Raw genomic sequence first — 144,179 nt, 5'->3', positions numbered from 1 at the left:
TATCAATCAAAAATACTAAACAGGAATGACTTTTCATCAATCTCACCAAGAGCAGTCACGCCTTTCTAGTTTGAAACCAGCTATAAAATATGTCTTTAGCTATCAAATCTCTGCACTAAACAGAGCTGAAAATGCTAGCTCAAATCAGTTTGTGAGAGGGCAGATAGCTCTGTTTAGGTCTTGACTGAGGTTTAAAAGATTTACTTAGGTTAGAAAATTGGGTAAAAGCTTACTGTGTCTGAATTCCACACTTAATAATCTTAACATGTATGGTGAAAAATAACACATTCTATTCATACCATCCAAAGCTTTTTCACAGGTGGGTATCAAATGAGAATTTATAAGTATTAGTTATAGAATAAATATTATTCCAGAATAAATACAATTAAAAGATAACTTCAAAAATTAAACCTAAAAATATATTATACCTGAAGAGGTAAAAAAAATCTAAAATTTAATAAAATATTTTTATTTTCATGGAATATTATATTAATGAAGTTCTACATTTTTTTCTTATATAATTATAAGATATATAATATTTACCACATTTATTTCACTTTCTATAAAAAGTGTAGCAAACATAAAACATCAGGTGAGGAATAATACATTTGTTATCTTTACTAAGGAAAAAATACCTTTTGACATTGGAAAATACTGTTAGAAAATTTCATTTATGGGTGGCCTATGTGCATTGACCAAGGAATATGTATACAATAGATACAAAAATAGAAAATAAAATGCCTGTCATTCAGAATTCTGACTTGCTTAAAATATACCAACTTCACATATGAATTACAGTTTTCATAAATTTACTTTACTCTTGATTTTTAAGCTGCTATATTAATTTACATTGTGAAAAAATTACAATTTTTATAAATCCATTTTTGATCTAAGTCTTCAAAAAGGAATGAGAAATTTTAACAGACTTAAAATGTACACATATAAAAAAGAAATGGTCTACTGAAATATTATTAAGGTTTAGAGACTGTTTCTTGGATACACAGGAAAATGTTATACAATGATTTTGCTTATTCACATATTCATAGAAAGTCCTAAGTAAATGATGTGATCCCATTCCTGAACAGAAGACAAGTATAAGTCCTAGAGAAGTTGAATGATTGGACTTAGGTAGATAGCAGAAAAAATGGACCAGGGGCAAAATTGCCTAACATCCAATATTTTGCATGTACAACTTAATTTTAATTTCACATCATATATATAATAAATACTAATTACAAAGAATAAAGATTATTAAAACACTATGAGGCACTCTTCCCATAATTCACTTAGCCATTACTGGTTTCCTTGTTATTCCTCAAACACTCTAAGACTGCTTACTGGCCTTGGCTGTAGTTCTTGATATCCCTTATACTTGAGATGTATCCATTACACTTTAAGAGAGTTACATGATTCATTCTCACACTTTAAACCAGTCTGGCTCAAATTCTCTTTAACACATAGTTCTTTCCTAACTACTTGATATTAAGATGGAAACTCTCTTATGCTCCCATCACTTTATCTATACTATGCTTTCTTGATTTTTCTATCGCTTTTCTTATCACTTGATATATTGCATGTTTATTTACTGTGTGTAAATAAAGGAGCCCACCTGGACCTAAAACTCCCAGAACAGTAAGATCCACTAAGTTTATGTCACTGTGTTACAGGAGTAATAGAAAACTAATACATCTATTAATTACAGCCCTGACTAGAAACAACTCTAATTTTCATCTAAAGTAGAATGAATATAAACATTGTGGCACAGTCGATGCAATAAAATACAGTAATGAGAACTAAATGCTACTTTATACAAAATAAATCTCACAAAGTATCAAATAAAATAAGCTAAAGATAAAGAGTACATCCTATATGATATTACTCAAGTGCTAGATGTCAGGATATTGTGAACTTTGGGCAGGAATCCTGTCTGGAAGCATGCATATGAGAACTAAGGATTGGTACTCTTGTTCCTCTGACTTATTGCTGGTTGCTAGTTTGTGCTCACTTGGAGACAGTTTATCAAGCTGCATACTAATAATTTTTCTTACAAAACTTTGGGTGAATGAACAGTAACAAATATCAAGAATTCTTATACATCTAAAACAAAGCAAAGTGATTGAATACTGATTCAATAACAAACATAAGCAGACAAATTAATAGCAGAAATTCCAGAAACATGTTAATACAGATATGACCATGTGAATTATGGCTAACGGGACTCTGTCTTAAAGTGATGAAATGATGATGTTTTCAATAAATGGTGCTGGTTCAGTTGGACATCTGTATTGAAAAAACTGAATTTTGAGCCTCATCTCACATTCTACACAAAAATTAATCCCAAATAGGTTATAGATCTAAAAAGGAAATAAGAAACAATGAAGACTTTAGATGAAAACCTATTTGAGCAGGCACAGTTTTATTTAACAGGACATAAAAGCACTCACCATGAAAGAAAAAAAGTTGCATTACATTAAACTTAGGAATTTATGGTAATCAGAAAAGTATCTTACAAGAATGAAAATAAAATGTTCATATTGGCAAAAAAAAAATATTTGCAATAGATATTAGAGAAAAATTCCATATCTATATCTATCTGTCATCTATCTATCTATCTATCTATCTATCATCTATCTATCATGTTTACTCCTGAAAAATAAATAAGAATAAACCAGGACACCCAATTAAAGAAAAAATAAGGGAAATGGAGAGTTGCCATTGACTAAAGTTTTAGTTATGCAAGATGAATACATTCTAGGGATCTGCTATAAAGAATGGTGTCTATGGTTAACAGTACTGTGCTACATATTTTAAAATGTGAGAAGGTAGCTATCATGTTAAATTGTTCTTAGATAATTAAAAAAAGAAAAATGTGCAAAATACAGAACAGAAACAATACATTCAAACGACCAAATGAAAATGTTGCTCAATTTCATTACATTCCAGGGCAATACAACTTAAAATTCACTGTGTTCCACCTTTATACATTAATGGAGTTGCTAAACTAATAAATAAATAAATAAATAAATAAATAAATAAATAAAAATAAAAATAAAAATTGGAGCTACTGGGTGGCTCAGTTGGTTAAGCAACCAACTCTAGATTTCTGCTCAGGTCATGATCTCACAGTTTGTGAGTTTGAGCCCTGCATCAAAGCTTGGGATTCTCTCTCTCTCTCTCTATGTCCCTCACCTGCTCATGCTCTCTCTCTCTCACAACATAAATAAACAACTAAAAAAAGTAAAAAAACAAACAAAAAAGCAAATCATACAAGTGTTATTGAGGCTGTGAAACTATTTGAACTCATATATACTGTTGGTGGGAGTTTAAATGAAAAAGTATTTTGGAAAACTATATGACTATATATAGCACAGAAGATCATACATACATAACATGTAATCCAGTATTTCCACCTTTTTTATATTTAATTTTCCCTTTCCTTGAAGTTGTATCATTTTGTCAGCCTTTCTGTATTGAATTCTGTTCATTCATATGAAGTTTTCTTATTTAATAATAATGCAGACATGATTATAAACTTGCCTAAAACATAAATTTGATTGTATTTTAAATTATCTACTGATCACTGTTGAATTTAATTTGTCAAAAACTGACAACGTAGTAAGCCTTCCTAACATTTGTCATTCCTTAATTTTTTTGCATATATTTCTAGCAATTTCCTTTACAGCATTTAATTACCTTCATGTTGAATGCATGATTTAGACTGTTTTGTATTAACTTGAGAGAATAGATTTTCAAATTGTCCGTGTTGATGTTTATATCTATAATTTCCTTAAAAATACCTTCATATCAATGTTTCATCACTTATTTTCTTATAGTTTATAATTACAAAATACATATTTTGCCAGGCTCTTTGTTATTATACTTTTAATCTCCTTTCATTTGATTTCAGGAATGATTGTTTTTACATTAGAATAATAACAGTTCCAGGTAAGTGAATACCACCAGGAAACAACAATTTTAGTATCTTGTTTTTTAGAGTAATAAGACTACCATTCTAAAAGACTAGCCAATTTATTGTGATTTATTGCAAAAGCTGAAAAACAATTTTTAAGGTAATGATAATTGCATATCTAAGTAGCACCAATGCTTCAAATAACTTTTGAAATAATTTTTAACATCCTTAATATGCCTTGCATTATCATTGATCTCAGCTTTAAAGAATATACTTTTTTTTAGTATCTATTTCACAAAACCAAAATATTCTCCAGCTGGAGTAAATAGATCATCTCCTTTCATGATACCAGTATATTTCATTTCTAAATAATTGTTTTTATGTGGTTAATGTGGTTCTCTTATCAATTTTAAATGAATAATGAACTAATTTTATAGTATAAGATAATGATATTAAAATATGTATGTTTACTTATTTCTGATTTGAGTGATTTATCTTTTCATCATTGACAGAATGAGAACGTTCATTTCTGCACTTTTTACATGTTATATTTATTATTTTACTTCGCTACAACATATATTTTATATTTTCCCTATGGTTTTGAATTTTCCTTTATATTATAATGATGCTATAGTGGAGAAGAAACCATAGAAATCATATAGGCCACTCTCTTCATATTGTTGAATATCAGAAAAGTCTGTTATTATTCATCATAAGAGCCAAACTTTTCTGTTTCCAACTACATTTTTTTTCCCTAAGGATGCCTAGAGAAAAGTTTAATGTGAAACAGCTTCACATTTTGAGGGTCTTCTCAGGAAGATGATTAAAAAATGCTACTAAATTGTTTTATTTTGCATTTATGTTATTACTGATGAGAATAAAAATATTTTGGCCTTTATCAACCATTCACATTTCTACTTCTGTCCTTGATTTTTATATACACTGCAAAAATCTGTATTGAATTACTTGGCTTTTTCCTATAAATTTCTTGGAGTTCTTATTGTGTGTAAATTTGGTTATGATATTTTTACTCTTCAGAAGTATTTAATTTAGCAGTGTAAATTACATACACATTTGTCTTTGTACTTTTGATGTCCATGCTTTCCATGCCTTATTTAAAAATTTTACTTAAAATCATATACATATTATGTTACATTTTATAGTAATATTCTAGATAATTTTAATAGTACTTATTTTTATGAATGTTCTAAGGTATCTAATTTTCCAAAAATTGTCTCAGCATTGTTGTTGGTATTATGTCTTCATTCTTCACTTATCTGAAAACCAGTCATCACCATTTTATAAAATCCTTACATATCTGAAAAAATTCCTAGATTAACTGTTTGATACAATCGACATATTTATCTAGCTCTGTTATATCCTGATGGCTTTCTTTGAATCTGACTCTTCCCAAATAGACTTGCTTTATTTTGTACATTAATTTTTTAAATATTCATTTAAAAAATTTTTAATGTTTACTAATTTTTGAAAGAGAGAGAGAGAACAAGAGCAGGAGAGGGGCAGAGAGAGAGGGAGACACAGAATCTGAAGCAGGTTCTGAAGCAGATCTGAATGCTGAGCTGTCAGCACAGAGCCTGATGCAGGGCTTGAACCCATAGACTGTGAGATCATGACCTGAGCCAAAGTCAGATGCTTAACCGACTAAGCCACCCAGGTACCCCTGAGTATTCATTTTAGAATCTGCTTTCCAAATTACTTGAGTAATACTGTTGAAGTTGTGATAGGAATTTTGTTTTTGAATAAGTACATTAATGAGAGAAGAATTGTTGTGATTATTGACCTTCTCTAGCCTTGAACAAGATTTTCTTCATTCTTAGGTCTTTTACAAATTTTGTGGCATTCTACACAAACATATTAAGTATCCTTCTGCAGCAATTGATTATTTACTTTGCTTTTGTAAGGTAGTTTCATTCCATTACATTTTAGTATTGTTATTGCTCATGAAGAATGCATCATTAATTATTTTAAATTGAGATTATATCAAGTTTAGGTTTACTATAACCATAATAATATGCATAATGAACAACCACAAAGTACCAGCAGAATAAACTGATAGACATTTATTTAGATTATGAGTCTACAGTTTGACTAAAAGTCAGCTGACCTAGACTGGGTTCAGCTGGGCGTATCTGCTGGTCTTATCCAGCCTCACTCCTATAACTGGCTGGTTGGGGGTCAGCTCATCTCGAATTCGCTTGGCTAGGGATGCCTCATCTCCAGGTTTCTGTCATTCTCTGCTTGCCACAAATAAGCTAGAACTGACATGTTTCTTCTTCGGGATATGGCAGAAATGGGTGCAGGAAAACAAACTCAATATTACAAGCGCTTTTCAAGCACTTGCTTGAGTCAATTCAGGTAACATTCTACTGACCACGGAAAGTCACACTGTTAAAACCAAAGTTAAAGATGGAATAAAATACTACATCTCTCCAGTTACAAGAACTGCATAACTACATGGGAAAAAGTGTGGGTATTGGGATGATAAAGTTTTGAGGCTATTAATGTAAATGTCTAGCACATCTACGTTTTTTTACCTCATTCCTTATTTCAAATAATGTTTTAGTTTGTGGTTTTTTATTTTTCAGTAGATAAAAAATCTGTACATAATGAACTCAAAATCAGTGTTCCTGATATTTTTACCTCATTTTAATTGACAAAAAATTTAGTTGCTAGGACTCTTGATACAATGTTGAATAATAGCATATCTCCTTTGTTCTGATTTCTGATTTTAATTGCTTTCAAACAGTCACCATTCATTCATTGATTCGACACATTTATTGAGTACCTATTACATGTAGATACATATTCTATATGCTGAAGATACATCAATGATCAAAACACATAAAGTGCTTACTTTTGAAGAACTTATATTCTGATAAAAGTATCATTATTATAGACAAATAATATATTGTAAATGGTGACAACTACTATCAAGTAAAATAAATCAAGATAATGGAGTTGCGGAATCATGGGGCTGAGGTAGCAGGAACTGCTGTTTTATACAGGGAGATCAGGAAAGGCCTCTATAATGTGACATCTGAATTTTAAGAGAGATATGAACCTAATATAGGAGTGAGTCAATGAGGAAATATGGAAGAGTATCCTAAGCAGTGTCAAAAGAAAATATCATGAGATCTTTTTTGAGAAACAATAAGAAGGCCAGTGAGGCAGATATGAATGAGTTAGTGGTATATAAGGTCAGGGAAGGAAATGGAAGCCAGACAAAAAACTGTCTTTCTGTGGCCTGGGAGGCACTTTGGCATTTATTCTTGCTGATATATGATGCCACTGGTAGATTTGGAACAAAGGATGATGGTCTGTATTATTATAGAAAAATCATATTACCTGCTGTATGCATAATTAAACTTATGTGAATAAAGATGGAGGTGGAATAATTTATACCAGGATGGTAGTGATATTGTTGACAAGAAGTGCTCATATTTGAGATAAATTTTGAAGTTAAGGCTGGTGTGACATGTTGATACAGTCTATGATACAGGAGAGAAATAGAGGAATCCAAATATTTAGACTGAGAAAGTGAAAGATGATTTGCTATTTATTGAGATAGAAAAGAATGTGGGAGGAACAACTTTTCAGAATAAGAGCAGAAAACCAGTCTGGGACATGTCATGTTTGAAAAAACGATTGGACACTCAGGTAGAGATGTTGAAAAAACAGTTCAATATAGAAAGAAGTTTGGAATTTAAGGAAAAAGTCAGGGTTGGAGATAGAAATTTGGAAACTGTCTTTCTACCATTGATATCTAAAAAATTAGCCATGCAATTTTTAAAAATGTGTCTATGGAGAAGAAAGATGCACACAGATATTAGGCAGAAGAGGGGTTGAATTCTATTTCATCTTATTTCTTTTCTGGCCATTTTATATTCCCACTTACTTAATTTTTCCTGGGAAACTGTTCCACCTGATCCTGAACTGAGTGGAGGCTGGCTGTCTTAATGTTTATAACTATAATTTCTTTTAAAAAATCTTAGTATTATTGTTATGTCACTTATTTTCTTATGGTTTATATTTGTCAAATAAATAGTTTGGCAATATTTTTAATATCAGTCTTTTCATGTTGTTTTGCATTTCAACTCAGGAAAAACAACTTCAGTTTTTAAAAAACATGGTTGAGTAAGTGTCTTGTCCTCTGATGAATCAGATAAGCAACTCTTTTATTGGGGAAATGGTGAGAAGAAATGGTTAGAGAAGTTGAAACTTTCTCCAAAATCCTCTCATGTGGGGAGGATAGCTGGAACTTTCCATGCACCTATAAGTGCATAACCACTTCATCACAGGAACTGGACAAGATCACCTTTTATCCCCAAGTATTTTGTTCTGTTTTCTGTTTGTGTGTTTTCATTTTGTTTTGTTTTTTTTGTTTTGTTTTGTTTTTCATGGAGTTTAGTAATCAGGGTGAGGCTGCTCTCTGGAAGAAAATAGTAGCATATCGATTAAGTCCCTTTCTCCATTATTTTTGCTTAATACCAGCCTCTGCTACTATCCTTGCATTCTGTGATCTTGCTACTCAAAGGGTAGCCACTACTACTAACATTGGCATCACATGGCAATTTATTAAAAATTCAGAAAGTCAGACCCCATTCAGATGTGCTGAATCTAAGTCTGCATTAAAAAAAAGCCACAGATTATTAGTAAACTTTGAGGGGGTAGTATTCTACGAGATTCAGAGATGAATAATTCAAGTATTGATCATAGAAACCTTCAAAATGGATGAAATCAAGACATAAGTTAATTGCAAAGCTATAATGTGTTCTTTGAGGACACATGTAATTTTTTTTTTCTATTTTCCACCTCAGATTATGCCTTCATGGCCCGTATAGCTCACCAGGAAATGTTACATAATAATCTCATTTAATTCAATAAAATCTTTTTCTAGGTTGATCTCATTATTACATGAAATAGAGTGCCAAATGAATAATGTATTACCTCTTATTAATTAAAGCTGAAGGAAAATTAAACTGCAAAATTCTTCCCTTTCCAATGTACTATTTTATTATGACTTAGCTGGGGGAGTGTTCAAATGAGTGGCTTTATATGTTCACACAATAGCGGTTTCCGAAGCCTAAGATTAATTCAGATGGGAGTATCTCCTTTATTACTTCCATTGAAATGATCCTCCTGCCTATTCCAAAATTTTATACATATATGAATGGCTCCCAGGGAGAACCAAAGATGATATCCATCAAAAGCATTTCTTGAATGGAAAAGTGAAGCCTTCACATCAATTTGGAAAGTTGGGACTTAGCCAACAATTTGTTATTTAGGAAAGGAGAATAGAGAGGAAAAGCATGAGAAAAAGAGAAAACTTGGATTTTTGCTTCACCAGGATGTCAGCTAGTCTGACCAAGTTCTATGGATGCTTGATTTTGCTTTTGGTCTGACACCAGGGAAATAGTACACCTACTATTATTTATAATTTTAAATTGCAGAAAGCAGCTTAATTATTCCTGGCATGTGTGTGTATATTTATATAACATACACATACAGACATACATGTATATATAATGCATATTTATACACAACATGTAATATATATACACATGCATATTTATACACACACACACACCTAGATGCACATTACATGTAGGTATAAAGTGTCTATTATATACATGTGACTATATATATACATACATATGTATGTAAACATGAGATTTGGGGATTTAAAATCAATGCTGAGAATCATGAAATATAAGATTTGCTGTTTGCTGTGTTAAACCCTACTCCTCTTTTTTTATCTTAGCTTTAAGGAGAAAATCATGGAAGGATTAAACTTGTGAATTAATGTGGTCAAGGGGCACCTGGGTGGCTCAGTCAGTTAAATGTCTGACTTCAGCTCAGGTCATGACTCACAGTTTATGAGTCCGAGCCCTGTGGTTGGTTCTGTGCTGACAGTTCAGAGCCTGGAGCCTACTTCTGATTCTGGGTCTCCCTTTCTCTCTCCCCCTTCCCTGCTCATGCTCTGTCTGTCTCTCTCTCAAAAAGAAATAAACATTAAAAAAAAATAATGTGATCAAACTACAGGTTCTTGGATTATTCCCTTCATCTATTACCTACTTACTTCTACTCAGGCTCTCAAATTGAATATGAATTCTTAATAATATATACTTTGATTATGATGTTATATTTTAGGATTAAGATAGCAAATTGATTCCCAGAATGGAGATAAATTTTATAAACAAACACATAAAGGACTGTAGAGACTTTTGTATACATATCATATGTCACATTAATTATAAGAAGAGATAAAAACAAAACAAAAAGGATGTAGTGTGATTACTGAAAGCCCAAATGCAAGGAAGACCATTATAAAGGTTGGTACCTTGAAACTGTCTCAAAGCAGCAGGTTTGAATGGAGACTTTGGTTGGCATCTCAGAAAAAGTTCTCAAAAGCCATGTAAAATAAATGTTGTTAGAAATTGAAAGAGTAAGAAACATGCACACACATACACACAGAGAAAACATTGGAGGAAAGAAAAGACACTTCTTTAGGAAAGGTGTTAAAAACCTAGTAGCTAGATACACAAAAAAGTTAAAAGAATGTACAAATATACCTAGGTGTTGCTAAAGATGGAGCTAGGAAACAATGAGCGAAGCAGTTATTACTAGGTCAAAGAGGCAAGTGGGATCCAATATTGTTTAACAAAGTCAGGATCTTAGTGATCAGACTGTAATTACCCAGAGGAAAGCTGGATTGTGAAAAAAAAAAATAATGAAGAAATGTGCTCTTAAACTGGTAGAAAGTTAACTATCAGAGAAATTGAGGAAACTTTCTTATATCACTTGGTCAGCTGTAGTTAGGTGATTATACGTTTTTGAAACAATTTGATGGAAAAGTTCTTCAAGTTCAGAAGAGTGACAGAGTTACGTACTTAGGAGAAAGTATGTATGGTCAGGGAGGGTTCAAAATTATAGCATTTGAGTTAGGTGTGTGTGTGGTGTCAGTGGGGGGAGGTAGGAAGGAAGTGTTAGTTTTGTAAAGGAAAGAGCTACTTGATGCAACCACAGATATTCCTACCAGACCTTGATTACATGTTAGTAAGTTACCTACTGGTTGGATAACCATAAATAAGAAAGTAAGAGCCAGCAGGATTTGTTTAAACAATGAATGTATTGATAGGCTCAGAACTATTGGCTTTTTATATCTTACAGTAAGAGGGGAATTTGCAAGAAGAAATACAATGGAGTTCAGGGATAAAAAAAAATAAATAAAGGTCTTGCCTCAGGAAAGAGAAGCTTTGAGGAATAATGGCACTTAGATACAGAAAACATATAGGTCCTCTCTGTTGGAAAAGGTACCAAATCAATTTAAGAAACTGAATAGAACTTTCACATTTTAGCTGGGTTTGCTTTAAAGGAATAGAAAAGAATAGAAATGGAACATTTAGAAGCAAACTTAAAAGTTAGTTCAGACCAGGAAAATTCAAATGTTGAATTTTAGAAGAAGAAATAGAGAACAGACCATAGCTTAGGGTCCACACATCTCCAGTGGCAATCTGGGCGCAGGGCTTGGAAATATCTACAACAGCAGTTTAATAACTGCTAAAGTTGATTCTTTCTTGGTAACTGTAGGGAAGCACTCCTAGAAAGTAGGATTCGTAAATAGCTGAAGCATCCATTATGACACTGGTACAAAGAAGTCTTAGAATCCTGAAAGAGATAAGAAAATATGTAAGGGATATCAATAATTGTATTTTGAGGAGAACACAAATCATCCCAGATTTGAATGAAGAGTGTTGATAGGAACAGAGATGCTCAGGAGAGAAAGGAGACTAACAGAATACAAAGAAACGAATAATCACTAAAACAAAACATACATTTAATTTAAAGTAATTTTATTTAAACTTTCAAAACTTTTGCAAGAAGTTAGGTTTGCCTCAAATATTACTTAGAGAGGAGGTAGGATGCATAAGGATCCCTTAAGGAGCAAAATATCTCAGTAGACTATAATGATAGGTTTCTACAAGTGAGATAGTCTATAGATTGTTGATCTCAGCTGACAGTGATGAATTTATATTCTGGACAACTGAACTCCAAGACATGTTCATTTCTCTCAGATTTCACTGTTTGTTCACTTTCTTCCAGAACATCAAATTACTGTCATAGTCCAAGGCCACTAAGTGTACAACTTTGGAATCTCATTCACACAGACTATGGTATGAATGACCCTTTACCCGCAGAGCTGTGCAAATAGCATCCCTGTTATAGCTCCTAACTGTCAATGGCTATAAGCAGGCATCATGCTTTGGAGATACAATTCTAACATATTTAGGCTTTGCTGCATAATAAACTAACCTGAAACTGAGCATTTTCAGGTGTCTAGATTAGATAAGGTGGCTCTACTTCAAAGTGCAGACGGTGGTTTTCATAATGGAGTTCAGATGTGTCAGAGAGACAAAGATATACCTGGGATTGTCAGTCTGTCACTTTTGTTTACATTCCATTGGCCAAAGAGGTCACATAACCAAACTCAACATCAATGCACTAGGAAAATGTACTTCCTCCATGTAGTAGGAGAAGGGAATGAATGTTTGGATTCATTCATTCAGTAGGAGAAGGGAGTGAATTCTGGATTGTGCAGTAGGCAGAGTAGTGCCCTCTCAATGATATTACACCTGTGGATATGTTATCTTTCAGGGCAAAGAGAAATGAAGGTTATAGGTGTTACTAAATTTTTTAATCTACTAATCTTAAATCAGGATGATTAATTTAGACTACTTGTGTGGGTCCAGTGCAATTAAAGAGTCCTTTTAAAAGTGAAAGAGTCAGAACCAGGAGCGATTTAGTCTATTCAGGCTACTATAACAAAATAGCACAAACTGGGTAGCTTATAAACAACAGAAACTTATTTCTCATAGTTCTAGAGGTGGGAAGTCTGAATTTGGGCTGCCATCATGATTGAATGAAGGTGCCCTTCTGGGTTGTATACTTACGGTATTCATGGTATTATCATGTAGTGGAAGGGAAGAGGAAGCTCATTTGGATCTTTTTTTATAAGGACACTCATTTCATTCATGAGAGCCCCTCATTCTCTTGAGCTAACCACTTCACAAAAGCCCCATTTCCTAAACTATCACATTGGGCATTAGGATTTCAACATATGGATTTGATGGGACACAAACATTCAGACCATAGCAGAGAATCAGAAGGAGATGCAATATTTCTGGCTCTGAAGAAAGTGGAAAATTCTAAGATCCAAGACCTGAGGGTAGCCTTTAGAGGATGGAAAAGAAAGGATATATAGCCTCCCTTAGTAGAAGGGATGTAGCCCTACAGCCACCTTGATTGTAGTCCAGTGAGACCCATGTCAGACTTCTGACATGTAGGAAGTAAGACAATAAAATTGTGTTGTTATAAGGCACTAAGTTTGTGGCAAGATAAGATAAATGTAGCATAGAAAACCGTCTTGTGATGCCACTCTTACCACCACAGAAATTCAGACCAAATCTATCTTGAATTAATCCCCTCTGGTTGAAATGGTGGTGAACGAGATATTGAGTAGAGTGATTTTGACTTTTTTCCCTTAGATTTAATTTACAGTGAAACAATCGATATTGTTGTGACTTTTATCTAAGGTATTGTAATAATGTGATAGTATTCACATTTTTATAATTAGGTTTATTATGTACCCTTTTTCTGAGCATTTTAGACAATATAGATAGATACAATTTAAGATAGTAAAGAAAGGGAGTGTGTAAGTTTGGCTTAAGGGTGAGGTGTATCTAGCCCTATAGTTACTCACGTCACAGAATTCCTTCTATATGCAGCAAATGAATTGGCCATTTAAGAAAAGTACAGGGGCACCTGGGTGGCTCAGTCGGTTGAGCTTCCGACTTCAGCTCAGGTCACGATCTCACGGTCCGCGAGTTCGAGCCCCGCGTCGGGCTTTGGGCTGATGGCTCAGAGCCTGGAAGCCTGCTTCTGATTCTGTGCCTCCCTCTCTCTCTGCCCCTCCCCCATTCATGCTCTGTCTCTCTGTCTCAAAAATAAATAAATGTTAAAAAAAAAATTAAAAAAAAAAAAGAAAAGTACATAACAAGTGATTATAGATGCTAACATGGAACCTATAGGAGAAATGGAAATATAAATTCTTTAAAAATATATGTGTGTAATTTACTTTTAAAAGCTCAAATAAAAATTTGACAGACTGTTATATTTTACCGCTGAATTAAAAATATAACTGAAAATGATGATTTTTCTAGGGAAAACATAACTAACCAAATTAAAAGCAAAAGACAACAGAAACTGAAAGAATAGTATATTATCTTTGCCTAAAAACAAAACAAACAAAAAAAAACAAAATGCAAAATATTTTAGACTCATGTTTTGCCAAATCTTTCTAAAAAAGATAATCACTACATTAATTGGAGTACTACCACCTACCAGGTAAGGCCATTCCAATTATACATTCATGGACTGGGGAGAAGAACAGTACATGGATCTTGATTCTGATGGGCTTACTGAGAGCTGAACTTAAAAACAGAAATCCATTTTATACCTGGCCTGCAAATGCTCTAGGTGTAGTCATGATAATATGTCATGTATTTGAAAATTAATGTCATCATTGAACTTGAATCAATTGGGAATTTCCCTTTTCCAAATATGTTACATAAGTAAAAGTCATAATTCTTATTGAGGGAAGGGTAGGTTAATCCTTATCATATGTTCTTGTTTCCTGAGACCTAACCTCTCTTTCAGGCAGTGCAACCTGTGAAGTCAATGTGTTCTATGTTTAAATACTGGCTTAGATCTGGCAACTGGATAAGAATCATGAGATTTTATTGGGGTGGCCATCTCAGGCTTCTGATTATCCATCTTCAATTACTTTTGGTTGTATGCATTTACCTTTATTGGATATACTCATCTATCTTGTCCCCAGTAGCCCCATATTCTGTTATTATTGCCATAGCTACTGGGTTCAGTACTCCTGGCCACTGTTCTGACATTTCTGTTCATTACAGTAGCTTTGCCCAATGGGTTTCTGACAGTTAAGCATCAACAACTGATTTTGATTAAGGGTCATTTAGGTGGATTATTCTCAGGGTGGCAAATTTTATAATCATATCTTCCTACTGACATATCTTCCTACTTGGCCTGAAGACAACAGCCATCAAGGAGTCTCTCAAAGAAGATGGTACTCCTTTTACTGACACATTACTTTTTGCTTTGCTAAATGGGATGTTTGCTAGACCCTGTAGTGTTGCACAATCCTTGGTGGGATTTCCAGCCATAGTTTATATGTGCTAGTATGCCAACCGTCTGAGACTTTTGTTCTCTTCCTTCACAATGTGATCATGCTACTTTAATTAGTATGAACTTACACTTTACTCAAAGCCTCTAAGAGCCAGCCTAGGAGTATGTTAGCAGTTGTCAAGGTGTTAAATCCTATGCAATAGGGAAACATTTCCATATCAATAAACTCTTTTTTATTTCTATAATTTAATCTTCTTGAATCTAATTTCACATAGTCTTCCAGCTCCTGTTGGTAGGTTCTGTAGGTCCTTGAGGTTTAGGTGCAGACTCTGATTTCCCTATTGCAGTTATTTAATGATTTAATCCTATTTATTGGTTTATTAACAGGAGGGGAACTGGGGACAGATCCTGGGGTGGGAGGGATATATGTTGCCTTGCAAAGTGCAGGTCTCTGCATCAACATGAGTGATAAAAAAGGTGAGAAACACTACTCTTTAACGATGTGAAGGGTGCTATTTTTGCAGGGGAATCTGGATTCACTCAAAGCAGATGTCATCATCACACATTTCAGTGTTCCCTTACCCTGGCATCGTGGACCTGCTATAGCTGAAATTTCAACCTTCTCTAAAGTTCTCCTTCTATAATATAACTAAGTCCTAAGCATGACATTTGTTTCTCTGTCCTCAGCTTATTCTACAAAACGTGAGAATCTCTTTATATGTTGTCAGAGAGGTTCTCTGGCTTTCATTCACAGATTTCACTTGGTGACTATACTCAGACTTTCTTCCTATGTCTCCGATAATATCAGCTGCCCCCAGCAGCAGCCATCTGATATTATTGTCATTAGAATTACTATTTTCCCATATTTCTCAAATTCCTGATACATTGTATTCCCTTTTAGAATTATCTCATCCCATGTCATCAGTAATTAAGTTTAATGAGTGCATTACTATTACATGCTAAGATCTTTCTGAGCTCAGTTTAGCCACCAATGATGGGATTCTACATGACTAGTGGCTGAAAAAACTGCACAATCCAATTTTAAAATCTGTTCTTTTTCAGACCACTTTATGGCAACTATCACAGGTCAGATCTACAGAAAACATATTGTGTGCAAGAGGCTTATTATGGTATGCCTTTGGCTTCAATACCTATAAATGAAGAAGACAGTATTAGTAGATGGGGAAGTTTGTTTGCAATGCATTACAATGGAAGATTCAGATGATCCTAGGGGATCGCGAGAGTTTGAATGACTCTGAAGAGTTGTCCCAAATTGGGATAATGGGACTAAGCTCCTTATACCAGTGTTGACTGGTAATATAATGTACACTACTCTGGAAAGAAGGCATACTTTGAGAGATCATCTCTGACCAAGGGCAGTCTCAGAAGGGTAGTTCAGCTGCAAGCTTTCAGTCACCAACACTCTCAATAGCTGGAGGAAGGAGTGCTTTATTCTTCTTATATATAATTTAACTATTTATTTCATGCTTTTGTCATATATGCCTTAAATATTGTTTATTTTCACATATTTTCCATTCTTATGGTTTATACTCCTAAGACAATTGTTTTCCTTAAATAACATACATAAGTGATAAGCTAAATTTATATACTTTTAATATCTTATAATGTGATACAAGTTTTTCTTTATTTTTTAAACTCTAAATCTATGGAGTTAATAAATGTATAGGTGGATAGCTATTTTACTAGTCATTACGTCATCCTTATTCATTTTCTCATCATAGTCCTGTACTGATTAAAATCGTTTTAAAGCATTTGTATTCACTGACTTTTAAAAATATCTTCTTGTATCTCCCATTAGATAAGAGCAGTAGATAACAAGGTTGACATTCACCATTTTATTTCCAAAATGCCCTAAGTGCTCTCTGTAGAATGCTTTAAATAATGTATCTTATTATATAAAATATTCATATCCTCTTTTGAAAAATATTTTGTTTTATCTTTTTCCCTCCAGATGATTAGTTTTATGTCAGACAGTTTTAAATACTAAACAAACTGAGAAAGAATTCAATTAAGTCCACTGTTGGCATTCTGGTTTAGATGTACTAGATAGGACCTCTTCATCAATTTAAGTAAAACAGGGTAAAATTTTAAACACTAATCAAATAATTTTCTGATCTTACTAGGATTTTTAAAAAGAGGCGCTTACCATTTTATTCAATGATATTAGAGAAGTCAATACATATAATAGAAACTTATTTTACTTATTTTTATTTATTTTTTATTTGAGTATAGTGGACACGCAATGCTACATTAGTTTCAGATGTAAACAGTGATTCAAGAGCTCTATACCTTATGCCATGTTCCCCACAAGTGTAGCTACCATCTGTCACCTTCCAATGCTATTAAAATACCACTGACTATATTCCCTGTCCTGTAGCTTTTATTCTTATGACTTATTCATTCCATAACAGCTGTATCTCTCACTCCCTTTCACCTAAAGAGAAGCTTATTTTAAGTTTATAAATTTAATCATTCTAATGTGGCAGTAGTATAACATTAGTTCTTTGAGTAAATAAAAGAATGATCTCTTCCAACCACCTAATCCTTAGGTTTCGTGTACCAGTTGATTACTATACCGAAATCATGGAGGGCTTTAGTCCCTGACTGCCTTATTTTATCATTATTACAGATACTGCCATAACTCTATGAGATTTCAGTAGACTTGACTAAACAGTTAAAAATTCTGATATACTGTGAATTATATTCAGTTCATGACTTCTTAATCTCCAATGAATTTTTCTTCCTATCTTGCTAAAATATTCATTTATGTGGTCATACACTGTAAATAGGATCAGCAGAAAATTTCTCAAGTGTCAAAGCACTAACACAAGAATCACATCCTTAACCAAACACTCCTTTTCATACAGTAAAATTTCTAACTTCATTACAACTTTCAATCCACTGATGTTGATAATCTCTCATGCTATTTAATTTCTTTACTTTTCCTCATCCAACATTATTTTTATCTTTTTGTATGTGTCATAAATTCACCTGCATTCTTTCTTCTCTCTCTTTTCTTGCCCCACAAGCCTGGCAAGATCTCATTCTTCACTGAAAATGTATACAATTATATACTTACGTATAATATTCCAATGCCAACACTATTAGTATAAGTGTAATTGGAGAAAGTCAAGTATTCAAGCTGACTGAAGTAATTATATCTTAAAGATCACCAAACTCATCTCCCCCCAGCACACATCATGGATCTTCATATTGATGGTTTGTTTCATAATTAAATCTCTATTCTCAAACTTCTCACTTCTCCATATGTCCAAGTCTCTATTCCAGAGTTATTGACTAGCTAATCTGTTTTATTTTTTAAAAAATAGAAAATAGATTCTAGCCTTCTTTTTCTTTTCAATGAATGTACAGACATGTAGACCTGTGCAACTGTTTTCTCTGCTCTTTGTAACAATAAAGAATCCTCCCTATCAAAACCCAGATTTTCCTCAGTAGTCCATCATATGATATCTTATTTCTATTTTATTATTTAATCTCTCCCCATCAACTCAATTAGTCACTTATTCCTTTAGTCATGCAAATATGGTTTAGGTGCTCCCATTAAAACACACAAGCACAAATACAATACACAAACATACACACAAGCAAACAAATGAACTATGCCACTTGGCCCTACTACTCCTTAAAACTACTGGTCTCTGCTCACCTTCACTTCAAGGAATAATGCAAATATTATGGCTTGATTTTTTATCTCCCATAAATTCTTAAATGTACTGCAATGTGCTCTCCTTTTCTACCAAACTACTAAAATTGCATCATAAATTCACTAGCTGATATACATTCCAAAATACAGTCTTTACCCTATAATATCTTTCATCAGCAATTAACTTACTTGATAATTGCTTTCTTTTATGCAGATTCACTCACATTCTATGGCAAGACAACCTCTATTTTTTTCTCTTACTTTTCTACCTACTGTTTATCAGATTCTTTCACAGGCTTGTTCTTTTTCACCATACATTATATATTGAAGAGATTCATGTTTCAGTCCAAAGTAAAACAAAATTTAAAACAATAGTAAAACAAAACGTGATAATTTAACACTTTTTAAATTATTTGACAAAAATAAAAGAAAACAATAAAGTAATAACAATAAGACATGCTTATCAAGCACTTATTTTGATCAAGGTAGCTTGCTAAATTACTTTATGTGGATTATTTTATTTGAACTTCACCACAACTCTATTATGTTGATACTTTCATCATCTAAACTTGGAAATGATGAAACTTAGAACAGAGTGTGACTGGGCTAACATCAGACAGCTCCTCTTTCTCTTCTTATTCAGAGTTCTTTCCCTGTGATTTCTAGCACTCCTTTAGCTTTAAACGGCACCTTCAGATCATGACTACTAAAATTTATGTCTCTTGCTTAGACTTCTCTATTAAATTCAACACATGCATTTAGGTACCTCTTTTATAGATACACTCAGATTCCTCCTAAGGAACTCTTAATGAACATTTTCAAATCTAAACTCTTATTTAGTCCCATGTCCCCACCCCCTTTCTCAACAGCGTATATTTAGAGCATCTAAGTAGATTTAGATGCTCTCAATTGATAATGGATCTACTCAAGCCTAAAAGACTGAGGGTTATTCAGAGACAGGTTTAGGGATGCACACCTGACCTCCTTGCATCATTGACTCAGCAAAGAGGTCGTTGCAGTTTTGGAAGGAAGCTAGAGACTGCCTAGTCAGAGAATTTTGGGATCAAGTTCCCAGAGCATGCACAGCGGTAAGGACACAGGCACATCTTTCTCCTGGAGATTCCTTACTACCATTTACAATAATTACACTAAGAATTGGGAAACTTGACTGGACCAGGTCTATGTTAAAGTTCCTGAGAGGAATGAATGCAATTACATGACTTTACCATTCCAGGATCCCAGGCTAAGCCTGAGCTGGTTTGCGACCTTATTGAATTCCTCTCAGACCAGAAGTACTTCATTTGGTGCTGGGTATCACCCATAGAATGTATGTGGGGAGGTGCTCTCTTAGTGATCTATTCTAATTCCTTGCTTCATGTATGAGGAAAGCGGGGCCAGAAAATTAAGGGATTTCCTTTCCAGGACAAATTCTCCCTAGATCTATAAACATGATCATCTATGCCATGGTTGAGCTAGATTTAGCTTTCACAATGTTAAGGGTCTTGCAGGATTTCTTTATTTTTTATAGGAGAAACAGTCATAAGTAATTGGGCTTATTTTTAATTTCAAAAAGAATGAAGTAACCAGTTAATAATTATACTGTGTACAATTTTTATTAAAATATTTCCTTGTACAAAATAAAATAAAATAAATATTTCCTTATTATAGTACAAAGTAAACAAATTTTGTTGTTTTATTTTTTAAAAATAATTTTCCAGAAAAAATCCCATTACTAAAAGAATAACATTAAATATGAGAAATATAGATGAATAGAGATATAAATAAATATGCTTATGTCATGATATTAGCAATAGGGGCAAAGTATTAAGCAGTTTCATTACTATGAAAGCATTTCTTTTTTTTTTAATTTGGCACTTTTTCAGTGTTACTCAAAATTTTAATATGAAAAGAAAGTGATAAATTGCCACTCTATTATTGTCCTTCTAAATAATAATCTCTAAAACTAATCCTCTGATTTGTTTAAATTTAAAAAAACAGCATCAGTTAAAATTTCCATTTTTTGAAACACTTATGTCATATGGTCTACTACTGCCATTCTTTGATGTCTTAAAGTACTCAGACCTAATTCCTTACATATTTAAGTTTTTAAATGGTCCATTTCTAAATTTTGATACAAACGTTCCACAATGATGATTCCAAAACAAATCCTGGCCAAAAGTAATACTACAGTTATACATTTTTAACAGGTATGCTTATTCACATCTGCCATTAATCATAGTGCTTTATAACTAGATTCTTTCATTTAGAAAAATTTCACTAAAATGTGACTTTAACCATAAGCTGAACATGGTTTTGGAACGCATTTTATATTTTATAGGCTTACTTTTGGCTACCTTTGTTGTGAACTTTCAAATCTCAGAATGCATGAGTCAGAGAGCTGGAAAATCAATGAGTCTCTTTTAGTGTTTAATATAAACATATTACAGCCTTAGCAAGAAAGGGTCTTCCTCTGATTGAAAGAGATGAAACCCAAAATTCCCAGAACCGTGTATCATTTTTGGATCTGGTTTTATAATCAAATAAATGAGCTATGTTTATTTCATGAAAAATAACTTCCTTTTCCTATTTATGTTGTAAGAAGGAAAAGCTGCTTAAATCCTAATCAGTGCTGTAACATATCTTGTCCAAACTTGGTATTCAAATACTTGGGAACTCACATAGTAGTCACAGTATCCTATTGGGCAAAAAAAATAACTGAAATGTATAGGTAAAATTGTAGATGATGACTTGATTTAATAGTATCTGTTCAAACACCTGTTTGGCTTTGTAATTTTTGTCTCTAAAGTATAAAAACACAAAAAGCTTGTGTTTGTTTTGTTTTGTTTTTTCTTAAAGTTTGATATAAATAAAATCTTTCTGTGATAGTAAACCACATTATTATTGCTTTAGGGTCTAATGAAATATTTAAACTTTACAAAGTGTTTTCTTGGAGAATAAAAGGTAATAACATTTAATAATACCTTATTGGGTTAACTTGGGGGGAAAAAAAAACAGCAGCAGCAAGGAAAACACCAGCAAAATAAGAGTTAAGTCTACTTTTTCACTGAAGGTATTACTATCTAGAATACAGAGATAAACTGGCATAAGGTTAAATAAAAGAAGAAAAATGAAAGAATAAAGGAAATGGATTGCTCCCTATTGTCCTATTTTAAAGGTTATTTTCGTTTTGACATAATCACTTCTTTTATGTCAAATTGATTCAATTGACTTTATGCAATCCAAATATCATTTGAGACTCTCCTTTTTCCTCAAAAATTTGCAGAGCAGTGTTTTGAAAATAAATGAGTAATCACCATTTGCCTGACATCAGTTATAAGTCAATCCGTAATTTCTATTAAAAATAATTATCTCTTTAGCAATTATAATTTAAAATTTCTTGACCAGTAATTGGAAAACATGTAGCTAGTTTAAACAGATTATTAACTGTATTCTGTGAGGAGCTCTTACAGTTCCTCTAAAAAGGAAATCTTAATCATATGGAAGCTCTGTCAGAAAACTGACATATAGTCCCAGCTAAAATACATACGTGTAGAAATTTGTCAGAGACCAAATCCTGTGGTTATTGAGAAAATCTAGCACAATCAACAATAGTCATATATTTAATATGGAATTCTTACTTCTTATCATAATTATAACAATTTAAAATAAATGTTATGTGCTGTCATTCATGCATTTTGAGAAGTTATGTTTTACATGCATATAGAGAGAATAAAAATAAGAATACGAGGTGAGTTTGGCAGGAAGTCATGATATCTGCATTTAGTCCTAAAACAGCCCTCTTTGAACAGCCTTCTTAATCTTTTGAGCCATATTTTACTAATCACTACAATGTGTGTGTGTTTTTTCCTTAATCTATAAGGTTCTCTAAACTCTAAAGTTTTACGTAAGCCTGATATATGACAATTAATAAAAGATAAAAATAAAAAACAAAGATATTCATCAAATAATAAATATATTATTATTTGTATTTTTAAATTTTTTGAAGACCAAATGTGTTTAAACTAATTCATTAAAGACTTATCTTCTATGGGGAAAACTTTGTCCTGCTTTGATATCAAAATCATCGACTCTAATGCATGACATCCCAAGGACTTCCAGCATGCTTGCTTAGTACACTTTTTTTTTAATTATAATAACCATTAACTTCACTTTTGTAAAAACCTTTCCACTAGACATTTGTTTAAATAAATATTTATTTTTTCACCAAGAATTTTATTTTTCATGCTATTTATATACTTTTATTTTTTTTAATTTGTGTCTTTATTTAATGGCCACTTTTTCATTTTAATCATTTTTATGCCATTCATGTTTAAATATTTCTTTAATCATTACTAGTATCAAACAAAACTTGGGGTTTGTTTCTTGTCCTGTAGCTAGATTTTTTTTAATGTCGCCTTTCTTTAAAATAAAACTTAGATTCATGACTATTATGTTTGGTTTTGTCCTTTCTTAATGATATTTTCTTTTGGTTCTTTTTTATTTTTGTATTCTATTATTTTGCTGAACTGTATAAACTGTTGAGGCACCCATTATCTTTACAATGATATTCTTAGATCATATCTTTCTTTAAATTAGGTAATAACTTACCTTCATATTTTGAGGTATGCAGTGCAGTTACCAAAGACATTCTTAAAGACCTATTTGACCTAGAATTTAAGTCTCTACTAGATATATCTTCCCAATTCATCTAATTTTGCAAATCTCTCCATTAAAAAATTCTGATTTCTCTTACAAATAAACAATTATGCCAACCAAAAATGTGCCCAGAGTGGCGTATTCCTATAGTCTACAGGTGACACCAAAATGTTAGCCATGGATAGGTCAAGTTTTGATGGCTTCGTTAGCCAGTACATCTCCTCAAAGGACACACTTAATGTTAAATATCTCACCAAAAATTGCAGCTATAAAAATAAACCAAACAAATAAAACTAGTATGAACTTTTCATTCTTCATTTATTTTAGAACCAGTCTATTGTTTTAATTTGCTTTACTACTATTGTTAGAATATATGTGCCTTATCTTGACAAAATTGTCCAGTGAATCTTATTTTCACATCTTTAAATTCAGTTTGAAAATAAATAATAGAGGTTTTACTTCCCCAAATTAGCTAATAAAGTTATAATACATAAAAACAGTGTTTGAATAAAAATTAAAATTATTGTAAATGCTAAATTTATAAATGTTGAAAGTTTATAAATGCTTGCATATTTTCAGATTTTTATATAATTTTAGGTTACAGTTGACAAACTAATCTTAAAATATCAAGTGTTACAGTGGGGCCTACTGCATACAATAAATACCCAGCTGGTTTGACATTCAATTCATGGCATAAGTTTGTAGAACTCTAACTTACGCTGGTAACTGGTAGTTTGGCAATCAGCACTGAGGTACAAGCTGCACTTTTAGTAGCAATGCTTTAGTCATCGCCTAGGTATCTCAAAAACATAGCCCTCAACCAGGGAATTTAATATAAACACCCAAAAGTGAGGCCATGGGAAAAGACAAGAATTCATTTGTCTTAATGTACTCTATCACCCAGGAGCAACTGAGTTGGTAAAATTTTTAAATGGCTTATTGCAGAATTAAATATGATGTCAAGTAGACAAAAAGAATTCCCTACAAGTATAGGGAGCTGCTCTGTAACATGCATTATGTGCCTTTAATAACATGATCATATAACTTACTGTGTAAACTGAGACATTTTTCAGAAGGAAAGGAGAACTACACAATATGATAAGACAAAAGTTCTGAACTGGCACTGCCTGGGCTAAACTAGGAAATATAGTCACTCTGGCTTTAAATCCATGACCCAATATTCAGTTTGATCTACTCCACAGAAAGAAAGCAAAGTCCTGGGATTTATGGTTGGGAGTGACCAAGAATTACTACCCCCGCCCCCCCCCCCCCCCACTTACTACTCTGGTAGCACACTTAAAAAGTTTTTTGCATTCTATTTCTGTGATCTTGGGATAATTATGTTTAGGTCTTCTAATACCCTAGAAGGAATGCTTTCACTAGGAAATATAGTTATGTATCTTTTAAATTGAAAATTAAGAATGTCCACTTCTTATTTAATGTTTCTGCTATTAAACTAACAGAAAGGGGTTAACGTGCTGGCCAAGGTGATTTGATACTGATTACTAAAGGAAAATTAAGTTGCTTCTCCCCGGTAGTGTCAAGAACAACCATATCACTATATTATAAAGTAAGTTCCTATTAAGTTCCTCCTATTTCCCCTGTGCTCAATAATAGTGGTCAACCTGGTAAGGACAGGAGCACATAGAAGTTGTGTCCCATGGGATGAAGATTTGTGTCAAGTTAACCCTCTACATAAAAAGTTCCCAACCAGTGTATAGGACTATAGAGGGTAGGGGTAACATGGAATAAATGGTATAGGAATAATGATTAGCTACATAAAAACAACCATTTTTTATTTGGTCTCATCATTTCCTTTGCTCTGCTAATTTATCTGAGTCTTACATCCAGACAAAGCATCTGAGTTGATGTTAATGGGAAAAAGAGGTAGATTGTACAAATTATTCTCCATTTATGCCTCCAGGTCCATTCTTCCACGTACTCTGTCCTGCTACAAACATTGACCAACTGGCTAGCAACTGACAAAGCCTCTTAATCTTCATCATCTGGGAGAATTGCCCAATGGGCAGCCCTAGAAGGGTTCAAGGACAATTGGAGAAAGGTCAGGGTATTTATTATCCTGGCTCACTTTAATTTCTCTTTGGCTGCACTTTGGCAGTGATTGCTCACCACTGTTGTTCTCTTTTGTCTTGTCTTGTTTTGTTTTGTTTTTTAACAGCTGTGGCAATCAGATGTGATAACCACTAACTCCATATTCCCTACCAGCATAAGGGTATGAATGGCTGACTGCTAATGCTAGCCCTGTACCTATTCACTATCACTTGTTAAGTTTTCCTTAACCTTGTCTTCACCTCTGTAGATAGTGTTCCATTAAACTCTCTTTCATTTATACCATTTGAGATCACCATCTGTTTCATGTGGGCATTCTGACTAGTACTATAATGGACATCTTATACTGTTAGGATTGCTAGAGATTGTTTAAAAATATTTATCTACATTGATTATAATTTCTGCTATATATAACTGCTCCTTATAAAGATAAAAGGAGAGATTTTTTAAGATATAAAAAGGACAAATGCTTTGATATAAAAGAAATTAAAAATGATTGTCTACTTTATACTTGCATCTGGATTTAAGTTGTAAACATATACATGCATATATATGCATATATATATATACACACACACCTAGGGCTTTTTTTTAATTCATGAAAATGAATATAAGCTGCCTGGGAATAAAGACCTGAAGATGCAGTTTAGCAAAGGGTGAGAGGGGATAAAAGGACAAAGATAAATTTCTCTATACATGAACAATTTTTTTGGAGTAGGAATACACGGAGAATAGAGAATGATGCAAACCAAAAGGTGACTGAGACTAGGCAAGCTAGAAATTATGAAATTTCTTTGAGAGAGGTTCTCAACTAACTTTTCATTAATATTAGAAATATGTTATATTTATCCTAGGTAGTTTTTCTATTGCGTAATAAAACTGATCAATTGCCTTAAATATTCAGTTAAATCTGGTATACCTAGGAGAGCCTTGAATGATGATACTGGGAGCAAAAATAGTGCAAAGCCGTGACCAACCAGTATTCAATCTTCTGCTTAAGTTATAGTGGTGAAGCCAGCACTAGGAAGGGTGATCATTTCTGATCTTTCCAACCATGATAAGCAGTAGCCTGAATGCAGTAGTGAGAAGTAAGGCACAAAAAAAGCAGTTACATCCTGGAACTACCCTAGGAAATGATTAATTCTACTTTTTCCCAAATACTCTAGAGAAAAGAGGAGACTGATACCCAGGTAATTTTAATTTTTTTAATTAAAGTCTATAATATAAAGTTGTATTAATCAGGAAACGTGTGTTTATGAGTAGAAGCAAATAGTATCATGCACTATATATTTTTGAAGTGTTTTGAAAAAAATAGACTCAATAAGGGTCCATGAAATATTACAGTATTTATATATTTGTATATATAAAGTATTTAAATATATTTAAAGTATTTTAAATAAACTAGGCTCCATAATATAAGGTAAGCATTTTCATTTCATCAGTTTTCCTTTTAATAGCTCCCTTTGGATAAAACCCCATAAACTTGTGGTTGTTCTCTCACTTTTTGCTGTACATCTTTCCTTCTTCTTATTTACTGTTTTATCCCCTTCAGCATGATAAGGGCTGTTATGGGAGGACAATGAAGACATGGGGAAAGATTTCATATGACTAGGAATTATACATGTGATTAGAAAATGTAGCAATTAGTATATTATAGGTTAAAAATTTCTGGCTGTTTCCCCTAGATGATACTTATGTGAGTTCTCGAAGAGAATTCCATTGTCGGGCATCTCTCACTATTTCACTTTATCAAGTGAGTAATGTCTTCTCTGGGCATTGTTTATACAGCCTGGATGTTTATACTGCTATCTGTGTTTCCTAGCCCCTTCGGTATATATATTAGAGATGGCCCTGTCTGACTCCTTATGCAAGGTTCACAAGAGAATTACAGGCATCCTTACCCAGTGTGTTCTGGGAATGCCAGCTATCCATGCTCTGCTGCTAAATAGTAGCAACTCTAGTACCCATTGCTCAGCTTAGAGTTGACCAATGGAGTCAGATGTCCCTTGGACTTCAGTGGACTCATGGCAAGATCTCCCAATGATTATTTTGAAGCCTTTCAATTGGCTGGATGTGGACAGAAGCATTTCCCCTCATACTCTGGAGTTTGGTTCAAGAAGAGAGAGAATACACAAAGCACACTTACAGCTCTCTTTACAATTAAAACCTTCCTTGGCTATACAAAGAGTTCATATATATCTTTATCTATATCTCTACATATGAACATATATATACACATATATGTATATATATGTATAAGAATAGGTATACATGTATATATATATATATGACTATATATAGTATATATATATATGTGTGTGTGTGTATATATATATACTTATATGTATATATATTTATATATATTTACAGTCTTGTTTAATCTCTTCAGGCATAGCTTTACTTTTCTTATAAAGCATGGAGGTGATGATACACTATTTCTGAGAGTACCTTTCAATATCCATTTAGCTTATTCTGTAGACATGATTCTTTCCCTGGCTTCAGGTTGCAGAACTACTTGACACCATTTTTTTTTTCAGCTTAAGGATCCACATCCAAAATCAAGAAAACCAGAATCCCCTTTATATATTATATGTTCTGTATATATTGAAAATATTATAAACTGAAAACACTATTGAAAGTTTTACAAAATGAAGGGCACCTGAGTGGCTCAATCGGTTAAGTGTCCAACTCTTGATTTTGACTCAGGCCATTATTTCACGGTTTGTGGGTTGAAGTCCTACATGGAGTTCTGTGTTGATGGTGTGAAGCCTGCTTGGGATTCTCTCTCTCCTCTCTCTCTGATCCTACCCTGCTCATGCTCTCTCTCTCTCTCAAAATAAATAAATTAAAAACATTTTAACAAAAAGAGAAAGTTTTACAAATTGAGCCTTATTCTGCATCGCAAACATGTTTTTAATTTTTTCATTGATAGTAACTTACACTCTTTTTTCTTTTTTTTTCTTTTCATTTTACTTTCTATACCTTTCTCCCCAATTCTCATTCAGGCACTTATGACTTTTGGTGCTCATTTTCCCAGGGGAAGAATGTGACCAAAAACAATTTTAAAATAACATTTTTTTAAATGTTTTGGTTTCAAAGAACTCAAGCAATTTTGAAAGACTGTATTCTTAGGCAGAATATTTGATAGATATTCAGAAATTATAATAAGGGATCTGTAAGTATGTAGACTTCCTTTGAAGGCTACAAAATATTCTCCTGAGTAAAGGCAAAAGAAGGGGCAACTAATAGATCAGTCGGTTCTAAAGAAAGGCCTATATCCTATGATTTGAAGAAAAGACAAAGCTCTGTGCCCGTCTTTCTATAAGCATTCAGCAAGACTTAAAAAAGAAAAATGGTGATCATGAACCTAGTCAATTTAAGCTGTAAAGGGCTTCTAACATTTTCTTATATCAGTGAGATGTAAAAGTAGCAAACTGTCTCTTAACTAGAACATGAAATGAGCAGAGAGCTGCTGGACCCAAGCGCCTTTATAGGAAATACTAGAGAATATGGTCACAACACTGACAAATTAGAGACAAATAGATGAATGATGCATCTCAGTGAATTGGTTGATATGTATATTGTTATATAGATATGAGGACTGTATATGCTTCCTACTATTTGGTAGTATGATGTCCTCCCAGAATTTTCACTCGCCCCTGGAAAAAGGAGATAAGTAGCAGATTAACTAAAATTAACTTTCTTCTACGTTGATAGGTAATTCAAAATAAAAATTAACCTGAGTTACAGAAAAGTAAAGATCAACATATCAAAGTAAAGACTGAAAATTGGAGTGTGCATGTGTGTAAGAGAATGTGTGTGAGAATTAAATAAATGCATCTGTTTGGGAAATAATATTTATATATCACAAAAGTTATTTAGTTATATAATCAGGATTAGTGGTACATAAATTGAAAGTTCACATGGAATAATGAGGTGGTAAAGCTAGCATTTCATAAATAATTTAAATCTAATTTATAATACACAAGCCATCTATCTGTGTTCCTTCATAGCACAGAGTACTGTTCTGAAACCTTCAGAGGATAGGGTGATGCTTTCCATTATCACTCTGAGTTAAAGTTCACCACATGCAATGCCTTAGGTGTTATAAATTACTCAACTCTGCAAACATTATTTATGTCACCAGATGCTTTATTTTCATAAAAATCAATTTTCCATAATTTCTAGAATGATTAAATCATAAGTACAATATTGTGAAAACACATACAAAAAATAGCTAAGCTCAGAAATATCTATGTCTAATTATTTTCAACTCTGTCCCTTATGGGAGAGATGAAATGAATGACAGAGAAGTTAAATGATAGAATGCTAAAGAATTCTTTTTAAAACACTCTGATTAATTTGCCTTTGCATGTAATTTGTACACTGTGCATATCTCTTCCTAAGACCAACAGATCAACCCCCAGTCCTCTCTAATTGCGAAACTGTCAGGCTCCTTACCTTGGCAAGCAATGCCCTGTTATGATGGCTGTTCAAAAAATCAGTGCTGATGAGAAGACTTGTGCCAGAAACTGTAAGCAATTAATTTCTACATTGATCTCTGGAATTCATCCAAACTTTTCAAAACTGAAAAGAGACTTGCCATACTGTCACTCAGTGAATATATTTCCAGCTAGGCTGTCTAATAACTTCACTGTGGACAGGCGAGATTAACTAAATCTAATATTAAGTTATTTGGCTCCTATTTTTAATGTATAATGTGTAATGCAAATTACCATTAGTGAAAGATATTTATTAAAAGCAAACAAATGAACAAGGATACTGTTTGTTAAAACACATTTTAGACTAGAAAAATAATCTTACTTTCAACATGGAATCAGAATGAAACATGGCCATGAGCAAAACCATTGTATTATCCTTTCCTTGAGGCCTTAATATATATCACATCCCACATCCACTTTATTGAGGAATCCTAATGGCTCTAATTTCTCTCTCTCTCTCTCTCTCTCTCTCCATATATATATACATATACATATATATATGGAGAGAGAGAGAGAGAGAGAGAGAGAGAGAGTATCTAAATACCTCTCACCATTTTCTGCTACCTCTGTAGCCCATGTTGCCAATATCTCACTCTGTACTACGTCTGGACCTACATTGCTAGTATATGTTTTCCACATATTAACCAGAGTCATTGTATTAGTTCGCTAGGGCTTCCATAACAAAATACCATACGCTAGGTGACTTACACAAGAGACATCTATTATCTCAGAAATCTCACAGTTCTGGAAGCTAGAGGCCCCAGGTCAAGGTGTTAGCAGCACTGATTTCACTTGAGACTTCTCTCCTTTGTTATTCTCCTTGAGAAGATGGCTACCTTCTCACTCTGTCCTCACACAGTTTTTTCTGTGTGTGCATGCATCCTAGGTGTGTCTCAGTATGTCCAAATTTCCTCTTCTTATAAGGACACCAGTTATGTTGTACTAAGGGCCATCCGTATGACCTAATTTTACCTTAATTATTTCTTTAAAGGCTCTTTTAATACAGTCACATTCTGAGGTACTAGGCTTCAAGACGTCAACATATGACTTGGGGGAACCCAATTACAGTCTATAGCAGTCATCCCTTTTAAGCAAAAGTAAATTTCTGTCACACCTCTGCTCAAAGCCTACTCTCACTGTGATGGCTTCCCAAGACACCTAAAATGAAAACTGCACCAGGCCCTCTATCTTTATTACAACTTTCTCCCCTGCTTCTTTTATCTCAAATTGGCTTCTTTCTTTTCCATACTATACAAAGGAAGCTAGTACCCTATGGATATTCCACTGGTAATCTTTGACTTTGGAATAGTCTTATACCAGATATCACTAAGATTTCCTCTCTTCTGTGTTCAATCTTTACTTCAAGTATGATACTCATAGAGGCCTCTCTTACCACCTGTCTAAAATACCACTTTTCTACACTTTCATATGATTTCCTCTTGTCATTTTTATTAATTGCCCAATAAATATTTATTTAAATACTCATCAAATATCTGTCCATCTGTTGCCGGCACCAAGATATAAGCTCTGTGAGGCCAAGAGCTACCTACTTCCTAAAATAGTACTGGATATATAGAATAAAGTTATTCTAAGGATGTAATGTGGATATCTTTTAGGGGTCCATTTTTCCAATACCGTGGAAATAACAGAAGGGATTTTCCAGAGTGACAAAGGAAATGTAAAACTTCCTAACTGAATGCTTCTGTTCAGTGCTGATCAAGATGAACGAATGAAAAACTTCATTTTATACAGACTGTGCAATACAACTTACAGTTGTAGGACTGAGATTCCTGGATTCTTCCTAGCAAGTGGCTGGAGGTTATTCTTACTTACTAGAGACATTTTTCAGCTCAGAGAGGCCACCCACAGTTTCTGGCCATGCTCACTTCAACAAGCCAGCAAAAGTGAGTCCTAAAAAGACTCTACAAGCAAGATGGAGTTATGTAGTGAAACACAATCATGGGAAGACATCCCATAAACTTTGCTATGTTCTACTAGTTTGATGCAAGTCACAGGTTTTGCCTACACACAAGGAGAGGGAATTGACATCAGGAATCAGGCATTATGAAGAGCCATCCTAGAATTTATCTGCCACATTGTGTCTCTGCAATGAATCATATTTACATAATTAAAAATATATACGTTTTTAAATTTTTATTTTATTTATTTTTTAAGAGAGAGAGTATATGCATGCATGAGCAGGGGGAGGAGCATAGAGAGAGGAAGAGAGAATCCCAAGTAGGTTCTGTTCTGTCTGTGTGGAGCCCCAGGCAAAGCTCAATCCCACAAACTGTGAGATCATGACTGAGCCCAAATCAAAAGTTGGATGCTTAACTGACTGAGCCACCCAGGTGCCCCTAAAAATATATACATGTTTTTAATGGATTTCAACTTATCCAATCAACCTATACCTGAAGTGAAGAATGGAACACAATTAAGAGTAACAAAAGAGAGGCATAATAGCCACAACTTTAGCAATATAAAAGACAGCTTACAAAAATAACCCTAGAATTATGTGAGAATTTATGCTATATTTGTGTCATTCCTGAATCTTGTTGTCTTTGTTGCTGCCAGCGTGTGATGACAAATTATCAGCACCTTTGGATAGTGTAAAAATCAATAGCAAAATCTCACAAATGAAAAATGAACTGTCTTGTCAAATTAAAAATGACCATTGAAGAGATCAGTAAGATCCTACTCACTACATAGAGTCCTCAGCCACAGCAGTCAAATGCAGGATTATGGAAAAATACAACAAACGGAATCCCATATTCACTAAAGTCCAATAACCTATGGATAAACAAAATCAAGACATTGTAAGAAAAAATGTTCAGCTTCTCCTCTATCCCCAATGCCTCTAGTAACCAAGCTAAAGGATTATCTTTATAGATAATAGAATAACAACCACCACAACAATGACAGATAATGAAATTTAAACTTATAAATGTTAACAGTAGAGGGAAGGAACATAGAGACGGAGAGATGTCTTTGTGGTGATGAATGATTAAATGAGCTAAATCCATATCTATCAGAGTGAGAATTCTAATGTGGATAAATAAAAAATATATATATTATTTTATTTTATGAATTTATACCCAAATGAATTTAAAAAATATTAGTAAAATGATATGATCCTGGGAAACCTGATCATACACAAGGAGCAGTGCAGTAAAAGCAACTGCTTTCATTAAAATAATTTCCTCGGGGCACCTGGGTGGCTGAGTTGGTTAAACGTCAGACTTCAGCTCAGGTCATGATCTCAAGGTTCATGAGTTCGAGCCCCACATCGGGCTCTGTTCTCAAAGCTCAGAGCCTGGAGCCTGCTTCGGATTCTGTGTCTCCCTCTCTCTGCCCCTTCTCAGCTCTCACAATGTCTCTCTGTCTCTCAAAAATAAATAAACATTAAAAAAAATTCATTTCCTCATGACTCAGATTTGTAACCATCATTATATATACAATTTAAAAATTAAAATCACAAATAGCAATATATTGCTAAATTATAACAATATTGGAAAACTAAAACTTCAAAGAACATATTGCCAAAAATGGAATAAATATCCTCTAATTCTTAAGTAAGCAGGAGGATTGAAAAGAACAGTCATGAGCTAACTGTTCTTTACTTCCAGGAAACTCCTTAAAAGAAAGTCACATATTTTTAAAAGATATTATTTTTCAGTCTAGGCTAAACATCATGATTAATATATGTGTGGGGCTTATATATGTGTGTATACATGTGTATGTATTTGCATAGATAATGTATTAATAATGTTTAATTTTACATATATTTCAAATTATAGATATGTAAATTCATACACATAAACAAGTATTTATTGAACTTTTTAAATTATGTTAGTCCAATTATCTACTTAATTTCTTGAGGACAAGTCAAATATGTAGCCTACTAAAATTGTGTTTACCCTTTCTCATAGTTCTAATGGATTTTGTTTTATAGAATTTATTCCATGCTCTTTACTTTGTAATTAAGAATTATCCCAGGCTTGAAAATGAGGTAAAGTGGGGGAGCATATTCATTAGAGGTCAAACCCAGATATTATTTAACAGATGTATGAAGGACTATTTAAATTTTTATTGGAATATAACTATTAAACAAAATGAAACAAAACAAGCTCATAGTCACAGAGAACAGCTTGGTGGTTGCCAAAGGCTATGGGTGGGGGTAAAGGGAGTGGCAAAATGGGTGAAAGGATCCAAAGGTACAAACTTTCAGTTATAAAATAAATGTCATGGTCATGTAAAGTACAGCATGGCAACTGTAGTTAATAACACTATATTGCATATTTGAAAATTGCCGAAAGAATTGATCATAAGTGTTCTCATCACAAGAAAAAAGTTCTCTAACTGTGTGTTGACAGATGCTAACTAGACTTATGTGGTGATCATTTCACAGTATATACAAATATCAAGTCATTATGTTTTACACCTGAAACTAATATAATATTGGATATCAATTATGCCTCAGAAAAACCCACAAAACTATTTTTAACTTTACTCTTTCTATTACATTGGGCATAAGGCATGAGAAATGCTGGTTAATTTATAGGTTGTAAGGAAATATAAAACAAAAAAATAATATATATAAAATATATACATTTATTGTTTTATATATACATATATATAACAACATATATAAGTATAACAATATATATAAAATTTGAATTATTCTTATTTTGGTATTTCATCATCCCATTGATGATATTCTCTGGTGTATTCCCTAACCTTTGTGATATTGTGATTTATAATAGGAAATATATATATATATATATATATATATATATATTCTCATGTTAATGACGTGACCCTTAGAAAGCACTTAAGGATAGAGGCTGTTGCCAGGAGAATCAACCTTGGTTTAAGGGTTTGAATTTTCCATCTTATCCCTTGACCTCTGGAAGGAAGAGGGACTGGAGGTCGAATCAGTTGCCAATTGCCAATGATTTAATCAAGCATGCCTATGTAATAAAACTTCTTAACAACCCAAAGGGATTGGGTTTGAAGAGTTTATGGATGGATGAACATGTGGAGGTGCTGGTACAATGGGGCATCCAAAGAGAACATGGAAGCTCTATGCCCTTTCACCTTAGCTTACCCTGTGAATGTTTTCCATCTGGCTGTTCCCGAGTTACATCCTTTTATATAAACTAGCGATCCAATAAGTAACATCTTTCTCTGAGTTCTGAGAGCTGCTCTAGAAATTAACTAAACTCAAGGAGGGGGCCATGAGAAGCTCTAATTTATAGCTAGTGGGTCAGAAGTACAGGTAACAACCTGAGCTTGTTACTGGCCTCTGAAGTTGTGGGGGTAGGGGAGGCAGTTTTGTAGGACTGAGCCCTTACCTGTGGGATCTGACACTGTCTCTGGATAGATAGTATCAGAATTTAGTTGAAATCTTAGGTATTCTGCTGGTGTCAATGAATTGCTTTTTGCTGGTAAGGAAAATCTTTCTCCTCGACAAACTGGAACTGGGATCTGGACAAATTTACCTTGCAATATCAAATCCCTGCCTAAAGCCCGCCCTTAACAATAATTTATTATTTAAACTTAGAATAATTACCATTAACTTTACACTACTCTGAATATATTCTCAGTACAAGACATTAAAGCTTACAATTTAAGCAAGGTGATGTATAATAGATGAATCCTTTTTAAAAAAGAAAAAAATAGAAACTCATTGAAATCAAGTCAAATGGTAGAGGATAGAAAGTAAAGTTAGAGAAAAGAGAAACTTAGAGGATAGAGTTCCTTGGGATAAATTAACAGGTATTCATTATACTTTCTGCACAATGAATTTTTATCAGAGATAGCTTTATTCTGGTAAATAAAGAGAATTTACACATACCCTCTTTTTCAGCGTCTTGCTATGTACATTCGTTGGAGTCTAGAGGATAATTTTTTTTTTTATCCTTGTGGTATAACTCTTTTCAGAGCTATATTTCAGATTACTGAGCATAGTGGCTAGGGAAGACTACTAGCTAATATTTCACAATTGTGTCCTGAATCTCCAAGTGTCTTGAATCTGACAGTTGCACCTGAGCTTGTTAAGCTCCATAATGATCACCGAGTTCACACAACCAGATCACCCAGATGTGATCTAAACGTTCTCTGAAACTCAAAAGTAACTCTACATCTACTTCTAAAGTACATGAAGCTGGGGATAGGGTAAATAAATTTTTGTTTGTTTGTTTGTTTGAGTGAGTTTTTAAAATCTCAAGGTGCCTCCAAGAGAATTTCCTCAAGAACTGGTATTTCTCAAATATTGGCATCCATGACAATTGGTAGCAACATGATACATTTTCCTTATTGATCGTTCCCAGAGTGATCAGCAACATACTTAACATACTTAATAACAGGGACCCAGCTACACTGTAGCTATTACAAGGGAAAGGTAGCATTCATTCTAATATATTGCCTCATTATTTTAAATAAATAATGATTTGAGATTTAATATCTATTCGAGAAAATTTCATTTATGCTGAAGGAGATAGAATGAGTTTGTAGCTAACTGGCTCTTTTTAGCTGTATGTGATTGGACATATAACTTAACATTTCTGAGTTTTCGTTATTTTTTTCTTAATACATAAAATGGGAAGCAAAGTTGTATGTTTCATACATTTATGATTTTTAATGATAAATATAAGAAATATAATGCATGTTAAGTGCCTGGTGTATAGAAATGGGAGATACTATAAATAAAAGTTTTATTCTTCCATTTGTGGTATGCCCATTCCAGTGAATAAAATAATAATGACAAGTTTTTAGAAAAGAGCTGTTAGATTGTATAGCAGAATAAAGTTTATGTAGGAATGTTATGCCCATTTTAAATTGAATGTTAATTAACAGAAGCTTTGTTAAATATTTTTGAAAATTGTTTTTGTGTGTGTTTTACAGAGAAAAATGCAAAGTTTAAAAAGTTAATGACTTATCTAACTCATAATGGATAAATAGTAAAATTAAGAATTTAGTGTAGGCATTTCTTATTCCTGGTTCAGTGCTCTTTTGCTATTAGACTAAGTTATTTCATTCTATGTATTACTTAGAATTTGCAAAACATGCAGAACAATTTGCAGAACAATTGCAAAACATGTTTTACTAAATAACTGCAAGCACATAATTTAATTTATATATTTGGGTTGTTTTATTTTACTTTGTTTTATTTTTTAAATGTTTATTTATTTTTGAGAGAGAGGAAGAGAGCACGTGAGCATGAGCAGGGAAGAGCAGAGAGAAGGAGAGAGAGAGAGAGAGAGAGAGCGCCAGAGGATCCAAAGCAGGCTCTGCACTGACAGTGCAGAGCACAACACAGGGCTTGAACCTAAAAACCATGAGGTAATGACCTGAGCTGAAGTCAGACACTCAATGAACTGAACCATCTAGCCACCACTTTATTTTCTTTAAAATCATATAATTCATATAAATCATATATGATTTGAAGTACCATGCAATAGGTATCTCATTTCCATATTTCTGCCCATTTAAATTCAATTATAATTCCTCTTCCTGTGCTACCCTACAGAGACTTTTCCATATGAAATATTGAACAGTTTGACAATAATTTCTTTGTTAACTTGCTCTACCACAGAGAATTTAAGAACAACTTTTTATTTTTATTTTTTTTAAAAATGTTTTAAATGTTTTTATTTATTTTTGAGACAGAGAGAGACAGAGCATGAGCGGGGAAGGGGCAGAGAGAGAGGGAGACACAGAATCTGAAGCAGGCTTCAGGCTCTGAGTTGTCAGCACAGAGCCTGACGCGGGGCTCAAACTCACAGACTGTGAGATCATGACCTGAGCTGAAGTCGGATGCTTAACCAACTGAGCCACCCAGGCACCCCAAGAATAACTTTTTAATATTAGTATCATTCACTTGTGTCTCACATGTACTACCTGAACAAAAATATACATTGCTTTATATATTCCATTTCTGTAAAATGCTGTTCTTGAATGAAATTGAATATAAGGTATGCAACTTACACAGGATTTTCTTAATTATTATGTGTCACACAAGGATGTATCTGAATATTTGTGTCTGTGAATAAGACAAACACAATCAAGGCAGGTGCTGACAATCTCAGCCAACTCTTCAAAGGGCTGGACTCAGCTATTTAGAATCATAGCATCATCTTAATATTCCCAGATACTTTAATGAGTTTCCTCTCTAATTAAATGTGCAACTTGCAGGGATCATTTAGTGCCAGATTGCCTTGACTGCCAACAAGCTTTCTTTGTTTTAAGTCAGATTTTACATCACCCAAACACATCCATTTTTAGTAGTTTCATTATAAATGAAGTCGGGTTTTATTTCAATTAAATAGCTTACAAACTGTGGGGGGAAAAAACCCTAAGTATGCTATTAAAATCTTCCAGAAAGCAAATGTAAACAAAACAGAAGAAATAAACTATATCAACCAACCAGGAAAACAGATGGAAGAAATGAAGAGTCATCAAAGTTCAGTGTTAAAATTTCATGCTGGAATGTCAGAATACTTATGAGAGTAACACCAAGGTGTTGCTGCATATTACTTCCATCTCTTGATGGTGATTCATTAACAACAAATATATATTTTTCTGTTATTTTAACAGAGTTAAATGATGCACTTTACATTGTATAGTAACTTAGAAGTCACTTTCAAAGCACCTTTTTTTTAAACCAGTAAGAAAAATCATACATTTTAAACCATAAAACACCTAAAATATATTCTTTAATTTTTAAATTTTAAGTTATTCTCTACACTGTATCCATTTTAAATTGCTCTGGGCTTGACTGTATTAAAAATAATTTGTCACTTGTGTTTTATGTATTAATATTTTGTTAAAGATAACTTAGTAGAACACATTCATCACAGGGAATCTAAGGAGGCACTTTGAAGTACCATGCAATAGGTATCCTGTTTCCATATTTCTGCCCAAATGCCAAGTACATTAAACCAACAACAATACAGAGAAAAAGAATATAGGTCATGAAGGCACAGTATTTAGGTAAGAAAACAGAGCTGTTAAGCAATCTGTAAAGAGAGCCATTCCCTGGTTATAATGCAATGGGTTGTAGGGCTTTTGCAGAATGTATAGGAACAAAATGTTTTAAGAAGACAGTTGAAAAAGGCTACATTTAAAATGATTTTTTATCTACCTAGTAACAGAAGAGAACATTTTTTACAAATAGAAATAATAATTCCAATTTAAGAATAGCACATCCAAGTACCAGGGTTAAAAAGTAAGTCAGTAATATTCAGATGAATATCAGCAAGAGGCAATCCAGATTGAAAAAAATTGAGCAGATCTTTAGAGAATGAAAATTGATAATTAAGAGACCCATTATAGGGGTACCTGGCTGGCTCAGTGGGTAGAATGTGCAACTGTTGATCTCAGGGTTGTGAGTTCAAGCCCCACATTGTGTGTTGAAATACTTTTTAAAAATCTTAAAAACAAAAAGACCCATTATAGTTTTCATACATAATTATATTTAAGTTAACTGTATAATACTATTTATTAATTTTCATGTAATAGTAAAAACAGATTTTCTAAAGTGATCATTTCTATGATATTTGTAAGATTTTTTTATTTCTATTAATTAGTGTGATTCAATGATAATCTCTGTCCATGGTGTTGATTTTCATCTAACCCTGTTTTGGTAGGGTCTTTCAATATAATACTTGACTACTTGAAATAATACTTGGATAATACTTGAAAGGTACATATGAACAAAATAATTTTGGATTTGTCTTACAGAAGATACAGGCTAAAGACAGGAGATGACACAAGCTGATTTATATGGAGGAATGCCATAATATCATCTTTTGGAAAAAGGGAAAGAGTGGTCTTTTGGAATCTGACCACAGAAGGTAAGAAGATGGGGATTTGATGGTAGATTGAACAAAAAGGTGGGAGGAAAGAGGGGTTAATGAAAGAAGGAAAAAATCAGGGGAGAAGGAACTTTCATCTACTCATTCATGGCTAAATCTTTCATTCTGAACGTATTGAACATTGTTATTCAGAGACTTTATGTTCTTTCTGATGATGTGTTCTTTGCTCATGTTTTGGGTAAAGTTCTAGCTAACAATGCCAGGCAGTACTATACTTTAAAGAATTCATATTACAAACTAGTGCTTCTCATTTTCCACCTTCTCTTTCTCAGAATATTCAATCAGATAATCAGAATATGTGAAAGAATATCTTTGCATTCAGATTTAATTCTCAGTGAATGTATTTAACTGAGAAGATTTTAAACTCTGACATTAAAAACGCTGCCCTTTATTCAGCATCTACTAAGTTTCAAACATTGTTTTGAGTGCTTTATGTTTGTTTTGTTTATATTTAGTTATTAAAACTTCCTTGGAAGCATTTAATACTTTGTTAATTGTATTAAATAGGAAAACTACTCAAAGTTATCCAAGTTCACACAGCTGGAATGGAAGTTGAATTAAGGTTTCTCTAAGTGCAGAGCTCTTTTTGTTTTAACCGTGTGCACACGTGCATGTCTGTACACACATGCACAGCAAATCAGATTTGAGTATTGCCTTTGCCTTACTGTATCTTACAGATTATTATTATTATTAATTATTATTATTATTATTTTGACAGAGAGAGGACAGTGGAGGAGGGGAAGAGGGAGAGGGATAGAATCTTAGGCAGGGTCCATGCCCACCATGGAGCCCGACGTGGGGCTCAATCTCACCACTGTGAAATCATGACCTGAGCCAAAAATAAGAGATGGACACTTAACAAATTGAGCCACTCAGGCAGCCCTTAGAGATTGTTTTTAAGACCCAGTATACATATTCCTTAAGTAGCATACATTGTAGAATATTATGTTGAATTGTGTGATACAAACCAAAAGAAAATTCAGCCAGTGCTGAATTCCTAAATTTTATCTATATTAGCAAACAGAAAGGCGATTTTGTTTTGTTTTTGTCCTTATATTAAATTATTAAATAGGGGCACCTGGGTAGTTCAGTTGGTTAAGCGTCTGACTTCAATTCAGGTCATGATCTCAAGGTTCATGAGCTCAAGCCCAGAGTCAGGCTTTGTGCTGACAGCTCAGAGCCTGGAGCTTGCTTTGGGTTGTGTCTCCTCCTCTCTCTGACCCCCCTCTCAAAACTAAATAAAGAAAATTATTAAATAACTATTATAAAACTTAGGATAAGTTTTCTTGAATTTCTCCCTTCTTGAATTACTTTTCCCTCAGCTCTTGGGACACCACTGTCTTCGAGATTTTCTCCTACTTTCTAGGACCACTATTTTATTTAGCTTTTTTGCTACTGAACTTTATGATTTTATTCTTAAGCTCTATCTTTGATCTGATACCTCTTTTACCAGATAACCAATCCCTGGTCAACCACATCTATTTTCCTGGCTTTGTCTAAGGATTCTGATGTCTTTAACAAGCTATAACCCATTTCTATTTAATATTCATTCAAAATTATTTCATTCAACACTCATTCATATAATAAATTGTTTGAAGGGGCACCTGGGTGGCTCAGTCGGTTAAGCGTCCGACTTCAGCTCAGGTCACTATCTCATGGTCTGTGAGTTCAAGCCCTGCGTCGGGCTCTGGGCTGATGGCTCAGAGCCTGGAGCCTGCTTCCGATTCTGTGTCTCCCTCTCTCTCTGCCCCTCCCCCGTTCATGCTCTGTCTCTCTCTGTCTCAAAAATAAATAAACGTTAAAAAAAAATTAAAAATAAATAAATAAATAAATTGTTTGAAGCTACTATTGTGTGGTAGGCATCATTACTGGCTCTGGAAACAAAGAGCCAAGAGTATGTTTTCAAGTAGTTGGATGTTCCATCAATATCTCAAATTCATTATGTCCCTAATTAGATTCTGCCACTTCCTCAGAAAATATTTTTCTCCAATATTCTGTATCTCAATCAATGACTAACTTGCCATTCATTCATTTTCTTCAGTTAGAATCTTGGAGTCATCATATTCCTTAATTTACACATTCTTTCACGTCAGTAAATGCTGCAGGTTCTATCACTCGTTATCTCAAGAATCTGTTTTCTGTCTTCTCTCTCCCACAGCTATAATTTAGACTCTTAACCACTTCTCGTGTATTTATCAGTAAAAGCATCATAACTATTTTTCCTACCTCTCATATGACTCCTGGGTGGTGTATTTTCCATACTAATTCTAGAATGACCTTTCTAAAATAAAAAAATAAAAAAAAAAAACTAATTTGTTCAGGACACTTCCCTGCTCAAAGCCTTCAGTGCCTTCCCAAAGCTTTCAGTGTAAAGTTCAAACAGCTTTAGTGTGCAAAACTTTGTCTCATTTTCTCTTTAGATTAATTTTGTACTTATATACAACTGCATATTCAATCTTTAATGCTACATGCAAATTATATAGTGCAATTTCTCACTTTTGTGTTTTATTCACTTTGTTTTTCAAGTCAAACATAGTTTACTTTAGAAAGCTTTCTCTGAGCCTTTCTTGATGAATTAGAGAAATCTCTGACATGATTTCTTTTGCATTCTGTGTGTGTATAAAATCACTTTTGCACTGCACCTTGATTAATTTCTTTGATTATTTTATAGTCTGAATCATGAATATTTTGAATACATTGGAACTTTAGGAACTTGAGCTTTATTTATATTTTTAAGTCTTATCACACTTTCTGGACCACGGAAGATATTTAATAGGGTCATTTAAAGAATAACTACATTCCTGACTGTGGCTTGGAATTAGAGTTTTCATGTAAGAGTGGAATAAACTTGAGATTAAGTACATATACTGTTTGTGTTGATATTGAAGAGAGAAGCTTTTGATTAAAGGAACGTCATATAAAAAGGAACACACACAAGTAAAAAATAAAGACACTAACCCATTTGAGAGATGGTGGCAGTAGCTATATACCTGAAATGTGCACTGGGATTGACAGATGAGATCTAATGTAATGAATATCTTCCTTTCTTCCCTTCTTTTTGTTTTTCTTTTCTTTCTCTTTTTTTCATTTTTATTTTTCTTTACTTTCTTTCTATTAATTCTTATTTCCTTCTTTCTTCCTTTTATTTTTATTTCTTTCTTTTCTTTTTTTTAAAAGACATACATAAAAGAAAACCCTTAAAGGAATATCCATTCCTTGATTTCAAAGATTTTAAGTGCTTCTGGAGTCTTTTTTCCAGTGCCATGTTTTCTTTCCATTAGAACATTTATTATTTCTTTCCATTAGAACATTTATTTACTCCCTCAACTGATTCAAACAACTGAAAATCTTTTTTTTTTTAATTTTTTTTAACATTTTATTTATTTTTGAGACAGAGAGAGACAGAGCATGAACAGGGGAGGGTCAGCGAGAGGGAGACACAGAATCTGAAACAGGCTCCAGGCTCTGAGCTGTCAGCACAGAGCCCGACGCGGGGCTCGAACTCACGGACCGCGAGATCATGACCTGAGCCGAAGTCGGCCGCTTAACCGACTGAGCCACCCAGGCTCCCCGAAACAACTGAAAATCTTAACAGAAAGACAGAAGTGTAGAGCATTTTGTTTATTCTGCCTGGTCCTGCCCTACTGTTACATATTATTATTATTTTTGTTACATATTATTAATCAAATTTTGAAATTAGAGGCTGTGGACTTTTAGTTTCCCCTTGACTGTTATGTGGATTATAACTTCAACTTGCTTTTCAGAGATTCTTAGTTTATGTGTTTTAATGTCTGTGCTTTGAGGCTGTTTCTCTATGTGTACCAGATCTCCTCGTCAAGAATGTTTCCTTCTTCTTCTCAGTGGCACTGACAGAACATAAAGTCAGTGTAGCATGAGGCCTAAGGGTGCAATCTATGGAACAAGACTATCTTGGTTGGAATATGGTTGTGCACCTCACATACTGTGTTAAACTGTGCAAAGTACTTAACATTTCTGTGTCTCAAAAATAAAATAGAAGTAATAATATGATCCTCATAAGGGAGTCATGAGATTTAAAATACTTAATATGTATAAGGCACTATGCTTATACATATACATGTATATTATATGCTTATATATATATAATACATATATATTATATGCTTATACATATGCATAGTCTAATTAGGACTATTAGAATAACCTTAGGACTATAGTAACAACCAATAAAATCTATATTATATTATTCCTCCAGATTATTACCTCCTACCAGTGACAAAGACAAGACAATATACACTTTTGATGTGAGGCTTATTTAAATACTTGGAATTTTGTACATGGCTTAGTGGTTTTCTCTATGTTTGTCTTGTATTTACATAAGCTGTAAATGTTTAGTTTTTTTCTTAAATGGGCTTTAATGCTCATTAGTTGATTGCCAATGAAATTGCATTTTTTCTCCATCTTCATGAGTGACAGGATGTCAAGTGGAGGCATTTTAATACTAATGAAAATGGTCAATTATGTATCTTGATGGCTAATGAATCTCTAATCAATGGTACTAGAAGGTTTCTGTGCATTCTATTGACATTCATTGCCACTGTCTGACATCTAGATATGATTAAGCGTATATTTATATTGTACATTTTTTATAGCTATGTATATTTTATATACATATTTAAGGCTTTAAAACTTGAGAATTATTGGCCGGGAATAAAAATTCTCATCAACTTGAATTGTATTTCTTGAAGAGTAAGTTTCATTTCACTTGTTCTTAAATATCTACTTAGAGGTTTTACGCAAGAGCTTAGTAATATTTTACTGTCATCTATTTTTTTTAATTTTTTTTTGAAATTTATTGTCAAATTGCTTTCTATACAACACCCAGTACTCATCCCAAAAGGTGCCCTCCTCAATACCCATCACCCACCCTCCCCTCCCTCCAACCCTCATCTGCCCTCAGTTTGTTCTCAGTTTTTAAGAGTCTCTTATGCTTTGGCTCTCTCCCACTCTAACCTCTTTTTTTTTCCTTCCACTCCCCCATGGGTTTCTGTTAAGTTTCTCAGGATCCACATAAGAGTGAAAACATATGGTATCTGTCTTTCTCTGTATGGCTTATGTCACTTAGCATCACACTCTCCAGTTCCATCCATGTTGCTACAAAGGGCCATATTTCATTCTTTCTCATTGCCATGTAGTACTCCATTGTGTATGTAAACCACAATTTCTTTATCCATTCATCAGTTGATGGACATTTAGGCTCTTTCCATAATTTGGCTATTCTTGAGAATGCTGCTATATATTTGGGGTACAAGTACCCCCATGCATCAGTACTCCTGTATCCCTTGGGTAAATTCCTAGCAGTGCTATTGCTGGGTCATAGGGTAGATCTATTTTTAATTTTCTGAGGAACCTCCACACTGTTTTCCAGAGTGGCTGCACCAATTTGCATTCCCACCAACAATGCAAAAGGGTTCCCGTTTCTCCACATCCTCGCCAGCATCTATAGTCTCCTGATTTGTTCATTTTGGCCACTCTGACTGGCGTGAGGTGATATCAGAGTTTGGTTTTGATTTGTATTTCCCTGATGAGGAGCGACATTGAGCATCTTTTCATGTGTCTGTTGGCCATCTGGATGTCTTCTTTAGAGAAATGTCTATTCATGTTTTCTGCCCATTTCTTCACTGGATTATTTGTTTTTTGGGTGTGGAGTTTGGTGAGCTCTTTATAGATTTTGGATACCAGCCCTTTGTCCGATATGTCATTTGCAAATATCTTTTCCCATTCCGTTGGTTGCCTTTTAGTTTTGTTGGTTGTTTCCTTTGCTGTGCAGAAGCTTTTTATCTTCATGAGGTCCCAATAGTTCATTTTTGCTTTTAATTCCCTTGCCTTTGGGGATGTGTCAAGTGAGAAATTGCTACGACTGAGATCAGAGAGGTCTTTTCCTGCTTTCTCCTCTAGGGTTTTGATGGTTTCCTGTCTCACATTCAGGTCCTTTATCCATTGTGAGTTTATTTCTGTGAATGGTGTGAGAAAGTGGTCTAGTTTCAACCTTCTGCATGTTGCTGTCCAGTTCTCCCAGCACCATTTGTTAAAGAGACTGTCTTTTTTCCATTGGATATTCTTTCCTGCTTTGTCAAAGATTAGTTGGCCATATGTTTGTGGGTCTAGGGTTTCTATTCTATTCCATTGGTCTATGTGTCTGTTTTTGTGCCAATACCATGCTGTCTTGATGATTACAGCTTTGTAGTAGAGGCTAAAGCCTGGGATTTTGATGCCTCCTGCTTTGGTCTTCTTCAAAATTACTTTGCTTATTCGGGGCCTTATGTGGTTCCATATGAATTTTAGGATTGCTTGTTCTAGCTTCGAGAAGAATGCTGGTGCAATTTTGATTGGGATTGCATTGAATGTGTAGATAGCTTTGGGTAGTATTGACATTTTGACAATATTTATTCTTCCAACCCATGAGCATGGAATGTTTTTCAATTTCTTTGTATCTTCTTCAGTTTCCTTCATAAGCTTTCTATAGTTTTCAACATACAGATCTTTTACATCTTTGGTTAGATTTATCCCTGGGTATTTTATGCTTCTTGGTGCAATTATGAATGGGATCAGTTTCTTTATTTGTCTTTCTGGTGCTTCTTTATTAGTCTATAAGAATGCAACTGATTGCTGTACATAGATTTTGTATCCTACAACTTTGCTGAATTCATGTATCAGTTCTAGCAGACTATTGGTAGAGTCTATCGGATTTTCCATGTATAATATCATGTCATCTTCAAAAACTGAAAGCTTAACCTCATCTTTGCCAATTTTGATGCCTTTGATTTCCTTTTGTTGTCTGATTGCTGATGCCAGAAATTCCAACACTGTGTTAAACAACAGCAGTGAGAGTGGACATCCCTGTCGTGTTCCTGATCTCAGGGAAAAAGCTCTCAGTTTTTCCCATTGAGGATGATGTTAGCTGTGGGCTTTTCATAAATGGCTTTTATGATGTTTAAGTATTTTCCTTCTATCCCGACTTTCTCAAGCGTTTTTATTAAGAAAGGGTGCTGAATTTTTTCAAAGGCCTTTTCTGCGATTGACAGGATCATATGGTTCTTATCTTTTCTTTTTTTTTTTTTTTTTTTTTTTTTTTTTTTTCAACGTTTTTTATTTATTTTTGGGACAGAGAGAGACAGAGCATGAACGGGGGAGGGGCAGAGAGAGAGGGAGACACAGAATCGGAAACAGGCTCCAGGCTCTGAGCCATCAGCCCAGAGCCCGACGCGGGGCTCGAACTCACGGACCGCGAGATCGTGACCTGGCTGAAGTCGGACGCTTAACCGACTGCGCCACCCAGGCGCCCCTCTTATCTTTTCTTTTATTAATGTTGATTGATTTGTGAATGTTGAACCAGCCCTGCATCCCAGGAATGAATCCCACTTGATCATGGTGAATAATTCTTTTTATATGCTGTTGAATTAGACTTGCTAGTACCTTATTGAGAATTTCTGCATCCATATTCATCAGGGATATTGGCCTGTAGTTCTCTTTTTTTACTGGGTCTCTGTCTGGTTTAGGAATCAAAGTAATACTGGCTTCATAGAATGAGTCTGGAAGTTTTCCTTCCCTTTCTATTTTTTGGAATAGCTTGAGAAGGACAGGCATTATCTCTGCTTTAAACGTCTGGTAGAACTCCCCTGGGAAGCCATCTGGTCCTGGACTCTTATTTGTTGGGAGATTTTTGATAACTGATTCAATTTCTTCACTGGTTATGGGTCTATTCAAGCTTTCTATTTCCTCCAGTTTGAGTTTTGGAAGTGTGTGGGTGTTTAGGAATTTGTCCATTTCTTCCAGGTTGTCCAGTTTGTTGGCATATAATTTTTCATAGTATTCCCTGATAATTGCTTGTATCTCTGAGGGATTGGCTGTCATAATTCCATTTTCATTCATAATTTTATCTATTTGGGTTATCTCCCTTTTCTTTTTGAGAAGCCTGGCTAGAGGTTTATCGATTTTGTTTATTTTTTCAAAAAACCAACTCTTGGTTTCATTGATCGGCTCTACAGTTTTTTTAGATTCTATATTGTTTATTTCTGATGATCTTTATTATTTCTCTCCTTCTGCTGGGTTTAGGCTGTCTTTGCTGTTCTGCTTCTATTTCCTTTAGGTGTGCTGTTAGATTTTGTATTTGGGATTTTTCTTGTTTCTTGAGATAGGCCTGGATTGTAATGTATTTTCCTCTCAGGACTGCCTTCACTGCATCCCAAAGCGTTTGGATTGTTGTATTTTCATTTTCGTTTGTTTCCATATATTTTTTAATTTCTTCTCTAATTGCCTGGTTGACCCACTCATTCTTTAGTAGGGTGTTCTTTAACCTCCATGCTTTTGGAGGTTTTCCAGACTTTTTCCTGTGGTTGATTTCAAGCTTCATAGCATTGTGGTCTGAAAGTATGCATGGTATAATTTCAATTCTTGTATACTTATGAAGGGCTGTTTTGTGACCCAGTATTGATCTATCTTGGAGAATGTTCCATGTGCACTCGAGAAGAAAGTATATTCTGTTGCTTTGGGATGCAGAGTTCTAAATATATCTGTCAAGTCCATCTGATCCAATGTATCATTCAGGGCCCTTGTTTCTTTATTGACCGTGTGTCTAGATGATCTATCCATTTCTGTAAGTGGGGTGTTAAAGTCCCCTGCAATGACCACATTCTTATCAATAAGGTTGCTTATGTTTATGAGTAATCGTTTTATATATTTGGGGGCTCCGGTATTCGGCGCATAGACATTTATAATTGTTAGCTCTTCCTGATGGATAGACCCTGTAATTATTATATAATGCCCTTCTTCATCTCTTGTTACAGCCTTTAATTTAAAGTCTAGTTTGTCTGATATAAGTATGGGTACTCCACCTTTCTTTTGGCTTCCAGTAGCATGATAAATAGTTCTCCATCCCCTCACTCTCAATCTAAAGGTGTCCTCAGATCTAAAATGAGTCTCTTGTAGACAGCAAATAGATGGGTCTTGTTTTTTTATCCATTCTGATACCCTATGTCTTTTGGTTGGCGCCTTTAACCCATTTACATTCAGTGTTATTATAGAAAGATACGGGTTTAGAGTCATCGTGATGTCTGTATGTTTTATGCTTGTAGCGATGTCTCTGGTACTTTGTCTCACAGGATCCCCCTTAGGATCTCTTGTAGGGCTGGTTTAGTGGTGACGGATTCCTTCAGTTTTTGTTTGTTTGGGAAGACCTTTATCTCTCCTTCTATTCTAAATGACAGACTTGCTGGATAAAGGATACTCGGCTGCATATTCTTTCTGTTCAACACATTGAAGATCTCCTGCAATCCTTTGTGGCCTGCCAAGTTTCATAAGAGAGATCAGTCACGAGTCTTATAGGTCTCCCTTTATATGTGAGGGCACGTTTATCTCTTGCTGCTTTCAGAATTTTCTCTTTATCCTTGTATTTTGCCAGTTTCACTATGATATGTCATGCAGAAGATCGATTCAAGTACGTCTGAAGGGAGTTCTCTGTGCCTCTTGGATTTCAATGCCTTTTTCCTTCCCCAGTTCAGGGAATTTCTCAGCTATTATTTCTTCAAGTACCCCTTCAGCACCTTTCCCTCTCTCTTCCTCCTCTGGGATACCAATTATGCGTATATTATTTCTTTTTAGTGTATCACTTAGTTCTCTAATTTTCCCCTCATACTCCTGGATTTTTTTATCTCTCTTTTCTCAGCTTCCTCTTTTTCCATAATATTATCTTCTAGTTCACCTATTCTCTCCTCTGCCTCTTCAATCTGAGCCGTGGTCGTTTCTATTTTATTTTGCATCTCGTTTAAAGCATTTTTCAGCTCCTCCTGACTGTTCCTTAGTCCCTTGATCTCTGTAGCAATATTTTCTCTGCTGTCCTCTCTACTGTTTTCAAGCCCAGCGATTAATTTTATGACTATGATTCTAAATTCACTTTCTGTTATATTATTTAAATCCTTTTTGATCAGTTCATTAGCTGTTGTTATTTCCTGGAGATTCTTCTGAGGGGAATTCTTCTGTTTGGTCATTTTGGATAGTCCCTGGAGTGGTGAGGACCTGCAGGGCACTTCCCCTGTGCTGTGGTGTATAACTGGAGTTGGTGGGCAGGGCCGCAGTCAGACCTGATGTCTGCCCCCAGCCCACCGCTGGGGTCACAGTCAGACTGGTGTGTGCCTTCTCTTCCCCTCTCCTAGGGGCGGGGTTCACTGTGGGGTGGCATGTCCCATCTGGGCTACTTGCACACTGCCAGGGTTGTGGTGCTGGGGATCTGGCGTATTAGCTGGCGTGGGTAGGCAAGGTGCACGGGGGCAGGAAGGGCAAGCTTAGCTCGCTTCTCCTTAGGTGATCCAATTCAGGAGGGGCCTGTGGCAGCAGGAGGGAGTCAGACCCACTGCCGGAGGGGTGGCTCCGCAGAAGCACAGCATTGGGTGTTTGCTGGGAGCAAGCAGGTTCCCTGGCAGGAACCGGTTCCCTTTGGGATTTTGGCTGGGGGATGGGCGAGGGAGATGGCGCTGGCTAGTGCCTTTATTCCCCGCCAAACTGAGCTCTGTGGTCCCGGGGCTCAGCTACTCTCCCTCCCATTGTCCTCCAGCATACCTGCTTTCTGAGCAGAGCTGTTAACTTATGACCTCCCAGACGCTAAGTCGCGTTTGCTGTCTGCTGTCGGAACACAGTCCGTCCGGCCCCTCCGCTTTTGCCAGCCAGACTCAGGGGCTCTGCTTGGCCGGCGAGCCGCCCCTCCGCCCCAGCTCCCTCCCGCCAGTCCGTGGAGCGTGCACAGCCTCGCAGCCCTTCCTACCCTCTTCCGTGGGCCTCTCGTCTGCACTTGGCTCGGGAGACTCCGTTCTGCTAGTCTTCTGGTGGTTTTCTGGGTTATTTAGGCAGGTGTGGGTGGAATCTAAGTGATCAGCAGGACGCGCGGTGAGCCCAGCGTCCTCCTACGCCGCCATCTTCTGTCGGTCTTGAAATATGTTTTTTTAAATGACATACCTGTGGGGCACCTGGGTAGCTCAGCCGATTGAGCGTCTGACTTCAGCTCAGCCATGACCTAACAGTCTGTGAGTTCAAGCCCCACTTCAGGTTCTGTGCGGACAGCTCAGAGCCTGGAACCCACTTTGGATTTTGTGTCTCCTCTCCCTCTGCCCCTCCGCCCCTCATCCTCTGCCTGTCTCTCCTTCAAAAATAAATAAGCATTAAAAAATTTTGTTAATTAAACGAAATAAAAGACACACCTGAAAATTAAGAATGCCAAAAAAAAAAAAAAGGAAAGTTAGTAAGTTAGAACATATGAGATTGTGTTATTTGTGACAACATGGGCGAACCTAGAGTGTATTATGCTAAGTGAAATAAGTCAGACTGAGAAAGACAAATACCATATGATTTCATTCATGTTTGTAATCTAAAAGAACAAATGAATAAACAAAGGAACAAAAAACAGAATCAAATGTATAAATACGGAGAATAATCTGATGGTTGCCAGAGGGGAAGGTATGGGCTTAGGGGCAAAATGGGTGAAGGAGAGAGGGAGATACAGACTTCCAGTTATGGAATGAATAAGTCTTGGGAATAAAAGGCACAGCATAGGTAATATAGTCAATGACACTGTAGTACAGCTGTATAGTGACACTTGTATAGCTACATTTATGGTAAGAATAGCATAACATACAGAGAAGTTGAATCACTGTGTTGTACTCCTGCACCTTTGTAATATTGTATGTCAAACTATACTCAAATCAAAAAAAAAATTAAAAGAAAGGTTAGAACAAATATTCAAGGAGAATAATAATTAAAAGCGAACTTGCATAGATGCAATTTTGGTAGAATTGCTTAAATTATTTTGGACTTTTAATTTTTAAAATTTGATGTGGGATTATTTTTAAATTATTGAGCCTTTTAAAATTTGATCCTTTTAAAATTTGATTTAGTAAAGTTATCATCCTTAATAGATTGTTATTGAATTTATATTATGGACATAAGTTTATATTTTTCAGGTAGTCTAATGTATCAAAATGTATTTGTCTTTGCCTTTTGGACAACTTTAGGATCTTTCCTCCCTTTTTTTTTTTAAAGTGTATTTATTTATTTTGAGAGAGACAGAGACAGTGTGAGCAGGGGAGTGGCAGAGAGAGAGAGGGAGACAGAGAATCCAAAGAAGGCTTAGCACCAGCAACTCAGACCCCAGTGTGGGGCTTGAACTCACGAACAGTGAGATCATGACCTAAGCCAAAATCAGTAGTTGGCTGCTTAACTGACTGAGCCATCCAGGTGCCCCAGGATCTTCCCCCTTTGATATTATGTAAAAATTTACCTTTTTAGTTTTAGTGCTTTCTTGATTATATGGCTTATACTTTATGATCAAACTGTATTGATTTTTTTTGTTTATGATATAGCTTAATTTTAATTATAGTTTAAATTTAATTAAAATCAATAAAATTAATTTTATTCTTTTCCACAACTTGTAATACAGTCATGTATAGTTTATTGAAAATCTACTTAGTGACTTATATGTGTGTGCATATAATATGTATTATAAAAATCATAGAATTATTATATACTGAATATACATCAGTATTATTGACATTGCATACCACTATCCATTTCTTCAAATATCTGCATCTATTCTTTCTTTCCATCTAGTCACTTCAACACCAATATCACATTTCTGAATTTTTTACAGCTTCATTGAGGTTAATTGACATGCCAAAAATTGCACATATTTAATGCATACAAATTGATGAGTTTTTACATATACATACAGTCGTGATACTATCACCAAAGTCATGACAATATGAACATATTTATCACCTCTCAAAGTTTCATTTGTCCCTTTGGGTTTTTTTTGTTTGTTTTTGTTCTAAAACACTTAAACTGAAAGCTACCACTATAACAATTAAGGGCACAATACTGTATTGCTAACTATAGGCACTATGTTATACAGCAGATGTATAGAACTTATTCATTTTGTTTAACTATAACTTTATACCCATTGAAAAAAACTTCCCCTTTCTCCCTCCATTCATCTCCTGAAGCCCACCATTCTATTTCATGTTTCTAGATGTTTGACTATCACCTCATACCTGTTAGAATAGTGATAATCAAAAAGACAAAAGATAAGTGTTGGCAAGGATATAGAGAAATTGTAAATCTTGTATCCATTGGAAATAATGTAATGGTATAATCACTGTGGAAAACCATACAAGGTCCCTCCAACAATTAAAATTAGACTATCATGGGGCACCTGGGTGGCTCAGTCGGTTAAGTGTGTGACTCAATTTTGGCTCAGGTCATGATCTCATGGTTCCTAAGATCAAGCCCTATGTTGATCTATGGGATTCTCTCTCTCCTTCTCTCTCTCCTGCCCCTCCCCTGTTCATTCTCTCTAAATAAATAAATAAGTAAATAAGTAAATAAATAAACTTAAAAAAAAACTTCTCACAAAAATGGAATTATCATATAATCCTGCAATCCCACTCCTGGGTATATATTCAAAAGAATCGGGATCTCAATGATATACCTGTGTTGCCATGTCCATCATAATATTATTCACAATAATTGAGATATGGAAATAATCCAAATGCCCATCAACAGACAAATGGATAGAGGAAACAAGTATTTATAGATCTCTGTCTTTCATCTCTAGAGCTCTAGATCTCTAATCTATATCCCGTGGAATATTATTCAGCCTTTAAAAAAAAGAAAAGAAAAGAAAAAAGAAAACCCACCATTAGCAATAACATGGATGGGACTGGAAGTTATGCAAAGTGAAATAAATCAGTTACAGAATAACAAATACAGCATGGTTTCACTGTATTGGTTGAAAGACCAACCTAGCCTTTCATGGAGAGAGAGAGAGAGAGAGAGAGAGAGAGACACTAACCACCGGCTCATCCAGCACACAGATGCCACCAATATTCCACCCTCAGCCACTGTTTGACTAACATATAAACACTCCAAGACAAAATGTCTAAAGTGAACATTTCCTAAATCCATGATGCACAAAAATCTTGGAAGATAATAAAATAATTATTTTTTAAGTCACTAAATTTTGAGGTGATTTGTTATGTATCAGTGGCTAATTGGAACAGAAACATGATACCTGGAAGTAGGAATCTGACATAATAGAAATAAAAATTATGTGCCACTGGCTTTGAAATTGGGTGGTGGATGAACATTAGAAAAAGACTGGAGGAGGCTGGTGGTAAAGACTTGGAGGTCAGAGATGAAAATGTATGGAACACTGGATAAAATGAAATTTCAAAACCACTTACAGCTTTCCCTTAAATTATCAGTTATTAGAGTAAGAAGTTGATGTCCTATCTCCAGTTGTAAGCAATGGATGGCCCTCTACCTATAGCTTGAGTAATTTTATTTTTAAGCAACTTTATTGTGCTATAATTCACATATTGTAAAATTTACCTATTTAAAATGCACAGTTCAATAGTTTTAGTATATTTACAGAGTTATGCTAACATCACCATAATCTAATTTTAGTACATTTTCAAATGAAACCCTATTCCTGTTAGAAGTCACTCCCCATCCCCCTCACCACGAATCTAATTTTATATCTACAGATTTGACTACACTGAACATGTCATATGAACAGAATGATAGAATGTGTATGTAGCATTTTGCACCTGGTTTCTTTAATTATGAAACTTAATGTTCATCCGTGCTGTAATATGTTATCAGTACCTCTTTCCTTTTTAATGACAAAAAAAAGTATGGCACGGATATACCACATCTTTTTTATTCACTCTTCAGTTGAAAGTCATTTTGGCCGTTTCCACTTTTAGGCTATTATAAATAAAGCTTCATTTGTGTGTAAGTTTTGGGCAGAACAGATGTTTATTTCACATAGGTATATGGCTAGAAGTAGAATTGCTGGGCTATATGGTGACATTACGTTTATCATTTTGTGGAACTGCCAAACCCTTTTCCTGAGTAGCTGCTCCATTTTACAATCCCAGCAGTAATGTGTCAGGGTTCCAATTTCTCCATATCCTTGCCAAATCAAGAAGTGTGAGCCCTTCAACTTGTTTTTTTTCAAGGTTGTTTTGAATAATCTGTATCTACTCTGTTTCAAAATAAAGGGTAAGCTTGTTGGCATCTACAATAAACAAACAAACAAATAAAATAGGAAAGAAGGAAGAGGAGGGAAGAAGGAAGGGAGAGTGATGATTTTATAAAGATCAAATTTGTAGATTAATTTGGATAATAGATTTTAGCAATAAGTCCTCCAATCCATGAATATGGAGTGCTTCCCAATCCTATGAAACAGGATGAAATAATAGGAAGATGGAAGTTGCAGCTTCCCACTTTAATGATACATTCTTTCTAAAAAATATATTTATGTATTTATTTTGAGAGAAAGAGAAAGAGCAGAGAGCAGGGGAGGGGCAGAGGGAGAGGGGGAGAGAGAGAATCCTAAGCAGGCTCCATGCTTTCAGCACACAGTCTGATGCAGGGCTTGAACTCACGAACTGAGATCATGACCTGAGCAAAAATCAAGAGTTAGACACTTAACCAACTGAGCCACCCAGGTGCCCCATAAGGATATACTGTGAGAGTTACATTCTTCTTCTAAGTTACCCATATTGTTCAGAGCTTGGCTACATGACCTTATTTACTGCAAGGGAGATTGGGAAATGGAGTCTTGTGCCTGGTCAGCATTACTGACATTTTATTCAGCTAAAAACAGATTGTGTGACTAAAGTAAAATAATATATATTCATACTGTACCATAGGGGTCTCTACCTCCTTCTGTGTAATACTGTCTCAAGGAATTAGGCAGGGAGATTAGAATCCTCTTCTTTCAGATTTTTTGAGAAAAGACATGAGTGGGATATTCCTCAGGTGTGGTTGGAAGGAATAAATGTTGTAAGCCAATATTAAACTATTTTTTCTTGTCTTTTATTACATTTCATAAGTATTTCCTTTAGCATACGTTAAAGGATGATTTGCTTGTTATTTGGAAATATTTAATAGAAATATTTAATATTTACGTTATGCTTTTCTAGCAAAATAACCCATTTCAATAATTTTTATGAGATATTAATATCAAGCTTTAGTTACCTATTTCACTTGATATTAAAATAGTTGTGATTTTGTTTGCAAATACATAGGTGAAGAAAAATATATCAGAATTATTTCATAATTATACAACAAGCTATTCATTAAAGAATTGTAGTTTGTATGTAATATATATGAAAATGCAGTTTCTATGTCTGTGTATTGGGAAGGAACATGAAGATACCAGATTTATTTTTGGTTATGCTGAGTTGAGGTGCTGAAAATACATTTGTTTGGAAATGTCCTATAGACTAGAACAAATATTTGAAATAGAAAATTGAGGCTCAAAATAAATGAGATTTTTGAAAAGTAGATAGCTGCTCTAAATGATTCTAAATCTCTTGATCTCTGTGAATTATGCCTTAGGATACTACAAGTACTTGAAGTTGAGTCTGATAACCTTTTGAGAGATAGGAAAGTAGTTATTAAACTGGAAGTACAAGTTAGTATGAAGTAAATGAAGGTCTGACTCTACAAAGGTGAAAAATATAGTTTACAAAACAGTCTATCCCAAGAAAGATTATCAAGTACATTGCTAAAAGGATAAGTTTTTCATCTTAAAAGTGTAATTAGAATTTTGAATCTTAAAAAAAATATAAGTGATTATCAAAAGGAAATAATAGTCATAGGAATGACATTATTTTTTGATAGAATCACAAAAGAACTGAAACACTAGCATGACTTGAATTGAGGCTATCTGATGAAGCACCCTGCCTTTCTGACACAAATATTGGGCAAATAGCAGGTAACTGAACCGCCTTGGAAAAAAATGTTTCATACTATTCATTAAACAAGGGTGGGCTAAATGGAAATCAGGCCTTTGTATGTTTGTACATGTTGTTTCTTGTGTAATAATTCCCAGTTTTCACTCAGCAAATTCCAAATGTATCAGGACAAAACGAAACATAAATAATTCAAATCCATATACACATGTACACAAAACACCAAGAGCACGAAAACTGAATAGGAAATATATTCTTTAATAGCAGTGCTTATTAAAAATGTAGAAGATATTTAAGTGATTTTAATCTCACTCTAGTCCAACTGTGTGAAGTAGATATTGCAATACTATCAGTGTTTTAAAAGCATGTCCATAAGAATTGTGTCTAATTCATTAAAATATTATACTTTTGTCATTTACATCTGATTTGTTAACATTTTATTTGATTTTTTGGATTGGTATTATATGTGTTTAGTGTAAGCATCATAAAGTATAAGGATGTCAACAGTGAAAAGATTTCCTGAATCACAGTTCCTCATCTCCTCTGTTTCCAAACTCTTCCTTGAGTTTCCCTATGGCTATACAAGAAAATATTATTATAGATTATCAACTCCTCCCTTTTGTTTACACAAGAGTATGTATATAAACAACATTTATATCATGCTGTGTGGATAGCAAGATATAAATGCTGTGGGATCGAGCCCATGTCAGACTTGAGCGCCGTGTCAGGCTCATCCCTGCTTGGGATTCCCTCTTTCCTTCTCTAACCCCTCCTTTCTCTCAAAATAAACAAAAATAAACTTTAAAAGCAGTTGCCCTCTTAGTATCTCATACTTTATATTTTTGATGCAATACACATATTTTTGTGTATTTTTCTATGAGGTTATTGGTCTTTTCTAAATCTCTAGAAGCTTCTAGCATGTTAGAGAGAGGAATCTGTGTGTGTGTGTGTGTGTGTGTGTGTGTGTGTGTGTGTGTGTGTGCGTGTGCGTGCGTGTGTGTGTGTTATAAGTTGCCCAAATTTTTGTCTATTGCTATTTGTCCTTTTTGGTGGGATAAATGTATGTTGACTAGTCCAAATTTTTCAATTAATTTTCAGTTGATATGGCCTGTTTTTTCAGACTTTTTATTTTGGCTTCTAGGTTGTATCATATTTTTAATACAAACCGTTCTTTAATTAAAAAAATAATCTTCTGGGGGTACCTGGGTGGCTCAGTCAGTTAAGCTTCCAACTCTTGATTTCAACTCTGGTCATGATCTCACCATGTGTGGGCTAGAGCTCTGCACTGGGCTCTGTGCTGACAGCACAGAGCCTGCCTGGAATTCTCTTTCTCCTCCTCTTTGCTCCCCTCTAGCTCATGCACATTTGTGCATTCTCTCTCCCCGCCCCCTTTCAAAATAAATAAATAAACTTAAAAAAATAATCTGCCTTTCTCTCTAGCATTTTTTCATTGTTTGTTTAGATTTGTATCCAGATTTTATCCCCCCTAATTACTACCTATTTTCTCAGTAGTATTTTGTCAGTTGTCCCTCCATTCAAGATAGTTCACATGGTTTCTTATGTATTCCTGTGTGCTCTTCTATTTGGCCAGGGCTATTTGTGTTTTTGTGTCTGAAGAAAAATAAGCAGTTTTGAGTAAGAGGTAGTTGAAAGCTGGTGTATTTCACCTATCCCTCCCTTTTCCTTTCATGTTAACTAAATGTGCCCCATGTTCTGGGTTTCAGTTCTGAGGTGGTAGACATCTGAGTAAGCATGCATAGCAGAGTCTCAGCAATCCATGTCTATGGAATGGAAGCAAGATCTAAACCACTGATGTCTGGAGATTATTAACAGCAAAATAGCCTCTCCTAGCTGGAGCACTAAGCCCTGTTTATCATATACTAAAATCCCGTAGATATTTAAACCTGTTTCTGGGTATTTATTACTTTCTTTTAGTCTGTGAGGAAAGATTCACTAAAATAACTCTGAAGGCCCCTTTCCTCCTCCTTTTTTTAAATATCTGAACAGAAAAATATTGGGCACATGAGCTCAAAGTAAGAATATGCTAATACCACTGAGTTCTAGAGTCTCCTCGTTTCTACAAAGCCTGCTTTTTTAATCAGGGAGCTAGATTTTGGAAATTTTTAAATGTTTACCAGTTTCCTTTTGCACACCAAGAGGTTTTTGAAAAATTTTAAAAATTTTGTCAAATTGATCATATTTGTGACTGAAAGACTGTGAAAGCATATTCTTTATTATGAAAATGTTACATTTGAAGTTTAAGACTTTCAATACCTGTATTTCTCTTGAGTAATGGTTACCATTGAGATTGTAATTTTGCATGTGGTTATGAGCAAGTTGATTTAACCAGTGCTGGGCCATTTTTGCATTCAAGCCAAAAATAGCATGCTTTGAGTCATGCCAGAGGGTTTTAAAAAACATTAATCTGACATTAACCTATGGAGTACTAATTATATTCTTTAAATCTTCAATTATAGTAGTTGCTTTTACTTGTTTTATGTTGTAGAAACCATTGAGAATTGAATGATACGTCAGTCTCTGAAGAAAAGAAACAAAACCTCAAAAAATACTGTACAGTGTTTCAGAGTTTACAGATCCTATTATTATTTTTTAAAGTTCATTTATTATTTTGAGAGAGAGAGAGAGAACGAGAACCCCTGAGCAGTGGAAGGGCAGAGAGAGGGAGACAGAAAATCCCAAGCAGGCTCTGTGCTGAGTGTGGAGCCCGATACAGAGCTCGATCTCATGAACAATAAAATCTTGACCTGAGCCACTTAACCAACTGAGGCACCCAGGCGCCCCACAAATCCTATTGAATCTATAAAAGGGCCTCTCTTTTTCTACCTGTAAAGTGGAGATAGCCATAGATAACTCTTGTAAACGTCTGAGAAGTCCATGTCTCAATAAAGTTTGAAAAATGTAAATATAGCTATCTCAAGAGCTAGGATGAAATCAAAAATAAACCTAAATCTTTTCACAGAATCTCTGGGCATAAATGCCAGTGATGATTATTACTGCAGTTAACATTTAACAAATTTGGTAAACAAGGTGTATAAACTTAAGTACCTTTTTAGGAAAAGCACCAACTTAGCATGGTAACTTTAAAGTTATTTTTCAGTTTTTACATATAATAAGTGTCCATGTTTTAAAAAATTCGGAAATTTTGAAAAGTGTAAAACTATCAAATCCCTTTTTGTTAGTCCAAGATATGGTTGTGTTCTATGGAGGTTAAAGGATAAAATATCAAGAACTTAGCATGTAGAATATAAATTCACTTCATGCGTTGCCAGGATTGCTGTTTTTCTTCACCTTCACTACTATTGTCTGTTAACATTCATTCCATCCAAACCCAAGAGACTGGGCATCTTTCTAAACTCTCTAGCATTGATTGACCTTTATATTGGGAAGAATAGGAGAACTGATAATAGAGTAATCAAACTGCAGTTTTTAGGAAGGTTAGACAGTGATTTGGAGGTGGTAATAAATATTGCATTACTTGTTCAGAGGTTGGTAATTACTGGTAAAAAATTAATGGCAAAAACTGAACATACATTGTTTTGTGTTTGTTTTTCAATTATATTAAGTGTACATCTTTTTAATTGATCAGTATTTTTCCAAAACTGATTTATAATGATGGTTAATATTAATAAGAGGAAAATAAATCATGTTCCACCTTGTTGATGTCATTATTTTTGTCTTCTTTATCTGGCTACTGCTGTTCATTCCAAAATTTGTCCCTTGCCAGTAATTTTAAACTGATTTGATTTACAGCATCTTCTGCAGTTATATAATAGCTGTATTCTTGCCAGTCATTATAAGAGTCATCTTGTGCCTGTCCTCTTAATGTGTTCTGAAAATTAGCTGGCATGAGTTTCTATTCTCTGCTTTTATTTGATAATTTTCCAGATTCATAAGTTTTGCCAGCATTTTACTAATATAAATCCACTACATTTTTTGCTTTTGATTTTCATGAATTTTATGGCTTTTCTGTAAAATGTTCTACATCTAACTATACTTCATTATCTGGAAGAAAATCTAGAGTATGAAAGACTAATTCATGAATTTAAATGTTGATTTCTTTGAAATGTTATAAATGATTAGATTTCATAATCTTGATTTCATAGGTGTTTTTGCTTAAAATACTTCATGTGTGTGTGTATATATATGTATATATGTATACATATATACACATGTATTGTTTACTTAATATAAATTCATTGTATTATTTATGCATTGTATATAATATGTATTGATTAGCCCTACTTCATGATCACCTATCAATTTCTTCTTAAACACTAATTTTAATATAATTCTTATGCTTCCCATTTCAGATTTTTTTCCAGAGCGTAACTGTAAATCATTAATACACTAAACTGTGTCTTCTCCAATTTATATGTAATATTTGTGAGTTATTTATAAACTCACCTTAACAGTCTACTGATCACTCATATTGATTTTCTTCACAACCAGTAGAATGCCATATGTATTCTCACTCTATGAACACACAGACATTTTTATACTAAATTGATGTATAAATATTATTATACACTCTTCTATGCTGTTTTTCTCATTTACCAATAACTGAAGGAAATCTTTTCATATCAACAAATGTTGCTATATATTCTTGTTTTGAAATTGACCCCAAGAGAGTCACTGACTAGTGTACAATGAAAATATAATGTCAGGGAACTATTTTTTTTTTAATGCAGCTGTGGAAGAAGACAAATCATAATCAGAATTTAATTTATTAATTCCTTGTAAGAAATCATTTTAAAATGAAACAAAGCAAAATTTTATATGACTCTGAATTTTTCCTCATGTGTCAGATCTATTTAAAATGATCAGGCAGTAGATTGCAGAAATAAAAGCTATATAATTGGAACGCCTTTGTTTCAATTAATTAAAAAGGCTTAATCTTGGCTCCACCATTCTTCAGCAAGGCAGTCACTCTTTGTCATAATTTTTCCATCAGCAAAAAAAAAAAAGGAACAGTAATAGAATTTCATCATATTACTGTGAGAACAAAATGAGCTAAGACATGTAAAGTGTTGATTTTGGTACCTGGTACGTAGTTAGTATTCAGAGAATCATACTATGCCTATAAATTGCTACTAAAAGAATTGCTGCTATTCCTTGGATGATGTCAGAATAAGAGAGATGACAAGATCCAAATATTAAATATCCACAAAGTCTGATAGATGATTAACCACACACTAGAAACATTTGTATTACTGAGGGAACTTCTGGTTTCATGCTACATAAAGTTATTTCTTCTCTAGAGATGATCCATAAATATTTAAGTTCCGTAATTTTCAATTGCCCTGTGTCTCTTTGATACTGCACAGATGAACACTGCCCATGATTCTTTGTCTCCTGTTTACAATTCTTGAATCCTGCCATTTTCAAACTTCATCATACATTTATTTTTTGGATGTATAAATTTACTCATTCATATTCTAGTCAAACTTTGCTTGCTTCAGAACCGTTCCTTCTCTTTTGACTTATATCTGATCAGATATTTTATTTCAAGTTGATTTTACACTTTAAAATTTAGAGGAAATCTCACGCTTCTACCAAGTTTCTGGAGCACTACCACTAAAAGGTTAAGGGACCACATTTAGGCACTACCTACCTGGTCAGCCCATCTATCTCCTCAGTACAGTATGTAGAGCTGGAAACCCAAACCTGGTGACACAAAATACGTTCTTCCTGGGCATAACTACTAATAAACAATTGACAACACTTTGTATAAAATAGTTTGCCAATTGCTAGTAATACTTATTTTAGTTAAACCAATCCAAGCTGATTTTCTTCTGTTGCAGTTGTCATTAAGCAATTTGGTTTTCTTTCTTAGTTGCTTGTTTTCCCTTCTACTTAAGTACATGTTGATGTGCCTTCCTGAAACCTGCATTTTATATCCATTTTCCTGTGAATGGTTTTTCTATCCTCCAATGTGTTGTAGTAGAATTGGTAATTCTATTTTATTTTCCAACTTCCTGGCATACATTGTTAATGAAATGCTGTCTTAGTTATGAAGCTTTTTTGTCCCTGTACCTTCAGTACCTCTTTAGAGATATAACAGAAAGTATGACAATTGAAACTTTTTATCAAATGTGTCCTTCGTATATCCATTTGTGAGTAACTAGTAAGAGTCTAAGTGCCCCTTAAAGGAGCTGATGTGTAGTTCTGAACAGGCAGACTTCCTGATATTGTAGACATCTACAGCCTTCCATCTAGTTTGAGGAACAAGAGAGAATTTGTCCATAGGTCACTTTTTCACAAAACAATAATTCAAGAAATTTAGAGTAGTTTACCTTTATTGGCTCCAAGATAGGTATAAATCCAGAACAAGTTCACTAGGAACCAGATTAATTTATCAGACTAGAAAGGCATAAAAGGTAAAATGACTTCAGCAATCATGGCTTTCCCAAACAGAAGGGATCTAAACTCATTACTCTTATGTCTTTCGATCACATCCTGCTGGGATTTGAAATAATAGGTCTTGCTTCAAAATGCAGTCTCTAATACATGGTCATATTCTTCTCTCCAAGGAGATTTTACAGATCATAATCTTTGAAAAATTCCTATAAAATATGCATCAATAAATAGATGATTTCCAAAATCAATGATTTAGAAATTAAGAATTTCTAAACATTAAAACCAACACCCAGATTTCTTCTTTGATCAATTTTAGCCATTGCCTTTTAACAGAAAACCATCAATATCCTTTAATTTTGCATTTGATTTGCCTTACAATTGAATTTTAGGTTTTTAAACAAAATCATAATTTATTCTTTCTATATCCATGGTTATATCTCTTCATTATTCCTAAATTTACCTAATTTCATTAACTTCTCCTTCCATCTTTACTTTCTGCACTCTATTTTCATTTTTTGTTTTACTTAAACTGTTACAAGTTTATCTCTATTTTTGTATATTTAAAAACAACACAATTTTTAAAAAAATTTTCTCATTTCTAACTTTTTGTTTTTAATTTTTTAACATTTCATTATTTTCAGCTTTTAGATTTAGTAATTTACATTTCGAAAAATCTTTAAGTATAACATGTTATTTTGCTACTATTTTTATTTTTTATTTTTTTAAATGTTTATTTTGAGAGAGAAAGAGGGATATATATATATAGAGAGAGAGAGAGTGCACATGCAAGCTGGTGAGCAGCAGAATAGAGAAATAGAATCCTAAGCAGGCTCTGAGCAGTCAGAACAGAGCCCAACATGGGGCTCGGTCTCAGAGCCAGGAAATCATGACCTGAACTGAAACCAAGAGTTGGACACTTAACCAGCTGAACCACCCAGGTGCCCCTTCCTAATATTTTAAAGATTAGTACTAAGTTCGTTTGCTTTTTTTTCTTAAATAATAAGATCATTAAATACTAATTTTTTTCTCTGAACATATTTTTTTTCACAGCCATTCAATGAAGTCTTCCTCTTTTCATTGTGTGGGAGATTATAACTTTATTTTGAGTTTCTTATTTGCCAAACATTATCTAAAAGCATTTCTTAATTTCTAAGTATTTATAATTTGTAATCATTTTTATTGTTTATTACTAATTTTATTAATTAATAGAATGTAGATTTTTAAATGTCTAACTTTAAACATTTTAAAGGTTTTCTTTGTAAAGACTATTAATTTTTTTCTGAAAATATCTCTAAGAAACACCAACTATATGTTTGATTTTATGTCTAGATTTAAGAGCAGTATTGCTCTTTTACTTTGCTGTTCCTATTATCTTTTGGATTGCCCTTTTATTTTTAACCTCTCATAACATAATAAGTGTGTATACCTCAGCACCAAAGTTTTGCTGAAATTATTGAAATACTTGCATTTTCTTTTTTTTTTTTTTTTTTTTTTAATAATTTTTTTTAACGTTTATTTATTTTTGAGACAGAGACAGAGCATGAACAGGGGAGGGGCAGAGAGAGAGGGAGACACAGAATCTGAAACAGGCTCCAGGCTCTGAGCGGTCAGCACAGAGCCCGACGCGGGGCTTGAACTCACGGGCCGCGAGATCATGACCTGAGCCGAAGTCGGACGCTTAACCGACCAAGCCACCCAGGCGCCCCGAAATACTTGCATTTCTAAAGTAATGAGTTGTTTTCTATTTCAAGAATCCTTAGTAACCATTTATAACCAATTATCATACAATTTCTCAATCATTTCAAATGTATATAATTACTTAGGGTGCCTGGGTGGCTCGGTTGATTGAGTGTCAGTCCAACCGGCTCAGGTCATAATCTCATGGTTAATGAGTTAAAGCCCCACATAGAGCTCACAGCTGTCAGCGCAGAGCCTGCTTCTGACTCTCTGTCCCCCTCCTTTTCTGCCCCTCCCCCACGCATCCTCTCTCTCTCTCTCTCTCTCTCTCTCTCTGTCTCTCAAATAAAATAAACAGTAAATTTTTAAAAATGTATGTAATCACTTAGATAAAAAGTCTTTTCATTACAAGTCTTTTTTATTATTTAAAACTATTTGGGGTGCCTGGGTGGCTCAGTCGGTTAAGCATCCGACTTCGCTCAGGTCATGATCTCGCGGTCCGTGAGTTTCAGCCCTGCGTCCGGCTCTGTGCTGACAGCTCAGAGCCTGGAGCCTGTTTCAGATTCTGTGTCTCCCTCTCTCTGACCCTCCCCCGTTCATGCTCTGTCTCTCTCTGTCTCAAAAATAAATAAACGTTAAAAAAAATTAAAAAAAAATTAAAACTACTTTATTTGATTTTACCATGCTATCCCTTCTTTTCTTGATGGCTTATTTCTGAATAGTTCCATATTTTCCTCATATTTATATGCAGATTACATGGTCTTTGAATTCTTGTATACTCATAGGTATATTTATTTCACCATGTGAAATGTTTTTCTTATATATTTTTCCTATATAAGCTATTACATACTTATTTAGTTTTTGGTTTATAAGCAGTTTTAAATTTGTGTTATAATAATAATTTATAATTATAAAAACACTGTGAAATTGACCTTTTTAATATTGTGAAATGTACTTTTATCCGTAATAATACCTCTTACCTCTAAGTATTAATATAGCTACTATAGTTTTATTTTATTTGCTTTTTATCTTTCCTTTTTGTTTCCACTGTTGCTTCACTTTTCAGTCTCCATTCACGCTGTCATCTTTGGGTCTCAAAATCCTGCAGTCTGATTTACTTTAGTAAAGTTCTTTTTTTTTTTTTTTAAATCTTACTGGGTATGATCTATATAGCAAGTATTTAAGATTTACCACATTTTTTAACCATGGATTTGTTCATTTAACCAATGTTTATGGAGGTTCTGATGTCAAGATTTGAGTGAAGTGGTGGCAGCAATTATTTGGGAAGTAGAAATCTTTGCAAAACACAGAAGTCATCCAAAGCTTCTTGTTCTCATTTGAGATCAAAGTACTCATCACTAAGCAGCACGGTAAGGTAGATGAAAATTATAGTGCATAACAAGATAACTCTAACTCTTTAATTATGTCATTCTAAGTAAGAAGATTCCTTTCTTGTTTTATAGGAGTTCCATGTATCAGGATGTGCTTTCCTTTTATATTTCTTTTTATTACTATTACATTTTGTATTATCAAAATTGTAACGATATTTTGAAACTTGACTATTTTATAATGAAGTTGTATATAGTTATATCTCATATATATCTCATATATATATATAATCGTATGTAGTTATATAAAAGTCACAATTACTTTGATTGGATCTAACTTAAATTAAATTTAAAGTTGTTGCTGAAATGCATGGAAAAGTTTCCTAAAGGAGATCATGAAATCAGCCTTACTTAAAACATTTATAATCCTTATTTTTACCCATCTGTCTGAGATAGCTAGAAGCTAAATTAGAGATTAGAGGTCATGAAACCCTGTCTTTATGTCTATTTCTATAAGGATGAAAATTATAAATATATTTTTGGGTGTAAATAAAATATTTAATGCTTCATCGAATTATTTTGGCTTTATATCAGCCTCATGTCACAGAAAACTAGAAAAACAAGGATAGGAAAAATGCTAAGTTTGCGCTGCAATATGAATTCATAACAGGTATCCTAAAGTTCACACAATTTTAAGCATAAATCAGAATCAAGCATACATTACATTGCCAAATATACAAAACAGACTGACCTTTGCAAATTTAACAGCAGAAACAATTCTTTTTTGTTATCCTGCAATCGATTCTCATATTGACCATCTGCCATTTATTGAGGGCCTCTTTTTTTGGTAACAGCTTTATTAAAATATAATTAACTTACCATAGAATTCACCCATTCAAAGTTTACAATTAAGTGGATTTTAATGTATTTACATAATTGTGCAACCATCACTGCAGTCAATTTTTAGCACATTTTCATGATCCCAAAAACAAAACCTGTACTATTTTGCTATCACCACAAAATTACCCTATACCCCAAAGCCCTAAGCTACTACTAATCTCTTTTCTGTCTCTATAGATGGGCCTGTTCTAGACATTTAACATAAATTGTATCACACAAAATGTGCTTAGTGACTTCTCAAGTTGTATAAAGTTTTCAAGATTCCACCATGTTGAAGTGTGTATCAGAACTTCATTCTTTTTTATGGTTGAATAATATTCCTTTATATACATAGATGACATTTTATTTATGCATTCATCAGTTGATACACATTTGGGTTGTTTCCATCTTTTAGCTATTAAATAAAATTATTCTATAAATGCTTTTGTACAAGTTTTTATGTGGACATATATTTTTACTTCTCTTGGATATATACCTAGGAGTAGAATAGTTGGGTCAAATAGTAACTCTGTGCCTAACTTTTGGATGAACTTTTGGAACTGTTTTCCAGAGTGTCTGCTTAATTTTATATTTCCACAAATAGTTTATAAGGTTTCTAATTATTCACATTGGTTTGCCAACATTTGGTTTTATCTGATTTTTTTTCTTATAGGCATCCTAGGGTATAACCTGTTATCTCATTGTGGTTTTGATTTGAATTTCTCTGATGACTAATATGTTGAGCATATTTTTGTATGTTTATTGATCATTTGCATATCTTCTTTGGAGAAATGTTTACTGAGACTCTTTGCTCATTTTTTAGATGATTTGAAGACATTTAGTAATATTTATTGGTTGGTATTTTAGGCAAAACTGCAATCCACCAATAAAAATCCTTCACATTTATACTTCTAGCCTGTCCAAAATGGGTGAAAGGGTTGAATCTTTACACTATTTAATTAATTTAAGATGAACAAAGGTCTGTGGGGTGCCTGGGTGGCTCAGTCAGCTAAGCATCTCACTCTTGATTTCACCTGAGGTCATGATCTCACAGTTTGTGGGTTTGAGCCCTGAGTTGGTCTCCATGCTGACAGTGCAGAGCCTGTTTGGAATTCTCTCTCTCCCTGGTTCTCTGCCCCTCTCCCTCCCTCCCTCTCTCTCTCTCTCTCAAATAAATAAATAAATAAACATTAAAAAACAAAAAGATGAACAAGGGTCTGTTTTACTGAAGAAAGCAGAATATGAACCTTTAAATTCAATGATCCCTATTTAGAAGTAAACCCACTTGATTGTTTTTTGTTTTATTGAGAGGAAATGTATATAACATAAAATTAGCCATTATAAACTACACAGTTCAGCTGTTACAAACTAGTACCTTCATAATGTTGTGCAACCACCACTCACAAGTTCTAAAATATTTTCATTGACTCAAAAGAAACTTCTGCTCATTATATTGTCACTCCCCATTCCTTCCTTTCTAGCCTCTAACAACCACCAATCTGGTTTTTGTTGGTCTTTATGGATTCATCTCTTCTGAATATTTCATGTAAGTGGAATGGTACATTATGTGACATTTGTGTATAGATACTTTGATTTAGCTTGATTTTTTTCAATTTTTCTCACAACTGCAATATGTATCAGTACTTTATTCTTATTGTTGAATCATATTCAATTGTATGTATATTTATTTTGTTGATCCATTTATCCATATACATTAATGGACATTTGGGTTATTTTTACTTTCTGGCCATTGTAAACAGTGTTGCTATGCACATTTGTGGCTGGTTTTGGTATCTGAGTAATATTAAAAAATGTTTCTTTCTCTGCTTTTTTTTGGCGCAGATATGAATATACTGTATGTAGGTTGTAGGTTTTAATGATAACTTCCATCACTATACTTTTTTATAGATGTAAATTTTTCTATTTTTTGAGTCTGTTTTGTTTTTGTAATTTGTGATTTTCTAGGAATTTATCTTTTCCATGTTAAGCAATTCACCTATTATTTCATTAAAATCGGTAATAATGTCTACTTTTCATTTCTGAATCTAGCAATTTGATTTTTATCTTTTTTTTTCCAATTTTTATCCATTTTATTATTTTATTTTATTTTAAGTTTATTGTAAACTTTATTTAAGTTTATTTATTTTCAGAGAGAGAGAGAAAGAGAGCAATCAGGGGAAGGGCAGAGAGAAAGAGTGAGAGAGAGACAGAATCCCAAGCAGGCTCCAAGCTGTTAGCGCAGAGCATGATGCGGAGCTCCAACTCACAGACTGGGAGATCATGTCCTGAGTCAAAATCAAGAGTGAGACTCTTAACTGACTGAGCCACCTAGATGCCCCATTTTATTGATCTTTTAAAATAATCAGCTTTTGAGTTAAAAAAAAAATGTGTTCTTGTTTTTCTATTCTGTATATCATATTTTTCTCTTCTTTCATTCTGCATGTTTTAGGATTAGTTTCCTCTTCTTTTTCTACTGTTGTAAGGTAGAAAGTTAAGCTATTGTTTTGACATCATTCTTTGTTTTTAAAAACAAAATAGAGGTGTATTCTATAAATTTCTCTCTAAGCAGTACTTCCACTGGATTCCGGGTTTTCTATATTATGTCCTCATTTTGTATTAGTCTCAAAGTAATTTCTGATTTCGTGTGTGATTTCTTCTTTGACCCATTGGCTATTTATGTGTGTTGTTTAATTTCCTCACATTTCTGGTTTCCAAAGGTATTTCTGTTACTGATTTCTAATTTCATTCCATGTGGTCAGAGAACCTACTTTGTATTATTTCAAACTTTTAAATTTATTGAGGTCAATTTATAGTCTAGCTATATTAACCAGGGCTGCTGTGTTGTTGTGGTTGTTGTTGTTTATTTGTTTGGTTTATTCTGTCTTCTGATGCTTTGACAATTTAGGAACTTGCCAAATGCCCCAAAGCTGCTAAGATTACTTCAACTACTCAACTCTAAGCCTGTTTCCCTTGCCTCATGTATTCTTTCCCACATAAACCACAATAAGGGCTTTGCCAACTGTTCTCATCTCTCTGCTGTTTTCTCCTGTAGCCCCCTGTAGTGTGGTATGTCCCCAACGCTCGAGAACTGTGGGTAATAAACTCTCTTTTCAATGGCAATGTTGGCCTCATATTATCTCAAATTTTCTTTTAATGTACTATATTTTAAGTCACTAGCATATGCTATACTCTGGAGAATGGTTCATGTCGCTTGAGAGGAATACATGTTATTTTGTTGTTGAATGGTGTGCTCTATTGCTGTTTGTTAGATCTAATCAGTTTACAAAATTTTTCAAGTCTTCTATTTCATGTTGATCATCTGCATAGTGCTTATATACATTAACGAAAATGGGAGTATTGATGTTTCTATCTATTATTGTTGAAATGTCTATGTGTACCTTCAGTTTTATCACTTTTCCTCCATGTCTTTGGGGGCACTATGTTTAGGTGTGAGTATTTTTGTAACTGTTATAGCTTCATAATGTTTTAATCCTTTAATATTATATAATGTACCCCTATATCTCTAGAAACATTTTGAATCAATTGTGTCTGATATTCATGTACTACAGCTTTCTTTTGGTTGCTGTTTGCATGATATATCTTTTTTTTTCTATTTTTTTACTTTCCATCTATTTGTATCTTTGGATCTTAAGTGTGTGGAACATAGTATATACAGATAGTATCTTTTAATCTTTTAAATCCCTTCCTTTGGATAGGATTCTTTAAACAATTTACATTTAAGTTATTGTTGATATAATTTAGTCCATCATTTTACTTTTTGTTTTCTGTATGTCTCATGTCTTTTGTGTTTCTGTGTTTTCTCTCGTTTACTGCATTATTTGCAATAAGAAAATATTATCTAATGTAACACTTCAATTTCTTCTGTCATTTTTCATTATTTAGTTTTCCATTATTAATGATTTATCGGGGCTGCCACACAAATCTTATCTGAATCTGTTTCCGATTTATTTCAGTGAGATATCAAATCATGATTCCCATTTAGTTTTATTTCCTTTTCCTTTTTTGTGGGGATAATATTATATGTATTTCATAAACACATGTTACTTACTCAACAATTTTAATTATTTTTATAACTACATCTTTTAAAGAAGATAATAGTGGAGTGCAAGTATGTATTTATAGCTTTTGAAATATTAGCCATCTATTTGCTGTGTCTGTTTCCCTTCACTTTTTTTCCTGTGGGTTTCAGTTACCATCTGGAGTTATTTACCTAGCCCTTTGCTGCCTTGCTTTCACCTGTCTTCTTTGTGCTAGTACTGAAAAATATGTTATATTTTTATATGGTATGAGTTCAGTAATATAATTATAAACATGTTGTGTAATATAATTGGTTTTTAAATCACCTAAAAGAAGAAAAAAGATGAGATATGCATTTGTACTATCTTTTATAATTGCATAGTTGTCCTTTCCAGTGCTTTTTGCTTTTTCAGCTGGACTTGTATTACTGTCTGGAATCCCTTTCAGTAAGCCTGAAGAACTTCCTTTCATATATCTTGTAAAGTGGGTCTGCTACCTACAAATTCTTATAGTGTCCTTTTTGTTTGTTTGTTTATAATGTTTATTTTTGAGAGAGAGAGAGAGAGTGTGTGTGTGAATAAGAGAGGGACAGAGAAAGAAGGAGACACAGAATCCAAAGCAGGCTCTGAGCTCAGAACCTCAAGATCATGACCTGAGCCAAAGTTGGATCCTTAACCAACTGAGCCACCCAAGCACCCCTGTTTGTTTTGTTTGTAATGTCTTCATTTCACCTTTATTATTTTTTTAATGTTTATTTATTTTTGAGAGAGAGAGAGAGAGAGAGAGAGAGAGAGACAGAGGAGACAGGGACAGAGCTGGAGTGGGAGAGGGGGAGCGAGGGAGGGGATACAGAATCTGAAGTAAGCTCAGGGCTTTGAGCTGTCAGCACAGAACCCAAGGCAGGGCTTGAACTCACAAACCATAAGATTATGACCTGAGCCGAAGTTGGACTGAGCCATCCAGGTGCCCCTCACCTTTAGTTTTCAAGGGAGCTTTGCCAGATACAGAGTTCTTGGTTAACATTTGTTTCCCCTTTATAAACATTTTGAATATATTATCCTACTGCCTTCTGCCCTTGATTGTGTCTGATGAGAAATAAGTTGCTATTCTTATTGGAGGGCCATTAAGTAGTCATTTTTTCTCTTGCTGCTTTTCAGATTTCTCTGCCTTTAGCTTTCAGCATTTTTACTATGACAAGTCTGTTTGTAGATCATCTTGTGTTTATCCTACTTAGATTTTGGTGAGTTTCTTAAATGTGTAGATTAATTCTCATCGAATTTTGGAAGTTTCCAGACACCACTTCTTTAAATATTTTTCTCTGCTTTCCTTGTGGCGCTCCCATTATGTGTACATTGTTGTCCTCAATGGTACCCAGCATTCCCCTCCAACCCCCCGCCCCCACCCGCCACACACTAATCAGCCTCAGTCACTCAGAGCTTAACTGCTGGGGAAATGATGGAAAATGTGGACATTCTGCCCCACGGGGAAAATGCTATAACCCTTTTTATTTTATTTTATAACCATTGCCTCAGCTACAATAATCGAGTGGATTTTTTACACTACCAGCCATACATAGACATTCAGACTGCATATTCAGCCAGCCACCTGAGTGAACTCAGGATGCTAAATTACACATATTTACTGAAGACTTAGGGTGGGAAAAGGCATTTTTGATCTACCTCAAGAAAGAGTGGTTGAGTAAACATGGGGCCTGTTGAGGGAGCACAGAAAAACCAACCAAAAAAAGCATCAAAGTTGAAGTCAAGAGAACTAGATTCTTGTCTCAAGCATGTAATTAACTTTCAAAGTTAATTTGGCTTAATCACTTAACAGCCTTTGGCTCAAGTTTTCTAATATTTAAATTGTATGGTTGAGCTAGTTATTTTTTAAGGTGATTTTCTTCATTAAATTGTAGATGACTTCTGCTATAATTGTCATGGGTACTTTTTCTATCTGATCACTTTCTGGTTAAGTTCACATATTCATGAGTCACCTCCCCTTACCCTTAAAGCCAAGAAATTATTCTAACTTCTGCTACTCAAAGAAAGCAAACTAGCCCATTTAGACTGATTTTAAATACTCTTAAATTTAACTTTCAGAGTTGTCTGTGTTTCAATCGCTGATGATCACACAGAAACAGAAGAAATGATGGAAGAATTATATTTACACAAGAACAAATACCATTCCATATTTAAGTATCATTTCAGACACAAGTTAGAATGTATTGCTAATCTTTTTTCTTACTTCTGAGTATATGTTCCTATAAAGTATGGACAGTATCATTTTTAACCCACATATCTAGAATATTAAATGTAAAGCACAGTGTTTAGGGATATGATGAAAGTTATCAGGCAGAAATATCATTGTTAATTAGCTTAAAAGATAAAATCTAAATAGAATATAATATATAAGTAATCGCTAGGTTTAAGGAATATTAATTAAGTGGACAAATAAATGTGTTTGAATAATTGGAAATTATTATTTTTTAAATATTTATTTTTGAGAGAGAGACAGACAGACAGAGTGAGAGTGGGGCAGAGGCAGAGAGAGAGACACAGAATCTGAAACAGGCTTCAGGCTCTGAGCTGTCAGCACAGAGCCTGATGCAGGGCTTGAACTCGGGAATGGCGAGATCATGACCGAGGCCAAAGTCTAAACTTAACCAACCGAGCCACTAGGCGCCCCGGAAATTATTTTTCATAAGACATGTTTAGAAATTCCTTTTATATGATATTTGATTGATACACAAATATTTGTACTGCATTTCATCTATGCATATGGATATAAGAAATTCTATATACATAACATAATGTATATTAGCATTTCTACTATGCATTAGTAACATATAAATGTGCAATATGGACAGAATACAGTAATGTGACTACTAATCTTTCACACTTTACATTTACACTTTGATAATCAATTTACTCTGATTTCTTGTGAAACCTTCAGGGTAAAGTTATATTAGTGCATAACTCAGTGCTTTTCGAATTTTAAAGTGTCTTGGACTTCCCTGCAGCATATGACACTCTATACAAAATCATTCTCAGAAAAATCGGTTTAGTAGGTCTGTGGAGAGGAACAGAAATTACAGATTTCACTTTCTTCGTGTCATTTTTTAAATTGAAGTATTATTGTATGCCAGTTATACTTCAATTAAAAAAAATAGGGGTGCCCAGTGGCTCAGTCAGTTGAGCATCCAATTTCAGCTTAGGTCATGATCTCATGGTTCCTGAGTTTAAGCCCCATGTCAGGCTCTGTGCTGACAACTCAGATCCTGGAGCCTGCTTCTGATTCTGTCTGTGTCTCCCTCTCCCTCTGCCCTCCCTCAGATCACACTCTGTCTCTCTCTCTCAAAACTAAATTTAAAAAAACGTTAAAAAATATTTCTAAAAAATAGACACTGGTGTGCCTGGGTAGCTCAGTTGTTTAAGCATCCAGCTCTTGATTTCATCTCTGGATGATCTCACAGTTTGTGAGTTCAAGCCTCATATTGGGCTCCGTACTGATAGTGCAGAGCCTGCTTGAGTTTCTCTCTCTTTCCCTACCCCTCCTGTGCTCTCTCTCTCCTTCTCTCACTCTCTCTCTCTCTCTCTCTCTCAAAAATAAATAAATAAATAACTTAAAAAATAAATTTAAAAAATAGACACCAAGGGAAGAAAAAAAATTCTGCAATTTTAATAAGTAACTTTTGAGAAATGCTAACCTAGTTTTTCAGTTCCTTCAATTGCAAATGAGCTTGGATAGAAGGAAACAATAGAAACTCAATCTTCCCTGACTTGAACTGAAGCAACAAATCAAACCTATTATTTTTTGAGAATAGAAGAAAACAACAATAAATAATTTCCTTATTCTATACCTACAGAACAATACCATTATACATTATCTCTATGTTTATTTTTGCTGTGAGTTTTTTGGGAGTGGCAGTGTATCCACTTTTAAACTCAGTTACTGTGCTTTCCTAGGTGATAATGAAACAAGATTTCTGATGAAGGGAATAGAGATTAAAGTTCATTTATTTAATTTCACACTCAAAGTAGAATTTTACTTATTTTATTTTCCAGTGTTTTTTTTTTTTTTTTTTTCAGTCTTAGATGTTTCAAAACATATTACTACTTTTTTCTTTTCCGTATTGTTTTGGTTATTTTTAGAAGTTCTCTGTTAAGGCTTAAAAAATGACTTGGCAATTTCTCTTGATATTTGCCATTCTCTTAATTCTATCCCATTACTCCCATTTATGCCTTTTTGTATCATGGTAAAGTATCCGCCTTCTGCCTCTAATGTTTACATATGTCAAATGCTGATGTGTTGTTCTAAATAGAAATGGTTACTGTGGCAGCTGTAAGCAGGAGAGTGGTGTAACAGTGTAATAAATAGTCCCTAACTAAGCATGTATAAGGATTTACACACTGCAGCAGCAAAAATTAAGTAACTCAGATAAGAATGTTAGAAAGTCTTTCCTTGACCTTTACTTAATGGGTGCTTATATTTCTACACAAACACATTACTGCAGTAGTGAATATATAGCAATCATTATTATTTATGTGCCATGCTGTTGTAAATACAATCACAGTTATTAGCATTAATTCATTTTTACAAAATGCTTGTAACAACATACTATATTACAAATAAGAGAAAAATTTTCATCCCTTTCTTCATAACTTCTACCCTAGCCTGTCTTAATTTGTGTTTATAGATAAGCTTATGTAACTGGAAAACTCTTTCACACCCATTTGGATTATTTTTTTTCCACTATAAACGTTTCAAAATGTGTAACTTGAGCCTGATGCAGGAATACATATAACTTTTTAAGTTTACACCATCTATATTTGCTCAGAATATCAGATAATCTTATGTACATTTACTTTCCCATTCAAATATATGATGAAGTAGAGATAGCATGATAAATATGCTTGGTTAAAATCAAACATTTCAAGTAATGTCAGAATTGCTTAGACCTTTTGGTCTAATTGGAAACTCATTTTACTTCCAGTCCCAGAATTCTCTATCTCTTTTAGAAAAAAACTTAAAAGTTTAGTTTCCTATTAATTAAAAACAGACTGCTGGTAATATTTTGCAGAGATGCAATATTGCCTTTTCTGTATCCATGTTTATCCATGTTTTGTCGTCCTATAATAAGAGAATTCCAATTATATCAATGTATTAAGTATATCAATATATCAATTATGCCAATTATATATATAAATTATATCAATGTATCAATATATTGGTTATATCAATATAAAATATATCACTGTAGCAAAATCAAGCTACAGTAATTTTCTAATCTTTCCTTGCAATTAAGTCTGAGCAAAGAACAGTAGTGGCGGAAATTCTAGAAAGGCTCCTTAAAAAGAGGGCAGAAATTTAAGAATAAAACCCTCAGAAACATTTGCTTATTGTCCCCTTCTTTTATTACCAGTTTTCAATTAATAACCTCTAGCCATAGCTCTGTCTTTTCATTCTGCCTGTTCTTCATCTAGTCTATGCTGTCATGACCGTTCATCTCAATGGTAGCCATCTCACCGTTTTTCATTTTCAGTTTCTTATTTTCTTATGTTTTCAACAATCCTGAACTTTACTGTCAAATTAATGTGCTTTCATCATTTCATTGTTCTGTTAAAAATATTTAATTTGCTCTGCATTATCATATACACCTTTAGTATTTAGGACTCTCCTCAATTTGGCTGCATCATAACTTTCTATTTCTTTCCCTCCAGTTTCCAATATAAATAAATTGTTCCTGTGAGAATAATCTATTCAAGATTATCTGTTTTCCATGTCTTTGCACATAGACGTATACTATATCTCACTTTGTACTCAGATCCAAATATTGCCCATTAATTGTTTCCCTGCTCAAAGCCTTTGTCTTCCATGGAGCTGAGCACACTAGTGTACTATGAATTTTCTTCCTCTAAATGTTTGTATATATAATATAATATAATATAATATAATATAATATAACATAACATAATATAATATAATATAACATAATATAATATAACATAATATAATATACCTGTTGGTGGTAATGTTCATTTTAAATCAGTCAGATACAACTTTATATTGCTAGAGAATTTAACATGTCCCTTATCTTTCCAAATACTGCAAAGACAGGAAATACCTCTTATAATATCTTGCATACTTCATAGCCTATATTCACAACATCTAACATATTTGTCTTGGTCTAAGCACTAAGAATGTTCTTCTCATATATCTAAATATCTTTCACCACAGTTTTCATATTTAATACAGTTAAGCTGATATTTACGTAGTAACTAACAACTTTTCTCTCCATCCTAATAGTTTGCCTTTAGTTCTTTTCACAGAATATTCCAATTAATCTTCTAGTGCTCCATGACTTTTGTGAACCTAAGCTGTTATCCTCAAATATTCTAGATTTCCATGATAACTGGGAGATACACACACACACACACACACACACACACACACACACACACACAGAAATTACAATGTAGTACAGTTTAAACTAAATATTCAGGCAAAAACATTTAATTCCATTTTTTAAAAAAAGCTGCCAGACCAGTTAGATTCCTTTCATAGATGTTTCTAACTGGAGGGAGTAAGGGATAGTGTCTGTTTATTTCTTGGTCAGCAGTTTGAATATAACCCCAAAAACAACAGTTATGTTAAGACACAAAAATTACAATATAGACTGTCAATTCCAGACAAGATTCTGTGGGTTCTCCCATACTGTATTAAAGTGCAAGAGAAAGAAAAGGAACACAATAACTTAATTTCTTGTTTTGGAGCCTGAGTTACCTGGAACTCTCTTGATTCTTGAAAGTTTTATTTCATTTCTGTAGTAAACACAGTACACTAATAATAAATTCCTTCTCATATTAAGTTGAATTGAATTTCTGCCAAACACAACTTAGAGGGTTCTACTTAATTTAACATCATTGTTATCTAAGTGTTTTTAAAATTAAATATCATGCTACATTCTATGTGAAGTACTTACTAATTATTCTTTCTAGTGGTGGACCAACAATGGAGCAGTGAGAGTGGTTTGTCCAGGGGTACAAAAGAACGCTACATTGTCTATAGAAAGTTTATAAGCAATAATAAAATCAATTCAACACTGATATGATTTATTTTAAAAATCATTTTGTGTTAAGAAATTTAAAAAATAAAAATCATTCTGTGTTGGCAATCTTACTAATATCACTGATTAAATATTCTTCCCTGAAAAAAAATTTTTTTTGTTGGTCGATATTCTAGAAAACTGCTGCAGTTATTGCTGATTGTATATAAATTTCTAATATAGTGATCTTTCAACACACCAGGGCTTCACCACATGAGTCCCCAAGGGCGTTCAGAATCATTTGAGCTTGCTTAGGGTACAGTTCGTATATCACAGCCCTCTAGTATTCTGTATACCATTTTGTTACTTGTATATAAACAATAAAACACAGTGACTGTAAATACAAGAAACCAGAACTCCCATTATTTTGGTGAACTTTGTAGAGTGCACTTTTAATTTTTTTATTTTTTATTAAAATTTTTTAATATTTATTCATTTTTGAGACACAGAGACAGAGCATGAGTGGAGGAGCGGCAGACAGAGAGAGAAACACAAGATCTGAAGCAAGCTCCAGGCTCTGAGCTGTCAGCACAGAGCCCAATGTGGGGCTTGAATTCATGAACTATGAGATCATGACCTAAGCTAAAGTCAGATGCTTAACTGACTGAGCCACCCAGGCACCCCTAAAGTGTACTTTTTAGATGGGTTTTTCATTTTGCATTTATGTCCTTTTTAAACAATACATAAATATAATAAAAACCCTTTACCTTTTCCACTTATACTGTAAGATTTCTTTTAATTTAAAAAATACATTTCTTAGTTTTTTAATTTATGTATTTGTTTTATTTTTACTTGAATGATTATTTATATAAAAGAAAATGTTTTCTGCCTTTCTTTTCAGGCAATTGTTACTATTTGTCTTTTTTTCATGATTATTAGTAGAGAGGCTGGTTTAAAATGATCTACTAACGAAAGTGTCAAATATGCCCTCCTCCTCCTTCCCTAAGAAACGCAAGCTACACAGTGGATAATAGAATTTTTGAAAAATACTTTTTTTTTAAAACATTTTTCTTCTCTCTCTCTCTCTCCCATATATACACATACATATATGTATGTATGTATACACACACACACCCACACACACACACACACCAGATTGCTTAAGTAACATAAAAAGTGTGGTTTACCCATGAAAAGCATGTTTCATTATTTTCTCTTAAATTTATCTCACTGAGTCAGTAAAATTCTAGTATTTCAATATTTTACATCAAGCTACTATTTCCAAAATGACATGAGTATCTGTTTTCATTTCTATCTCTTTTATTTCTATTTTCTGTAAGTTGTTTCTACAAAAGCTTTTAAAAAAGGAAAAATGGCTACCAGCACCTGTCTCGTTGTGAGAGGCAAGATCTTATCACTGACAGCTAATCAATAAAAACAAATGAAAAGTAATAACATCAGACTTGAGAAGTAAGATTTTTATTCTTAGCCTGAAGCGAAGGTTCACCAATATGCTAAAATCAATCTTTCCCTCAGACCGAACCTAAATCCTAATCGTTAAATCTTTAAAAGTACCATATGCAGAGCGCCCTGCTGCCTTGCACTCACAGTACAAAATAGAAGACTGTCACTGCCGTTCTCCCCCTCAGGCCCTCATAACCAAGACAGATCACCATGCAGGAGAACACCTGACCCTGAGAGTAGAGAGAGCAAGGCATCTGCAAGACTTTTCTCGCTAAGCAGATTATAAGCAACCTCCTTGTACCCACTGTGATGAAAGTCATTCTGGGCTTTCTCAGAAGCAGGCAGTAAACTGACCAAATGCAAAGCAGGATGGTGATCAAGTACACTGCAAATAATGGCCAAAGGGCTAGAAGGGAGCTTGCATATGCATCATAATCTATCACTAGTAAGACAGAAAGAAGAATGTATGCCTTGCCTGGAAATTATTTGCTTCATCAGAAGAGAGAAAGTAAAACCCATAAAAGCTTCAAAGTAATGTTTGGAAGTTTTCTTGTATATGCAACTTGTACACATTTGATTATTTAAAAATAAATGTTAAGAAACCATTATTCCCTGCATGTGCCTTCATTCTGCTGAATCGTGAGTCTTCAGTGAACCCTGTCTGTTAGCAGAGTCTCACAGAGTGGTCCTAATCATCCAACACAGTTAATTAGAGTATCAGTGCACTTGAAAGAAGTCAGAGTGTTCAGTATAAGATATTTGGCAAAAATAATAAAACATATTCTCACAAGAGCTCCATAATAATCTTACTCATTGTATTCACTAATTTTTTCCTAGATATAATGATAGAATAAATGCTTACTCATGTTGGCATGACCAGATTTCTATAACCAAAGTATAAAGATCATGTTATCTTAAATAATTTCTCATAGGAAAAGTGAAATAAATCATTTGTCAAATAGCAAAATCATTTAGCAAACCATTGACAGTTATGGCAAAAATTCTTTCGCTACAGAATCTGTAAAAAATAATTTAGTTTTCTAAAGTTCTAGCCATTTTATTCTAGTATGTTAATGGGTTAAATTACTTGACTTCCATTTTATCCTCTTCTGGTATTTGTTTTTCTCCAAATTGCTAAAACTGTGATTTCCATTTTGGAGAGAAAGGGAGAGAGAGAGAGGGAAAGGGAGGGAGACACACACACAAACATAGATAGATAGATAGATAGATAGATAGATAGATAGATAGATAGAAAGAAAACAACCTTATTTCAGAGCAAAGTAATTGCACCTGCAGTAGTGACCCTGACAACAGCATGAAAAGCCTGTAAGGAGAGAGTTGGGGCCTAACTTTATCTCCTTACCAAGGCTTCTGCATTATCAACATTACTTCTACATCCCCAGGCTACAAATCATTTTCCTGAATTTAGTGGTCTTAATTATATGATGTCCTTCCAGGTTTAGTCATAGGAGGGGTTCAGAGAATCAATTGAATGTCGGTAGCCCTAGAAATACCATCTGATAGTATGCCTTCATTATGCTACTGAGAGACTTTAAGCTTAGAAAGGGCAAGAGCCTTGGGCAGAGTCACAGAATTTGTTTTTAATAGTGACCTGCAATCAAACAGACCTAAGTTAATCATCCAGATGCTAGTAGCTCAATTTGTCTTCTATATTTCTTCCTTTCTCTGTTTATTTGTCTCTCTACCTACCTACCTATGTACCCAACCTTCCACATATACATAGTCTGGATGTAATGACCAAGTGCTCACATTTACCATTAACTCACCCATTGATTTAACTTGATTCAACTTGACTCAACTTTAGTCAGGCTTTTCTCCTCCTTTATAGGCTCTTGAACGTTAGTTCACTCTTTAGCTTAGGCAAACACTAACAAGCATAACCTCGTCCATTAAAGGCTCTTCCTAAGAATGGACTAACCACAGGGCAGAAAAATTCCTATTCATCCTTCCCCAGTCATGCCATCAGCTCACCTGTCTCTGCTTACGCTTCTCCATCACAAAGTTCTTTCTAGCCCTGCTTATGCTTCCCTATAAAAGAAAGATCTTTTTCTGTTTAATTTTGATAACTTTCTGGAATGTTCCAACTATTCTCCCTATTTCAGTAGTCTTTTTGCATAAAATCTCTCTTAAGTCCAGATTTGTTACTTGTTCGACCGTAATAAATGTCTTAAATTGTATTCCCAATGGGGCGCCTGGGTGGCTCAGTCGGCTGAGCGGCCGACTTCAGCTCAGGTCATGATCTCACAGTCCGTGAGTTCGAGCCCCACGTCGGGCTCTGTGCTGACAGCTCGGAGCCTGGAGCCTGTTTCAGATTCTGTGCCTCCTTCTCTCTCTGACCCTCCCCTGTTCTGTCTCTGTCTCAAAAATAAATAAACATTAAAAAAAAATTTAAAAAAATTGTATTCTCAAAAAGACAAACGTTTTAAAAAAGGTATTTTCTACCCAACAGTTATCAATTTCTAACTCAATCCCTTTTCATATTCCTGTAGTATGAGTTCCCCACTTTCAGTTTACTAAAACTGCTATCTTTTAAGCTCACAATTCTGTTCCAACAACTCATTCTCAATCCTCAACCTGCTTGTATTCTTACCATGAATTTATGCTTTAGCCAACCCTTTTGTCTAATATATATCTTGACTTTCATGGGAAGTGCTTCTCTTTTACCTTTGTGCTATATCTAAAATGCACTATACTGAAAACTTCAGTCTTCATTCATTTCCCCATCTCTTTTATTGAGGCTTTCCTATTTGGTCTCAATTGATCAAAGTTTCTTTGATTTTCTCTTTTTATTCTTGGACAAATCATAGTTCTTTTTCTTCCAGTTTCATTTCTAGAAGTTTCCTTCTAGAGGATTTGTTTTTCATGATCTTATAGGATATACAAACAATAACTTTCCATCTTTATAGGTAAACATATAATCCATATACTGACCCTCATTCCAGAATTTTGACCACTTAAGTCAAGATGGTATTTCCACAGAGATAAATTGATATATACAAACTGGTAAAAATGGGTTAAAGTAATGTATGGAAAGAGAAAATTCAAATAGGTTCTGAAAGCTTTCATAATTTTCTGCAAGGTATGTTATTATGCCTCACAAAATTTTCTGTATTGAACTATATATTTTATAATTTCTTTGTCATTCTTAAGTAATACTGGCTCTGTGTCAATTTCACCAATTTGGATATGGATTGTTTGCAATGTGGCTTATAAATGATATCCTCATTGTAGCTGCCCCACCAGATGAAAATAAATATGTTAAATAATATATTATTTACTTCAGTTACCTTGTGGATTTTAAAATTGAAATGTCAGCAGGTTGCGATTCACTTCCAAACCAAAACACATATTAGCACAACAACTTGGTTTCTTATATCTGCAGGGCTGCTTCTTAAATATGGGGTTCACTGACCACTTGCATCAGACTCATGCAAGTATGTGTGTGTGTGTGTGTTGTACATGTATTTTAAATACAAATCCTTGGCATCTAAGCAAAACAGCTGAATTATAATTCCCTGGAGTGGGGCTTGAATTTTTTTTAAATAGGCTATCCTTGTGATTCCTCTTATATACTTTTGAGTATGGGTATCACTGATACTGAGAAGTGAACTACTTTACTCCTATCTGCCACTATCTAGAAGGTGTTTAGAGAGAACACAATCAGGGAGAGCATACTCCGCTCTCCATCTGGCCTGATAAGGCACATCAGATCTGTGTCTTGCAAGCTTTAAAATCCTCTGCATCATGGGTCTCAAATCTGCAGCACCATGTAATGGTGAGTCCCTACAAGATGACTTCATCATTGCCCCTACTGTGTGGGGTTGCAGAGATAGCAGCAGTGGCTGTAAGAACAGTTTGGCCCTCAGGGCACCGCTCTGGGATTGGGGAGTGCCAGGCAGGTTCTGTCCTTTCAGCCAAAGCAAGGGTTTGCTCCCCCACAGCAGTTTCACTACCACCACTTAAAGTCCCAGCCAGGCTTCCCCGGGGCTTCCACGTGTCCTGAGAAAAACCATAATCCTAACATTTATTTTAAAAATAAAATAGAAAGTATCCTCTTTTTTAAAAGATATAAAATTGGGGCACCTGGGTGGCTCAGTCAGTTAGGCATCCGACTTCGGCTCAGGTCATGATCTCGTGGTTCATGAGTTCCAGCCCTGCTGACAGCTTGGAGCCTAGAGCCTGCTTCGGAATCTGTGACTCCCTCTCTCTCTCTGTCCCCTCCCCAGCTCATGCTCTGTCTCTGTCTCTCAAAAAATAAATAAACGTTAAAAAAATTAAAAGAAAAAGATACAAAATTTTGCATGTGGCATCAGTAGATCTGCTAAGTAAGCTTTAGTGCTCTCTATATTCTTTGAATTTTTTGTACAATATTGTGAGTTCCCTTGCATTCACATCTGATATACTATTTTGAGCCTTGAAGAGTTCAGATTTTTACCTCACTCAACTAATTTCTTAACTTGGACCAGTCATTTCATATGTCTTAGCCTAAGTTTCTTTATTTGAAAATTATCTTTGGCTAACTTTCAAGCTTCAAAATTTATTCAATTCATTGTTGTACCCCAACTCCCAACATATAGTAATGTGGTATACACTTAACCTTTGAACAACGCATGTTTACACTGCACAGGTCCACTTACATGTGGATTTTTTTTGAAAAATGTGGTACAATACTATAAATGTATTTTCGCTTAAGATTTTCTTAATTATATTTTCCTATCTCTAGCTTATGTTATTGTAAGAATACAATGTATAATACATATAACATACAAAATATGTATTAATTAACTATTATGTTGTCAGTAAGGCTTCAGGTCAACAGCAAGCTACTAGTAGTTAAGATTTGGGAGAGCTAAAGTTGTACCTGAATTTTCTACTGCACAAAGTCGGCGCCTCTAACCCTTGTATTGTACATAGGTCAACTGTTTTAATATTGCTTAATTTGTGTTGGATTGTCCAAATAGAAGACTAAGTACATGCTCTAGGCAGCAGCAGAACAGAGACTCCAAAATTATTTTGGAATTAATTTAATTACCAATTTTTTTTAAGAGAAGCCACTATAGGAAATAAACTTTTTCCTGAACATTTATTATTCTTACATAAACGTTCATTTTTTTAGTTATTGAATCATAAATGGCTTCAAGAATCTCCACATTATGTTTATACTTAGGGCATATACATGCTTAGTCATGCACATGCTAATTACTTATGAGTAGAATCTTATTTAGTCATCTATTTTTTATTACATCAGTAGTAACTGATGTAGTAACTACTACATCAGTAGTAGTAGTATACTGATTACATAAGTATAACAATTAATATTGGCATGTAGTTTACAGTGGTGCTCTAACTATTTTGGCCTAAGTTAGTATACTGGGATTATTGCCATTCCATATAGAAAACATCCTTATGTAATTGTTTTTCATCATTTAACAGACCTTCTATTGTATTTGTGAATATATGATCATTACCACATAATATTGCATCTGTATATGGCTGACCAAATGTTATCAGCTAGAATCATATAGCCTCTCCAATTATAAACCGGGCATAATTGAGTGCTAAAATTTTACAACTATTTATAAAAATAATACATAACAATTATAGGGGTTAAATTTAGATAATTATTGATAATTAAATCATGATTTAAGATCAAGTAAAAAGATAACTTTGAGATAATTCTATTTTTTTAATCATATGGGATAGTAGATAAACCCTTATGGTATGCTAAGATTGAAAAAAGCAAAATACTGAAGCCAGGTGGAATATATGAAATATGGAAAAACATATTATTGAAAGTACTGTTCTGTAAGCAAATATAAATAATTTCAACACAATATTTTAAGACAGAGATGAAGTGTAACTTCCAAGTTTACATCAACTGGAGTTTAGTTAATAGCATAATAAAAGAAGAATATCATAGAACTATACTATTTTCACAGTATAAAGTAGATCTTTTTGTTTTGAGTTTTATTGACCTAATATTCCAATTTTTTTTGATGTTTTAATTGAAGTACTGGTAAGTTATATATTTCCTATTCTATCTGCAAAACATCCAAAATGAGATATTACATTGTTCTACTCCTTCTAAAGTAACAAAATAAGATGATTCATATATGAAGAATGTTACTGATTAGACTTCAATGTATATTTTTCTGTTAAGTTTATTATTTTTGCAAGAAAGTGATGAACTTTTTATAAATTATATGTACATACCTCATATTTTCCTTGTAGTAATCAACAATATAAATTTGTGAAAGGGATTATCATAATTGTGTAATCTACAATAATAATATCCTTTTGTACACAGTTAATGGAAACCCATATGGAATGCTTTTTCCAAATGAGTTTTGTTAGCATCCAATAAAGTGAGAAAGGCAATTTTAGCTAAGTCATCTCATGAACTTAACTGTGAGGAGTGAATAATGGCTACAATGCAGATACCTAAAGCAGACATGACATTTAACATGTGTATACAAGGTGCTAATGAAATGAGGCAATAACAAAAAAGAAAGAGAATATGGGAGTTTAATGCTACTATCTACTATCTACTATAGTATATAATCTTAGTAACCATTTTCAAATGATAAAAAGAGGGTCATTTTATTTTGGGAAGTGGCAAAAAATAAAGATATTTTGTTTACAAATCTGTGCACCGTGATCCATAGCATTAAAGTGAGAAAATTAAAATGAGTCATTGCCAAATTAGGTGAGTTATCAACAAAATAGATGTATTTTCATATGAAAATGAACTATATGGAACATCTGTGGCATAAAGTATAAAATTTGTAAAATCAATGTAAGTTCAGTTTATACCCTCTTCTCTTAACTGTATATTTCTACTTTCACTTATCCTACATCCTTTCTCATCACACATCTTGAAAATCAGTTTATATTTAAGATCTTCACTTTATTCTTTTCTATTCAATTATCAGCTACTGAAAAATGTTTCATGGCCCTCTCCTCTTACTTTTTATATTCTTTATTCATGATTCCACATCTATACTTTTCAACACTGATGCTTCCAAATCTACAGCTTTAGCCCAGACCTCACTACTGAGTGTCTGACCTACATTTTCAGTTGACAGTACTATGAATACAAAAAATTTAACCTAATCCAAATATAACTGAACAATCTAACCACCATTTTCCTTACATCTATCTGTATTTTATAGATTACCATTTCTCAAGTCATTATTAAGGGTCATAAGACCATTTTCTCTCTTACTCTTTCCACATTCCACTAGTCATGAGGTCTGACTTCCCCTTTTAAATACTTATGGTTTCTATTCTTTCATTCATTCCATTAATTTTGTTTTAAATCATGACTTCTGTAGGATTTTCCCTCTATGGACTTCACAAAAATTTAATCTCTGTTATTAGGTTGATGTTTCTCAAAGGCATAGTGACCGTGTCATAATTTCTTGCTTAACAATTTTCATCTGTGTACATTGTCATCAAGAGCTTTGAAGGTAAGATTAATTTTAGTCCCTATAACTTTGCACAGTGTGTAAACTGTAACAGTTGCTTGATAATCCTTTTTTCCCAGCATTATTATACCTCCATTGGTACTCACAGTTCAGTGAAATCTGGAGAAAATTAGAACCCATATACAAAGACTCAGGTTGTAATAAGACAGACATTGTCAGTAATGGTAAGAATTTTGCAATGGCAGGAATGTCAGTCTGTGGCTACTTTATTGCAAAAAGGCTAAAAGAGGGAAAAATATTGGAACATTTATGCTCTGCCAAATGTGGGAAAGTCAATATAAATTAGGATGGAATAAATGGTAATCTATCCTGTTAACCTGGATAGTAATATGGGTAATCACTTAGTTCTTAGACCCTCACCTTTCTATCACCATCAATTCACTTTTTCATTCATTCAATAATTGCTTAGACATTTCTATCATTTTTCAGGTACTGTACTAAGCATGGGAATCCATGAGGGAGACATTTGAGTAAAGAGCAGAGGATTTAATGAAGTGGAATCAAAGAGATATGGGGGTAGGATAAGATGGAGAAGATCATTCTAGCTAAAGGGAGTAGAAAAACCTTTGAGTAGCAGAGTCCCTGATATGTGCCATGAGCAGAGAGTGCAGTGTAGCTGGAGTTAACAGGGAAGTCAAAATAATTTGCTTAGTTTTTGATTTATTGAATTAAAACCTCAGAAGACTGAGACTAAAGTTGAGTGACCCAGATATTTGCAGAGTTAGATGCTCCTTCTTTCAAACCCTATGTCCTTTCAAACCCTATGTTCCTGAGTTCGAGCCCTGTATCAGGCTCTGCACTGTTAGTGTGGGGTCTGATTGGGATTCTCTTTCTCTCCATCTATCTGCCCCTCCCCAGATTACCTTAGATTATGGGTAAGTAGTTCTGTGAGAATTCTGCAGATGAGAAAACACTGCTAATAAATTTTAGCTTGATAAATGAGCGATGTCTTGCAATATGAGTAGTATGTGATGCTGAACAACACATGATCACAACGGGAGCCAATGGTTCTTGAAATTTGCTTTGATATACAAGTGCTTTGGATTACAAGCATGTTTCCGGGATGAATTATGCTTCCAAAGGAAGGTTTTACTCTAATGGGAAGTAACCTAAATAATCACCATTATGATTTTAAAAGAAGAGTGATAAAAGGACCCATAAAAACAACCATGGATGTGAGGATTATAATGGAGGAATTTATCTCGGTGAGCAGGATGATTTTGTTGTTTGAACACTCTGGTGTATACATCTTCCAAATCTGTATCTATCGGATCATTTATTTTTTTTTCTGTTGGATCATTTATAATTTAGTCCTTTTATTGCTTCCCAGAACTGCTTTTCTTCATTCTTCATCTTTGAGATTTATACCAGTAACACATGGTAGGATATTTTTAGTCATATTTTACTCCTCTTGTGTAACACTGTTAAAATATCATATCTTACTGATTTCAAAGGTAACATACTCAGTCTAATATATGCATTCTAAATATAATTCTTAATTTTAGGAACAGGTAAGGGTGCCTATAATTAAGCTTCATGATCACATATAAAATAATAATTTTGGTAACCAAAATATAAATAACACATGAGTCAGTATTTTCTAAATTGCATTTCCTGCTCTGTACATAAACTAATATTCTAAGGCACTTCAACATACATGTCTATGTCTTGCAAAGGTTGGCCTTTTGTATAATTGTAATGGATTTCCATGATATGCTGTGCAAGCCCTTAATACTCAAAATACATTATGCACTGCCTCTCCTAAGCATCTGAAATTCTACCATAAAAATGTGGCCTAACTGAGGTGTTTATGTGAACAGATGTCAATATATATTGACTTATCAAGTTTTTCCCCTGATATTAGCATTGAGCATGGGATGGGCATTTTTATAAAAGGGGTGGGCAGATAATTGTATTTCAAGAGCACTGCCTTAGGAGGGTAGACTTCAGAGAGTAGCTGAGTTACACATTAGGCAGCCAGTGTATTAGAGGCAAACTGAGGACTTTGGAGGCCTAAGTGTCAGGAGAGGGCAGATAGGATATAAGTAAATTTTACTTAAAATTATTCTTATTTTGAGGGGCGCCTTTGTGGCTCAGTCAATTAAGCACTGGCCTCTAGATTTTGGTTCAGGTCATGATCTCATGGTTCCTGAGTTCGAGCACTGTATCAGTGCACCTATGCACTGTCAGTGTGGGGCCTGCTTGGGATTCTCTCTCTCCATCTATCTGCCCCTCCCCAGCTTGCTCTCTCTCTCTTTCAAAGTAGAAAGAAAGAAAGAAAGAAAGAAAGAAAGAAAGAAAGAAAGAAAGAAAGAAAATCTTATTTTTGCAGAACATGCATCAGAGCAACTGTTTCTTGAATAAGTTTTTCTTATTATTAAAGTGAGTTGTATCAGTAAGATAATGTGGCTTTAAATAGTAAGATAATTTTGGGGCGCCTGGGTGGTTCAGTCAGTTAAGTGTCTGACTTCGGCTCAGGTCATGATCTCAAGGTCCATGAGTTCGAGCCCCTCATCGGGCTCTGTGCTCACAGCTCAGAGCCTGGAGCCTGCTTCAGATTCTATGTCTCCCTCTCTCTCTGCCCCTCCCCCACTCATGCTCTGTCTCTGTCTCAAAAATAAACATTAAAAAAATTAAAAAAAAATTAAGGTAATTTTACACGGAGGTTTTAAGAGAAGAATGTTGATTTGGAGTGGCATGAAGAGATAACTGGCTTATCAAGTCTGTCATCATATATTACCAAGGTGGCTCTGGAGATGAGGACACAAGTGATAGATATAAGGAAATTCAGTAGAACTCTCTGAAGACAAGGATTAACCTCTACCTCCAGTGAAGCAGAGAAGGGAATGCTGAAGAGACAGGTTTTTATATGAATATTTTAGCATGTCACATAAAAGTGATATTGTAGACAGTGTCCCTATAATTTGTCTTTCTTTGCCTCGTTTACTATGAGCTTTGTGACCTGCACTTTAAAATATTTGCCCTCTTTGAAGATTTATGCTTAAAATAAAATTTTGCTTAGTTCTCTAGTATGACAATGATTTAAAAATCTTTGTATTTCAAACCTTTTCCTTTGAGCACTTCCTGTTACAGTGTATTTGAAAAATGACTATGTTAGTAGCTCCGCATAGTATTGTTTTTGTTATTACATGGTTTTTATACACGATTGCAAATTAAAGTCATTTAAAAAATTCATTCTAGTTCCCCATGACAGCTCATGCAGTTAAAAAATAAACATGCAGTTAAAAAAATAAAAAAGAAACATCCTATATATAAAAGCACAGCACTGACACTGTAAAATGTTGTATTAGGTGTCAGGTCCTATTTATTAATACCTGTTTTTCATTTAACATCCAGCTGTGACAACATCTTCAAAACCAATGCCAACAACATATAATTGTGTATTACTTTGTGGACATTGCCATGCATGTGTGTATGTATGTGTGGACGTGTACATATACATGAACATAAATGTATATATGTATATGTATGGCTTTTGACTACACATATTTGTGGAGGTCATTTTGTACAAATTTTCTTTGGGAACATTCTATCTCAGTATGAGTAGGCAATTTCAAATTTCTACGCTTCATAAATCATTCATACACACACATCTTGTCCATTTCTGTTTTGTTTATTTAGCACTCTGATGCGGTGATGAGCATTATTGAAAGGACAGAGGTTCTTTGTCACAGGGAGACAAATTCTGGAATAAAAGGTTGTAATCATAACTTTGGAGTTTCTTCAAAAGTAGAAATGAATCTAAATAACTTCATTGTCAAGAAAGGTATTATATTGAGCATGAAGTTCCATTTGTGATTGAAGTTAACATTATAAAAATTTTACGATCACGTTGGCATGTTTTTTTTAATTTTTATTACTAAGTGATCTTCTATTGGTAGTCTTTTGTGTTAATTATAATCAAATTAAGCTGTAGTAAAGAAAAACTATTAAATTACACACCCTAGTTGTTTAACACTAAATATGTTGATCTCCTTTTAAAAGACATTATTATATTTTTCAGATGCACAATAACCTCTAGAATGTTGGACAGTGCCTCAGTGAATGACTATGATTTAGAGTAAGACCAAAGTAATTATGTATGTGTAGCAATGAAGCATCATCAAAAATCATTTTAAAATGTGCTAAGAAACATAATTAACATTAGAAGGAGAAATAAACCTATTTTCTGTAAAGAACATAGATGAAACTGGGTTCTACATCACAGAGAAGAATGTATTAGATACAAGTGATACATTATGCCTCTGTCTATACTATGTACTATAGTTCATATATTGAGTACTTTATTTTTTGTGGGATCCTATTGAAAGAATAGTAATAATTTAGAATGGCTCAATTATAATGACTCGATGCGGGTAATAACTTACAATAACTTTCTTTTTTTTCTCTCTTACTTGAATCTTGATGACAACGGAGCTAAATTTTACGCAAAAAAATACATTGTGTTACCTGTTCCCTATGCACTTATTCTTCTGAAGGAAATTTTAAATATGACAATACAGACTAGATTTCAAAATATACCAAGTAACAAGGTAAATGCTGACATAACTTTTACTCAAATTACATATTGTTTATTTTTACAAGAAGCATAATGTTATTTTTAATTTAAAAAAATCACAGAAAAAGAAAACATTTAATTCCAGAACTTTTCCTATTGGAATTATCTTAGACAATAATAAAAGGTACATTATTATATCCAAAATTACATACATATTAAAACATACATTCTTTTACACCTTAATCTATGATAGTTTACAAGAACTTCATTTGGTTTTTCCCTTATTTTTTTATTTATTTTTATTTTTTTTTTTTTTAATTTTTTTTTTTAACATTTATTTATTTTTGAGACAGAGAGAGACACAGCATGAACGGGGGAGGGGCAGAGAGAGAGGGAGACACAGAATCAGAAGCAGGCTCCAGGCTCTGAGCCATCAGCCCAGAGCCCGACGCGGGGCTCGAACTCGCGGACCGCGAGATCGTGACCTGAGCTGAAGTCGGACGCTTAACCGACTGAGCCACCCAGGCGCCCCTCCCTTATTTTTTTAAATCACTGGTATTGATATACCAAAACTTTAAGTGAGGATAATTCCAAATAAAATTCTCATATAACATTAACATTAGGATTTGATTTATGTATTTTAAAATAATTCACATTAATTTTAAAGATGATAGTTCTGGCAACAATGTAGAGGTGTTCTAGTTTCCTCTAAGAAGGAAAGTCCCCTAATACTTGACAATACTATTTATCAGGACCTACTAGATGGTAAGAGTTAAGCTAAGTAGCGAGCAAAAGAGGCATGGCTTCTGCCCTACACAGTGATCCAAGTCTACAAGGAAACACACATTTATAAATAATAGCAATAAAATATGAAGGTGGTCCTGGTTTTTAAGAATCTGTAACAAGCATCCTAACCCAGCCCAGGGTCTCTTTACTTACTAAGGACTTAGGGTCTCTTTACTTACTAAGTTACTTTTCAGCTGAGTCTTGAAAGATGAGAGCATAGATGCAGTTGCAGGATAAGAACATTCTCCTGAAAATAATAATTTCATAATGTAGTTGTTTTAAAATTTGAGAAGGAATAGGATGTTCAAGTTTAGTATTGACTGATTTTAAAAAAAAAGTTTAGTATTGACTGATTTTATAATGTGGGAACACAGATGTGATGGTTGAGGCTGGCTTATAGGTTACAGGCAACATTAAGAAAATTTGAGATTTGTTCTGTGTGCAATGAGAAGCCAGCAAATATTTAAGCAGGGTGATGGCAGAATCAGATTGGTATGTTTGGAAGATCCACCTGGCTATATTATTTGAGGTTGATGGAAGAGAAATATTGACAGAAGCTTTATAAGTAGTTGAGACAAAACAAAAACAAAACCAAGAGACCTTGATCTGTGAAGGAAGGGAAAAGATAGGCATTAAAAATAAGAGTCAATATGTGGAGACTGTATTAGATTCCTAGGGTTGCCATAATAAAGTAGCACACAGTGGGTGGATTAAAGCAAAAGAATTGTTAACTGTAGTTCTGGAGGCTAGAAATCCAAAGTCAAGGGGAAAACAGGGCTATAGTCTCTGAAGCATCTAGGCAGGAATCATTTCCATGTCTTTCTTTAAGCTTCTGGGGGCTGCTAGCAATCCTTAGCTTCCCGTTGCTTGCAACTGCATAACTCCAATCTTTGCCTCCTTCTTTAATGGAATGGCATGTTTTCTCTCTGTGTCTCTGTCTCTCCTTCTCTTCTAAAACTACATATTGGATTTAAAGCCCATCCTACTCTAGGATGACCTCATTTTAAATAACGGTATTTGGAAACCATCCTATTTCCAAATATTACATTCTCAGGAACAGAGCATTAGGACTTCAACATATTATTGAGGTTATGCATTTCAACCCATAACTGTGACCAGTGTGCTAGTAAGAGTGAAGGAAACTTGGAAATTGAGAATAATCCTGGGGTTTATACCTTGGAAGATTAGGTCGATTGTATTCTTTAGCACAGATGAGGAATACCAGTGAAGGCACGTGGAAAAAACAAATAATATGTAACTAATTGAATATATTGAATTTGAGAGCTCTATAAGACACAGGCTAAATATGTCTATTAGACAGAAATGTCTTAAATGAGGAAAAATATAATAATTTGTAAAAACTGAAAACTTTTAAGAAGCAACTGTTCAGGAAGAATTAAAGAGAGATGAGATGCAATAATCAGAACTCAGAAAAGTCAGGAAAGGATTGTAACCTGGTAGACACTGTCCTAGAGAAAGACTCTTAAGGTGTAGGGGTTAGAAAATATTGTCCAATGATACTGAGATGTCCAAGGTAAGGGCAAACCTACCTTTGGCTAGGAAAATCCACCATTGCTTGCTAATTGTACTTAATTTATTTTTCATTGGTTAAAGAAGATAGAAGATAGAAAGGCATAATAATTTAGAGCAAATCCTGGAGCCTGACTAGCATTCTTACCAGGGCTAAGTGACCTTGAGAAAGTTACTTAATCTTTGTGTACCTCAGTTTCTTTATCTATAAAAGTGGGATAATAATATCACCTTATCACTTATGAGATTTAAATATAAGTGACTGCTCTATGAGTAAAATTTAAGGAAATGGGGAAGTCTGGTATAACATATGTTTTCAGGGTGTATGTTACTAATAGCTATCCATGATTCACTCTCCCTTACAAGTTGAAATATTCATGGAACATAGATACAAAGTAGAGGATTACTGAATCAATGAATATTGATTAATAACCCTCCAGAAGGTTATCCACTAAGAGGTATATATGGGTAGGACCCTGAGTCAAAAAAGTGAAATCAAGAAGTAAGTCTGTAGATTTCTATCCATCCTCTCAGTATATGTACACTTTAACCTGAGATTCTAGGTGGTTCCTTACTAAAAGAAGGAAAATACCAGTCCACAGTGTAGGTGTAGTTCTTAAATTGACCAGGGCATTTCATACACTGTATCTCATCAATACATTTCTTTATAGGTCTCCTCAGGAGCTAAAATCATCAATGATGTTTAGCTTTATACTCATATTCTTTTTGTTGTTCCTCACCTTATTTTCACAGTACTTTAGGACACAAGGTAAATGTAAGCACTATCAACTTAAGGATTTATACATTTTTATACCCTGAAAGGTCAAGACAAGTTAAAAGGAAGAATAGTGTAATAAAGCCTAATAACATATGCAGTTATTAAATTGGTCTTTGATTGCAAAGAACCCAGTGTGAGCAGTGATGTAACACATGATTTAGCTTATACACTTCCCACCACCATAGCGCTGTCACTAGTTGCAAACTGGATTCAGTCATTTTTTTTCAATAATTGTCATGTTCTGTTAAAAAGTAAGGTGGTTTTATATTATTAGAAATTGAAGGGAACTGCATGATATGAACATTTGTGTTCCCCCAGAACTCATGTGTTGAAATCCTAATGCCCAATATGATAGTACTAGGAAAAGGGACCTTTGAGAGGTGTTTGGGCCATGAGGATAGATCCCTCATGAATGGGACCTCAGACAAATCCCTAGTCCCTTCTGCCATGTTAGGGTACAAAGTCTACTACCCAGAAGAGAGCCCTCGCCTGACCATGCTGGCACCCTGATCTTGGACTTCCATTCTCTAGAACTGTAAAAAATAAATTTCTTTTTTTCTTTATAAGGAGCCCAGTTTATTGTATTTTGTTAGAGCAGTCTAAATGGACTAAGACAGAAATGGTGTTTCTTTTTCCTATTACATCTCTAACAGTTTATATAGTACAACAAAATAAACTCTTCAACAGAATCCTACTGCCAGTAGAAAGTTAGCAGGCAGTATGGAAGCAGACATATGACCAGTGATTTTCCCATCCTATTTCTTTTGAGGCCCTCTGATAAGAAAGTCTTTGTAATAGTATCAGTTGAGGAGAATATAGTGATTTTCTGATAGGAAAATGAGAATAATTCTAGTCCAGGGTTCTTAACTATAATAGATCCAGTTACTCTTTTTGATCAAATAATTTTTAATATGACTCTCACTATTTTAACATTAAAATTCATTGCTAATGAAAATTTTCTATACACTTTATTTAAAAAATAAAAAAAGTTTCTGTCACGGTGTAAGGGAGAGATAAAAGAAAAACAGTTTATACCATAACCATGTGTAAATTCCCAGATATGACCATACTGATATACATAATAGTCATCTACTAGGAAATACATCAATTTGTAAGTGAAATTGTTTGAGTTAAGAAGTCATTTTGTACAAGGACCATAAGACAGTTTAAAAGCAGATGTAGGAGTGGACATTAGAGTAGAAATAGCTCCTTGGGAAAATAAATAAAACTTTTATTAATAAAAGTAATAAAAAGTAATAAAAATGTATTTGAATGTAAGAAAAAGAAGAGTAAGTTTGCTTAATACATGGTAAACAAAATACCTGAGAAGTCAAGCTGGAAAAGGAAAATGAAGTATGCGATTCTTACAGATGACTTGTACCTTATTTATAAGTGCAGTGACAAAATAATTCTCCACAGTGTGTTGAACGATGGTAAAAATGAGGAATTAACTCAGATAACCTATCTTCTGTTTTGAAGTCCCCAATATATTGAGATACATATTTCAACCTCTGGTAGTTTAAAAACACCTTGAAGACCACATTGTTTGATAACGTGGTAAGGAATAGAAGATTAACTAGGAAAAGAAGCAGTGGAATGAAAAGTTATAGATCATTTGTATGGAAAACTGAGGAGAGTATCAGAATACAATTAGGAAAAAGTAAGCAATGGAAAAATATATAAAAATTTAATATGCAATTTTCACATTAACATTTAATAATTGTGCTGCAAATAATTTTTGAATATGCAAGGGTAAGAAAAATGGGAATATTGTGAAAATTACCTTTTAGTAAGATTGAATAATAATGTTTTATTGCATATGTCTTTGCAAATTTAATATATTTCTTTAAAGTCTGTTCAGAGGATTCTTGGATATTTTCTTAGTCTTAATCTGAGTATAAAATCTTTTGCAGTTAGATTAAATACTTTGATTTTACATCAAGGTCACTTTTTATTCCAATTCCTTCTATAAAGAGTGTCAAAACATTCTATACTATGACTTTTTATAAGAAAGTTGTAAAAACTTAAAATCAACAAAGCATAATTTTAATAGATCCAATAGGAATAATTTGGCTATAAATCAGTATATGTAATATATGTGTTATAGAAAAAGCACTAGATCTAGCAACAGAAAATTTCTTAAAGATTAATATTGTTTTTAAGTAACATGCCTTTCAAAACAATGGTAATTCCCTTCAATTTAATATAAATAATCCTTCATTTTCCTTGAAGCTTCAGAAGAACCTGATTAAACTTTTCACATATGTTACATATTTTACATATATGTTACATTATTTTTAATATTTCAATTAAATTACATTTATATATTTAATTATTATTGATTGAATAAAATTGTTATAATAACATTTAATAATAAAAATTCTTTAAAAATGTAGTTGAGACTTTTTTCTGTGTAGAAAAACCTATTAAAAGTATTCTGCACTGACTATAAAATTATCAATCATTCAAAGGATTGCTCTTAATGTTATTAATAACATGGATAATATTTTTTGATTTATGAAGTCTTTCACTAAATTCTTGGCTATTAAGTGTCATATGTGGATAGATCAATGGAATGATAAAACAGTGGATGCTTTTAATGTTTGTTAATACCTGTGTTTCTGATCAAATCAATAATGGTGGGTCTCTGCACAAAAATGTAATTGTAAATTTGTTTACCTATTTCTGAAATATATTTTAGTGTTTTAGATATTGAAAATAATGTTACTTCTTACACCTTTTACTTCCTTATGGACATTATAAATTCTGGCAGTAAAATTTCATTTTTCAAGCAGGATGCTTTCATCTACCAGTAATGAAAATCGGCTTGACTATAGCTTATTATACAATTGACACGTATCTGACACAGAGTTGGCATGGCTGACACTATTTGACACTCATTTGAGATCTTTCACTCTCTTATACATTTCTTCGCTAAACACTGTCATTGCTTAATGAGATAAAATTAATTATTTCATTAGATTTTCATCCAAAAATATCCTTGTGCAGTTGGGAAAAGAATTTTTCACATATTGTGGGATTGCCAACTTTTATTTTTCAAATTTTCTACTATTGTGAAGGAAACTTTTTATTCTTCAGATCTGAGAAGTATTTTATGCCTTTTCCAACTTTTTAAGTATATTTCTCTGTAACATTTAATCTTGATTCACACCCCCCACAATCAGAAAAAATAAATAAGTGAAGGCATGTTGGTAACTGCATTTGTTAGTAAAATTATAAAACCTACTTGGAACGATCAGTTGAAATATTGTCTGTGCTTTTATTTCTAGTTGGCTTTTTAAAATGAAGATGAAATGAGTGCTTTTTTTCCTGTGTATACGTTCGAATTCCATGAATGTTGCAACCACAAAGAGACTGATAAGTGTTTTATACTGGCAAAATAATAATAAATAGTAGTAATGATAATACATAGGAACCTCTGCCATTGGAGATGTGATTTTCTCTACTAATGAGCAAATCCTGGTAAATAACATAATTACAGTCATCCTTGATTTATATGATCATTGCTTTTCTAAAAAACATTGTTTATTAAAATTCTGCAAAATATTACTGTGTTTATATTAAGAGAGAATTTGTCTAGATAGATGTATATATAAAGAGTATTTTTTCTAGGTTACTGTGTGGTCGTATATTTAAAAAGTTGTTTAGGTAATGGAAACGTATTTTGTTGTAGTTCCTTTTCAGAAGTAAAGAATTTCAGGGAGTGTTGATTCTGGTCAATATAGAATAGCAAGGGCAAGACTTACCTTCTGAAGCAACTAGAAAAATGGTCTTATATCTTAAATGGTATCCTGCTATTGCATATTAGGTAGTCCAGTACTCTGATTCCTGGGAGAAAGGAAATGGATGAGGCAAACCCTGTAAAAACCCCACCTTAATGCTAAGGGAAAGTTTTGAAACGCTAGGGAACCAGAGTACGTACAGTGGTCTCCTTGAGTTGAAGAGATCGTTATGAGTCTGAGGAGGACAATAATTTTAGAACATGCAAATCAGAGTACTGGAAAGCAGAGAGATAGAGAGAAAGAGAGAGACACAATGTACTGGGGAGATCTGCAGAGTGTCCCTGGAGGATTTGGCCAACTAAGGATCACTGTGTGCATGTGACAAAACTGAGACTGGGAATGAACAACATGGAATAAGCAGAGGGAATAATTCCTACAGCTGACACAATGCTAAGAGTAGTTTCTATTTAACCAGCCAAACTTAAAAAATCTTGTAATTCAAGAGTATTCACGATGTTTTTTTTCCTAATTAGTGGGGGCAAAAATAGCCCTACACTTACAGATGCTTTGGTCTCACCTAACAAAACTTAAAAGCAACTTTAAATCACTTAAATTTTGTCCCAGAACAAAGATGAAATTCACAATATCTGGAATGCAATAAAAAGTTATTGTATGTGCCAAGAAGCAGGAAAATATGAAATAATAATTAAGAAAACATCAATCAATAGAAACAAACAGAAATGATTAGGATGGTAGGCGATAAAGGTATTTTTTAAAAGTTATTAAATATGTTTTATATGTTCAAGATGGTACAGGAAGGATTGAGCATGTTAGCTAGCTGGACACATGGAAAATACATATAATAAGGCCCAAGTCAAGCTTCTATAAATAAGAAATACGGTGTCTGAGATAAAAGCTCTGTTGATGGATTAATAGCATATTAGAAACTGCAGAAGAAAAATATAGTAACTTTAAGATATAACAATAGACATTTTCTAAAATCAAAGACAGATAAAACATAGTGAAATGAAAATAGCTGTGCACAGTGGGACAATTTTAAGCAGCTCGATATAAGGATAATGAAGTCCAAGAAAAGTGTGGGGAAAGGAAAACATTTGAAGAAATAACAGTCATATATTTCCTGATACTGACAAAAAGTATAAACTCATAGATCCAAGATACTCAACCATTACCAAACATTAGAAACATGAATAAAATTGCAAATTTTAATCAAGTTTCTTAAAATCACAATAAAAATTTTTAAAGCAACAAAAGGAAATAAATACATTTCATATAGATGAATGGAAATAAGAATGGCAACATACTTTATGTTATAAATAATGCAGGCCAGAATAGAGTGGAGCATTTTTTAAATTAATTAAAACCAGATTAGCTGTTGACCTAGAATTACATTAAAGAAATATCTTTCAAAAACAAAAGTGAAATAAATATGATAGACATAAAAAAGCTGAAAGAATTCATGACCTGCAAATTTGTATTACTATACATGTTAAAGGAAATCCTTCATGCAAAAGGAGAACGATACCAGGTATGAGTTCGTGGTTTTTGAAAATGATTTAGAGCCCTGGAAATGGTAAAAATATGAGTAAATTCAACTTTTCTTATCTTTTAAAGTCTTTAAAAATAATTAACTATTTTGGAATGCCTGGATGGCTCAGTCAGTTGAGTGTCAGACTTTGACTTTGGCTTAGGTCATGATCTCATGATTCTTGAGTTGATCCCTTCATTGGGCTTGCTGCTGTCAGGGCAGAGCCCACTTGGGATCCCTGCCCTTCTCTCTTTCTGTCCCTCCCCAGCTCATGCTCTCTCCATTTAAAAAATAATTAACTAGTTAAAGCAAAAACAATAATAGTGAATTATGGAGTTCCTGTGTAAAAGTAAAATGTATGACAATAGTATACAGACCAGGAGAGGTATAATAGAAATATGATATCGTAAAATGCTTAAAAGATAAATGAACTGTGAAATATATCTTGAAGGTAGATTGTGAAAGTTAAAAATATGTGCTGTTAACTCTAAAGTAACAACAGAAATACAAAATAAAGAGTTACAGTTAATATGCTAATATACAACACACACACGCAAAGTGTTCAATACTGAAAATGGCAGAAGAGGAATTGAAGGGAACAAAGACAACATGCAGTAAACAAGTATTGGGCACCTGGGTGGCTTAGTAGGTTAAGTGGCTGACTTCAGCTCCAGTCATGATCTCATGGTTTGTGACTTCAAGCCCCACACCAGGCTCTGTGCTGACAGCTCAGAGCCTGGAGCCTGCTTCAGATTCTGTGTCTCCCTCTCTGTCTGAACCTCCCCTGCTCACATTCTCTCTCTCTCTCTCTCTCTCTCTCTCTCTCTCTCTCTCTCTCAGAAAGAAATAAACATTAAAAAAATTTTTTTAAGAAAAAGTTTTTTAAGAAAATAAAATAATAAAATAAAATAAATATCACAATGGTAGATTTAATGCCAGATACTAAAAAAAAAAACCAAAAAACCCACATTAAATGAAAATGTTCTAAACAACTGAATTAAGAGGCAAATGTTTTAATTGCTTTACAAAATGAAACTATGATGCCTGAAAGAAACTAATTTTAAAATGTAAAGAAATAAGTATATTAAAATAAAAAGATGGAAAAAGATTTCAATAATAATATTAAAAGGAAGAAAACTTGAAAGTCTATATTAACATTTAAGTAGATGGCTACAGCAACAGATATTACCTATGATAAGTTTATTTCATAGTGATAGGAATCAATTCATCAAGAGACTAAAAAAAATCCTAAATATTTATGTGTAAGAAGAATGTTTCCAAATACATGAAGAAAACACTAACAGAATTGGAAGGAGAAATAGAAAAATTTTAAATTATAGTTGAAGATTAAATTTCCCTCTCCTAAAAACTTATAGAACTAAAGTTCTAAGGGTATAGACAGTCTCAGGGTATAGACAACATTGAATCAACCAACATTACACAAATGACATTTTTGAGGCACTCAACCAGCAGAAGACACATCTTTTAATGTCTATGCAGACTATGTAAAATATTATGTTTTTGACATATTGATTATGATCTGGGCCATGAAAAAAAAAAAAACAAAACACCTCACTTAAATAAAAGGAACTCCTTTAAATTGTAACAATAAACAGTCGACTTGAAAGTATTTCAAGAGACTAATATATTTGGAGACTAAGTAATGCATTTCAAAATAACAATTGGCCAAAATATCAAGAGAATATTTAAAAGTATTTTGAATTGGATAAAGATGAAAACACAGCATATCAAAATTTATGTGTGCAAATGTTACAGTGCTTAGGGGAAATTTTATAATATTAAACTTCAATATTAGAAAAGAAGAAAGGTCTCTAAAAATTACCTCAGCTTTCCCTTTAAGAAAATAGAAAAAAGAGAGCAAAATAAAGTAAGTGTAATAAAGGGAATAAAAAATATCAGAGAAAAAATCAATAAAATATAAAAGAGAAAAATAGAGAACAATGAACTAAAACCTGATTCCCTGAGAAGATTACAAAAAAAATGTTATATATTTAGCCAAACTGAGCAGGAAAAAAAAGGAAGAGATAAAGTTACTAATGCTAGATATGATAGATGTGGTTTTTCTATATTCTCTCTATATTATAAAAGTGTAGTAAGGAAATATTATGAATAAACAAACTTATGACAGTAAATTCAACAGCTTAGGTAAAATGGATAAATTCTGTGAAGGATACATATCCAGGATGAGATGGCTTTACTGGAGAATTCTATCAATATTTAAATGAAAAATAATTACAATTTTAAACTTTCCTAAAAAATTGAAGAAAAAGGAATATTTCACAACTCCATCTAGAGGTCAACATTACCCTCATTTCATAACTAAATGAAGATAAATTAAACTTGGGACCAAAATCACTCATGAAGTTCAAAAAGTTCTTACAAAATTGTAGCAAATCATTGTGTGTGTGTGTGTGTGTGTGTGTGATGCATAAGTGAGGTTCATCCAAGGAATATGTTTGGTTTAAGATTTTAAAATTAAACAATGCAATTCACCATAGTAGGAAAATATGCATGAAGTAGAAAAATATATAAGCATGGCAATAAATACTAAAAAGCTTTTGGTAAAAGCCAATAACTGTTCCTCATAAAATTATTATCAAACTAGAAATAGGAAGTGACTTTCTCAACCTGGTAAAGTACATCTACAAAGCACCTACAGCTATTATACTTTTCAAAAAACTGATGCTTTTCCTCCAAGATGAAGATATCAGTTGTTTCCACTTATATTTAACATTTTTTAAAACTTTTCTTTTCTTTTAATTTTTTAAAATTTATTTTGAGAGAGAGACAGAGTGAGTGGGAGAGGGGCAGAGAGAGAGAGAGGGAGACACAGAATCTGAAGCAGGCTCCAGACTCTCAGCTGTCAGCACAGAGCCTGATATGGGGCTTAAACTCACCAACCATGAGATCATGACCTGAGCTGAAGTCAGATGCTCAACTGACTGAGCCACCCAGGTGCCCCCACTTACATTTAATATTGTAATTGAGGTTTATTCCAATGCAGTAAGTCAAGAAACTGAAATAAATGTCATCTAGATTGGAAATGAACATATAAAACTCTCATTAATACATGAATGATCATCTATATATAAGGGGAAAAACTACCAGAACACTAAATGTGTTTAGCAAAATTGAAAAGTATAAAATCAATATAAAAAAATCAAACGCTTTGTCCCCCTCCCTGTTTTTATACTATTTTTGTTTCCCTTCCCTTGTGTTCATCTGTTTTGTCTCTTAAGTCCTCATATGAGTGAAGCCATATGATTTTTGTCTTTCTCCGACTAATTTCACTTAGCTTAATACCCTCCAGTTCCATTCACGTAGTTGCAAATGTCAAGATATCATTCTTTTTGATTGCCGAGTAATACTCCATTGTGTGTGTGTATGTATGTGTGTGTGTGTGTGTGTGTGTGTGTATGTATGTATATATATATATATATATATATATACCACTTCTTCTTTATCCATTCACCTACCAATGGACATTTGGGCCCTTTCCATACTTTGACTATTGTTGATAGTGCTGCTATAAACATGGGGGCACATGTGTCCCTTCAAAACGGCACACCTGTATTCCTTGGATAAATGCTTAGTAGTGCAGTTGCTGGGTCATAGGGCAGTTCTATTTTTAGTTTTTTGAGGAACCTCCATACTGTTTCCCAGAGTGGCTGCACCAGCTTGCATTTCCACCAACAATGCAAAAAAGACATCCTCTTTCTCTGCATCCTCGCCAACATCTGTTGTTGCCTGAGTTGTTAATGTTAGCCATTCTGACAGGCATGAGGTGGTATCTCATTGTGGTTTTGATTTGTATTTGCCTGATTATGAGTGATGTGGAGCATTTTTTCATGTGTCAGTTGGTCATTTGGATGTCTTCTTTGGAGAAGTGTCTACTCATCTCTTTTGCCCATTTCTTCACTGGATTATTTGTTTTTTGGGTGTTGAGTTTGATAAGTTCTTTATAGATTTTGGATACTAACCCTTTGTCTGATATGTCATTTGCAAATATCTTCTCCCATTGTGTCAGTTGCCTTTTAGTTTTGTTGATTGTTTCCTTCTCTGTGCAGAAGCTTTTTATTTTGATGAGGTCCCAATAGTTGATTTTTGCTTTTGTTTCTCTTGCCTCTGGAGACGTGTTGAGTAAGAAGTTGCTGGGGCCAAGATCAAAGAGGTTTTTGCCTGCTTTCTCCTCATAAATATGGAGAACAAACTGAGAGTTACTGGAGGGGTTGTGGGAGGGGGTATGGGCTAAATGGGTAAGGAGCACTAAGGAATCTACTCCTGGAAATCATTGTTGCACTATATGCTAACTAATTTGGATGTAAATTTTAAAATGTAAAAAAAAGACTCAAAACAACAACAGTGGATCAGTAAGTTGTGATAGAAAACAGGTCAGTGGCAGGGGAAGGGAGTGAGCAGTTAGGCATGGGGAGAGAATTGCCAAGGGACAAAAGGAAACTTTGGGATAATGCTTATATTCATTATCTTCAGGTTGTGGTGGTTTCACAGGTGTAACATTTGTTAGTTAATAGCACATTTTATAATTTGAATATGTGCAGTTCACTGTATGTCAGTTATACCACAATAAAGCTATTTTTTGAAAAAATAAAATTAAAAAATAAAAAAATACAATGCATTTCTATATTCTAGTATACTAAACTAGAAACAATAAAAAGGAGAAAAATATCTTTCAAAGTAGCCTTATATTATGAAATACTGATGGATAAAAATTTTCATTTTCATCCAAAATAAAAGACTTATTTCCAATATTTGGGAACTATTATGATGAAATGATGAAGATAGAGAAATGCAAAATGGCCTCAAATCAAAAGCCCTCAGTTCTCTTCCCACCCTGGTTTCATCCTTTAGCAGAAGGTCTTATACACATATATATGACAACTCAATACACACATCCAAGCTCTGAACCCATCTTATGCAAACATCCAATCCTCAGTCAGGCCTGGACCTAAGGACATGCATATGTGCAGCACAGTCTGCCCTTATGAACACCAATAGAAAATAACCAAGCAAAGGTCATGCAACTGGACTCTGGGTATTTGGACAGGGAATTCCAGAGTCTTGAGTATGCAGACTGTGATCTATCAGGAGGCCAGAGATAGCTGGGGGGCATATTTTCTTGGCCCATTGGATTAGCACAGCTGGAATGTTTTAGAGAGGTTCCCACTGATGGTGCAATGGGCTTAGGACAGGGGCCATGACTGCCTGAGATTCACAAGTGCTCCATCTCAATTCTTCAAAGTAGGAGTGTTTAGGGTCTAAAGCCCTAGTCAGAAATAGAATATAACCTTCTGGAAGACTCTGTGTATAGGATGTAATGTTCAAAAGAGCCACAGTGGGAAGAAAATACTGTGTGACAGAAACATTACTGTATTTTCAGGATATGTCACTTATGCTACATTATAAATACTATTATAGGAGCACCTGGGTGGCTCAGTTGGTTAAGCGTCTGACTCTTCATTTTGGCTCAGGTCATGATCTCATGTCATGACATCCACTCACTGACAGTGTAGAGCCTGCTCGGGATTCTCTCTCTCTCTCTCTCTCTCTCTCCCTCTCTCTCTCTCTCTCTCTCTGTCTCTCCCTGCTTCTGTGCTCTCTCTCACTCTCACTTTCTCTCTCAAAATAAATAAACTGAAAGAAAGAAAGAAAGAAAGAAAGAAAGAAAGAAAGAAAGAAAGAAAGAAGGAAAGAAAGAAAGAAGGAAAGAAAGAAAGAAAGAAAGAAAAAGAAAGAAAGAAAGACTGTTCTGTCTCATTTATTTGAGTAAATTTAGTCTTAACTCTATAAGCTCCTTCAGCATGAGGACCATGACTTACATCAGTTTTGTATTTCACTTCATGCCTTATAATCTTTAAGCATCCCTGAGTGATATGTAGCACAGTAGTGCATAAGCTATATTATATGAATAATTTATGTACACGTTATAGATTCAGTTGTATCGCCTCCAAAATTCATATGTTGAACTTATTACCCCAGTATCTCAAAATGTATTTGTATATGGGGTCTTTACAGAGATATGCTACTTAAAATGAGGTCAGTTAGTGTGGGTCCTAATCCATTATGTCTGGTGTCCTTATAAATAGAGGACATTTGGACATGGAGAGATGTACACAGGAAGGAAGCCATATGAACATGAAGATGGATATGTACAAGCCAGAGAGAGAAGCCTGGAACAAATTGTTCCCTCAAAACCCTCAGAAGGAACCAGGAACTTGAACTTGGGCTGCCAACCCCATAATCATGTGGGCTATTGCTTAGTGTCAGTTTATGTTATTTAAGCCACCTGGTTTATAATACTTTGTTATGGCATTCCTAGACAACTACTACAACTTGCATGATCTAATAATGGTGATAATAAACTATCTTTCTTATTGGAATTTCATTTTTAATTTGTATAAATTATTCACTTGTAGTTCAGACATGTGATCAGCCCAATTTCTTTTTTTTTATAATTATTTACTTTTGAGAGAGCAAGAGCCAGCGTGAGTTGGGGAGGGACAGAGAGAAAGGGAGACACAGAATCTGAAGTAGGCTGCAGGCTCTGAGCTGTCAGCACAGAGCCCAACGCGGGTCTTGAACTTACCAACCATGAGATCATGACCTGAGCCGAAATTGGACGTTCAATTGACTGAGCCACCCAGGCACCCCTGATCAGCCCAATTTCGAAGAAAATTTAAAAGCAAAAGGAAGCAAATATTACCTGAAATTAAAAAGTTAAAGATATGTCAACTATAATGTGATACATACAAAGTGATTTAATTTATTATACAAGGGAATTTTTGTAGAAAAGAGAAATAAACCCTATAGATAATCATTTCAGTGGTGATTACCACAGCACAGTGGGCCAAGCTGGCATCCAGACTGGGGACTCTTGTCTCAAGCAGTTGACTAGAACATGGAATCCAGACAGATAGTGTTGTTCTTGACAGTAAAAAAGATCAGTTGGAAAATGTTAAAAAGACAATATGACTGCATCTTTTGATACCATATTTTGTGAGACAAGAGCTGAGAAGCAACCACCCAGGGCACTCTTCATGGGCCTGGAACCAGTGGTTACAGATGGTATTCCTACAGAGAAGTATCATTCACTCTTCCACCCGCAGAAGTCCCCTAGCAAAAAGGAAGATTCTGCAAACAGCTACACTTGAGGTCACTGTTCAGTGGGGTCAGAGATCATTGATTTTGTGGGAGAGAGATTCCAAAGGCTGGCAATTGCTCTCTTCTACTTAATCAGGACCATACCTAAGTACCTGGAATTTTGCAGGACACCTCCCAAGCATCACCATCATTGTCTATGATCAACGTCTTTGCGATCTAAGAGTCTCACCTTGGAGCCTCTTAAAGATGCCCAGAATTGGGAAGTGTCCTGATATCGGCTTTGACTATAAAAGAAGAGTAAAATAAGCCTTTACATACCCTGTATTGCCCCCATCTACTCTATTTTTTAGATCTATGAGGAAATGTTTTATTTTTTCCAGATTTATTGAGATATAATTAACATATAACATTGTATAAATTTAAGATGTGCAACATGATTATTTGATATACATATATATTGTGAAATAATTTCTGCAATAATAGTGTTAACATATCCATCACCTCACTTAATTACCTTTCTGTGTGTATGCATGGTAAGAACATTAAAGATTTACTCTCAGGAACTTTCAAGTATACAATACAGTATTGCTAATTATACTCACCATACTGTACATTAGAGCCTTCAAGCTTGATTCATCTTCTAATTGAAAATTTTAAAAAAATGTATGATATCAATGACTTTTTTCTAAATTCTGCCAAGGATGATACATAGCTAGTATTGTTCTAGATGTCTAAATGTCTAGGAGATAAGTTAACTAACTGAATTTAATGGGTACCTTTGGGTTTTAAGGGCTTAAATTTCACACAGAACCCCATTGAGAAGGGCTGACTTAATCTGTGCTATATCCTTTGAAGTTTGGTGATTTATATTATGGATAATTGACTTAAATACTATTCTTTTCGATGTTTTATGGAATTTATAAAAGAGTTACCTGTACTCCTAGTCTATTACTTCTTTTCTTTTTTTTTAAATGCTTATTTATCTTTGAGAGAGAGAGAGAGAGTATGAGGAGGGGAAGGACAGAGACTGGGAGACACAGAATCTGAAGCAGGCTCCAGGCTCGGAGCTGTCAGCACAGAGCCGAAAGTAGGGCTCAACTTACGGACCGCGAGATCATGACCTGAGCTGGAGTTCAACGCTTAACCGACTGAGCCACCCAGGCTCCACTGAATTATTTTCTATTATAATTATGAAACTAGTAATAGTTTATTTATTTAATTCAATATCAAGTTCACATATTTTCTAGCAAAAAGATAAAAGGTCTAACAATTCAAACTACCTCTTTATTTACAGGGCCCGTGCCTTCATATTTGCACTATGTTAAGAATATGTATTTGGCCTCTCTGTATACATTATATGAATTGATGAATTGAATTTATTCCTAATCCTGGCCTAAGGAAATAACCTTGCTTAATAAGCAAAGAATATATCAAGGAAAAAAATAGTAAATGGAAAAAATTGTAATTTTTGCACTATTATGCTTTTACCCTGGGTTGAAATAGTTGATTATGGTCTCTCCTTATGTCCCCATTAGAATATATTTGACATGCAGTAAAGAACAAAAAAAAATTAAACCTTAGTCACCTTGCTAATACTCTGGAAATGTTTGAGCACTTTATTTCTTTTTCTTTTTTTAAATAAGGAACGTGCAGTAAGCTTTCCTGCAATGGCAATATCCTTTGCATCTTTTTTTTTAATCTTATTCACACACTCAAGGTTATGGCCTATTGTACAAGGAAATAATGATGGATGAGGAGAAATTTATTCTGGCATTCTGAATAATGCTATTAAAAGCCACCTCTCAGAGCTGTTTATATGAGAGTGAATATATGTATATGTGAGTTATGTCTATCAAAATTGCCAATATGTTTTCACTAATCCTCCCTGTCTCATTAAAAGCAAGTTATTTATTCATAGGGATGTAAATAATATTCCAATGTAGTTTTCTAATACTTCTGTAATTTATTTGAGCATAAGAGAATAAACAGAATTTTGCATAGAATAACACTGCTGGATTGATATATTCAGTAAATTTGAATTCTAACACTGGCTTTACTGTGATTTGGGGATGTCCTTGATCGTCTCCAAGTCATCAGCACTCTCCTGGTTCTGATGCTAAAACAGTTAGTCCTGGAATCACACTCTACACTTTGCTACAACTGTGGGGATTACCTAGCAAGCTCTCCAAGGGCTTGGCATGGTCTCTGCCTAAGCAAAGTAAGGATTATATCACTGCATTCTCAAAATAGATGCTTCTGAAATCCAAATCCTTTCTTATCTACATTCAGTACTTGTCCCAGTGGGTAAAACAACTTAAAATGATTTTCTCAACAAAGACATGTACATGGAAAGTTTATCTCACTGTCAATTTGGAGTGTTCTTGTATTGATCCTTCAGTTAAAAAGAAACAACAACGTGAGAGCCTGAGTGGCTCAGTCAGTTAAGTGTCCAACTCTAGATTATGGCTCAGGTCATGATCTCGTGATTCGTGAGTTTGAGCCCTGCATTCGGCTCCATGCTGGCAGTGTGGAGCCTGCTTGGGATTCTCTCTCTTTCTCTGTCTCTCCTGAGCTCATTCTCAATCTCTCTTTCTCTCTTTCTCTGTCAAAGTAAATAAATAAACTTAAAAAAAAAAAAGAAGCAAAAATGCTATAATTGGTGTAGTGATGAGTAAAAATCTGATAGAAGAAGCAGGAAAAAATAATAATTTCTGTTTATGCCCATGAATTAAGTTTTTGGGGACCCATTTTTTTTTGTCAAAGAAGTTATCTGCACAAGATAGAATTATTTGTAACATATAGAAGTGTCTCTTTGCTTTTTCGTTTTCCTTCTCAGTGTCTTCTGCTCAATAGACGTTTTAATTTTCACAAAGCCAAGTTTGTGAGTTTTTTTTCCTTTGTGGTTAGTGCTTTTTAGTGTCTCCCCTAAGAAATCTTTACCTCCGCCCAGATTTTCTTCTATGTTTTCTTCTAGAAGCTTTATAATTTCAGTTTTCTGTATGAGTTTATAATTCAATATTGGAGTAGTTTTTGTTCATGTTGTGACATGGAATATTAAAGACCATTTTCCCTGTAAGTTATTATCCAGATGCTGGAGCACCATTATTTGTTAAAAGGCTTTTATTTCCTCATATATTTTCCTTTTCCATTCTGTCAGAAATCAATTGCCAACATATGTGTGGGTCTAGTTCTGAATTCTCTCTTCTGTTGGGAAAAGTGATTTGTATGATATTTTATTCATAATAGCAAGAAACTGAAAATAAGCCAAATGTTCATTAACAAGAAAAGGGATAATCAGTTGCTGTATGTTAATACAATGGAATACTACTCAGCTAAAATGAAGAAATGGACTATTGATAGACACACAACATGATTGCATCTCAAAAGTACTGTGTTGACAAAATAATCTAAATACTGAATAATGCATAAAGGATGATCCCATTAATATAAAAATTAAGAAGAGGTTAAAAAATGTATAGTTTTGAATAGAACAGTTGTCTACAAGGGTTGAGGATTGACTGATGGGGATAATCTCTCTATCTTGATTGGGGTGTTGGTTACACAGGTGTATATGTTTTTCAAAAATCACCAAATTTTATACTGAGAATCCATGCTTTTTTTTGTATGTTAATTTTATCTTAATTTCAAACAAAAAAACAAACAAACATCTTTATTGACCAGACAGGGAGTAGAAAACCACAGTTGTTGAATACATGTTAAAATTGTAAATTACTAAGGTACAAGTGATTACCTGAGGAACAAGCAGTGGAGGACTCTGCTTGTGAAGAGGGATCCTATTCCTCATTCCTAGCAGCATATCAAAGCCTATCTCCCTTCATGAATTAGAGATTTTGTTTTAATTGACACTTAGGAAATATTTTTTTATTGTGTTTGCATTTTCTGTAAAGAAGTATGACATAAGTATGGTATAAGGATTATATTTTAGACAAACATATTATTATGGGAGGGTATTCCATACACCTATTTTTAATGAATGTTATACATAGAGATATAAAATAGGGTCAGAGAACCTGTTCTGTAAAGTGTTGGGAAACAAATAGTTTAGGCTATGCTGACCATATGGTTTCTATCACAACTACTCACCTCTGTCATTTAGCAAGAAAACAACCACAGATAAACAATATGTAAATGAGCGAATGTGGTTGTATTACAATAAAGCTTTATTATAGACAAATGGATCAGAATTTCATATAATTTTCATGTAACAAAAAAATTACTATTTTATTTTTTCAACCATTTAAACTGTAAACAAAACAAAAAAAAGGACAAAGAAAACTATAACTGTGGGCAATACATAAACGGGTAGAGAGCCAGATTTGGCCTGAGGATCATATTTGCCTAGTCCTGAAATATATTATAAAATATATGTTACTATTGTTTCCATAGCTTCTCCTCAATAAAACAGGGATATTTAATTTAAACAATTAACAATATTAAATGTCTATATTTCTTTTCTATATATGCCAGTGCACAAAATTTCGTGAACACTATGTCTTCATTGCAATTTGTTTGAATTTAAAAATAAAATAACGACTTATTTATTCTTTAAAACTTTCTAAAGTTCTGTTATGTCTGGTGTTAATATCAAATGTTTACTTTTTACCTTGCCTGAATTCTTTCTAATTTAAAAAAAAATTTGTAAACCTTCTGTTTTGCCTGATTTTTCTAACTGAAAAAAAATTATAAACCTTCTGTTTTGTATTCCTTCTTGCACACTTTGTAAATTACGTAGGGTCAGATGATGCTTTTTTGGTATAAAGTGTGAATTGTTTGCTTTGGATGATAATCAAAATATAATTGTGAAAATGGTTATATCTCTTTTTACTTCTCTCATACTTTATGCTTTGTTTCTGTCATTCTTCTCTATTAATTATTTTGCTTCCTTTATATTCATATATGATTTATGTAAGTCCATTGTGTGTGTGCGTGTGTGTGTGTGTGTGTGTGTGTGTGTGCGTGTGTGTGTGTGTGTGTACACATGCTCACATTCAGGTTTAAACATGTAATTTAGATCTACTATTCACTCTTTTAAAGTTACAAATTTCAAAACTGCTAAAATACTGCTTAATTGTATGAAATTTTGCTACCCATTTCTGATCTACCTCTCAGTTTGTAAATGTGATTTGAGGTTTCAGAAACAGATAATTTTTTTTATTTTCTTTATAAAGAATTGATTTTGGCATTACTTTATGTTTTGCATCAAGTATTAGTACAAGTTATTTATGACAATGGTTTTGATTTAGTTCACTTTTTTAAAATATATTCATTGTCAGTGGTAGTTCTTGTCATGGCTTTTTTTTTACCAGAATATTTTCTTCAATTTTATTTGTGTGTGTACTTATCTATATTTCTTTTTTTAAGCTTTTGTTTAAATTCAAGTCAGTTAACTTACAGTGTGGTATTACTTTCAGGTGTACAACATAGTGATTCAACAATTCTATACATTACCCAGTGCTCACCACAATAAATGAGGTGTTGTTACCATCTGCCACCTTAAAAATTAGCTTCTTAATTTTGTTTCATTTTGAATTATCTCTCATTTACAATAAATAGCTGTAAGTATTGCCTTTCATCTTATTCTATACTCATATTAATTGAGCTCTCACCTTACCGTTCCTTTGACAATTCTCTTATCAACATAATCAATGATCTCTGTATTCATAAATCTGGATTTTTTTTAATGTATCATTTTTACATAATTATTCTTGTGGAACCACTCCTCAAAGATAGAGGCTCCTTTGGTACTGAATAGAGTAAAATTCATTCTTTGAAGGAACAAAATATACAATATGAAATAGTAAATTTATAATTCTTCCTAATGATGGCCATAATTTAGAAGAATAAGAGATTGGCATTTTTAAAAAGAATATTTGCACTTTTTATTCCTTTCCAATGTAACGTGCAGAAAAAACTGAAGAACTAAGTTAAGGTTGCATTATCTGTAATGAGCCTAGATGCCAATTTAGTTCAATTTTGCATGCTTCAGTATTTACTGAATCACATGATGATGTGAATAAAGAGATAGAACTACTTTTTTGTAAAGATGAGTAATTTTAAGGAGAGATTATTTTTATTTCTTACCTATATCAAGATTATTAAATTGCACTATCATTGATATATTTCTCTACACACTCTAATACTCCAAAGCATCTTATTTATTGATTTCTTAGGGACAAATTGGCTAAAACTGAATTTCAAACAACTTCACTAGTAAGTATCACCATAAAACACACTATATCTCACAATAGGTTAATCTTTTAATAAGAATGCTGACAGTATACAAAGAATCACATTTTTATGCTTTCAAGAGATTACTTTGCAAAGTATGTATCTTACACTACCTTAATAAAAGATATGTCTTATACAATTATAATATCTTAATTGGGTAAATGTAAAGCATAAACCCTGTGTTCAAATAATTCTTCATACACCAATTTGACAATAAGTTACATAAAAAAATATTCTTCATACATTCCCAAAATCACATTTAGTCTTTTAAATTTTTGAATACATTTCTTTATCAGTAAAGCACTTGGGTACCCAGGACAAAAACCTAACATTTAACTAATTAAAAAAATAATCTGAATGAGATGAAAAAATGCAACATGAGAACACAAAATGTTCAAGTATATATCATGAATAGTTCCAATTTCCTCTCTAAATGTCAAGTACGAACTGTATATTTTACATGTAACAAACACTGGAGGGTGCTTGCTAATATACTTCTGAAATGACATTTTCTTAGTATGACCTTTCTTTCTAACAATAAGTTACATTTTAATTAAATAGGACCATTTTCATTACATGCCAAATATCTCAGTGCCATATATTATAATCCTCCTTTGTCAGAACTGATAGTTAAAGGTCATGGACTTAAATAATTATTGAGATTAACAGAATCAGTAATTTATGAGAAAATGGCACATACATGGTGGTTTTTATTTCAGGAAAATGAGACTTTCTAATGTTTTAATAGATTTGAAAGAGAAGAATGTAAGAATAAGATGACTCGTTTGGTCATATAAAAATCACAAAAGTTGAGAGTTTGTCTCTATGGACTTCTGAATTTTATGTTATTGCTCTATATTTTCAGCTTTATGTCTCAGTTTTTATTTAAAAAGTTTGTAAAAATATGAAGAACTGAATTAACTCATAAAGAATCTTATTCTATTAAGAAAGGTCATAAAGAGTGAAATGAAAAACATGTTTAATGATTATTTTCACCATACGATAATTCATAATTATGAAATCAGAACAAAGTTGAGTTAAAAAATCAACAGAAGCCTCTGTTACCCCAATTTTTTTGTTGTTTCTGTTTCAGATAAATTTCCTTTTCCTTTATAAAGCTATTTATATAAAGTCTCATGTGATATAATAACAAATGGTGAAGCTTCTTAAGATGAAGCTATTTTGCCAGTATTTTTTCCTAGCATTCAAACAGAAATAACTAAACAAAATAATCTCAGAATGTCAAAGTATACAAAATTAAGATCAATCTGTACCATTGTTAACTCTGAATAATTTTTATAAATGTATTTATTCTTACATATTTAACACCTTCAGCTTTAAAAAATTAAAAGTATTAGCAAATTGTAGTAAATCATCCTACTATTTCTTCCCTCCCTCCTTTATCTAATACCCTCTTCCTGTATAATATCAGCTATTACTACTCATATATATGCTCTCAAAAGTTTATTTAAAACACATAAAAATATTTTTAAAAATGAAATGATGGTGTACAATGCAGTGTGTTCTGCACTTTGCTTTTTTAACATGTTGGAATGTATTTTAGAAGAAAGTGTAAAAGGCTTGCTCATAGATTAACTACTTCCTGCTTTTAGTTGTACAGAAAAATTCACTATAACATATTTATTTAGTCTCCTATAAATAATAATTTTGGTGTTTAAGAAATATAGATACAAGTAATGCCAGAATGACTCATCTTATAGGGAGGCTTTTTCTGTTTCTTTGTTGGTTTGTTTGTTTTTACTACCAGAGAAGATCAGTTAAATCCATAAGAAAGAGCAAGTAATACAAATAAATAAATATTGGATATCAACAAATAGTTAAAATAAAAGAAAATATAAATGGCTATGAAACATGAAAGATGCTCAAAATCAGTCATAATAAGAGAAATGTGAATCAAAACCAGAGTAAAATATTGTTTTCCTGTTAGACTGGTGAAAAATAACAAGTTAGACAGTAAATATGGAAGGGAAAGACTTAAGAAAACAAGATAGGAAAATAATTGCTTCCGTATGTTAATGGTAGTGGGTTACAGTGAAACAACACTGTAAAGAACAGTATTATTATGTCAAAATATTTATTATATATATAACCATTGTATTCAATTGAACAAATTCACAAAAGCATTTACCTTTGGATCTAGCTTCTCACTTTTGGAGATCTTTCACATTGGTATAAGTGCGAATAAACTTATTAGCCTTAACTCTAACAACATGCATTTGTTTTAATAAAAGATTTGGAAGAACCTAAATGGTCATCATATGAGGGATTCGTAAAATTGTAGTATTGCTTATTTAATGTAATGTTATCCATCTATATAGTAGAATGGGGAAACTTGAAGTAAGATTATATGAAATATCCAATATATATTATTAAGTGAAATGATCAAGGTATTGTAATTTTATATATAATGTCACATTTTATGGAAAAATGGGAACAATCAGTACAGATATTTATACTTGCTTAAATTCTATAATGATTTTTGTAAATGTCCTCAAATTTTTCAACAATCATTTCATCAAAAGATGACATACATGTGATCTACCTTTGAAACTTGGTAAGTTTGTGACTCACTTGTAAACAACAGAATGTGTCAGAGGTGGTGCTATGTAATTAAGAGTCAGTTTTGTGGACATGCAACCTGTAGATCACATAGAACTCCACATTCATAGGAATCTCATACTTAGTTTAATGCTGTAATCATCAATGTCTTAAAATTCTTAATAATTATTGAAAAAGTGGCTGGGAATCTTCCCTTTGTATTATACTCTGTGTGTAACTGTGGAGGCTGGGCCAATAAAAGCAATGCTGCTTTTACTTTGTTCACTGGAACATTTATGTTGGAACCAGCCCTGAGATGCTCTCTCAAAACTTCAATAACCCTGAATATACTATGAAATTCAAGCTACACAGAGGGGCCATGTTTAAGGGCTCTTATTGACCTTTCAGTCATTTTAGCTTATGGATAAACTTTGTGAGTGAATGAGTCTTCAGTGATTCCAGAAGCCAGCTTTGGAATTACCCCGGCCTTGGAGCTGTCCTGGTGGAAGCCACAGATATCATGGAGCATGGACAGACCATCCCTGCTCTGCCTTGCCGGAATTGAATTACAACCACTATGAGACTTAAAAAAATAAATGACTGTTTCAAGCCGCATAGTTGGGGTAATTTTTTATGTAGAGGCAGTAATCAGAACATTCCATTTGAGAAATTCTGGAATGAAACATAAGAAATTAAACAAGTATTTATTTGTGGAGTATTGAGGTGGAATCTAAGAAAGGAGGAACAAAGCAAGGATCTTTTTACTGTGTAGCTTTTTGTATGTTTGAATATCTGAACCCCTTGAGTGTATTTTTCTTCAAAAATGAATAGAAATATGGAAAAAACCTGAAGCTATTATTTTAGGATGTGTGGGTTGAAGGAAAAATATTTTTGTATTCCTGCAGAGGTGGCATTCTCTGAATATATTTTGCTGCATACTTGGGATCCTTGGCTGAGAGCAAGCCTTGGAGGAGTTAATTTATAACTGGATAGTGAGAGAACTTCAGAGAAATTTGTCTAACTCCAGAAGCATGTTTTTTACATTTCAGCAGAAAGTGATGATTGTACTTGGGAGACATCTTTAGTTTGTAAAAGCTAGTGATACCAAGGCTTATCACCCTTGAATAGGTGTATTTGGTTTCAAAACGCCACAGTGAGAACCTACAAACCTTTCTGTGCCTTCTTCAAGAAGCAAAGATTTTTCTCCCTCCTTTTTCTCCTGTGTACATAACAGAGATTATCTTTTTTTTTCCCCACACCTCACTTATGGATTTTCATTTCATATTTTCTACGTCTGGCTTTCATCTTATTGTTCCAGTGGTAAGGACTTGGTCACAGAGGGATCTATCAGTCCTTGTTTACTATAAGATAATAAGATGTCTCTGATCCTGAAACCCCATGTGCACTTTGAGGATAAAGTTAATAAAAATGAATATTAAAACTCAATAATATATATATATGTGTATATATATATATATATATATATATACACATATATATATACATATATATACACACAAACACACACACATATATATACATTTGATAAAACTATATAAAAAGTTCACATTGAAAAACAAATTTTAGAGTAAAATTTGATCCAAGGAGAGAAGGTAATTTGATTTAAAATGGGAGCACAGAAAGACATGCAGTGCTATTAGCACAAATTTGTTCTTGAGCGTTCAGAGGAGGTGTGTTTCTTTTCATTGTTTTGTTTCACAATTTACATGTGTGTTCCATGTTGTTTATGAACAAAATAGTACTCACTAGGTTAAAGTACATAGTGAGAGACAAGAATATGATGTGGGAGGCTAGTTAGGAGGTAATTGTATTTCTCCTGGAAAGAAAAAAAATGTTGATTTGGACTAGGGACATAAAGAAAGATAGAAATAGTGAGAGATGTGTTTAGTTTGGAGATATATTCTGAAGATAGAGATGACAGTATTTAAACAGGGATGGGGAGAGGAGTGTGAGAGAAAGTGAAGCTTTAAGAAAGATTCCAACTATTGCTGAGCAGCTCAGTGAACAGATTTCTAAACATAGAGATATTGGTGTAACACTACACTGTCTAAAAAAAATTCCAGTTATTGTATATCTAATTTTATTAGTTACAAGATAATAACGCTGTGCTATGATATTAACATTTTTAAACTCTCAGGTGAATATAAAGTTTTCAGTTCATATTCCTGAAACCTTTTTTTCTTTGAAAAAGAGAGGGTGATTAAAAAATATAAATTGTATGCGGCGCCTGGGTGGCTCAGTTGGTTGAGTGTCCGACTTCGGCTCAGGTCATGATCTCACACCCGGTGAGTTCGAGCCCGGCGTCCGGCTCTGTGCTGACAGCTTAGAGCCTGGAGCCTGCTTCGGATTCTGTGTCTCCCTCTCTCTCTGCCCCTCCCCCACTCGCATTCTGTCTCTGTCTCTCTCAAAAATAAATAAGCATTAAAAAAATTTTTTTAAATATATAAATTTTAAGGGTGAAATCAACAGCCATTTTTGTAAACCTATATTTCAGCTAAATATGATATAATTATTTATTGCATAAATTTCCAAATTCTTTTTAAAAACAATGCTAAATATGATAGATTCCTTTAGCTAAAATGCAGCTGCAAATACATGAATAAATTGTTCAAGTTATGGAAATTATTATGGTCCGTTCCAACAAGGTTTCTTGGATAGCAAAATACAGACTTAATGTGTATTTACTATTACTTTGCTCTATTTCTTTCTAACCCAATGGAACTTACTTTTTTTTTTCCCCTTAATGCTCTTCTACCCATTTTCCTCACATTGTTTCAATGATTTTTTCCTCACAGTATAAGGGCAATAAGCAATTAAATATCACCTTCTACCCTGAGACAATACTAACATATCATAGGGTAATGTAAAAACAATGTAATTAAAACCCTGATAGAAGACAAATGATTCATCAAATGATAGAGCTGCAGCTAATTAAAACTATCTAGATTTCTTAATTTTACACCCACGTATATTAAAAATATATTTTCTTAATTCAGTTAGGCCCCAGATATTACAAAGTAAATAACAATCGAAGCAATACTTATTCACACCTATGTCTATTTGCATAAATACACATAAACACACATATTAATAAAGCATGCCTGTTTTTCTTTTGTTTTTTTTTTTTTTTGTATCGTACACTTAAAATGGTATATAATATATTACCTGGGTTTATATGTGTCATAAAATAATGAGAATAATATGCTGACACATTAAACTCAATCCCATGCAAAAAGTCAAGGTTTGTATATTTTGTATTATTAGCAAACAAAGATTAGCATTCTATATTAGTCATTGTTTTTAGTAGAAACTGAAAATAGCTCTAAAAATTAGGCAGAAATGTGATTTATAAAAGAATACCTAAAATTTGACAGAATTAATACCTGCCTTGCTGAGTGGCTTTTAGGAATCGAAATAATCCATTTTAAGTGGCTGATTGATATAAGATAGCTAATAGTATTTATTAGTTGAACTAGAACATTATAGAAATAAATTATGACTTACAAATGAATTTCATAGAATAGTTCTAAAATACAGCATCTGAAAATAATGTCAAAAATGTTTGTTTATCAAGTGCAATCCTCCCAATTACATGGTATATAGTCCAGTCAATCTATAATGTCTTTATTCTTGCCTTCTGGAAAATTGGCATTTTCTGTAATTATTACAAAGAAGCCATAGCATCTCTATGTCCTGAGTAGCTCAAGTATAGAAAAATTAAACATAAACTCTAAAAAAAATCACTGATGTGTACATGTACTAATACATGTGTAATATTCATAAATCTTCTATAATAAAAATATATCAAGAAACACAGTAACTTGATAACAAGTAACATGTCATTTATACATATTTAAGAAAGATAGAATGTGGGTGAGTACTGTAATAATTCAGAGTTGAATATCCTTTTGAGAATTGAATCCAATTTTGTTTTCTTGGGGTTTATATTTATTACCTTATTAGGAATGCCCTGAGTGATAGCTACAAAAGGTAAAATTGAATAGACAAATTCAACCTTGAAGCAAGGAAAACTAAATGAAGATTACTAACTCTAGCATACTAGATTCCAGAGATTATAGAGAACAAGGAGAATAAACTCCAAGTAACACACATCTCTAAACTGTTAGATTCTGAAATTTACAACTAGGTGATTTGGCAGGGTAATTCTTAAAAAGGATTACTACAACAAACATACTGTAATACTCTAAAGTGAGGATTATAGAAATCTGTATTGTGACAGATTATGACTACAGACACCCTGAAAGCAGATTAAAATCCTTTCATAAATATTTTAGCCTTGATACTGAAAAAAGCCATCAAGATTTTGATTGAGTTAGAAATGTCTGAAATGCTGTTAACAAAGGAGTAATAGCTTACATTACTATCCTATGGACATCTGTGCCCTAGAACTAATACACTATTGATCTGGAGAAGTCATAATACAATCAAGTCAAGTGATCTTTTAAGAAGGTGTTTTCTTTCTTCTGGAAATTCCACAGTTATTATTAAATGCAAATGCTACAGAATTGGGACACTTCTATTCAAATTTCTATGGAGGTACTCTATTCCTAGTACAGCTTATATAAATCTGCCTCAATTCCCATTTCAGGTTCTGTGGACTCCTTAAAAACTACCTAACCTACTTCAGTGCTCTTCTTCTTAGCATTTCTGAAGCACTTACTCTCTATATGTTATAGATTATCTCATATGCGTAACTATTTTTTTTTCAATTATATATAACACTCTTTAGACAAGTTATTTCATTTTCTTCTTTGGTGACCTTTCTAACTCCTGGTATATTGTGAGCTCTTAAAAGATAAGACAGTGGGTGGACTACATCTATGTATTTGTGGTATTTGTACATATTATATATATTTATATCTGTAATGTTATATATTCAACTCATTAGCTATGGTTATTTATTTACTTATTTGCTTTTTTAAAAGTTTACTTATTTATTTTGAGAGAGTGGAGAGTGAGAGAGAGAGAGAGAGAGAGAGAGATGAGTGCATGTGAGCACAAGCAGGGAAGGAGCCAAGAAAGAGAGGGAGATAGAGAGAATTCCAAGCAGGCTCTGCACTGCAGCATAGAGCCTGATGTGGAGCTTAAACCCATGAACGATGAGGTGATTATTTATTAACTTTTACTTGCATATTCCAAATAATCATATCTCTATACAAGTGAATAAAATACTGTAAAAACTCTATGGAGTCACTGTGAGTTGGTCTGTGCCATTTACTGTTCTGTATACAGTATCAGTTTACATTTTCTGTTTCTTCATTTCTTCAGTTGTAAGACAGGCATGAATATAGATATATGAATTATAGATAGATTTACATCTGTCTATATAGATTTATATATTTAGGGTAGTGGATTTATTTAATTGTGTTAGAAAAATAAAGTGATGCATATAAGGCACTTAACAGACTTATTCACAGTGAATTTTAAAACATGTTGCTATCATTAATAAAAAAAAAGATAATTTTCTTATAGGACCATATTAACTTTTTTTAAAATTCAGAAGTTAAAGTACTTTAACTTATTGAGGTTTTAATGCAATATCAAACTGTCAGATCATAATATACATGGATGCTACTAATACTGACAATAATTTCTGTTATTGTCTTCATATGATAACATTCTTCTCTAGAAAAAATTGGTTTTAAAAAATTTGTTTTGTGTTTATACATTGCTTATTTAACAAAATTAGAGAAAATTGTAATCTCCACTCTTACTATTTATTTTTTTACTATAGTAACATCAGAAATAATTATTCAAATTAGAACTCTTCATATATATCCGAAAGTATGAATCAACCTAGATATTATATATTGTAAAATCACTAAAAATAAAGGCCCCCAGGAATGCATATCTTTCCATTTGTTAAATGATACTAAAATATTATTGTTTTAAAAGATTATTGGATCTTTGCATTAGATGCATATATATGTTTGATTTTGCATTTTTGTAAGTATTTTATAGAATAAGAAAACAATTGTTCCTTGATTCTGTATCTAAATTATTTAGAAACATTACCAAGGACAAAGGATTTTAAGTAATTTTGAGAATTTATGTTGCCCTGAATCAAAAAAAAAAGAGAGCCGCACAAAATATACTTAAGGTCAAGTTATATAATAAATAGAACAAATGGGCTTTAGTCTATACAGTCCTTTCATTCTTCTTTCAGATATAAAGACAACATACAACAAATAATGTTGTACTTCAAAATACCAATAGGAATTCATTTAAAAGAAATCTTAGTATCGGGGTGCCTGGCTGGCTCTATCAGTTAAGTGGCCAACTTCAGCTCAGGTCATGATTTTGCAATTTGTGAATTTGAGCCCTGCATTGGGCTCTGTACCGACAACTGGAAGTCTGGAGCCTGCTTTGGATTCTGTGGCTCGCTCTCTCTCTGCCCCTCCTCTGCTTGTGCGCTCTCTCTCTCTCTCTCTCTCTCTCTCTCTCTCTCTCTCCTCCCCCTCTCTCAAAAATAAGTAAACATTTAAAAAATTTAAAAAAGGAAATCTTAGTATGAATGCCCAGTAAGAACTGGTGTGATCAAAAACATGAATACACAGTCATAAATATGTATTTGGACCCCTTAAAATATATTGGGATATATCAAAGAAAATAGATACCATTTTTCATGAGACACATAAAGATAATGGTGTTCCTACCTAAGGGAAGGAATATTTATTACTCCTTTTTAATAATGTTTATCTAGTATTAAATATGAATATTTAATAATCCAAAATCATTGTCTCTTTTCATAGTTAGCAAGTGAATTTCTCAAGTGTTGGTCCACACGACAGTGTATCATTCTTTCATTTTCTGTGATATAGATTAAGGTTTCTAATAAAATCCTTTATTTGAGAAAAAAGAGGAAATGTGCTGATTTTTCTCCACCTGCTCGGCTGCCTTCTGGAGCCAGATGCATTTTTTGTGTTTCACTTCTCAGGTTGTGTGCAGGGGCCTAAATTCTAATGACTAAATCATAGATGTTTTCCTCTTGGGGAAGGTGGGTCGAGCTAGTGGCCATCGAGAGTTCAGAATGAAGAAAGAGGTTGGGGATACTTCTTGTGCCCACCGGGCAGCCCCATCTCTCCATTCAGGTTCCCCCTTTCTCTCTCCTTTGTGAATTACTCCCATCAGCATATAAGCATACTCTTTTTCTCCCATATAACTAAAATATAAATCTCTTAATTTCACTTACTATGCTGGCTACTAATATATATCTTTAACACTTTTGTCAAGAAACTTCTTTAAAGAAGTTTTCTAATTTGCCCTCTATTGTTCCTGTTCATTCATTCTTTCTTAACTTACTCACACAGACTTTGACGTCCCTGTTCCTGAATCTAGTGACCAATCCTCAGGTCTTTTCTTCCTTGATTTGTCAGCAGCAGTTGATACAGCTGATTACCCCCCTCCTTCTACATTTTCTTCACGTGGCTTCCATAGCACAACTATTTCCTTAGTGGGTTCTTTTATGACTCTTAGTTGTTGGTTATTTTTTTCTCAGACCTCTTAATGTTGCAGGGTCCCAAGATACCAGCTTTAGGCTTTTGTCTATTTTCTCTACTTTTACCATTCTCTTGATTTCATCCAGTGTCATGATTTTATAATCTTTATATTTATCAATGACTCTCAAATTTGTATATGTAGTCCAGTCATGTGTCCCAAAGTTTATACTCCTAAATGCAACTTACCATTTGATGTTTATCCTCAGATGTCAAAATTGAACTCCCAATCTTCTCCCAGAAATCTGATACAAAATACATTCATAATTTTATGAATAGTAGCTGCTTCAGCTCCACTTTTTCTTTTTCTCACCTTTCTTTCATACTCCACTGACTCCATCAGAAATCCTTTGATTTTTATCTTCAAAATATATTAGAAATAAAGCAGACATCATCTTTATGTCTTAACGGTTTTTTCCCCTTTTTTTCTTGTGTCTCTGTATTTTATTCTCAACACAGTAGTGAGAGCTACTATGGGGATTTATCAAATGATACACTTAGGGTTTCACACTTTTATTGTATGTAGTTAGGGGACTATCCTTGCAAAATAAAACAAAGTCCTTATTAGGTGCTGGTTAATGATATTTCATGCAAAGGCAATAACACATTTGTAAAACTGAATATTTTAATAACATTTCAGGCCTAGAAACCCTAATGCTCCAAATCCATGCCCAGAATGATCTTGAGGTATTTGGTTCCACTTTGTGCACATAACAGGAATTGTTTTTAAATTAACCATGAGAGACACTTGCCCAGTTGCTGGTAGAACATATAAAGGAATAGGAAAGAAAGGATGCTTAATTTATTTCCTTTTTGTATAATACTGATTCATATATTCATTTTATCAATTAATTTAATAAATACTTTTTTGAAGCAATACTATCATGTTTACACACATTGTATAATTCTACAAAATATACAAGTATGAATAGTAATTAGTAGCTTAGGTTAATAATTTTTTATTTCCATTTTAATGTTATATTTTCAAGTTTTCTTAAATTTTAATTGAATTACTCAAAAAGTGTTCAATTATTCCATTTTCATACCTCTTGTTGAACTTATGTGGCATGTCTTAGCACTTAGGGAATGTCACTTTAATTACACACAGAAATAAGTGTGCAAGACTTTACTTGAGACAAAACAAATAAAATTGGGAATCCTGCAACTCCGTTCCTAATCTTCAGTTTGAACCTAATTCACTTCAGGAACAACTTTTAGACAGTTTTGCACAGGTTGATGATGCAGCTGTTTATACTTAAACAGATTTTTTTTTAAACTAAAAACAGTCAAGAGTGAAAGTTAAATGCTTCATTTTATTGTATACTATGTGTAAATGCTTTATTTCCAAGTTTGGCACTCACAGTTTTTATGGCAAGAGAATGACCTTGCTTTTCCTACATTTTTTATTTCCTAAGGAAAACTCACTAAGCCTTTCACTACAGTTCATTACATTGACATTGCCAGGACAGTCAAGTCTCCCTAAGAGCCAGAGTGGATGAAAACTTCAAAGTTTTATATTTATATCTTGATTCACTCTGCTTAGATTTATCACGTTGTGACAAATTTATTACCAGAGCTTTGCCCACTCTGAAGATTCTGATAGTGTTTCATTATGAAATATAAAATATGTCTACAGGATCATACAAACACCCTATGATTGAGTGTGGTCTTTGCTAGATATCAAAAAGGCTACATTGTATCACATTGTTGGTAGAGTTCCTATTTTATATCCTTGATTTTATTTTTATGTGGTTTTTGACCTATTCTCTGATAGCTTTTTAAGAGGAAGTCCGATCTGTGCTCTTTCCTCATATTTTCATAATGTGTCTCTGAATAAATTTTGACATGGCTGTTAGATTGTCTATTTATGGTAGTCATGTGGTGGTTGGTAAGAATGGAATCACTTCTTTGCTTTGTGTTTTCTCTAGAAATTAAAATTAGTTGAGCTTTTTTGCTCTATCTCAATGTTGTGGTTGATATATAAATTGTATTTCATTTAATTAAATTGAAGAATGCCACATACTATATCTTTTCAGCTAGAAAGTATTGTGCTCATTGCAAAGAAAAATGTGTCACTGAGCAGTACCAAAGGTATTTTACATTAGGGAAAAATAAAACTTAAGGAAAATAGAGTTACTGACAAGAACAGCAAGTTATATTTATAAATTTAGAGAAAAACTACCTAGAATAACTTTAACTTGACCTTAATCATCTAATAGGGAGATAAAAATCCCTTTTGTATGTTCCCTTGATTGCTATTATCCACCCCTCCAAAATAATTTTAAAAGGCTTATTAAACACATTTTAGGAGAAGAAAAAATCTGACCTCTAGGAGTACAAATTGTATAGAATGCTCAACTTGAACAAAAAGTAAATACTGTTGATTAGAATTTCTAGTTTGCTATTTGTATAGAATCTTTTGTGATACTTAATAGATATTCTGTCATGATGTATTTGAAATATTTAGGGAGGTTCAGCTGAAATGATCCAACTAGCAAACTCATTGGCTGAGAACTGCAGCCATCTAAATACAATGTTTTGAAGAACTATACTTCTCTTTGCCATGCTTCTTTCACCCAGCCTTAAATTTCAGATAGTGTATACATAGACTGGTAAAGGAAGAAATATAATTTGATAGTCAATAAGATCAGTAGAATTAGCCATTTAATCAGTGAAGTGTCAGGAAGCTGAATAAATCATACATTATTGTTATTTCTAAAACATATCAATTATATTTTAATTATTGAAATTATGAAAGGGATTTCACAAATTTTATGAATTTAATGAAAGGTTAAATTATAAAAGGAAATATTTTAATAGGATTGGGAATTTTTTTGGTTATGGATTTTGATTCATTTCATAACTTTTAAACTATTATAGATGTTGCACATTATGTTTTTGCTTGATATGTAATTGTATTTAGTCGCAAACTATACACTGCATGCCTTTTAATTTTTTTTGTTGCTTTAATTTAACTCAAATCGCATACTTATAAATTTTTTTCAAGCAACTTAAGAAAATATTATTCATTGTTTTTTTAGGTGTGTTTCAAATCAAATGATTGGCACTTACCACATGGGTATCTGTAGGACTCTACTGAATCTTTCTATGTCCATTTGTCTTATTGTCAAATGCCTAAAAGATTGTTATGAGATTTGAATGAGCTAACATTTATAAAGAGCCTAGAACATTGTCTGGTAAATGTTATATGGAATATAATCATAATGTAAATAATTTTCATCTATCATTATTTGCATGTTTATGACAATAATATTTTCTTTATCTAATGGAACTTTTATATCTTTTTGTTTTCTATTTTGATTTTATTCCATATAACTTAAATTTCTATTCCAATCTCTTTATCTCTTAGAAAAATTTTTTTCAATTCCTCCCATTTTGTTAAAGTTAAATTTATTTTGGATTTATCTTGGATTATCTTAACCAAACTTTTTCCCTTAGCTTTTATCTTAACCTAACTGTTGTATCCACATACTCTCCCTGGAGGATGTCATGCAATGCTCTAACCATAAAATAAAAAAAAAAGCCAACTATATAGTACTAACTTACAAATTTAAGTTCTAACTCCCACTTCTCTCTTGAACCACAGAACCACACATAAAACTACCTGTCACATTTCCATTTGTTTGTCCAGTTGGCATCTTGAACTTACCATGCCCAAATGGATTTCTTGTATGGCCTCAATCTCCACGAGCTATTCCTGCACGTTCATCTTTCCCAAATGTTTGCAAATAGCAACTAAACTGCTCTCCACTTAGTTGCTCATTCTGAAAACGTAGGAGCCATTTTGATTCCACTCATTCCTTCCCACTTCACAGTTAATCCTTCAAAGAGTTCTTATTTTTTTTATTTTTAAAATTTTATGTATTTATTTATGTATTTATTTATTTATTTATTTATTTATTCATTTATTCATTTATTTCAAGAGATAGAGAGAGAGAGCGAGCAGGGGAGGGACAGAGAGAGAGAGAGAGAGAGAGAGAGACTCTCCAGCAGGCTCTGCGCTGTCAGCACAGAGCCTGATGCGGGGCTTCAACTTAGGAACTATGAGATCATGACCTGAGCCAAAAACAAAAATTGGACACCCAACTGACTGAGCCACCCAGGTGCCCCATCCTTCAAAGAGCTTTTAGACTTTACTTCAGAATAAATGTCCAATGTGTTCATTTTTTTCCATCTTCACTATTGTCACTCTTGTGTAAGATTTTTATTTTTCATTTTGATTTTTATGGTATACTAACTCAGTTCTCTATTTACCTCTGTCCTCTTTATGATGTGCTTCTTACAAAACCTAAATGTGTTTGATAATTTCCTTCATGTGTTGGAACTCTCCATGTTTGGCTTTATGTTTTTTCTACATTTAGAAGACTATTTTAAAGTCTAAACCTACATGATCTGCCACCTTTATTTCAGATTGTATCTCTGTGATTTATTGTGACTTATAATAAGAAAAATATATTTAGTCTTTATCCCAGTTTCTGGCAGAACCCCTAAAACCCTGGGAATTTCCTAAGTGCTGCGGGCAGCAAAGGTGTCTTTTGTTATGTTAAGGTGGCTTTTGGACTGCATCTAAGGATAGGGCTGTTTGCCATGGGGCCTAGAATGAAGTGTTGGAACTTTTCATGGACTTTGAATCAATCATCAATGAACAATGATGCAATTAATCACACCTATACGATGAAGCCCCATAAAAACCCAAAAAGAGCAGGGTTCAGAGAGCTTGCAGGTTGGTGAGAACAGTTCCATGTGCCACAGTCTAGGTCTCAGACTGCACCAGGAGGAAAGAAGTTCTAAATTAATCCTGCATTGTCACTGGTTTACATTAATAGAATAAATTAATTTGGATGTAGATAATACTCTATTTGTAGATTAAATTATAAGCACTTAACAAGAAAGACTTTATAATTTTTACTGAATGCATATGGTAAGTCAAATACACCCCTTAAGCTCTTTAACATGTATTAATCAATACATATTAACATATATTAACTGTCTTAGTCCCTTCAGGCTGCTATCACAAAATGCCATAGACTGGGTGGCTTATAAACATCATAAATTTATTTCTCACAATTCTGGAGGCTGGGAAATCCAAGATAAAGGCACTTGCAGGTTCTGTGTCTGGTGAGTCCATTATTCACAGATGGCTCCATCAAGATATAACTTCATATACCACAAGGTACAAATGAGCTCTTTGGGGTCTTTTTTATTATTAAGGGCACTAATCCTATCCATGAGAGTTCTGTCTTCACAACCTAATCATGTACTAAAGGACCTAACATCTTACTACCATCACAACATGAATTTGGACACATACTAACTAATATTCACACCTATGAGTTTGCATATTTAAACTCATATTCACAAGAAATCTATGATTAGAGTTACTCATATTAATCTCTATATTACAGATAATGGAACTGCAGCAATGAAGGGTTAGAGAATTATATCACAATTATAAAACCAGTCAAAGGAAAAATTAGTATCAAATGCTTAATAAGGGTTCATGGTTATTCTAAAACAAGGGCTCATGGTCTTTAAGCTATCAGATCCATAAAGATAGAATTTGTTTTGTGCTTTCTTGTTTGTGATGCTTAGCTTTTATCCTACCATGTTACTAAGATATATATATATACACACATATAGTAATTTTGAATATATATTATATATGTGTATATATATATATATATATATATATATATATATATATATTGTAATTGTCAATTATTTAATCACCTTTCCCCTTTTCCATTGTCTACTACTCAGAATTCCTACTATAACCCAAGGACTATTACTGATGCAAGAGAGATTCCTAAATAAACTAAATTTGAAATACAAAAATATTACAAATGTTTTCTCAGCTGTATATTTGACAAAGTCTAAGAAAATGAGAATGTGATAATACATTTTGAAAGCAATTCCCAATGACCAACATATTTGCCAAATTGAAAATTTATTAAATATAAACTAAAAAGCTAGGTAAAAGTGACCTGTTCCCCTCAATGTGATTTTGGGCATTCCACATTCCTGACAGTGAATTTCAGCAGCACAATCCTACCTTGGTGTATTTTGAGTTTTGGTATTTACAAAAATTATATTAGGAAGTAGAAAAGTTGTCAGGAACAATCCATTAGAGATATCAGGAAAAGCAACTTTAGTATTTAAAATAATTATATTTAGGTACTGAGGTTATGAGCCTCAAGGAAAATTTTGGCATACATTTTTCCCTGTTTATAATTTATTTAATGTGATTTATCTTTTTCCATTTAGAGAATTCCTGCTGCTTGCTTTATAGTAGTATTTTGCATAGATGTTGCTATAGGTGACATTCATTGTTGTTACATATTTTATTCATGATTAATATGCAAATATTTTCCAAAGAAAATTACTATATATATTTGATAAAATGCAACATATATTATTTTTAAAAATTAAAATAAGATACATATTTAAAAGAAACACAGTCCTGTCTTCAGAGACTGCTTTAAGACCTATCCCTGTTTAATATATTTGTTGATTTCTTTGTTCATTGAACTACACAGGCTGTAACACCCTGGTATCCTTCTAGTCTGAGTACAGCATGCAGCAAATGATTTCAAATTGTGAACAGTAGGTAGCCCAGCTTTGTGAACAGACCTGGAAATCACAGTAGATGCTTTTCTGTTCTTGGTTAAAATTGGACACCCTCTCCAATTCACATTGTCCAGATTGTACTATACATATTATTGTTGATTGTAATGGCTAAAAAAGATGACCAAATTAATGGTAATGTAAGGGTCTGGATATTATAACAAGTTGAATTTGGTAAGCTTTTAAAAAAAAATTGTATAATGTTCCTTTCCTGCTTTCAATCTGTTACAATTATGATACACCTTAATCTCAAATTCTCCCCACTGTGATAAATATACTTGGCTCCCAGCAAAGACTATATTCTAAGGCTAATATGATATTGAATGTTTTTTGTATCCTTTTATATTTTAACATTGTCTCTAATATAACATTGGTAAGTATCTTATCTCTTATTGACTAGTTTATTACAGTAGAGGGTAAATTATTTCTATTTTACACCAGCATTATGAATATTTTCATTGCAAATAAATTCAGTTTTCTTTCTTAACTTTCTAATGAGCATCAATACATTATTTAGTTCTTCAATGATATATTTTTATCAGAATCTTCAAATATAAAATTTTAAAACAGTTTGTTGCAAATTTTGAGACTAGTTTTCTGACATACTATATTAATTTCTTATCACATTTGTTAATGTAACTAGTTTTACTATAAAATACATACAAATTTTCTTTCTATTTGAGGCTATGATTCAAGCTCAATAAAAAATTAAAATAATATGAATATCTTTCCAACTTTTCCTTACAAAAGTGGAGAAGCTTGTATCCAGTAAGGCCGAAGACAGATGAGTTCTAAGATGAAACAACTCTGTTTCCTTCAGAATATACAATGCACAAGCTAAATTTCAATAGGTCCTGAAAACCTTTTAATCCATCTTTCCCCAAACCTCTTTAATTATGTTGCGTCTCTATTGCCTTCTCTCTTCTTTTCCTGAATTGTTCCTCTTCTCTTCTCAACAATTTAAAGCCAATAAGCTGAACACACATAGTTCACTCCATAGGTAACATGAACTTTACAGTTAGACCTATTGAGGTAAAATCTCCACTCACCATTACAGCATTGTTGGCTCTATATGTTAGTTTTTCTCTCTGAACTTCAGTTTCCCTATTTGCACATGTATAATTAAATATTTATTCTCTTTTCCATCTCTTCTTTTATGTCTTGAAAGTAACATGAATGCTTTCAAATTTGCTAAAATGACATGTCACCATGTCATTTTAATAGCAAATATTATAATAAATATTATAATATTTATTTTTGTGAACCTGGTTCCTGGACTCAATCACTTACTTTATATCCACTATGTGTCTAATAGGCTACGGTGTTTTAACAACTAAATAGGAGAGTATGTAACTAAATAGGAGAGTATGTGACTAAACACAAAAATATCTGTTAGTAGAAAAGAGCTCAAAGTTGACCAGTGTAGATTTAACAAAGAAGGTGACTGTTGATTTGTGACTTAAAGCAAAGGTTTAATTTGTGTTTTTTTGTAAGCTTGGGTAGTAGAATAAAAAAATAGTATAGATTTATCATTCTGGGGCCATTCATGATATAGAAAGTATATAGTGGATTAGACAAAAAAAATTATTGGTAAAAATCATTAAACTATGATAGAAGAGTGGCCATAAGGTATAATGAAAGCCTTTATGGTACCCTATGGCTGAGGGAAAGTACTCAAAGGAGAACAAACTTGAAGGGGTTTCCTCCCAAGGCTGGGGTTCAGACCTCAATGAAAAAAGCATAGTTCAATCTACTGGATAGTGGCAAAATTTACTGATTTGTCCAAGCAAGAGCTGGTCCACAGTAAGTGAATAAGCAAGAAGCAACCCCTCCATGTGCAGTCAGGAAGCAAGCAGGAACTCTTGACTTGTCCTGTGCAAGATGTTGGGTGCAGGAAGTTGAAGAGGCAGTTGGCTACGTAACAACCTATGGGGAACAGGCAGAACATACCTGGGCTTGCAGAGGTAGTAAGTGTGGTTCAATATGGGGGCTCTCCTGGCTACGCATATGTTTACAGAAGGGAATCAGGAAGGCTATGCAGTCAGGAAGATTTTGAGGCACTGATTTTTGTGTTGAGAGGGTCACAGAGAAATTTGTCACCAAGCCAAGGTTGCAAGGTCATCCAGGGATCATGTTTTGCACACATAACTGGGGCAGGCATGATGGTCTGTTCTCACATTCAGATAGCTCACAGCACCAGGAAACTGCATGAAAACCCCTTCTTCCTGCAATGTCTCTACAACATTGAGAAGCTTAGCACAGTGCTTATTTTAATGGAGAAATGCTTAAAAGAAATCTGTTATCAAAGCATACACTGTAGAGTAAATCTGGAGGTGAGATAATAAATTAGTAATTGACACAGAAGTAGAGATTGCTGAGATATACTCCCTGATGTTACATACTTCCTTTGTGTCTTTAAACTTTTTTTTCTACCTCGTAAACATGCATAGACATGAATTTTTGTAGATTGTCTTTCAATGATGTATTGCATTCAAAACGATTTCAAGTATTTTAGTAGCTTTTATATGCTTTGAAAATATCCACTACCAAGTAAAAAATAGAGAGGAAAGGGCAAGAGAAATGTTTTTGATGACAAACCTGTAAGCAGTTTTGCATTCATTTTATTTAGTTTCTGAAATAGAACACTGAAATTAGTGTTCAAATTGTTACTAACAATTATAATGCCCATTGTATAATAAGGAAGGGGACTAGAATTAGTTGCTAAGGTTTTCCAAAGCCAACACCTACTGTATACCACAGTCCTTTATGATATACCAAGATAAAATTAACATGTGATACTCAATATATTCATTTTCAATTATCTTTGATTTCAGAAAAGACTGAAAAGAACATGCCTGTACCTATTTTCCAAGATTTCTTTTGTCCTACAGTTCACTGGCTCCAAGGTAATTGATTAGTAGAAAGAAAAATGGCATTTGTGAAATTTTTCTGTCAGAACAAACATATTATAGGATACATATGCATTCTAAACATGTGAGGTGACTTACTTACATTATAATCAGCCATTCTTTTTTTCCTTAACAAGGTGAGTTGACATTGCCATGTATTGATGCCATCATTAAAATGCCAGTGAAGTTGTGTTCTTTATTGCTAATTAGGAAGTCTTTTAATAAAACTGAAGTCCATTGCCACTAATTACTATCCTAATAGAATATGTCTATATACATACTGATTGCTTGAAATACACCTTGCTTTTAGTGAGATGAGAAATGGCCCTTACAGGGATGTGGCATTGGCTCATTATTTTTTTCTTCGAACAGCAAGGAAGAAGAGCATGAAACAGAAGGAGAAGGGAAGGAAGAAAGGAAAGAAAGAGAGATAGTGGTGGTGCTCAATATTGTAAATCCCTTAGAACAACAGAATAATTGACTTTGAGCTGTGGTAAATATAAAATGTAAATTTCCATTAAGTCATCTTGCAAACCTAGGAGGGCATGCATTTGGTAGTATGCATGTTTGTATTTTGTATGTTCCTGAAGTAATATGCATCTTTTTGACTGTGTATATTTTGGCTAACATAAATCTTTCCTTTACCACACAAGGAAAGAATGAAAATAAAGCAAGAAAATAAAAAGAAACAAAGGGAGGTAATTGGATAAAAGGGTAGAAGAACATTGACTGAATATGTATACTTTGCTCGATTCTAGTCCCAAGCCCATCAACAGCTTTCACATTATTTATATCATTACACTCTCTCTGTGCTACAGTTCCAACAATAGGAGGTGAAATATGAAATACTTGGTGATTTCTAGTTGTAAAATTATTTTCTTTGGCAGTCATTTGTGATGACTTCATTTTGAAAGCTCAGTTTAATGTATCACCAAAGAGTGGTGAAAAATTATGTGCTAGTCATCTTACGTGGCCATCGCAGTTACTTTTATTATTAACCCAATAAATGTATGACAGTTCCAATTTTATTGATTAGAAAACAATGTTTGAGAAAAGCTAAATATGTTTTTCTTGGCAGTTGGCTCAAAGATAAGGGAAATGCACTGCTCTTTGAGAAGTCCCAGTAATTTGTACATTTCCCTAAGACATTGAAGAAAAATTCATATTATAGAAAGCAAAAAGTAGTCTACTAAAGATAAAATTTAGTAATAGCCAGATTTTGTCTACCAGGGTTTTCACCCCTTCATTTGGCTTACAAGTTCAGAATTTTCCAAGATGCATACAAGATGATATTCTTACCATGAGTCCATTTTGGGATTTGAGTCTAGGTCTTACTCTAAATATCATGCTCGTTCTATGATAAGAACTGTTTTTGGGGCGACTGAGTGTCTCAGTCCGTTGAGCATCCAACTTTGCTCAGGTCATGATCTCTCAGTTCATGGGTTCACGCCCTGTGTTGGGCTCTGTGCTGACACCTCAGAGCCTGGAGCCTGATTCAGATTCTGTGTTTCCCTCTCTCTCTGCCCCTCCCCTGCTCCAGCTCTGTCTCTGTCTCTAATCCCTAAAAAAAAAGTTAAAAACATTAAAAAAGATCTTTATAAGAACTGTTTTCAATCTATGTCAAACATTCCACTAATAACTGATTCTATTCCATTTTTAATAGATAGTTTAACCATTTGTATAACTGAAATAAATACATAACACTGGCTTATCAAATGTTAACACCAGCAATGAGTCAAATTATTTTTGTGCCAAACTTAGTATAAATTTTCCTGCCATCTTGGTACACACACACACACACACACACACACACACACACATACAGCTTTAGATGCTAAGTCCAAAGAGCTCCTGTGGGAATGAAAAGTATTCTGAGAAGGAAGAAGGCAATTATTATAAAAGTATTCTTCCATGCTAAGGTTTTATTCAGCAGTGATTTAAGGGCCATTTATAATACTAAAACTATTATATAATGAAATCAGAAAAATGGAGATTAAAATAGTTATGGGAAGTCATGTGGCTATTAGTGGAAACACCAAAGTAATGAGCAAAACTTTGGGTATTAAAATTAAACCTGAAAGAAATATTTGCATATCTCACAGATAATACCCAGGCAATCCTTATAAAATGTAGAATCACTTCCAACATCAGTTAAAAGATGTTTTCTTTTTATTTTCCCTAACTTTATGTTTATTCATCAAATAAGTAGTTATAGTTGTATTTGTAAAATCTAAATGTGTTACCTATTATGAGTCAGACCCCATCCAGGGTTTTAGGATTAAAACTGTAAAAAATATAAAAAATAATGTGTATTCTAGTTTCATAGAACATACCTTCTAGTGAAAAGGACAAAGGCAATTAATTATGATAGACTAAATTCTGTAATTGTTTTAAAAGAGTGGTATGATTTACTAAATTATAACAGGAAACCAGTTTATAACAGGAAACATAGTGATCCATGTAAAGAAAATTGCAAGTATAGTCCAGGAAGTGGAAAGGGAATGACAATGGAGCTTTTCAAAGATGAGATCATATGAAGTGGGAGAGAAAATAACAGATAAGGGTCAATGGCAGCCAGAGTGCTGGGCATGTGGGACATTTACACCACGATAAGGCTTTGGATATGATCGTAAATATGTCAAGAAAGCTCATGTTGAGTCATGGCAAAAACATACTTTCTTAGAAGTCTTTATTTTTTAGGATGGAGAGTGGTTCAGAGAATTGAATTTTAATCACATAGCCTCGGAATAAATAATGAGATTTCAGAATTTCTAAGATATTTTCTCCATATCCTGTTTTTTTATTGTGGTTTTTATTTATTTATTTGTGTTGGAATCAGACCCAATTCTCACTGGTCCTTCACTTTAAATATTTTACATTATAATTGGGATATTATCTCATATTTACTAATTTATTCCTGAAATTCAAAGGAAGGTATGGGGTTCTCTAAATAGATGTCTATTCTTTAGAGAGAGCAAATTCATACTATTCAGCAATCAAACCATCTTTTTTTTAACCAGCGTTCTAAGTTTATTAAAATCAATGTCAGGGGCACCTGGGTTGCTCAGTAGGTTGAGCGTCCCACTTCCGCTCAGGACATGATCTCGCGGTTTGTGGGTTTGAGCCCCGCTCGGGGCTCTGTGCTGACAACTCAGAGCCTGGAGCCTGCTTCAGATTCTGTGTCTCCCTCTCTCTCTGCCCCTCCCCCACTCATGCGCGCGCGCTCTCTCTCTCAAAAATAAATAAACATTAAAAAATTAAAATATAATTCAGATCAATGTTTTCTTTATTCTAGTTTACTTGACCTGCAATTTTAAAAACAGCTAGCAACATTTTATCTCTATGTCAGTAATGAAAGATGATGCCAACAAAATTTTATCCTTTGTTGTCCTTTTTCTTCTCTCAAGGTGAAAAACAGCCTGCAATGGTAAGAATGGGGTGTGTGTGTGTGTGCGCGTGCGTGTATGTATGTATGTGTGAATGCAGAAATATATCATAGAAGGATAAGAACTGAAATCAACTATTGTAAATCAACTCAATCTATATATACTGAGCATAAATCCTGTATAATTTCCAGACCAGTTAGTATAGGCCATACAAAGATCTCCATCTGTTTAAAATGGGGTTGTGAATAGGAGGGATAAACAATACAATTTACTTAACAATCACATGCTAAATCATGGTTAAAATGAATTGTTTAGTAATGCAAACTGTAATTGATCTTATTTATTTCAATTCTAGGATTTAAATAGTTTTATGCCTCTAGAAATGTTATGTAAATTTTAGTAATCATTTTTGTGCTAATTTACCCTGTAAGTAATGTGCTTATTCCTTTACATTTTTTCCCCTTTCAGTCTTATTTCTTATGCCTTTCCATTTAACTTTTATCTTCTTTGCATTTTAAGATTCGTATCTTTTTTTGGAATATATTTGTTTACATAAACACACCTTCAGACTTTATTGATAGAAATCAATTCAGTTATCACATGAGTTAATTACAAGACTGGCATAGTTTAATTGTGTTTCATTGATAAATATAAGTACAAATTAGAGAATTTTGTCAATCTCTGGAGGCAAATAAATTGCGATTATAATTTACACAGTATGAAACCAGCGTATCGGGCGTTAAATACATCCAGTGCCTTATGGCTATCAGCACTAATTCTGTCCCTTGAGAAACTATGTCACTGGCCAGAATTCCCACTCACCATTAGTAAGGATATAGTTTTCTAGAGGCTAATTCACAATGGAATTGTTTTTCACATGGAATTGTAATTTACATGGAATTGTTTTTCACTATAATTAATTCAGCTACATTACAATTGCATAAAACAGGCACCGGGGTGGCTCAGTGGTTAAGCAGTCGACTCCTGATTTTGGCTCAGGTCATGATCTTACCATTGTGGGATCAAGCCCCGCATCTATCTCTCTGCGCTGACAATGTGGAGTCTGCTTGGGATTCTCTCTCTCCCTCTCTCTCTGCCCCTATCCAGCTTGTGCTCATGCATGCCCTCTCTTTCTCTCTCAAAATAAATAAATAAAAATTAACAAAAAAATACATAAAACATGGAAAAGAGCAGGACAGGTTGAAGCACATTTCTAATCCACATGTTGTAAGACTCATATTAAGATAGAATAAGCATAGTAAGCAATATTAGTTTTTATATAAAATAGTACTTATATTTGCATTGGAATTAATGATTAATGTTACAAATAAAATCTGGTATTTATGTTTATATGTCATAGAAATTATTTTTGTTTGTAATTTTATGTTAAATGATAAAATCATTTTTATTATTCATACTGTGCCTTGTCCTAAAATAATTCTGGTATCCTAAGAACTTGCATCAGGATTTAGAACTAGACACTTGGGAGTCAAATTTATTTGCAAGACTGAGAGTGATGAAATAGAGAATATAAAGGCATGAAAGTCAGACGTTCCCAGGAGGGAAGTTTATTTACAGATCTCAACATAGGGATCACAATGACTTCAGAGGCCTGCAGGTAATATAAATGTGTGAAGTATCTGGGTATGAGAAATAAATAGCTGTTGTTCCAATGAACTAGAGAGCACATCAATTCTATAAAGTTATTCATCTTATTAAAAAGAATAAAAACCAAATCAAAAAACCCTGTTGGCCAAGTAAAATAAGTCAGCTGGTCAGATTCAGATCAGGATGCACCAATTTATAACAAAATCATATCAGTCCTCTATTTGTTTCTGTTTATGGACATTTGCACATAAATTATTAATAATTTATTAAAATAAATAATATATAAATACTTGTCTTAGAGAGTTTTTTATTTATTGAATGGATAACTTGATACTAGTCTGTAGGCAAATTGACACTGTTGAAATGCTTATGAATATGGTCTTTTATGTAAATTCAATATTTTCCTGTGTTTATTTGCATATATATATATTTCATTTTGGTCAAAACTTGTCATTTTCTGTCTTTTAATTTTTTTATTTTTTATTATTATTATTTTTTTAATATGAAATTTATTGTCAAATTGGTTTCCATACAATACCCAGTGCTCATCCCAACAGGTGCCCTCCTCAATGCCCATCACCCCCTTTCCCCTTCCTCCCACCCCCCATCAACCCTCAGTTTATTCTCAGTTTTTAAGAGTCTCTTATGGTTTGGCTCCCTCCTCTCTAACTTTATTTTCCTTCCCCTCCCCATTGTACCCCAATGTTTATAGCAGCACTTTCAACAATAGCCAAATTATGGAAAGAGCCTAAATGTCCATCAACTGATGAATAGATAAAGAAATTGTGGTTTATATACACAATGGAATACTACGTGGCAATGAGAAAGAATGAAATATGGCCTTTTGTACCAACGTGGATGGAACTAGAGAGTGTTATGCTAAGTGAAATAAGTCATATAGAGAAAGACAGATACCATATGTTTTCACTCTTATGTGGATCCTGAGAAACTTAACTCAATATATTTGTTAAGCACATCCATACTTTGATTCTGGTTCCAGTTGTTAATGTATTAAATTTAACTAAACACAGATATTATTAGAAAGTAGTTATAATTACATAGAGAATAAGGAGATTGAAAAAAATCAAAACTATAATTTGCATTCTCAAAGAGACGAGTAAAAATTATATTTATCAAAAATTATTCTGAAGCTATGTAAGAAACACTTTAAGCAAGTAAGCAACAAACATATACATTAAAAAACAAATAGAGGGTTGGAAACCAAAACTCAGCAGCAGATATGGAATTATTCCAGAATGAAGCAGACAGTGAATTCATCCCAGAGTAACTTCACCATAAATAAAAAGTAATATTGCTAGATTTTCTGGGGGTTTTCATTGTACTGGGAAGACACTGTTATTGATGACAAAGAGCTTAAACTTGGATTAATATTTAGTACATGGGAAAGTAAACAAATGAAAAATTAAAACAGTGCAAAACCATGATATATCAGAACTATGTAAATATCTATGAAAGAAGTAAGAAAAGTACCTATACCATAGTAATATAAGCAATATGCAGTATGCTAACCAAATGCGAAAACTAAACTGTGAGAATAGAGGGAAATGAAAAGTCTCTGGTAGGAAGAGGAATGAAAAGGACATAAGAAAGCTGAATCCTAAATTTCTATAGGAGTTGATATATTATACTTAATAAAGAACTTTTTGAATAAAGCCAGTTATATATAAAAAAGAGGTAAATATAAGGAAAAAAAAACTCCTGAAGTAGTTGAAGTGTGTTGTTTCTGGGGAATAGGAATCAGAGTTGGAGGATAAAAAAAAAATCTATGTTTTTTTTTATGATAAACTTTCAGATTAAGTTGCCTTTGTCACTTTATACATGTATGTGTACATACATTTGATTAAATAAAATATATATTAAAAATGGAAACTTCTGTTTTCAATCTAATATGCAAAGAACTTGTAAGTCACCACCACCATCCTCACAACAAGAAAAACTGTGGAACAAATGGAAATTCAAAGATTCTTAGATAGTCAAAGACTTGATGTCACAGGATAAACGGCCCAGAGTGACAGGTTTTCCCTAACAATAGCTTTCCCTCAAGGACACTGTTTTATCAGAGCCTAAACAACTGTAGTTTTACCAGAGCCCAATGGACTTGGAAGAAGAGAAGTACCCAGTTCCAGGCTCCTCTAGACTTCTTGTCTTACCTAAATGGGAGAGCTGGGAAGCCCATGGGGAAGTCAAAGCCCTGGGTCACAAGCTTACTAAAAGTTGGAGACCTAATGGTGGGAGCATAGATTTTCTCCTGTTGCCACACATAACAACACATTGATAGGTCTTCAGTATAATCACATGAGAGTACAGCTGAAGGAACTGCAAGGCACAGACCTTATTTAAGAAAAAATATCTTTGGGGAAACCAAAAGACAACAGAAGAGGCAAAGACAAAGAGACTGGAGGAAATTTCAGGCTTTGACACCACAACTATAATAAACAGAAGACACACGTATACTCCTAGCCAGATAAACATAAAGTTTTACAAGAAAGCTCTTTATCTTAGTTTCTTTAACCCAATGTATCATGTCCAACTTTAAACAAAAATTATAAGGTATGCTAAAAGGCAAACACAGTCAGAAGACACAAAGCAATCATCGGAACCAGACCCTCATATGGCAGAGATTCTGGAATAATAAGAGTGAGAACTGAAACCAACTACGATTAATATTCTAAGGAGTCTAATGGGAAAAATGGCCAATATGCAGGAGCAAATGTATAATATGAGCAGAGTGATCTAAATTCTAAAGAAGAATCAAAAAGAAATGCTAGAAATAAAACAGTAAACACTAAAATGAAGAATGCCTTTGATGGCATCATCAGTTGACTGAACATAGCTGAGCTGAGTCAATGAGCTTAAACATACGTCAATAGAAATTCTCAAATTAAAAATTAAAGAAGAAAAAAACAGACTAGAATATACAAAACTCGTGGAACAGTTATAAAAGATACAATTTATGTGTAATGGGAGCAGCAGAAGGAAAATAATTAACAACAACAACAAAAAATAGTTGAAATAATAATGGCTGAGAATTTTCTAAAATTAATGAAAGATACCAATGACAGATCCAGGAAGCTCAGAAAACACCAAACATAATAAATAGTGAAAACATCTATACTTAACATATATCGTATTCAAACTGAAGAGACTCAAAGACAGAAAATCTTGAAAGAATCTATAAAGAAACTTGGACACAAATATTTATAGCAGCTTAATTCATAATTACCAAAACTTGGAAGTAACCAAGATGGCCTTCAATCGGTGAATGCGTAAACAAACTGATACAGTCATACAATAGATATTATTTAGCTATGAAAACAAATGAACTATCAAGCTACAAAAAGACATAGAAAACCCTTAAATGCATATTTCTAAGTGAAAGAAGCAGTCTGGAAAGTCTACATACTGTTTGATGTCAATTACATGACGTGCTAGAAAAGGTAAAACTATAGACATGGTAAAATGATTAGTGGTTGCCTGAGGGTGGGGAATTAATAGGTTGGGAGCATATTTAGGGCAATGAATCTTTTCTGTCTGATAGTGTGATGGTGGAGATATGTCACTACATTTATCAGAACAGATAGAACTGTACAACCTAAAAAGTGAAGTCTCATGTAAACTATGGACATTAGATAATAATAATATATCAGTATTAGTCCATCAGTTATAGTACATATACCATACTAATGCAAAGTGTTAATAGGGGAAATACTGTATAAGAGTTGGTTGGGGGAAGAGGGCATATGGGAAATTTCTCCTTTCTGCTCAATGTTTCTGTAAACCTAAAACTTTTCCAAAATAGTTTACTAACTTGAAATTTTCAGGGGCGCCTGTGTAGCTCAGTAGGTTAAGCGGCCGACTTCAGCCCAGGTCATGATCTCACAGTTTGTGAGTTTTAGCCCCGCATCAGGCTCTGTGTTGACAGCTCAGAGCCTCGAGCTTGCTTCAGGTTCTGTGTCTCCTTCTCTTTGTGCCCCTCCCCTGCTCACGCTCTTTCTCTCAAAAATAAACATTAAAAATTTAAAACTTTTTTTCCATATACTCATGCCAGTTGATAATCAACTCTGTAGTGATAATCTAAAGTAATTATTATTAATGTTACCTAATTAATGATCCAGGCTACCAGGAAAGAAAATTTTTCAAAGGGCTCTTCAAATCAGAGTACTGAGACTTAGAATAGGTAAGATTATGTTTAATATATTGTTTAGTGTTTAAGGTTTCATCTAAGCATTTAGTGACATGGAAGAGCGGAGAATTACAGTAAAGAGGTATGATAGAAAGGTTAGAAATAGAAAGAGTATCTAGATTTAAGTTCGAATATTCTAAAAGTGAGCTAAGAGAGTCAAAATTAGACTTGTTGGAATGGGCACGGAAAAAAATTATGAATCCATGTAATCTGTCGTTACATTATATTATTTACCTTAAAATTTATCTTGGGGCTCCTGGGTGGCACATTCAGTTAAGCATTTGACTTCAGCTCAGGTCATGATCTCAGGGCTTCTGAGTTTGAGTTCCTCATTGGGCTCTGTGCTGACAGCTCAGAGCCTGGAGCCTGCTTTGGATTCTGTCTCCCTCTCTCTCTGCCCCTCCCCCACTCATGCTCTGTCACTCTCTGTCTCTCAAAAATAAATAAAAAAACATTGAATATTTTTTAAATTTATCTTAAATATAATTTACTTTATACCAGGGACTTAATACATATAGAAGACTCTAAAGGAGCAATTTCTTTGAATTTTATCTGGTTGATCAAATGCATGATTTAGTGAAGGAATTACTGGTTTGAGTAGAACTAGTTTTGTTTTACAATGAATTGACTTACACATTTATCTGAAATCCTAGTTTAAAATCCAAGTAGAAATAAGCTATGTAGGAAGATATTTTTGTGATCATTTTTTGGGGAAAAAGTGATGACAGAACCCTAAAAATGATTATCTTAGAGGTTATATGAAGAACTACAAGAACTACTCTGGAAAGAGAATTTAAAAAGAATTGTGAACTAAGGTCTGGGACTTTTGGAATACCTATTGATGGGACTTAAAAAAAGAACTGATGAAAAAAGAAAGACACATTAGGCGAGATACAAGGTGGAGGTCAAGGCAGTATACTACATTTTTACAGTGAAGGCAGAGAATAGTATTAGCCTAAGGGAGATGTCTAAAATAGGTAAAATTATTCTCTGCTCCCATCTTCTTCACACTCTCCCCCTTTTATTAATCTCTGTTTTCTCTCAATGTGCTTAATCATGTAAAGGAGTATTTCTTGGAAACACGCATTCTGCATTTTTAGTAAAGTCTCAGATAATGCTGATGCTGATGGTTTTGACAACACTTTGAGTAGCAAGATCTTAAAAGGTCAGATGTCATCACTTTAAATCTCTGCTCATGATTTCCACATTCTAAAATTATTCTTACTCTTTCCCTCTCTTTATACATATTTTTGATTTCCTTAAGCTGAAGGAAAAAAAATATATATATATATGATAGTATTGCCTCACAATCCTGAGACTTGGAGTTTATTCTGAAACATGTAAGAAAAAGAATCATTTTTTTTCTCCAATTATTATAGGAATGCTATTTCACTGTGCATCCCAGATGCTATTAGGCAAAGCAGAGTGGAGTCCCATATATAATATTTTGATTTCAAAAAATGTAAGCATGCATGAATGGCTTTGTGCTTCGAGCTAATCCAAATGCCAGATCCAGGGACTCACAGGGATTCCATTTTTTTTCTGCAGATGAATTCTCTGTAACTGTTTTAGGTAATAATAAGAAAGCATCACCTGTCACCTTTGGTTCCTAATGAGTTCTTGAAAACTATCTGGGGGCAGCTGTATTTTTCACCCTGAAGAATCAAATAGCTGTCATACTGCACTAAATTACTTCCTACATTCCAGAACCTTGTAAGCCAAAATAACTCCCTATCCTTGCCTATTCATTTTTTTCATATTTATTGCATAATATTTTTTTCTGTTATTACATAATTAAATATTGAATAGAAGAATTCAGGCTCACCAGATATTCCTCATCTCTAATAAGGATAATTTATTTGTGCCATTATAATGATTATAACTCCCTGAGATTATATACCAGAAACAGTTGTGGTATTAAGAGAACTAGAAGTTGCCAGATAGATTCCTGTTTATGTTAAAGTTGGTTGACTTGTAACATCAAATCTTCTCAGATATA

At 33.6% G+C, this 144,179-nt stretch overlaps 1 long non-coding RNA gene across 1 annotated transcript; it reads left to right on the top strand.

Annotated features, from left to right (window-relative positions):
- Positions 1-39,814: 39,814 nt before the first annotated feature.
- Positions 39,815-133,751, top strand: LOC122217029. Its single transcript, XR_006201259.1, has 3 exons — positions 39,815-39,912; positions 132,908-132,979; positions 133,355-133,751. It is a non-coding gene; the product is annotated as an uncharacterized LOC122217029 (long non-coding RNA).
- The last annotated feature ends 10,428 nt before the right edge of the window (positions 133,752-144,179 follow it).

The sequence above is a fragment of the Panthera leo genome, chromosome B1, assembly GCF_018350215.1.
Source record: "Panthera leo isolate Ple1 chromosome B1, P.leo_Ple1_pat1.1, whole genome shotgun sequence".
In the NCBI taxonomy this organism is placed as follows: domain Eukaryota; kingdom Metazoa; phylum Chordata; class Mammalia; order Carnivora; family Felidae; genus Panthera; species Panthera leo.
Note: the sequence above shows the minus strand (reverse complement) of the source record. Positions and strands in the feature narration are given on the sequence as shown.